Here is a 144179-nt window from a genome sequence, read left to right as displayed (position 1 = left end):
TTTTTTTTTTGACTCAAACGTATCTTAACCATGTCATGTGATACGCTACTTCAGTACACTTTAACAAGAAATATTACTGGGACCACTACAGAAAATTGCAGATGAACATTTAATATCCAGGAATTCACATTATAGACACTACAACTGACCATCCCTGTAACAAATTGACCACAGTCTCTCACATTTACCATACATGGTCAAGCCATATACTAGGTTTTGACCTAGTCTTGATTTTTTGGTGATGTTTGTCAATACTAACTGCAGTCACAAACACGCATGAAATTAATAGCACAAATAGCAGAGTGACCACGTGAGTACAAAGGCATGAAATGGTCTTTTAGAGTTCACAAAAGAACTGCAAAAGGTTTAATAAAATAGTTTATAAAGAGGCATAATGAGAGACAAACTGTACCAGTGTCTCAGAAAACAAACATTGAACTGTGCCATGCAAAGTGCTATATCTGGTGGAAGCAAGAGGCAGGCCTCATCACTCATTTAACATTATCTCTGCTCTGAATGGTATGTGTTTGCATCATACTGTGTGTTGTTTCCAGGCAGGTGGAAATTAGTAGCAGTTATTGGGTATACTTCATAAAAACAAGGAAAACAATAAAGCTTGACACACTTGCTATTAACATTGAAAATTACAAATTCTGTTTAAAAGGGACTATTTGGAATTGTTGATTGGGGTGTTTGTTCAGACTTGGTGTGACTCTTGGGCTGCTGTTAAAAAACTGTCTACTATGTGTTAAATTAACTGATAAGTATAAACACTGGTATTTTCTTCAGTGTTAAATTAACACTGACAGTTTTGCTTGTTGAGCAAAGAATTGACTCAAGGGCTTGGATGTTTATTTAAATGAGACATTTGATTATTTCATATTCATTAAATTACCAAACTTTCAAAAGCTTATTGTAATGGGGCATTCTGTATAGACTGTAGAAACAGAATCTCAATTTGTTCCTCAGTACTTTTAAAGAGAGAAGAGATCTATCTAATCTTTTCTGGGGGGTTTGGTTTTAAGGAGGTACCTATGAACAAAATACTGGTTAAGGATGGCCAAAGGCAGAATATTTGTAAATATAAACAGTGTTTGCCCACCTCTAGAAACCTTAAATACTGTACTTTTAGTGCAGTAAAGGGTAAAACTGTCTCTGGCACTTATTATTTTGTAAATTCAGAAATTTCTCATGTTGTCTTTCAGTGGATTGTGGTATTTTCTCATAAGCATGGTGCTGCCATCAACCTACCACCCACTCAGCTAGGCAGAGCTAAAAACAAACAAACCCTCATCTGCACTGAAGCCAGCAAAAGAATTGACTGGTTCATATTCTATTGGCCAGACACATGAAACAGAGGTAGTTAGACACACATGCATATCAGTAAACATTTTAAGCATGCTGCATCAAAGAGAAATATGGTGAATAATTTAAAACAAAAAAGAAAAATCAAAAATTCTAATTTTATTTGTCACAACAGTTATACACAGTAAATGCCTTAGGTACCTGTTCCAGCTCAAATTACAATAAAGTGAGTAAAAGCAAACTTGTAAAAGAATGATTAAAATTGAGAACAATGTATACACTAAATAAGTTGTAAAGTTACTATAAAAAAGTAAAATAAAATATAAACTATATACATATACTATACAGAGAAATAGTGCAAAGTAGCTTGGTGGTAGTGGTGGTGGTGGTGGGGGGTCCTGCAGGTTAGGGAGGGTGGTTCTGATGTAGTGGACCACCCTCCTAAGGGCCAAGTAGTCCTGTTTGGTGTTGCTCCCAATCCAAGTGATGATGCTCCCAGACAGGATGCTCTCTATGGTGCAAGTGTAAAAGTTCCTGAGCACCCTAAGAGGGAGCTTAAAGTCTCTCAGGCATCTGAGGTGGTAGAGATTCTGCCAGGCTTTCTTCACCAGTGTGGTGATGTTGCAGCACCACGACAGATCCTGTGTGATGTGGACAGCGAGATATTTGAAGCTGTCCAATATTCTCCACCTGGGCTCAATTGATCCTGATTGGGTTGTAGTTCCTCTGCTGCTTCCTGCCAAAGTCCACTATCAGTTCTTTAGTTTTACTGACGTTCAGCATGTGTGTTGTTAAATTTTCTTTTAAAATAAATTGGCTACAGCAAAACAGAGATATTTAACAACTTGTAGAGGGTTTAGTTTTAAACAGGACACCATAAATCCCTTACATTTAATAATAATAATAATAATAATAATAATAATAATAATCTCTTTTTATAAAGCACATTTCTTAACAAGGTAACACGGTGCTGTATAAATACTAGCAAAACATTAAAACCAAGCAAGAGAAAGCAGGAGTATGAAAACACACAATAAGAATACATAAAATGAGGACCTTATAAAAGACTTATAGACCTAGACTATCCCAAAGCCTCGGGGCCCTGATCGCAAAGTAGTGGTCACCTCGGGTCACAAGTTTAGATGAAGGTTATGAATTGGTAAGGCTCAAAAGGTCCCCAGTTTAAGAAGGAGCAAGACCATGAATGATTTTAAAAATTGATACAGTTTTAAAATCAATTCTAAAAGAAACTGGGAACCAATGTAGTGCAATTAAAATAAAATAGGGTAGAGTAAAGTGTTCATACTTCCAGGAGCAGCTAACTTTTGTACTAGTAGTAAATGGTGTAGGGTATTTTGTGTGATCTTGGACTAAGATATGTTGCTATAATCCAAACAAGACAAAAATTAACAAATTCAACTAGATCATCTTAAGAATGAGATGAGATAGTAGAGTAAAGTCTAAGTTAAATATACCTACATTTTTAGCCAAGCTTACAAATTTATCATACTTGTTTGTCTTTTGGACATCAAATAAAATAATCTAAACAGTACTGATTAAACTGTAAAACATATTGAGACATCCAGCAGTGAATGTCAGATAGGCAGGTCAGGATGGGAACTAAATAGTTAACGTGTGATGTTTTGAGTGGAAACTAGATCAGAATCATTATTATCATTAGCATAGCTGTGAAAAGAAACTCTACTATATGTTGCCAAATAAGGTGACCCAAGGGCCTTATAAGATGAAGATGAAGAATAACAGGCACACCAATAAGCAGATTAAGAGCTACTTCATCGAAGCCAACCCAAGTCTCAAGACACTTCAATTTAAAGCTTACACAACATATTTCTACATCAGGAATGAAAAACCTGTTGTTGGTGTGCAGGTGACAATGAGCAGAAAATCACTGGCAGGATGTATTTTGTTTTTTCCTGGAAGTTGGTGACTTTGGTGTGTACAACAGATGTTAAAATTCTACAGTAATTGCACACATTTGCTTATTTGTCAAACACACAGACAGATCAATTGATCCATTATTATTTCTTTGAAGGTCGAGGACATTGTAGAAGTTTCTTGAAACTGCAAAATATGTGCATGGTTCAATATAGACCTTGAAATATGAAATAAACAAAAAATAAAAGAGGACTTCAGCAACTGCACAGTACAATATATTGTTCAAGTTCAATATATATTCAATATATTTTTGCATGTTTTGCTGTAGCACCCAGTTTTGTAATCATTTCCTGAAAATGTTATAACACCTGAAAATGTAATAAAATTTGCAGCTTCTTGATCAAAAATGCAATAAAACCCAGTAATATAATAAAATGTCCTGACTGATACTGTAATAACATTTTTACCAATAATGTAATACATTTCAGGTGGGTCGTTTTTTTTTTCATAAAATCAAGAGAGACAAAGGAGGCACATTCAATAAAGATCACTGTTGACTGAGATGAAAAAGAACATTTCATGGAGGTTAAATTGGCTGATTTGCCTTTGTCACTCAATTCTGTAACGTCAACCATCTTCTGCAGGTTTTGTTATCTTCTGATAGTGTCTAATCTAAGATCCACTCTGGTCTAACGGACCATCCTTGCACAATGACCAATCAGCATGGGTATGGGCGGGTTCATTTCCCATTGATAGGGATTTTAATTTAATGCATCTTTGCCTGATAACAACGTACCTCTTGCCATCTGTTGAAAATTTCAAATTCTCCATAAAGCCTAGAGTTTACATTTCCAAACATGGAATCAGTGCCAAATGTTAGTGTTTTCAGTGGGCTAACATGACACTAACAGTATTATAAATTTTGTATACTTGCACACTCTGCATTTCTGAGAAAAAAACGCATAATTTGTTACGTCAAAATTATTACATCACCAGTTTTGAAAAAAAATGACCCACCTGAAAGGTATTATACTATCGGTAAATATGTTATTACAATATTAGTCAGGACATTTTATTACATTATTGGTCAAGTTATTAAATTACTGGGTTTTATTACATTTTCAATCAAGTTAAGTGCAAATTGTGTGACATTTTCAGGCGTTATTACATTTTCAGGAAATTATTACATTACTGGGTGCTACTGTTTGAGGACATAAGGTGTTCCATCAAATATGACAGAATCTGTTGCTCAGTCAACCAGTTAACTACATGCTCCTGTTTACTGAGGCCAAGATCCTTTAGGGTGTTTTATAAGAACCTGCTCTGCAGGTCCACGATATTTCTCTACTGCAGATACTGCTACAACTCATTACAGCCAGGGCTCCAGCCAGTGTGAAATTCCCCTGAGGAGGGAGGCACTGAAGTAGAGGCAGACAAGCCCAAGATATTATTGGGTGAATAAAGACGTGGTAGGTCTGGGATCATCATGTAACAAGATATTTTATACCCTCGTTAAAAAGAAAACAACATCTCTAGCATTTGAAATCAATCACTTTTGTTGTTTTTGCTCATTTTGTTGTCTTATCTGCTATGCAATCACCTTAATAGCAGCATAACAAATGGATAACATTTTATAGGGTTCAAGATACTCCAGCAAAACAATATGTTTTGTCTCTGTGTGTAAAGTCTTGTTTTATACAAGCTTTAGTAACTTGAATCATAATAGCCTATCAATAATAACCAGTTCTGAATTATTCTACATTATATAACACAGAATTGACACTTGACATCATTGCCTTGAAATGGAAAACTCTGCCAAAAGTTCCATTATGTGGCAATATAAAAACATGAATAAAATAATTTCTGTATGAGATTCTGTTTCCGTGCAGACCGTTGCGTTACGATATGGACCACCATCTCTGTTTATCACTGTCTTCAGTCCAAACAATCCCACTGAGCAGTTGCTCACATTAGTAAAGACAAATAGATTTGACCCCCCCAGGCGTTTGTGTCCTATTTAACAGACATGCTGACAGGGCATAAATGGTGACAATTGCTTTGTTTCTCAACAGGAGATGCCTGCAAGTTGAGCCCGAGTTGAATCACTTCTAAATAGAACCAGTTTTAAAAAGGAGATGTCCTTAGAGGTTTCAAATTTCAGATTTTCTCCTTTTTCTAAAAGTACTTTTAACAGTATCTAAAAAGAATAGAGTAAGCTTTTGTTACACATCAGTTAGACGTTTTTTTTGTTTGTTTGTTTGTTTTTTTTCTGGCTTCAATGGCAAATAAGTCGATAATATAATTTGTAAACATTGTAAACAGCACACAGACACACTCCAACAGATAGGTGACCCTTTAAAATAAAGCAGTAAAATGAATAGATTTTCTAATTGCTGAGGGGTTTGCCTCGGTGAGAATGTTAAGGGCTTTACAGCAGTCCGCAAGAAACCGTAAGATCTGGAATTTGTATTAAATTATGATTACGGTCTGTGGCTATAAGGTGTGTAATAATCCTCTATGACTCTTCAATATCTATTATTTCTTTTTACGACAAGTTGTAACAAATTCAATTTGGTATCCCTGAGTATGAAATGTGAAAATGCCAGCTATAGACAGACTCTAAAGGGACTGAAACACCAAATTCATTGCTTTGCTCAAAAGCCAAGCACTTGTAGAACCAACTGGCCAGTGGAGCTAGACAAATGTACCCTGAGGCTGACCTCAGGCTGGCTGGAAATGATCTACTTAGGGGAACCAGAGACCTAAATGTCACAGACAGTCATGGGTCATGGGTGCTGTCACTGTGAGACACAAGGGGCTGCCTCTTCTTCATCTAAACAACATTCCCCAAAGGTGTCACTTGGGTGTTGGAGGGGGAGTGCTTGCCCTGCCACAGGTTTTGTTTTCACAAAGCTTGTCTTGTCTCTGTAGCTCAGACCAGAAGGAAATAACCTCTGTGTGGGTGATGGGATGAAAAAAAAAAGAAAAAAATATTATTCCATCTTCAAAAAAAAAATTGAGGGATAGCTCATGATTGCATAGAAATGACAAGGGGGAAGAGAAAAGGATGCTTGGTTCAGAGTAATTAGAAAAGAATGACACAACAGTGGACCGTGACCTGTTCCCAGAATTTACAAAGATCAATAACTCCCACACACAAAATTTGTCTCTGCATGCAATGGTGATGAATGTTGTGTTTGGATATCCTCATTTGTCTCGTATGTGTGTATGCTTTGATGGAGATCTGCATCTTTTCCAGGAGTGCCTATAACATGCACATTCCATATTTATCACATGTTTCCAGAATGACTGTCACTATAAAAATGAATACACAAATCAATATGAACAAGTAATTTGTGATAAACACTGTCATACATCAAAATTATCTCTGAGCAGATGATGACTGACAATGACTATGAAATATAAAGCAATCCAAAAAACATAATAGGGCACGAATTCATTTGGACTGAAGGGAGCCAAAGCTTTTTGTGTATCATCTGGTAAGTAACACCTTGGAAAAAGTGTCAGACATGAGCACTTCAATTGCAGCTGACAACAGGTAGTATGTGTAGTTAAAGGTGACAAAATCTGTATTTGGCTGCAGATATATGGTATATAGTGCCATTAATGTCTTTTTCCTTCTTAATAAAACAGGCCTGGATGCCTCTCTCTATTTACTCAGCCATTTTCATTGTGTTCAGCTGTTTGAAAGGATTGATGTGACTGAGAAGATAGTTATTAATCTCCCCCACTCCTCTGATTTATTAAATCCATGTCATCTTTACCCTTTTGTGGATATACACATATCATCTGTATGAATGAAAATATGTCATCATTGTCCCTGCACACATTATCTTGCGATTTGGTCCTGGTTGTTGTGATGGTGTAATCACTGGTTCTAGAAATATTATAAGTAACAAACAGGCTGTTTTGTGAAATGTAAAGTACTATGTAGGCTATAATACTACAGAAGATGAAGAAATAGTTTGACATTTTGGGAAATACTTATGTTTATTTGCTTTCTTGGCAAGCAGCTTAAAGTCCGTGTAAAGTGATAATAAATAAGTGTTCTGAGTTTGAAAGCACGGCCCAACTGAACAGCCTCTGAGTTAACAACACTCGTACCAAACTTCTGTATAAAAATACACAATTTAAAATAGGCTTTGTTTGTGGTGTAAGGCAAGCAACATGGATGATATTTTAAAATTAAAATCATGCTAGTAACCCCTCTATGTCATGGATCCACCATTTCAGGCCCTCCCAAAAAATCCTGAAAAACGTTCCAACTCCAAAATTCAGTTCTACATAGTTCTTTTCATATGTTTTGAGCAATTATTTTCTAACATGTATAATGTGTTTAAAAAGAAATCTCTGATTTTCTTTTATATGGGCTTAAAAGACTGAAAGCAAGAGGAACAGTTACCCTGGTTGTTTCCAAAGTTCAAAAATACCTAAGTCCTTCAAATTAAACAATAAAATATGTCACTTGTCCATTTCCTCTTGAACAACACATATACAGGTATGCATTTTTTGCATTTTTGGTTAGCATTGTTTGACTGTGCCTTGAAAAACTCTCCGAAGCTGGACAAGTAAATTAGTTTAATGAAAGGTTTAGTAAGGTTCAGGCGCAAAAACAACTTTGTCAGGTCAAGAGAAAGATCATGGTTTGGTTTTGGTTAAAATGACTACATTGTGAAGGTGAGGGGACATTGTCAGCATGGTTACAATAATAAACACTCGGTTAACGTTAGGGAATGATTACAGTCATGGTTAAAAGAAATAAGTGTTGTCTGTCTGTAGGAAAGGGGAAACAAACAGTGGTCTCCCATGTTTTAGTACAATATTTTGTTGTTCCATCTACCCTGACCTTCTCCATCTGCTGCTTTGTGGCTCTATAACAGCATCAGACTGTTTTTTCCTTTGCTCCCAACAGACCAGAGTCATAATTACTATTACAGCTAGAGGGCTTTGTCTCTTGAATGTTACAACATTTTTGCACATTTGCTGAAATGACTCATACTCTAGCTTTTCTTGGAAGGACAGTCTCAAAATAAAGCACATTTAATCCTGAGTTGTTTAAGTAATTTATCTAATATGTTGAATCAGTGCACAAGCCTAAATGTAAAAACGAGAAGATGTGGTTTCATGGGGAGTTACTAGTTGTAATAATTATGTGTGAGCAGTGAAATTTTTACATCCAGTGACAGCATATAACGATTTCTCATTTTTACATTTCAGTTTGTGCACCTATTAAACAAACAAGACATAACATGTTAATTGGCGAGCTTTAGAGGTGCTGGTACACATATTTTTGAACTTTGGCTAGCTGTTTCCTGTCTTCATGCTAAACTAAGCTAATCAATTCACAGCTTTACCTTCATAGTAAATGCACTTAATGAGTATTGATCTACTTATGTAAGTCTCAGCAAGCAAATGAATGTGTGTTTCCCAAAATGTCAAACTATTCATTTAAATTCTGAATTAGTCTTAGATGGATGGGCCTAAATTAATAATTAATAATTAATTATTAATTGACAGCTCTCCAATATATCCATTATTTTCTGTTTCTTGTTATTTTACATAGTATACTTAAATGTTAATTTCTACTTTTATTAATTTGCATTTCATAAATGCAGCTGTAGGCTGTATTGCATATTCCACTCATCAGGGTGAAAGTTGCTCATTCAATCATCAAATGTTCCATTTTATAGCAGAAGTTCATAACTCTCCACTGTATGTAGTGCTAACCTGATATGTGCAAAAAGGGCCACATTAAAATTCTAGCCACACTCAGGGAACAGACACAACTACATCATCAGGGCATGGGAGAGAAATCAGCTTGTTGGAGGAGAGCTTTCACTCCTCTGAGCACAGAAAAAGGACTGAAGGATGTAGGTGGAATAAAGCAAGAGCAAAGGGTCACATGAAGTGGATTAGTGAAGAAAAACAAAAGTCTTTCTCCCACAAACCTTAATACTGACTTAACCTTTGCCTTAATCTCAATGAAACGTCATTGTTGATGATAAATTGATTAATTTGTGGGAACAACAGCGGTAAATTTACTTTGACCACCACAAGGACTCACACATTGAGAGTCAATCAATGTCTGACTCTTTTCAGGTTTTTTTTTTTTAATTTTAAATGCTGACTTCTTCGATCTGAGTCACCTCCCTCTCTCTCTTTCCTGCCTCCACCCCCACATGCAGTAAGTCGGCACTGGAAAACATCAGCTGAGATTCACAAATATGCCAAACAGTCTCCTGTGTCAGTGAAAAATCTGTTAATAAAATACTTTGCAAACAGGATGCATCAATGTTTGATGATATAGATGCAAGATTTACATATGTATTGTTGAAATACTGCAAATGCTGCTGGAGTACAGGCTACTTTAGCAAAGCACAGAAAATACACTAAATGCTACACTACTCAGATGTAGGTATAAAGATGAATAAATACAATATAAGAAGTAAGAAGATTAACATAATTTTGCAAACCTTATTTCACTACACTTCATGATTCAAGAGAGATTCAAGATTCAAGAGCTTTTATCACATGCACAACAACACAGCGGGTGGCAACATTGAAGGCAGAGAAATTTGGCTTCTTCAAGCTCTAGTTCCAATTTGAGCATGAAATAAAAATGTACAATTTTAAAAAAGGAGAGAGAGAAGAGAAAGATAAGAGAGAGATGAAATAAAATATATATACATACAAATACACATATTGCACATTGGTGCGCAAGTAGATAAATAAGTGTATTGCACTCAAGTGATATGTGATAAATATGGACTCCCTACTTCCCCCACCCTTGGAATGTAATATTAATACCAATTAAGCCCCAGATCCAAGACCCCTGCTGTAAACAGGCGGTTTCCTGGGACCTCCCATCATGCAGTCAATTGGTTGAATCGAAGTGGTGAGGAGATGTCCAAGGGAGAAGTTTGATGGATGAAATAGCAACTAGTGTTTATGAACAGCACTACTGTATTTTTATTTCAGTCTAATGGATCTAAATCATAGCTAAGTGTTTAATCTGTGTAAAGACAAGATACACAAGGCATCGATACCCTTTCTAGTCTCAGCTGAACTGCAACACATTCCTCTTCCTCAATAAGTCTTGCAGTAAAATTCCTTACAAATCTACATTTTTATGATATCAATCAGTTAACTCAATATGTTTTCTTTAAAGATTCAGATTGTGAAAATGATGAGCGTCTGGCATACATGTAATGGCGAATAAACCAAATACTCTAATTCCAGACACAACAAAAAGAGAAAATCAATCACTAATACTGTTAACCAGCAGCGATGACATTATTGTCTTGCTGACGCTGGGCTCTCTTTAGTGTCGTGCTGACTGAGCCAGCAGCTGATGCCTCATAGAGCCTTCCTCCAATCTAGATTACAACAATGTGGCTCTGCTAGAAAATGTTTTGTTACAATATGTACAGTTTTTAATTGTTTTACATCTCACCAAAAAATTGTATTTAAAGCATAACATGCATAACTGACAGCTTAGTTATACAAGCAGAGCATTGATGGATGTTAAATCCCCAGTGGGGATTTTTTTCGACATGCATTCATATTATAATTTTCTGAATATCATGAGTTTGATGATTTGCATGTTTTATTTTAAACTTTTACAACATCTTTATGAATTTTCTTCATCTTTAGGAATTTTTTTCACCTCTAATGTCCACTTCTGCTTACAGTTTTACACTTCTCCTTATGATTTACAAAATGCATGCTGTTACCATAATACTGACTCATTATTACAGTTTTTTCTCGATTGCTAAGACACATTTCTTGAAATTATGCTCCTTTTCCCCAAAGTCTAAACACAAATGCATAACTGCACACTCATCTTCACAAACTTCAAACTTCCATGTCAAAACTCTCCACTCAAAACCATGTAATCTTACATCTAAACCAAACTTTGCCTTCAGACATCACACAAAAAGCCCTCAAATACACATACACAAAATAGCCATTACACACTGGTGAGATCAACTCAAAACACTACTGTAAAAGCCTGTTACTGCAATGAATAATGGCACTTATGGTTTTCCCCCAGAACAACCTTTTTACATGATGAACACAATGGGCAGACAGTGCGTCCTGATTAATTTTTAATACCTTAATATACTGTAGTAAAATAGATTGAAATTGAGTGAAAAAGTGTAAATGTACTGTAAAAATATATGACTGATAAAGAACGTAGAATACAATAAAATAATTTCCATGTATTTATCAATATAAAGCAATTGAAAAAAAGTTTGTACATAAAGACAGAAATCACATTTATTCTGCCTCAGGTCTTTATGTATCCATTGATCCAAAACAAGTGAACTGACCCATGACCCTTTAATCTATCTATCCTGAGGTTTTGATTGCTGTGTGAACAATTTTGACTCTTAGTGTTTCCACCTGGTGAATTGTGTGTTAAGTGGGTTCCGGCTGTGATGACTTGAGTTAATGATATTGAGTGCCAGTGCTTTCTTAATGAGCACATGAGTAGGGGAATAGTGTTTATAGTTTTGGGGAATGAGTCTGTCTGAGATGTTTAGTTAATAGGCCCAGTTATAGTGTGTAAGCAATCGAGAAAAAAACTGTAAAATCCCAGCCTTTTTTAATATATCAACACTGTTCAATTTCTTTAATATACTAAAAATCTGGATGTTCAGGTAACATCAACATTATTTCAAGTAATTTTTATACCATCTTTCCGATATAGTGGACCCCAAGGAGAAGCTATAGTTGAATATTAGGGTACAACTTAAAACTATAATTATAAACGAATCAATATTAATTGCTTGGATCTGCAGTCTTCCAGAGTTGTTGACACAGAGTAATATTAATATCACTTATCCCACAAACATGGATCCCCAGTGAGAATTTCCAGTCTACTGTGACCACCCTCTGTGCATTCAGTTGCTTCCTAATAGGTCTTCAATAAAGTATGAAATTAATAATTAAAATTAATAACAAGATGTTATTAGTAAAAGGGTTCTAAAAATGAAGCTAAAAAGTCATTAATATTCAAGTAAATTCATACATTATTCATTACATAGTTTTTTAAATTGTCTTTGTAAAAATACTGGAGCCCCTTTTAATAAATGCTGTCAATCTTATTATTTGTCATACGTAATACAAAATTACCACTTATCATTTAAGACGAGGATTGGATTTTTCACAAGCATGAATTTGTTTAAAGATGTACTTTACATAGTGTATTTGTGTGAGGATGGTGTAAGCAGAAAGTTCAACAAGTTAAATTGCTTGTGAGATTTTATGATGTATGTAGTTTTATGTGAGCAAGAGTATAGAAGAGGTGATAAATGAGCTACTGAGATGTAGGAAATACAGTCTCAATTCTTTTTTCTGAAAAAATCATTAGTGTTTTCATCCATGTTAAATAGCACTAAACACAGAGTACAGTTGAGACTGAGGGAAATATCATTAATTTTGAAGGTATTAACTCATAAACCAAAGTATTGGACACATTGAAATTCTGACATGATGATGATGATCTTAGATGACAAGTCAGGGGATCATCAAAGTCATCTGGGGACCATGCATGTCTGTATTATTTCTGCAGCCTTGTTTCAGGAGTACATATGTCACAGTTGCATATGTAAAAACAAATTTATTTGTTTGCCACTTTGCATCTCTGGGCAGCCGGTGTCTTTTTCTCTCCCCAGTTTTTTTTTTTTTTTTTTTTGGAGGAATGTTCTTAAAATGATGCTGTGCTTTTATACTGTATGTTTTGTTTTGCTCAGCATCAAATATAAACCCTGGATTAGAACAACAACTGTGACAATGCCTTTTTTATCCATATAAAGTGTACATACTTCAAATGTGGCATGGCTCTGCAAAAGAGAAAAGCCTTAAAGGCAACATTCATCTTTCAGTTTGTACTATATGTATGTCCTTGAAAGAACAAAATGGAGAAGAGTCAACAGATTCAGTAGCGTTGATATAAATACTATCTTTGTACAGCATGTGATGACCTTAGTACTGCGTAATAATAACAATTCTTGAGGCTGGAGTTTGCTGTGTTTTTGTATGGCAATGCTCCACCCAGGGCTGTTGGATTAGATTACATTACTGTTTATAGTAGTGTCCACCCCCTGTATATTCTTCTCATGTGTAGTTAGTTCTCATTCTGCCATGCACCAACATAAAAATTATTTCTTGCAATGAACAACCAGTGAAAGGGCTAAATATGCTTTTGTAAGAATGTTTTTGTAAAAATCAGTTTCTCACGTGAGTAAGCCAGATCCATTTTTTTAATTACTTCTATTCATCATGTGTGTGAGAGAGGATTTTCTAGATCATTTAATTTTTCTGCCTAAAATGTCCAGTTACTGGTGTATGTATGGTCTCTGTGAAAAGTTCCATTTTCCCAGACCCCCTTTTCAACCAACACACTGTACTGCACTTAATTAGGTTTAATAGTGATGGTTATGCATGTTAACCTTAGTCCTAAAGCACTCTACTGGACTCTGTAGGCTTGCCCACTCACTCCTGTGTAATGTTGCACTGGAATTGCGATGATATGGCTAATCAGAAGCAGTCCCAATATAGCTGATGCTCAAGGATACACCTGCACACTGTCTTCACTTGCTCGATAACGATGCTTTAATAAATACAATGTTTCAGTCAATGACCTTCTTCACGTATATGTATATATCTGAAGAACCTCGATTAGTACGTGGCTACTCCACCAACGCACCTAACTACACAAAGACTATATAGGTGTGCAAGAGATTTTTGATTAATATGCTGTTTTACCTTCAGTGAAATGTGGGATGGTGAAGTCTTAAGGAACTATGTGATCTTTGTGACATGGCACATGTATCCATTTCAAACATGGTACAATATAACTATGAAGAGATACTGTGTGTTTGGTCATTACAGTGGAACCTAAAACCTTCCCAACACCATTACACCACCAGCGTGTTGCCACTAGTCAGGACATATATATGCAGCATTAAACTGCAAGGACTTATTTTGACTAAGTGGTTGCTTAAGTCTCTTGATTTTTTTTCTCTTAACTTACAGAAGTGGGATCCACCTTTTCCTTAATACTATATGGATGTAGCATGTGTTTTAGGTTTGGACAAGCTGTGTATTTTGAGATCTCTCTAAATAATTGTCACTTTCACAATTGTGGTTCGACTGTACTTACAGATGTCTCCCTGATTCTTATCTGACCTCATGCTTTTTATGAGTATATCTTGACAAAGAAGTTAATTTGCAAGGCCTGGTCATTACAGTTTCACACTTTACATGTTTTGATAGGACTGATGGATCATTGATGTCAAGTTTAATCAACATGTAACACCAGATGGAAATGACATCACTTCTTTCACATTTGATTATGACAGTGATTATCATAAAATGTAACTCACAGGATATTGAGTTGGCTTAGTCACCTGTATCTCTACTCTACTATACTGAATATGTTGTTGTTACTTGGAAAGCATTTATCGGTTTTTGAAATTTAGATAGATTTGATTTTAATGTCCTGGGTTCAGAGAGAAATGTGTGTTTGCTATTTCTTCATTGATAAAACCTTGATGTAGTATGCAAAGGCCATGATACTCTATTGGTTTATTTTGCATGAGATGCGAGATTATTAATAACTGGATAGTTCTTTATAATAGGCATAGTACATTGGACTAATTGTGCAACAGCTGTCGACATCGGATGCCACTCATCAGGATACTGCTGTTAACTAACAATATTATGTGCTGATATTATGATTTAAATAAGATGCAGTACAACATTACTTGGACACATTGGGTTGTGAACAGGGTGAATATAGGATGTTTAATAGAAGGAAGCAGACCTGTGACTTGATGTGACATAACTTGACATACACTGGACCAATGGAGAGAGAAATAGAGCAAAAGAGTAGATAAATCTCCATGACAGGGTCAACATGGATCAGAAATTCACTGCTGCTCCTCACTGATACTTTTTTTTTATCTACACACACATTCACTGCATGGACACCAGTCCCCAAATGTAATGTTGGTAGATTCCATATCAGGGAGGGCATTTGTTAAAGTAAGTAGCATAGAAATGTTACTATTATGGATGCTATCCATTCAAAAATGTGACATGGGAGAGCACTATTAAAGGGATATGTCCAAGGTAGGGCTCCAAGACGAGAGGTTGCAGCTATGTCAGAACAAAATCGATGCACATCGGGGGAATAAATGGGCCAATCACTCAGACGGTCAGCCATATTGAGCGGGTGGCAACAGGCCACAGGCTCATAACAGTTAAGAGACACATGAGAGTGCAGATTGTATGAAGTATGAGACCATGTTTGCCACTGTGCATTACAGGTGTGGGTCCCAGGCTGCATGCACCATGGCAGTTGGGGTTCCATTACGTGGATGGGGGGGCTTCTCTGGTCAGCATAAAAAGCATAAGATGGGCCTGATTGTATTTCATTAATCACAATCTGTTTCAAAAATAAGCACCTCACTTTGACCCCATGTGCACTTAGTCACTCCATGCATATCAGATCTTAAAAAAGCTTAATGTAAATTGATTCAAGAGGCATTTGAGACAGATTGAAAATCTGATTGTTCAAACCACCAAAAGGTGTAAATGCATCTGTCTCTCCAAGACGCATATGTACTCTTTACTTCTCCCAAGTGTACCTACGACTCATGACTTTTGTGTTGCTTGTGCTCATGCATGCACTTTATCAATGTGTTTGTGTTAGTTAATGGATAGTTGTTAGCTAGCTATTTTTCTGCTAACTGACGGAGTTTGATCACAACTGTTGTTAAAAGATTATAAGTCATTCCTCTGGCGTTTTTGACAGTTACCAAACAACTTCAGGTTCATCAACACCACCCTCTGAACAGAAATAGAGCCAACCCCTATTTGCATGTATCCCAGGAAAACCAAGAGGGCTTGCATTGCATGTGGCTAAGTGTGAACAAAAGTGTCTTAAATCTCATTTGGATTGTTATCCGGATACAAGACACTTGAAATGACAAGTGTCTTGTATTGTAAGGGATTTTATTGTAAGATGTGGTCTGATGATTTGATAGTTGTTAGAGGAAACAAAAAGGTATACAGCATAATTTATGTCTATATAAAACTTTCACATGTGCACAATAGGTAAAATGTAATAAAAAATTAAACCATCCAATATATTTTAATTAATATAAGCTTGCATGTTTTAAACATGCAAGACAAGAAGTCATTAATCTAACTGCCAGGTAATCAAAGGCTTAAGTATAGACATCGTTCAAGGTGTGACCTTCTTGAGTCTGGGGTGACTCCCTAATCATTATGTTAGTGGATTACCTGCATTATTCCTTTCAATACTATGATTTTTCTTCCAAAAGCATTTTCCTCTACGCACAACAGCCCTTCTGTCACTTGGAAGGAGCATGCCTGGAAAACTAATAACATGACTGAGTGTGAAAAAAGTTTTGATGCTGATAAAAAGGCTAGGTGCTTCTAGTCACCATCTTATGAAAATACGTTTTGTGGCAAAACAGACTGGCTGTTAAGTTTTATTTTACAGGTCAACAGATCAATATAATGATGGTTAAGTAAGCAAAGACCAAAGCTGCCGTTATTTCCTTTATCAGCCAATCAATTAAGATATTTTATAGAATCTAACTAGACAGTTTATGTTGTGTCTGATATATATTATCAGTGTTGGAGCATTTGACCTCAGTCTTTTGCTTTTGTCTTATAGGATCTATGCTGTATTAGGGGGGAAGAGTGCTTAAATGAATACTCCCTCTGTTTATCAAAAAAACAAAATTGACCCATAATATCAATCCCCCCTGTTTCCCAGCACTCATGCCATTAACTATGAAACCAGTGTGATCAAACCTTGTTGGTCATTGTGAACCAAGAAAAGGAGTCATCAATCATTGCTTGAAGTTATGCGTCCAGTGTTTATGTTTAACCAACAAATGAGCAAATAGAGTATTGCATGTATTTCATGCGTAAATCCATGGGCAAAGCCTGGAAGGTTGAAAAGGAAAACTGTCCAGGATTACCTAGGGGTTTATTCTAGAAATTATCAGAATTTACAGTCAGAGCTTGACTATAAGCAGAAAAATGTTATTTTCTTTTCCAATCTTTGATGTATTAACCAAGTTTTGGCCTCCATAATGGCAGGTAAAAATACAGATTGCTCTTTCATCCACAATAAAGATAGTGGTGCCTTCCTTTAACCAGTCCGTCTTACTGCTTCTGTGTCTCTCAAAATCAGATGCCATAAACAGACTCCTTTCGACAACTGGCATTTATCTGCAAAGGACTACAGTGGGATGCTTCAATGCATACAGATTAAGGTCATTGCTTGTGGTGTGCTGTGACTGTGAGTACACTATTTTATATCAGGTCTGCCAATATGCTGCACAGCTTTCAGAGAAGGCCATTGAATCATGGGACACCTGTGGGGGATTGAGAAAGGGCAGCTACTGCATTGATTCTGACAAGAGCTGTGTTAGACATTTGCCTGCTGAGGCTTAGGTTCTCTAGTTGACATATGAGAAGATATATGCTGTGTTTATGTATTCAGCAAAGTATTATCAGAAGCTACTGTATGTTCACACAAGAGCAAAGAGAGGATGTAACAAATATGTCAGACTAATTTGTATTTGATGATTAATGCATAGCATTGATAATTCTCACATCACCTTAGTAAACTGTCAAATCTTGCCTGAAATTATTTCTACCAATTACTTTGAGAAAAATGGCAGATGATCAACCAATGGCATACTGAGCATACTTCTTATCCGTCATTCTTTGTCTTTCTGATTCTTTTTTGTCTTTTTTCTTACTTCTTACAAAGTGATTGTGTAACATGACTGCATTGCGTTCCACACACCAGGGCACACATTCATGCCAGGGTGCCTAACAAGAATGGAATCAAGACCAGAAGTGATCAGCAGATGTTCTTGTTTTATGTTCTTGTCTCTGTAGATCATAAGACTAGACACTACTCTAAGTGTCAGCATAGCAGAGCAAGTTCAGAAGCCTGTGAGCAACAATATCTACCAATGCAATTCACTGATTGCTGCTCTCTCTGGGGAGGACACTATCAATAGCTGTGGGGCTGGATCCTCTGAAGTCCACATTTCAGGACTGAACATGTCATAAGGGGCCGACAAGGCTGGTTGCATTTCAAAGGCTCCCTTCAAATCTTCAAATGTAGCTGAGTAATTCTGCATTCTGTTACAGAATTTTTCCTCAGTGTCCCATAACTGATGCTGAATTCAGGCACCATCAAACAAAGTTGGGAATATCCCATGAGCATGTATTTGCCACATGCTTGCATTTCTATCATATAAATCAAACTAATGAAAGAGTTACCACGGGATGTAAATATGGAAGCCAGTCATACTTCACTGTTTGTTCATGATAGCAGCCTGGATATGCTGGTAATATCAGGGCAATGCTGAAAAATATTAATTGGAGCTTGAATTTAATCTGTCAGTAGTCCATAATGTGTCCCCGTTTACCACTTGTATATAAATTTTGTCTGCTGTTTAATGGCTACTTTCTAGTGATAAACTTTGAAATACTTTATATGACTTTAAATGTTGACAAGGGCCACCTGAACACACCATTAGTTTTGGCTTATTTGGAGAATGGCTGCAGGTCAAGGTCACTGAGTTTGGTCCCTGCAAAGGAAGGCACCTTAATTGTCTACTCCATGTTTTCAGTCTCTCTATTGCATCAACTGTAGCAGGTCTTAACAAATGTGACTTGTGCTCAAAACAAATCAAAATGCATTTATCTATTAAAGATATTTGCTGGTAAATGTTGCTCTCAAACTGAGAGCAACATTTACCGAGCAGAGCAGTACCGTAACAGAGCAGTTACCTCTGAGAAGGAGATAACACCACAAGTTGAATTTATCGTATTAGTATATGACCAGCGTAGCTTTTATTTGTGAAAATGAAGGTTTTATTTAACATTTTATACAGTGAGTAATAAAAAATCAACACTTATTCTCTCAAAAGTCTAAAATGTTTTTCTCAACTCAGGGACAAGATTGAGTCATGGGTTTAATCTAGTTGAAGCCACAGGATCTAGAATCCACCAAAGCTGAGAAGTCACTGGACAGATTTTCTTTTTTTCTTCAGGGGCAGTAACATGTCTCCAGCTGTATCTGATCCTTCCAACTTGAAGAAGCTGAGCTCAATTATTATCTTTACTGCTGCATCAGACAGTAAGGAAGAATGCCTGAATTCCTGTTTGATAAACCCTCTCAGGTTTTTCAAGCTGGGAAAAATACCAGCAAACAGAACACCATCTGATGGGACTTTTATAATGGAACAAGCCAGAGCGTAGTGACAGCAGACTGCTTCTGTCTGCCAACCAGCGATGCTAGTTGTAGTTGCCTCAAAATTAATTTCCAAGCTGATAATCTGTGTCTTAAATCCTGATAAACAACATTTACAAATTTGAAGCATTAGTCACTACAGTTATTTTTATGGAAAACAGGAATCAGTTGTCTTTTTTGTTTTTTTGTTTTGTTTTCTGACATATCTTGGCAGGGCAGCAATTTTTTCATTCTAGCTTTTATTTGTCATATCAACATAGGATAAGAAAAAAAAAGATAAATAAAACCAAGTAAAATTCTTTTTAAAAAAAGGGTTAGGAAGAAGAAAGAAGAAAAAAACAATGGTTACCTACCCTCTTGGTCTAAGTAACACTTGAATTTTAATTTGAGCTCAATTAGTTTTTAAAATATCTTTTCCAAATTGAAAATTGAAACTGATAAGTGTTACATGGACACTGGTTGCTTTGCGGCTGTCACTTTGTTGTCAGTCACATTCTTGTCGTCTTTGAGCAATGAGACTCTGTGATGACAGTAATGAGAAGGGAGGGCATTCACCAAAAAAAGAGGACAGTGAATGAAGGCGACAGGAAGACACCAGTGGCAAGTAGTAATTAAATGGCTCCTCAACCTCACATTACTGGTAGAAAGGACTGACATAAGGAAGGCAAAAAATGGAAACAAATGATTAACAAGCAGGGCCCACACACTTGAAAAATGCTAGAGTAATCCAGCCTCCCAAAATCTTGGCATGAAGGACTTAAAACTCCCTCTAAACACCACACATCAAATTCCAAAACATCTAAGATTGACACTGTAGGAGGAAGCACTTGATAACTTAATTGTCTCTTCTTTTGGCCATACAAAAAATCACATCAACATAGATAAACAGATGCGTGTATACACACAGATGCTGACAATCTGGAAATTAATGACTTTGAACACACATTTTTTTTCACCTTACTAAAACAGATTAGGCATACAGACAACATGATCCTAAACATATAAGAGTGTAGAACAAACAGTAAACCACAATCATCTGAGGTAAGTGTTCCTCAATATGTGGCAATAATGAGTTCTACCTGTAATTCTCTGCAATTGTAAGTGAAGAAGAATTATGATTAATCAGACTATTACAAAAAAGGATCAGTGTTCCACAACAAGTAAAGCCACAAAGTGATTAGTCACAACATGATTTCCATTAACAGTTTGCAGTTATAACAAACAGAATGCTTAAAGTAAATTCAGGTCACATTTTATGCCCTGGAATAAACAAGCATACAAAAAAAGAAAGAAAAGAAAAGAAAAAAGAAAAAAAAACAGATTCAGGTAAATTACATTTATAAATTGTGTAAGATAAGACATAATATAATAAATTTTAAACCAAAAATATAATATAATTTTATGTAAAATATACAGCTGCAAGCAGCAGGGGGCAACACAAAAGTTACCAGTTGGGGTATATTGCAAGTGTATTTGTAATGTGGACTTGTCTGCCCATTAATTGTTTCAAAGATACTGAAATCTTCTGATATGTTTTAAGATAATGTACATGGTGCCTTTTTATATTATCTTATACATTTTATTTTATTGTATTTGGCTTCATTGATTTTGTGAGGTACTGTGTTTGTAATATTAGTGGGATCTTAGATTTGTAAATAAGCGCAACATCAACAATAGGAATAATCCTGCATATTGACACAGTTTGCACAAAACCCTTAATTAGCATGGTGAGTCAATGCATTGATGAAAGATTAATAGAGACCAATTATGTCACCAGAAACTTAATCAACTGCGGTGTATCAGGAGGAAAATCAGAAAAAAGGATTTCTAAAGTGGAAATATACAGATGAAATGCCTCCATGCATGACAATTGCCAAAATAATTAATATGACCAAAGGAGTACTCAAACAGGAGAAGATCATTTTATAGTAATAACTGTGCAGCAACACCCAAAGCAAATAGACAGTACCTGTTGAGCTGGTCGTGACAGATGACAGCAGGACAAAATCTATGGTGTGTCTGGAATCTCGCAAAGCCCTCTTGCCTCCATCTGGGATCCACCTGTTTGGCTGATGGTAGTGCAGTGATTTTGACAGCAGATCGTAGGCTGCAGTCAGTCAGAGGCAGTCCTACAGACCATTTTGCTATATAGATGGAGCTGTGTTCAGGAAGGCATTCTTCGTAAAGACTACATGCAGTATGAGCCACACTGCAATATTTGTTTTGAAGTACTTTGGAGATATATATTGGCCATATGGCTGAGGTTCTATGAGTTTGTTGCTATGCGATAGCAGAAGGGAAAGCATGTTTTAACAGGAGTGAAAGAAGTGGAGTGCTTTGCCTCTTAATCAGAGTACCTGTTAAAGATTGTCAGCATCTTAGTTGACCAGGTCTGGGCTTGCTGGCCAGACATTTCCTAGAGTCAACACTGCACAAAGACATAGTACTGAACATTCTCTGAGTACAGAAGCAGCAGAGGTTTTCCATAGCAGCAGGTGAGAACAGCAGACCAGTTGTAATTTTGACTTAACCATCTATCATTTTGATCTGAAAGGGCGAGGCAACACCTGGCTTCTCCACCTTGGTCTTCTGGCATAAAAGGTCAAATTGCTTTCATTATGTGATCTCATTACTGACTTTGGACATATCTTGCAGATCTGAACAGACATATTTTTGGTAGTAATTTTCTTAACTCAATCAATTTATTCTGCCAAATCAGAAAAAAGTAATGTTAAGCATTATGTGGCCAGTGGCTGTAAGTCCCATAATGAATCTTTAAACCAAAATATTATGTACATGTTCCAAGATGTGAAATTATAAATCACAGGTCACATATCACAGACTCCTGAGCTGTGAAGTATTCCTGGTGGCCCCAAATAGAATGGGGAATTAAATAATAATACGATGGCGTCTTATCAGTGTCTTTGCAGTTTCATTACCTCTCCAGCTCTTCTCTGTCACATTTGCTGACAAGGTTTTACAAGCAAGTAAGAGATAGAGAGAGGTCAGAAGGTCAGGGAGATAAAGGGAAAAGGGAAACCAAGCCTCATGCTACATGTAAGTTTACAGAAAAAGACCCCTTAGCTCAAAGTTCATCTTGCATATGCCATCAACCAAAAGGATATTGTTCACAGTATACTGCTATACTATAAGTGCATAATTGTTGTTTGCAGTGACTTTGAGGGACCTTATGTGCTGTAAGATATTACAGTGCCAGGCCAAGGGCAGAGGAAAGCTGGTTTCTGTTCAAACCAGGTTCAACATGAGTGTGACAGCATCATGCACATAAACACAATGTAAAGCTTCAAACAATGTGTAATGTTACTTTCAGCTCACAACTTCTCACTCTTAATTTTAATTTGACAGAAAATAAATATGAAGGATTCCTTATTTATTCCTCCATAGACATAAAATGTGCAGAAGGTATTCGCAGTGTCATCATTGTGCTATTACTTATTTTATTGCACTTCTATTATTGTACATCTTTAAATGAATAAGGTTGTGTTTGTAATACAAGGCTTTACAAGCAGATTCTTACCTACACAAGACTAAACAAAAAATAACAATGTGGTGAATGTTGTGCTTCAGCTGCATTTTACAAGACAGAGCGATATTTAGAGTAAACAACTAAATCTCTTTGATGAATAACTTACCTGTCAGCCCACACGACTGTCATCTTTATTGCTCTTGGTTCATTAAGTGAATTTGAAATTATGTATAAACAATCAGACAATGTTGAAAAATCTGATAAATTTCCTATAAATGACAAATAATGAGATAATGAATATATTCCCATGTAAAGATGTTTAGATGCTTTGTCACAAAGTGCTGATTTGTATTACAATTATATCACAAAGTTGATACCCCCTGTCCTTCAGTGTGAGCATAAATATTCTGTTTCATTAATGTTTATCAATTCATCAATCAGACAATTAACCACCATGGATCATATCTTTCTAAATCAACCGCTGCATGCAGACACTCTTTAATGTTACCTCTAAAATTGACCTTACTTTTTCTGCTTTTACTAATGTCATTTGCCATTGAATAATACATAAAAGGGAAAATATATCTGACACAAACTCTGGCAATGTCCTTGGCTTGCAGGATAAAACAGACCTGATTTAATGCAACATGCTAGATAAGATATTCAGGACAATATAAATTCCACAGCACTGATTCCACCAGTATGAAAATATTGTCATGCACAACTTAAGCCGAATGTACACAAACTGTACAAAACTGTAATTTTGCCAATATTTTTCTGTTTTAAGCATAAATTGTCACATCTGCTCCTCAGTCCCTCTCTGCAGCCACACTCTCTCATCCCCAGACCTCTACATTGATCTCTGTCTCTGTCTCTGGTTGCTTTCATTAGGCTAATTTATGCTGACTTGGGTGCATCCCAAGTCTCTTAAATTGCATCCACGTTTCCCTCACTTGCATCTTTTCCTTGCGTCTTAGTCCCTTCCACTGTGGATGCAAGGAGAGAAGCAAGGAAACCAAGTGAGGAGAGAAGAAACGAGGAAATTTGTTTTAAGAGACATGAGACGTTCTCTCCTCTGAAGCGTCATGTGAAGCGGCGTCCGTTTCTGATGACGGCGACAGTTGATCACAGCTGGATCAGCTGTCAGTCGGCTTTAACAGCTGTAGAAACTTCTGATGGAGTGTGTGTCTGCACACATTTGCACTTTGTTAATACTAATAAAGGTGCACAGTTATCACCGCTAGAGGAGCTGTTTCTTTTCTGCAGCCTGTTACCTGTTTAACAAACACCTAAATAAAAGGAACAGGAACCATTTCTACTCACGGAATGTGTTTATACTATTTACTGATTATTTGTATCTGTATTTTTTGATAATCCTGATAGTGAATTCATTATTCAATTACCCAGAATATGATCAAGGTGTCTCCTGAACACTGGAAAATATATATTTGGCTAAATGTTTCAGGGAAAATCGAAATGATGTAACTCATATCAAACCCGACACTCAGGAATTTTCAGCTTCACATGTGACTGAATGGAAATGACGATACATGATGTAAAATATAAATATGTTTAACTGTTATTATGGATCAAATTAAAGTCAGGAAGAGTCTGTCTGTCAGCAAGAAACAGTTTAATGGAGGAAATAACAGATAATGAAAAGAAAAATCTTTCTAATAAATGAAGAAAGTTGTTTATGGTTCTTTTGTTGATCAGACCGACAATTAATAAATTTTAACTATATGATGAATCAGAAAACAAGTAAAGCATAGAACATGGTAGTGATACACTTAAATTGAATCTGTAATCTGTCTCCACTTCAATATGAAACTGCAGTGGTGTATCAGATCAGTCAGATCAGGTGCAGCATCCAATCAATAACTGATATCCAATAAGGGGGCGTGTCGGCTGGTAAAAGACTTCTGTGAAGTCTGCTCTCATGTTTCCTCGCTCCTCGCTCCTCTGAGCAAAATAAGAGACTTGGGACGCTCGTCAAAAAGGCGCATCAGGAACAACTTCCAGTTTAGGTCAGGAGCGAGGAGCCATAAAATAAGAGACTTGAGACGTACCCCTTGTGTCTTCTCCACCCCCCTCCACCATCATTGAGGATCTTCCAATCCCTTAAATGCACCTCAAGCAGACGAGGTGACAGGAGGCTCCTGGAGGAGCTTAGAGTGAGGAACCACAGGTGTATCCTACACAGAAGTTTTTTACCATAAAAAATAAAAATTACTGAATCATGAATCATCACAAAACTCTTGTAACTTTATCATTTTCTTCATAAGCCAAAGGCCTCTTTTCTTTTTTTCCCATTTCAAGTAGGCTACCTCTATTGAGCTACCTATTCTGAGCTCCTTCAGGAAATTATGACGCCGCACAGCTGCGTGTCTCATATTAAGTTTAAACTTTAGAGTTTAAACTGTGACTTAATAATTTCTACATATTGATAGCTGACTTCTACATATTTGACAGTTGTGATGCTGTGTGTCATGAGCAATTGCCGTCTCCTCAAAATGACACTTGTGTGAGCAAGGGTGTTCTGTTTGATGAATTTAATTCCTCCATCCTCGCGTCTCTTCCTCATATCTCTCTCTCACATCTTCGCTGGGAGGAGCTAAGACGTGAGGAAGAGACGTGAGTGAGGGAAGCGAGGAGACACGTTAACAGGATTAAAACACCCTTTGTCTCCAGCCCCTGCTCACTTCTCCCAAACCATGTACTTTCCTCCAACTCCCCAGACCTGCCATCCTCAGAGGTCGTCAGATGCCCTCTGACTTTCCTTCCTTTCCCCATCTACACACCTTTTCCCACTTCTCATTAGTTCTGCAGTTAACTGGCCTACTCCACCCACTCCTCACCTGCAACTCATTCTTTTGTCACCCTCTCACTTCATATACCAGCCCAGATCCTTTGTTCCTTTGTCAGATCATTGTAGTTGTCATGTTGCTTTTGTCATTGCTTTCAAGCTTCTGTTTTCTGAATCCTGTTACCTGGACTTGTATCACATCTGCACCTGCTTGCCTGCCTGTCTGGGCTTTTCCCTGTCTCATCCCTGCAACTCTGTGGACTTAATGCAACTGCTGTTTGGACTTGCCACTCATGCCTGTGAGCTTTTGAATCTTCTCTTTTGCCAATAAACTCACTGAAGTGTTCATTCTCTATTGTCTGAACTTGGGTCCACCTGCCTAGACTCCATCATGATTTAAATACACATTTGCAGCTCATTGAGATGAGGTAATAAAGCTGCTGTAACCTGTATTTTTATTTTGTCTGACAATGTTGTGATAGTATTATAATGATTTTATCTGCAGCTCAGCAGTTTGGTAATGACTGCTGGTCAAGATAGAATTTGTGAGCTGCAATCAAATTTCTTATTCGTTCCCTTATCTGCCAACAGAAACTGACAAAAATATGTAAATGAGAACAGTAGAATATTACAGTTTACACTTACTGGCCACTTTATTAGGTACACCTATTAGGTACACCTGTTCAACTGCTTGTCAACATATTAACGTATATAGCAACACAATTCATTCAGGCATGTAGATATGGTCAAGAAGATCTGCTGAAGTTCATACCAAGCATCAGAATGGTGAAGCAAGGTGATTTAAGGGACTTTGAACATGGCGAGGTTATTGTTGCCAGACGGGCTGGTCTGAGTATTTCAGAAACTGCTGATCTACTGGGATTTCATGCACTACCATCTCTAAGGTTTACAGAGAGGCTGGTGGTGGTGATGTAATGGTGTGGGTGATATTTTCTTGGCACAGTTTGGGCCGCTTAGTACCAACTGAGCATCGTTTAAACACCACAGCCTACCAGAGTATTGTTGCTAACTATGTCCATCCCTTTATGACCACAGTGTACCCATCTTGTAATGGCTACTTTCGGCAGTATAACGCACCATATCACAAAGCTCAAATCATCTCAAACTGGTTTCTGGAACATGACATTGACTTTACTGTACTCAAATGGCCTATAGTCACCAGATCTCAGTTCAATAAAGAACCTTTGGAATAAGGTGGAATAGGAGATTAGTATCATGGATGTGCAGCCGACAAATCTGCAGCAACTGCATGATGCTGTCATGTCAATATGGACCAAAATCTCTGAGGAATGTTTCCAGCACCTTGTTGAATCTATGCAACAAAGAATTAAGGCAGTTCTGAAGGCAAAAGAGGTTCCAACCTGGTACTAGCGAGGTGTACCTGATAAAGTGGCCAGTGAGTATATATGATCACATAGAGCAGGATGGAACAGAATGGAGGTTTAATAGGCTGTCTCACTCCTTTCCTTGCTTTTCTGCTTCTCTCTCTCTAATACACTCTCACTAATGCAAACATGAACAACTTCTTTTGCTGTATGTGTGTAGAAAAAAGTAAGTCAAATAAAATACATCATTACAAATGTATTTTAAGTAAATTGCCAATAAATACAAATGCACCACAGGAAGACCAGCAACAATGTCAGCAAAAGCTAATCAAGCTTCTCTTAGCAATAAACAATATATGCATGCATTTACATACAGTGAAATAATATTTAAAAATAATAATGTTTATTTGTATAGCACTTACCAAAACCAGCGTTTCAAAGTTACAACAAACATACAAAACAGCAACAAAATACACTCATGTATGAACAAACAGGCAGTTACAAAATCCAAAAACAATGGATGACCAAAAACCACAAACAAAACATTAAGGACAAATGCAAAAACAATGGGCGAACTAAAACCCAAAATAGAGCAGTGCAAGACCCAAGAGCAATGTCAAGAACAAAGCATGAGCACTACACAGTCATGAGTAAAAATAAACATAAAAATAAAAGAAAAATTATAAGAAAACCTTTCAATTAAAATAAGTCTTCAAAAGTGATTTAAAAGGAGATATCTAGCTGGAGCTACTCAGGCAGGTCATTCCACAGCCAAGGAGCCCTAACAGCAAACACTTGGTCCCTTTTAGTCTTTAAGTGTGAGGTGGGAACAGTCAGTAGGTTCCTGCCTGAGGTTGGTATGGAGACAGCAGTTCAGATATATATTCTGGGGCCAGGCCATGAAGGGCTTTAATAATAATAAGTAAAATCTTAAAATCAATCCTAAAATAAATGGGCAGCCATCCATTAAAATTGGAGTAATGTGTTCTCTTTTCTTGGTTTTTGTTAGGAGTCTCACTGTTGTATTTTGCACAGTCTATTAATTGATTTCTGATTAACACCCGTTAAAAAAATGTTACAATAATCCAACCATGAGAAAATAACAGCATGAATGATAATTTGAGTGTCAGTAAAACTCAGCATTGATCGGATCCTGGCAATATTCCTCAGATGATAGACACAGTAAATGGTAAACATTAATTGATAAGGACTAAGAGAGGACTGAATACTTGGATTCAGATTGTCAGGACCAATGATAAGGATCTCAGTTTTATCTGAGTTTAATTTAAGAAAATTTGCTGACATCCATTTTTTTAATATCTGCTAGACCATTTTATAAAACTGGAGAGGTTTATATAGCTGCAAGTCATCAGCATAGCAGCGGAATGACATTTTGGGCCTTATTTTAACGATCTAAAGTGCATGGTCTGAAGCGCATGGTGCAAGTGCATTTAGGGTGTGTCCATATCTACTTTTGCAATTTCAACAGAAAAAATGGTCGATGCACCAGGCGCATGGTTCAAATGGGTTGTCCATAGTCTCCTATTGATCATGGGTGTGTTTTGGGCGTTACATGCAATAAACCAATCAGAGTGTCATCTCTCATTCCCTTTAAAAGCCAGGTGCACTTGCACCTTGGCGGGTTGCTATTATAATGGCACATTTGCCAAGTAGTAAGAAGGAGCACTTCTCTGCAGAGGAAATGGATCTGCCCAAGTGAAAGTGCGAGATCCATAAGGAGCACACTGGTCCCTGCTGCGCCTGGACACTCTTGTGTTCAGCCCAAGACCACTAGTTTAAGATCCTGTTCATTAATTTGTTGCAAATGTATTTCCGTTTGGTTTTTGAAAAGGTTTATTTTTTTTAATTACAGCTTTGGTTTCTTTAAAATCGTTTTGTTCAGCCATGGAGTGACAGGTCAAATCAGCAGGATTTTAATTGTTGAAAGTATGGAAACCTGGTCACTGTACTCTCAAAAATGTCAAAGAATATTTGTAAAATATGTTAATATATTAATATTAAATCATTCATTTTGATCATGTAAAGAATCATCAACACTGTTGTCAGGACTTGATCAGCTCTCCAAGGCGCTGATCCTGCTTCTGGCAGCAGCTAGATTTATTTCCTTCTTTAGTTTAATCATTGTTTTCACCTCATTTATTTCCTCATGTGTTCCTCATGTCCTCATGTACTGATGCAGCAGGAAAGTTGATCTGTGTCTGATAAGTTGTTGTCCGTCTGTTTAAATACCTACGTGTATTGCCACGTTTGGGTCAAATAATTAGATAATTTCATCCGTCATTACTGCGATTAGTTCTAATTCTGATAAATATTATGACTAAACATTATGACATGTATTTTTTAAAATATGTTTATGTACACAATAATATTCTTTCACATTGTAATCCTTTTATTTGTAATCTTTTGTATGTCTGTGCGCTGCTGTGCGTCCGTGTGTGTGTAACAAGCAGAGTGTATGTTGTGCACCCGCCTATGTAGGTGCATATTACTGTCTTGATAATGCGCCCTATTAAAATAATAGGGAAACACTGCGCCATTAACTTCAGACCAGGTTTTTGTTGGTCACTAGTGCAATCGCTCTCTGCTGCCTCAAGATAGCAATGCACCAACAGCACGCCTGACCACATCTCATTTTATGGGCGCTCTGATGGGTGCAAGTGCATTTGCCATTTAAAAAACGTGGGTGCTGGACGGGAAAATGACAACTGCGTCGGTCTTAAACTAACAAAGACGCTTGTGTCGCGCTTGGCGCTGCTTTGCGCCAGGCTTAAGATAGGGCCCTTTATGTCTATGTATAATGTGGCCAAGTGGTGTTGCGACCTTCTAAAACAGATAATTTCCAAGAAGGCCCTAACATAATTAAAGAGTCAGGAGTATCAGAAAAGTTGAACCAATTTATTGACAAACCAACAACAAGTAACAAAAGTTGATGGTCTGGCCAAAATTAACAAAAAGAAGGGAAGACACCCAGACCAACCTATAAAGTTTCGTAGGATCTGGACTCTTCCCTCTAACCTACAACCAACATGAAAACTAAACCTGACAGAAATAAAGCTGTGAAAATAGGACTACCGGGCCCAGCAAACAAACAAAAGACTAATAGAGGCAAAAAGCTAAAGCATAACAGTACCACACAAAAACAGCAGCTGCTGCCAAGGCCGAGAAGTGGAGAAGAGAGAGCAAGCCAAATCCCTGCCCCCTCTTTATTAGTCCTCCATCAATTAAGCCAGATCATGGCCAACTGGGAGAGAACACAAGACGTTATAAGTGGAATTTATCAAATATTATGCACATTATATCGAGCAGGAGGGGAGCATGTAACAGGGAGCATATACAGCGAAAATAAAATTGGTCCCAGTATTGACCCCTGAGAGACTCCACAATTCCCGTAAGAGTGAGTGGAGACATAGTCACCAATAGAAACAAACAAAAAAGAAAATTCCAATTTGTCAAATAAGAACAAAACCACTTCAAAGCCATCCTGGAGTTGCCAACCCAGTGCTGCAGCCTCTCAATCAGAATTTTGCTGTCAATTGTATCAAAAGCTGCACTTAAGTCTAGCAGTACAAGAATGGAACATTTACCAGTATCAACCGTTCTTAAAAAGATAATTTGTCACTCTAACAGTAAAGTCTCAGTGCTGTGATGCTGTCTAAAATCTGACAGAAATATTTTAAAAATGTTGTTTTGTCTCAATGCTTTGAGAAGTTGTAGGGAGATCGTCTTCTCAAGGAGTTTTGCAATAAAAGGTAATTTTGAAATCGGTCTGTAATTGCTGCATTTTTATGGATCGAGGTCAGATTTTTTTAATGGTTGGTTGCATACAAGCCATCTTCAAATATTCTGGAACACCAGAGCCAGCCAGAGGAAAAAGAATGAAGAACAAAGATAGAAGAAAGAAGATAATAAGTACACAAGTGAATTTCCTGCTTTAGGGACAAGAGCTGCTCCATCAAAAATAGACCTTGCGTGTAACAGTGCAGGGAAAAGGGCAGTGCGTGAGACGCTCCTGACACAGTCCCAGTGGACACATGCCAACTAGAATGGCTCCTGCAGCTGCAATTGAGCCGGAACGCATCCTGTGTACATTAGCCATAGCTGATCTCTTTTTAACAGAAACACTGCTAAAACCCACTGCTAATGTAGAGCATCTGCAGGAAGTGTTGACCTTCATTGACAGCAGATTAATACACTGAAATATGCAAAGTAGAAGTGAGTGGAATTTCTGTAATGAGAAAAGTATTTATGTAAGAAAGAGAAATGACAGTTTTATTGTACTGATGGAGTTATTGCTGTAAAATTGTGCATTATGCTGAAATGACCATGTAAGACACTGTAGGTGATTTTCTTTCATTCTTTTGCTTGTGTACTAAATTTTCACTTCTATTTAAAAGACAAAACAAAAAATGATTTTGAGCAGAAATCCTAAAGGTTTGGATTAACAAAGTTAGTTATTTTGTATATCCAGACTAAAATAATTGGTTCAACGATTCACCTATGAGCTGTTTGAAATAAATCATATGTCAAATGTCATAACCTTGTTAACATAGTAGAACACAATAAGCATTTCCTATTTAGGGCCCGAGCACCGACCGGTGCGAAGCCCTATTGAAACTGAAGGAGTTATTATTATTATTCCTCCGAAACAAATGCATTTTTGAGGGCCTAAACATGCACGAAAACTCATGAAAATTTGCACAGATGTCAGGACTGGCGAAAATTTCGATATTTTATGGGTCTCGAAATAAAGCGGGACAAAATGGCTCGACAGCGCCACCTAGAATTGAGCCCCTCGATACAGATTGTCGTAGGAGAACGAAATTCGGTATGCATATGTATCATGACCAGACGCACCAAAAAGTCCCAAGGACACATAGCCTAACTCCAACAGGAAGTCGGCCATTTTGTATCAAAGTTGAAATTTTGCACCGATTTTGTCATTTCCAGCCCGCATACTTTAACGAACTCCTCCTAGAGATTTGACCCCAGGACTTTCAAATTCGGTCCGTATCATCTACAGGCATAGGAGATTAAAAGTTATTAAAACAATTCTCATTAGTCTTTCCTAGGGGGCGTGGCTGGGCGGCGAATTTCGATCCTTCGCCATGAAAAATGAAACGGCTATAACTCCGGCATACATGATCCTAAGAGAGCCAAACCTTTTGTGCTTCATAAGAGTCCCGCCCTGAACGGGTCCATGTGACAATACAGGATATGAGTCATAGCGCCACCTCCTGGCAACAGGAAGTTACATGTTTTACGCTCTGACGCCCTGTGGGCAGCACGGTGATGGAATCCAGCTGAAATTTACTGAGAATAGCCTCAAGACCTTGGAGATCTTATATTATGAAGTTGGTGACCCTTCGTTGAAAGGTGTTGCCATGGCGACGCGGCGAATTTCGATGTGACGCCATGAAATTTCAATGCCTTATAACTTGACTCCATGTGGTCTGATCTTTTCCAAATTTCATATGCTTGTTAAGAGTCCCAATCTGAACACATGTTCGGTCTCATATTTAGCGAAAGTCATAGCGCCACCTACTGGCAACAGGAAGTATCATGCGTCGTACTTTGTCTAATTACTCCTAGGAAATTTGGCTGATGCACCTGAAATTAAGTCAGCTAATAAACAAGACCTTGGTGATGCTACATTTGGCAGCTCATGACCCAAAACTGAATGCTGTTACCATGGCGACACATCCTTCGCCATGAAATATGATACTGTTTTTCAGGGAGAAGGGATTGCTCTACAGTCATGAAACTTGACACACATGTCTAGAGTGATGTCAGCTAAAATCCTATGTGGTCGCTTTGAATGGGCGTGGCAAAATGGCTCAACAGCGCCCCCTTTAAAATTTCAAAATTGCAGCCCCGCCTTCCAGATTAACGTAGAAAGATGAAATTCACAGGGCACATGTATAATGTCAACACGCACAAAAAAGCCTCTTGAAGCCTTATTGTAAGTGGAACAGGAAGTCGGCCATCTTGAAAAAAATGGTACATTTTGGCCTTTTCTTGGCCATTTCGCATACCTTGTATTTTAAAGAACTCCTCCTACAGAATCCATGGTAAGGACTTAAAAATCAGTGTGTGTCATCTAGACTAGTGTATGATCATGATGGTTTGGCCGTGGCATGGCGTTGAGTTTTGATGTTTCGCCATGACAGAGGAAATTGATATAACTTGAGTGTACACGGTTGGATCTGCCTCAAACTTTACACAACAAGTCACTGACAAAAGCCCTTCGACTGAGCGTCACTTCGACATGCGCTGGGGTGCGAGGGCCCGATCATCGCTGCTTGCAGCTTTAATTTATTAAATGAATTGCAGCTCATTCTGTGACAAGTTCAGCTTTGTACTGTTTGTGATTGCTAGTTGTCCTTCCCATTACTCATAAAATAATTAAAAAGAGGTGTGTAATTTGTGATAACCTAGTTGCAGCTTATCAGAAATTAGTCCAATATGCTAGCATGGGAGTGTGATGCTTTAACTCTAGAAGTAAACATAAAACGAGGCAACAACCAGGCTTATAGAGTCTTGCAGTGTGTCCCATAATGCCATGTTCAATAAAGTGCCTCAAAATTCTCAGGACCCGCTGACCAAATGACAGAGTGACTTATACTGGCTGCTGGTCTTAGCTAAAAGCTCTCTTTCGTTCCCTCTCTACGGTTTTCTCTGCAGTCAAATCTCCCCCTCCAGCTTACTCCTTCTGGGCAATGTTGTCTCAAGTTTCTGTTCCACTTCATCTCCCTTCCTAGCATTTGCCTCCACCAGTAATAATTGCCCTAGACGAAATCCTTTTAAATGCATAGATCTGTGAAAAGTATAGAGATAAAGGCTACTGGTGTTGGTGCACTCAAACCCTGCATGCTGCCTGGAAAAGCCCTTTTACATTCCTGCAAAAGCTACGATAACATATAATGTTCAAGCCCTTTATTGTGGATTTAATTTTAAATCTTGCAGTTGCACCTAGAAATAATAAAATGTGAACACACTTGTGTTATGAGTGTGCCCTCTAAACAAATAAAAAACAGGTCATGCCTGTGCAATCAGATGGCACAAAATGAATCATAACAGTTAGAAATCACTGACATTTGTTGTTAAAAGAAGTTATAGATTATTGTATTTTACTCACAGAACATACAGGGCTTTGACCTGATCTAGGTAACTCCTTGAACACAGACATTAATTTGAGATTTATCAAAGGAAAGGTGTATATCCAGAATGACTACTATACATTGAATGTGTGGGTAGGTGTTATGATCTGGCTCAAGTGGCCACAATAAAAGGGAGACACAACATATCAAAGTTTAACAAAAGATATTTAAAGAAATTAAATCAAATTGAAGAAGGTAACTGAGTGCTTAAAGTATGAGGCGTGGAAGTCAGTGGGATCAGTGGCGAATGTAATGCATAGGTGGTGGGCGTGTGTGAATGTTGGAAGGTGCATGAAAGCAAAAGAAATAACTAAGGCAACATAACTAAACCAAAATGGGTATCTGGAGGGGGAGAATAGAGAGCTGCAAAAAGCAGAAGCTGCGAGAGCAGTCAGAAGAATGAGAAGCTGCTAGCTAAGGCCAGGCTTTATCACCTGGGAACACTGGCGCCAGGTGTTCCCAGTTGGGCTAACGAGCCACCTGTAGAGCAGAGCAGACAGGTGAAGAAACAGCAAACCAAAGATGACAGGGCTCGTCACAGTAGGTACGTATACGTATGTAGGCATCATGTGTGAATGTTTGATGGCCTATGAGCATGTCTGCCTCTCTGTGTCCAAGTAACAAGCCTACAGTTTCCTGTATTTGTGCTTCCACACACTCTATAGGGAGAAATGCAGGGATATTTAGTCATATAAGACAGGCAGACAGATGAAGAAACCTGCTGCTTGGTTAATACCTCTTCTTGGATGTATTTCTCAGCCAAAGGCAACGCTTTGAGTGACAGCGCTGGTGTTCATTTGCTGGAGTAACATCGCAACTCATTTCATTAGCACAATACAGTACATGTAATAAACTGTAAGTAAGTTGCATTGATTATAATAGTGCACCTTTGTCTGAAATGTTTTCCATTACGTTTTTGATATTTTAAAAGTTGTGGCCTTGAAATATTTATTATTGCATGGTATTCTGGGTTTTCTCTTTTCACTTGTGTGCAATTTATCTTGTCAGTATGAAGTGAAATATCAAATCATTTAATTGCAATTTATTTCAAGACAAGACCAAAGCTTACAAAAATACAGTTTTGTTCCATCATTGCAATTGTATTGTATTATGTGTGAAACAATCAAAGAAGCAGCTCAACAATGACAGATTTGTGTTGGTGCCAGCAGTCTTGGAACATACACAGATCTCACTCTTTCGTGCATCATGCTGAATCAAAGCCCAGAGTTTTGGTTCAGGCCTTCATCATGGGCAAACAGAAGTTATTATGCATGACACACTGCATGACAAAAGATGTCATGCAGTGTGTCATGCATGTTTAGTTGCTCCATGTGAGTGAATGTGAGTTTGTAGATTGATGGCTGCAACTAGTTTTATAGATGCTCAGTCAACTCTTATTTGGCCAGTAGTATTAGGTCCAGATGTGCAACATAACATCTGGACTGCATCAGAGTACAATTTAAAAAAAAAAAAAAAGAAGACAGACATACAACAACTCAAAGATGCCCTTAATGCTAATTAGAAACTCTACTTCTGATAATAAACATACAATGATTCGGGGTTTTATTTTAGAAATTCTGTCTGTGTAACTATCTGTATGTCCTTTTTTCCAGAATATACACCCTGATGCTATACATACATCGCTATAGTACACATTCTGGTTTCTTGTAAGCCTCATACTGTATATAACATCTGCTGTGATTTTTACCAACTGGTCTGCATGTCTGGAAAGGAGAGATTCTGTGAGGAAGTGCCACATGTCTGTGATGGCATCTGTTGCAGGATTTCTGATCCTCCCTGCATCAGCTCTCCTCTCAAAACTTTGCCAGGATAGTCCTCTTCCTGTAGAAAAGCTGGAGAGACAAGATGAAAAGCATCTTCAACCTTACCCCCTTGTCTTGCCTGCATTATAGTCTGGCTGCCTAGCAATTGCACATGCCCAACTAGGGCTACATGGCTTCATCAAAGTTTAAGTACAATGCATGTTGGCAATTCAAGTCTATTATTCATTAAGGTTCAAACTACAATCAGTATGAACAGTGAACTTTTTATTGTACCAAAAATGATGGCTAAACATGGTGTATTTGAAAACGTACATTATTATCATATCAACCCTTGGAAACTAAATCATCTCCAAAAACGTTCTGTTCTGTTCTGTTCTGTTCTCTTCTGTTCTTTAACATTCATTAACTATAACTTTTATCATTAGCATTCTCCCTGTAGCATTTATACTGACAACATTTGGTGACATCCAACCGGCAACATACAACTTCTATAGCACTGTAATCACTGTAATTCTTGCCTCAGATATTTATAACAACAAATACAAAAAAATGAAAAAACAACAACAACAATGTAATAACAGATTCACCATTAGCTAGTTAATAGTATTTTTAATAGTATTAGTATATAATAATAATATTAGAGTAGGGATCAACCCAGTAAAAATTATCCAACTTAAGAAGTTTAGCATATTTTACTTTGCCCAATTTCATCAGAAGGTGCAAAATATGAAAAAAAACTTAGAGGTCTGTGTGTGAGAATTGCATGGATTCATGCTGGAACAAAGTAAACATGCATACACACCTGTGCACACATGTCTCGTTATGTCCTATTATTATTTCATAGCACCATTTTTCCAGTGTTCTTTTCTTTTATAATGTCATGTCACTTCAACTCAGGCTTGACTGAAAAACTGAAAAAGGGCAAAACACAAAATTTGAATTAAATCAATCAAAAAATAAACAAATTAACTTTGTTTTTAACTAATTAAAATAAAGCAGTTACAATGGTGCAACAGTTTGTCTTCTTCATTAATTCCATAATTTAGTGGCAACCATACACACATATTTCTCCCAAATACAATTGCTTCAAATATGTTCTATACACAACTAGCAAACTGTTATCTGTACCTTCTTATCCCTGTTCAGTGTCTAAAATCTATACCAGCATACACTAAGCAAAAGGAAGGTAAACACCTTGAACTGACTTTCAGTCTATTAGACACTTTTGTGTAATTTAAGGCACCAGTTTGCCTGACATGCAAGTATTTTACAATGAAGATAGTTAGAGTGCCCACAGTAAATTCTATTTTGGGAATAACATTCACTTTTCACAAAGAAAAGCCCTGGGCCAACATAACATCTTAACTGCTGAACTACTGGACATACAGTACTTCAAATATGTTGCTATTAAAACTGAACATGATCATGAGCCAGTATGAATGTAAACCACCCAGTGAGATCCATAAGTCAAATCTACATTTCACAAACTGGTACTGCAGGATTTTCTATGGTTGCAAGGTGTTTTGTATGAAATGATCCTCAGTTTATGCTACTAATCACCTGAAATGTCTTGTTTAGATTACCTTTACAATCTCACAGAAACAGGCTGAAGGCAAAGCTCAACCCATCCATCTTATTACAAATCTATAGCTTTCAACATTAATAGGCTTAACTCAGTATAATCCAGATTTTTCATCTCTTCTGCCTAAAACATGCAAATCCTGTTTTTGACTGAAGAAACCAGGGTGAAGTGAGGATCTTCTAAACATGGAATATATTTTGTTTATTTCTAAAAGTACAGGAAAAAGTGACACTCGCTGGTACTATTTGCAGCAGAATAGTCTTCCCTATGTGCACATTTTGTGCATGCACTTGTCTTGTAAGCGAGATGCTTCAGAGCATTCACAATGTTCTTCATGAAGCTAATTACGGATAATGACCATCAATCTATAACCCTCTCCATAGAGAGGGGTATTATATGGTTTGTGACTCTCCCCCTTGATTTCAGAGAGAATGTAAGGAGAAACTTCTCTCTGCTTCTTCAGTCATAGACATTGTCCCAATATTTCCCCTTAAGCTCATTGTGGTCGAGCTGTCGACTCACCGATAAAGACTTGTGAAGAAATAAATTAATAAGTGAATGAAAATTATCTATCCTGAGCCAGAGGCTCTCCAGGACTTTAATTTACATGAGTACTGTATTTTGTTCGTCCCCCTAAGTGTGATGGATGGTTCCCCAGATCCTGATGAAATGGAATGCATCAGTTAATTAGTTTTCCTTGGACAATGCCATGAACTTTACTGTAAGCTATTAGCACAAGATTCCATCGTTAACACATAAGACACAGAATTTTCAACCCATGAGCATCCATATCTAACACCACTGCAGTTTAATAAAGTGTGATCAAAAACGTTACTGAAAGTCTTTCCACTACATGTCACTTTTACATACTGTAAAGAATTGTATTTTATTAGCCTTCTTGCAGCCAGCATCTGAACATCTGGCCTGAGTTACGATTGCCAAGTCAGTGTAGGAAGGTTGCTGGCAGAATCCCAAGCCATTTGTATTTTGAGTAATAGCATAAGATCAACTATACAAACATTTACAATGCAAAAATATCCATATACAGTAAAATACTATGACTGGTCTGCTTGGCCTGAAAATGAGCTTAGAGAAATGCAGCAAACAAGGTCTAAGGAAGTGATGACTTCGAGAATACTTTGTAGTGTTGACATATTGCTTAAGAACTTGTATTTTAATAGTTAAAAGGTAGCATTTGGTTCTGTAAGGCACCTTTTTAATTATACCATCAAAGAACTAAAGTGTCAAACCTGATTGTGAAGCAGGTAGCTTTGCGCAGATAAGACTAGTTACAAATAGTAGTCCTAAGTGAAACTATTATTTCAGTCAGAAACATTCTCCTCATAGTTTACTATTATGTCTAACATAATTAACCTTGATGTAACTGTGTAATTTATAGCAGCTTTCTGCACCAATTAGAAACCAATCTTATTTAGGTCAAACATAGAAATAAAATTAACAGAGCAAAGGCGTCACATTGTTCTTCAGTTTAATCTGTGCATACATGATCGCATACTAGATGATGAAATATACTGTATGTCTAGAATATACTATAGTATAGTGACACAGTAAAACTTCACAAATTGCATTTCTGTGATTGCCATCAGCCAATAATTAGTGGTTGGCTCATTACAGTAAGAAGTCAGTTGATGACCAGTTGATCTGAGTGATGCTAATGAGGTCTGAGCCCATGTAATGATGTTGGTATATGGTGCTCATGATAGACTGCATGTCTCTTTAGAAGTGACAGAATGAGTCAAAAAAGCTACTGTTGCCATATATCAGTTCCACTGGTGTATGTGCTTGTCAGTAATACACCTCATCAGGAGCACTGTATTTGAAAGGTTTACTTAATTTATTAAGGTTGTGTACTACTGCAGAGAATATGTACTGTGCAAGTAGTGAGTCATTTGACTGATACTTCTATCAGATACACTTCCGTCAAGGGATTGGCCATTTCAAATGGTTCTACAGTTACTGTAGATTTGGATGAAAAGGTTCTGTTCTCTGAGCTCATTTGTTGTATAGTGTTATATGATACAGTATGTTAGTATATTTGTTGTACAGCATTTTTCTGTGGATCAAAATATACAGTTTACAGTTAACAAGGATTTCTTCTCTCCTCCATGTTCCAGAGGAAAAAAAAAGTGGGAAACCAGGATTTATTTCAATCTGCAATTCTGTGTATAAATTTAAACTGCAGTCATGACAAAAATCATGGTTTCCAAAAGATTGATATTCTATAATTTCAGGATTTTTTAAACCATTGGGAAAACAATCATCCCTACACCACACATGGTGTCCATGGCTGCAATTTGCATCTTGTGGCCTGAAGTGCTGTGGGAACAAGACAATGTTTTCTGAACAAGAAGGTGTATTACTGGAATAGATGTATCTCATTCTGTCATTGAAATTACTGCTGTGGAATGTATAATTACCCACATTATCTTGCAATAACTCTCCTGTTCAGACTGAGGAGCCAAAACAAGCCTTAATCAAACTTTACCTGACAGCTTCACCAACATTCAAAATCAGACTATGAATTCCTTAAGAACTTATGACTACCGCTGACAAAGACATCATTTAGTTTTTATCAGTACATAGTGTGACATATTATGATGATATATTCAATCTACTCAGTTTGTGGAAGCAGATACAGATAAGAAGAACCTGCATAACTCTTCCCAAGTTAAATATTAATGGAACTAGAGCTGGAAATATATCAAATAATATATGATTAATTCCAGTTTATGTGGGCGGCAGACGCTGTGTTAATGGGTTTGGGCACACAAGCAGCGTGTGCTTCATTACTAATTTGTGTGCTTTTCACTGTGAAAAAAAACAAAAAAACATTACAACCACATTACATTGTTAGTTAAGCTTATCTATATTGCAAATCAGAATTAGGCCGATTTCCTGTGTTGGAAGTCACGGTGTGTGGTGAGAGCCAACAAAGCACAATTTTATGTAATGAATATGTAATGATTTACATTCAAGCAAAAAGGGCAGTGTTGATGTAGATCCCATTTGCATAATTAAGTTTTGAATTTATGATTAATAAGGGAGATATTATTTTAATTACCTGAAATGTACAAAGCTAACTAATTTACCGAAATGCTATTTTGATTACAAATCTCAAACATGGACAGATTTATATGTGTTGGAGGGTTACATTCCATAATTCAGTTGTTACTAAGGTACAAAATTGTGAGTATCTGTGATCTGTAAGTCTATACTTTGCAGCTTACTCAGACAGTAAAACCTAGATAACTAAGTAGTGGAGCACAATTTCAAGACAAAACCTTAAAACTGTTTTGACCTCAACCTGTCCATATGAGTGAAGTCTGGGACTGAAGGAAACACATATTAGACAGTTGTAGACCATCAACTAGCCTACACAAGGTCTCTGGTCCTTGATGAGTTTGGAAAACCTATAGGAATGGGTTTTCTTGGGCCAGCTGAATCCAAGTCTGTGAGACATGCCCTTTGAACAGGAAGTTGTGTTTGGTAGTTTCCAACTTCAAAGTCCTTCTCAGTGGTGTAGGTCACCATGGTAGGCTCCTCAGTTGCAAGAAGGCAAGTTTGGACAAGTTGCACATTGCTGAAGTATCCTGAAATGCTGAAATACCTTCGGGTCGTCCCAACTACCAGAGGCTACTTCAGCATTTCAGGATATTTAAAAAAACCTCTGCTCTAGCTGTGAAGGCCTATGTTAAGAGGCTTTTTCATACACAGGTAGCATAAGACATGGAGTCTGACAAAGGTGTGCCTTATCACCTCTCAAGTTTTTGATATCATTGGACATGATACCTAGGTAGAAGCCAAGGCGTGGAAAGTTTCTGGTTTGGTGAGATAGGAATAGCATCTCTACTGTTTACTGATAATAGTGTAACTTTGGGTTACACCTGTAAATGGGTGACAAATAAGACGGAAAAAAATTAAAGTGTCTTTGTAAGGTGTTGGGCCATCACATGCCATGAGAACAGCTTTAGTTCTCCTTGGCATAGATTTTACAATTCTGTGGAACTCTATAGGAGGGATGAATGCCATTCTTCCAAAAGATATTAATTTTGGTATTTTGATGATGTTGGTGAAGAGTGCTGTTTAACACATCAGCTCAAATTACCCAACATGTGTTCAACTGGGTTGAGATATGGTGACTGCAAAGGCCATAGCATATGATTCACATCATTTTCATACTATATTGAACCTTTCAGTGACCACTTGTGTCCTGTATGGAAGTATCTCCATCTTTTATGCTTCTCCACTGATTTATTAAGTTTTAAAGAAAAAAAAACTCTATAGGAGGGATGAATGCCATTCTTCCAAAAGATATTAATTTTGGTATTTTGATGATGTTGGTGAAGAGTGCTGTTTAACACATCAGCTCAAATTACCCAACATGTGTTCAACTGGGTTGAGATATGGTGACTGCAAAGGCCATAGCATATGATTCACATCATTTTCATACTATATTGAACCTTTCAGTGACCACTTGTGTCCTGTATGGAAGTATCTCCATCTTTTATGCTTCTCCACTGATTTATTAAGTTTTAAAGAAAAAAAAAAAAAAATTGTCACCCATCTATATTTCACACTAGAGGAATTACATACATATTATATTACAGCTGACTTGGACAGCCCCAAAGGAGTTGGACAAAGTTGCTGGGGATAAGCACATCTGATTTACCTCCTAGAACCAGAACCTGACCACAGGCATGTTGCAGACCAAGCCTCACCAGTAAAGAGAGAAAGAAAAATATGTGAGATGGGACTATATGGACAGCACAAACTCCGGGCAATGGATACAGTGCTGGAAGACCAATTGTGCATGACTGGTTTGAAAAAACTAAGTGAGATTTAACTTGGAAAAAAACCTAGAAATGAGACAGCATGGGGGTTGCTGAGCAGCAAACCCAGGTTTCATCCATTCACTTTGTGGAACGCCTCTGTCCATAATCACAGCTGTAGGCAAGTCTCTGGTCACTGTCACTTTACATCCCACGCCTGTTTATTCTTGAATTAAAGGCGGGTTTAAATTTAGTATTCTTCTCACCCTATTATGTAGACTGTTGGATTCTCTCTTTTTTAGCCTTTTTATTCTTATAAACCTTATGTTTAATGTTTATTTTTTTATTACTGTATGTAGCTTACTATCCTCATATGTCTTATCCACTATAATTTTACAGTAATCCTCAACTTTTGTGTCCTTCAGAAAAGTTGGTACAAACAAATACATTTTTGAAGGATATAGATTTGAGAAAAAAAGAAAAGAAAATCACCTCCTCCAACAGCAAACATTACATTCATAAGAAGACTTAGAGGTTTACTTGAATTTAATTTCATGCTTCTGAGGGGTGCAAAAGCCTTTGATCTGGGCAGTCATCGTCCAAATACATTTTCTTCCTGCATTGAATGTTAGATTAATGAATTGGCACAGTTAGGAGGATTTTGCCTCTTTAAGACTTGACCTTCAAATGTGTGCCTGCCAGTTGCAGCTGTTAAACAACAGTATGTAGACTATAAAACTTTGTTGTAGAACTATAGAAAAGTAATGCATATGTTCATAAGTAGACCACTCAGTGCTGAACTAATGTACAGTTCAAGTGCCTGATGTACTGTATCAAATTTTAGTTTATTATCTACAGAGTACACTCCTCCTTTTTCAAAATGACAGATTTAGATATTCATGTAATGACTTTGTATAATATAATATAGTGCTTAATCAGAGAGTTTAACAAAATTTAATGAAATACAATAATGAAATGTAATAAAATACAAATCAGTGCATAATATAATACATTATGGAGATTATGGTAATGAAGATTCTGTAGAGGTATAAAGATCCATCCATCAGGAAGGAAAAAACTTGAGTTCAGGCGGAGTAAGGGCAAAGGAGCTGATCAGCAGAAGCTGAGTAAGTATGGATTAAATCATGGTCTGGAGGTGTACGAATGTTGTACATTTGGTTGCTTGGTTTCTTGACACCAGTGTTTCAACTTGGATGGAAGCAGCCAGTGGGAGCCAGAGTAGGGAGGATAGGTAACCATATCTCCTACAAATTATGTATAGACACCTAATGCTTGCTTTGCAAACTTGGACAAATCATCTTCAGTGCATTTGGTCATTGTTCCATTGTTTTGACTGTCAACAAAAGGACTGATAAGTATAAGAGTAAGTCATGTTTCATAATGTGAAAGCATACTTGTGATGCTGCTGTATTACTGTATTGATATTGGAAAAAACCTTAATACTATTAATATACAATATATGAACTGAATTATTAATTTTATTGAAAAAAGAGTGCCATTTTGTTGCATCCATCTATGGTGCATCCACCTTCATTTTCTCTTTCATGTGACTTTCCATCCAGACAATACCCTATTCACTTATTGTATTTTATTGAGTTAGTATAGTTGTCTTTATTCCTGCAATCTTATATCTTAGATATATAGTAAGTCATTTTGTACAGAAGGGCAGTGTAGTGGGTGTTGCCGTAGACCCCATTTAATCTATTCTTATGTACTTAATGCTGTAATAAATGTATGACTTTGAGAAGAATTCTGCTTATCTATGTGTTTTCAAAATATCCATTTGTGTGCACAGGAACAAACGGAACAAATTTAACTCAATACCCTAGCAGTTTAGTCAGACAAGTCAAGTCAATCAGTGATACAATCACTTTTATTCTCATTAATTCTAATAGGCCTATTGATATTAGGAAACTGAAAACATTTCTTCCCCACACAGTTTTGAGACAATAACACAACCAAGTCTTCAACCAGGTTAACTAGTATTGTTAAACCAAAGCCATATCCATCCAGCATCCAGATGTTTAATGAAACAAGTTCTTTAACTTATGTCAGCCGTCTCGCTGTAATTCCCCACATCTTCTCTCACTCTCTATCAGCTATTGTATAAAGGCAAAATGCCAGAAAAGTTATACATTTAAGATTGGGGGCATGGCATGATTTAAAGTAATATGGGATATTCACTTTTTCTTTGGACTGTCACAGCTGCCAGAAAACATATTTGTAAGAATCTTTAAATGAGAGAGAGTGTGTCATTCCCTTGCACCTGATATTTAATCTCTGAGCTCAATTCGCAGAGATCCAGGACAATAGCTCTTAGAAATTTCAGGCATCTCATTTGCCAGTCATCATCATGGGCCATAAAATCAGCACAATCCCTCTGCTGGTGTCCCACCTTAGTTTTGCATCGGCAATAAGCTCCACCAGTATCAAATCACTCAATGTGTATCATTATGCATGTGTATTATGCACAAATATTGAGAACCATTTAAGTAGAATTTATTACACTTGAATAATTCATTACTATAAAATAGACATTATTGTTGGTGTACATTATTCAAAAGATTTAGATGACAAATTCATTCAAAATTTTCAGTCACATTAGCACAGTAGGTATGATATACAAGGTACTGTTTTCTACTTTTTTTCTTCCACTCTAGAAAGTGAAACTTTATGACAATCTAATAAAACAGAGAATAAATTACACCATGCCTTAAAACATATTGGTTTATTAGTCAAACCCTGGTTTGTTGTAGACTGAAGAGTATTAGTGAAATAAAAACTAAATGCTGAATGCATACATGGTCAATGGAATGATTGTAATAGACTCAAGCAGATGCTGAATTGCTCTGGGCAGTGCTGTATAAGTTGTCCACCTCTGGAGGCAGTTTGAGATTCAGATGTCTCTCCAGGCCACATAGAAAAATCCCTACTTGTTGTAAGCATGACTACTCCATTGAATGGTCTGTGGAAAGGGCCTCTTACAGTCTTGCCCTTGTGATAATGGCACCTGAAATGACACTGAAATTAGACATCTTTCTCCTTGTTGCTTTAAAGTGACCGAAAGGAAGCGACTCAACACTTGCGGTTATACACCAGACATAACATGCTCTAGTAGCATTTATCCCATCTCTGATCAGTGAAACCACTGACTTATATGTGAGGGTGAGAGAGCACAATCTGTGTGTGCATGAAAGTGGCAAATGTGTTTGATGGCCAGCAGTGTGCAACCTTACGAGTCATTCATGCGTTTGTGTTAGTTAATGGATTTTTAGCTACTTACAGTAGCTTAACTGTAATTCCTCTTCTGGCATTTGCAGTCACCAAACATGTATTTTACTTTCTTTTTTCCTAAAGTTTCATGCTAAAACAGCAACTTCACATTTAAGATGCATTTTGAATGCAGTTACATTTGCAAGCAATATTGAATAATAAATGCCTTAGTCTTCATGGAACTCCCAGGCTAAGGATGAGTGCCATTTCAGCCCTGGGCACACACAGTATATTACACACTTAATGGGAGAAGGAAGGCATCAAATGTATGGTATTTATTCCTTTGCTGGGACCTCTTATAGCTGTACTATGGTGTCTGGTCTACAAAATGGCATGTTGTGTTCAAGGTCATGGTGCAGTCAGAAATTCCAAGAATTAATAATCTGATTTGGTCTACCTAAATATATTTATAATGCACCTGACAGGAACAGATGGTTTCTATTTCAATTTATTGATCATTCCTCGCCTGCAATGACCCATTTACAGTACTTGGCTATTAATTACTCAAGGCTTTCCCTTCACCCCAACAGTACCTGGACATCTTCTCAAGAGAAGTTTAACATCAACTCCATCCCAGATTGAAAAAAAGACAAGAAACAGGCGATGTTGTTTGTATCATAGTTTTTTATAGTCCACTTTTCTGTGCACTTCACACATTTAACACATCAGCAGTTTATGACTTTTTTATTGTGTCGACTCAAAATGCATTTAATGACCACATCCTCCCAAACTCAAATTCTTTCACTGGCAAAACATGTATTGACAGGTGATGTTTGACATATTTGCAAACCAGTGGTCCAGCACACATACCATGTAAAAACCACAGCCCTGTTTGGATTGTTCTGTTTTTTTTTTTTTTTTTCTTTTCTTCACAAAGTTGGAAAAGTATGACCACTGCCCACATCATCATACAGTATTGGATGAATGAATACTGGATGCCTGGACATACACATCTGCAGAAGATGGACAGAAGATGGCCAGAAATAGATAAGGCAAGCAAAACATTTTTTTCCTCCAGGTACATTGCTAAAACAAAATAAATAAATACATAAAATGCAGTAGAAAATAACCGAAGATAACCAATTGATTACTAAGTTACTTAAGCTGCGATATCATTCACAATATCGGTAGATTTATTGTGTACATGTGACTGAGAAAAAAATACCACCTGCAAACTTCCAATTACCCAATTAGTGACAGGGGTGTCCCACTGGGTCCATGGGATTGATTTTATTGCTATACGATAGTATGCAGCTTTGCATTTCCTTACAACCCAAAAACGTCAGCCCTAAGTGGTCTACTGTACTGTTTACATAATTAGATTACTAAAAAAATAATTCTGTTTTACCTCTGTGCAGCTGACAGGACTGCTGTAACATTAAAGGGATAGTTTGTATTTTCTGAAGTGAGGTTGTATGAGATACTTATCCATAGTTAGTGTATTACTCGCAGTAGATTTGGGTCAGCATGCTCCCAGTTTGAAGAAGCAGACAAGAGTACTGGCATGGAAGCCAGGAGAAAAGTGTATTTTAGCCACCTAAGTAAAGGCCCACCTAAAAAAATATATTTAGAATATTTTCATGCTTTATCTAGCCATCAGACAGAGCTCTTCCTCGGGCACTAAATTTTCTCAACTGTAGAACTTATGTACCACACACTGTATTATGCTGCAGCAGCACTTTCTGACCCAAACAGCTGATCTGTGGCGTAATACAGTGCGCAGCATGCATAAGAATACTGAAGTTCTACAGTTGAGAAAATGTAGTGGAAAGGCAAGGGTAAAAGTGGTGAAAATATTCTAAATATAGCGTACACTTAAACTGATATTGATTTTTTTTTAGGTTGGCCTTTATTTAGGTGGCTAAAATACATTTTGCTGCTGGCCCCATCCATACCAGTAGAGTGCTTAGCTTCTGTGCTGGTACTGTTGTCTGATTTTCCAAACTGGGAGCTTACTGACCCTAATCTACTGCAGGTAATACACTGACTATGGATAAGTACCTCATACAATCCCACTTCCAAAAATACAAACTATCCCTTTAATGTTACAGTAGTCCTGTCAGCTGCACAGAGGTAAAAACAGAATTAAGTTATTAGTAATTTATTTATTCTAAATAATTAGCATTCATTTATTAGTAGAATTAGTAAAAAAAAGTTTTTTTAAGGCCCAGCCTCAACAAAATTTAGAATCAAGCAAGGAACCTCGGATATAGTTTCCTGGAGTCTTGGTGTATACATAGAAATACTACTTTTATCAATTCTAGGAAGAGTACAGCCTTTTCTCTTACAAGTATACTTTATATTACTTCTGCATGTTTTCATCACCATTAGATCTCATTTCTGGATTACTTGGTACTTGTATTCCAAAAACCTACAAACCAAGTACTGTATTTCCTTTACTCTTCCTACAAGAACTTCATCATCTTGCTTTTGCTTGATTCCCACTTTTCTTTTAATTACAATGTAAACTTTGTTCTCTCTATCAGATATATGGTGTTTTACGTGTAAATATTTTACATTACAGCAATTTTACCTAAAAGGTCCAATACATTTAAATGGTGATTTGATTAAATGAAGCAAAAAAATCTGAAATATGTGGTTGGAGTGCTGGGGTAAAAGATTTTGAGACAGATAAGATAAGACGGATAGATGCAAATTTTAAAGAAAGGGGTTCTGTGCATGGCTAATTCTTTGCATGTTAAACAGGGTCAGTTGGTGTATCCCACTATCACAGTTTCCACGGGAACAAAGATGCAGAGCACTGCAGCAGTCGACGCCGCCTCCAGTGATCGCCCACACAGAACAAAGTCTGGCAATTATTGTGGAACCGTGTATATATATGCATACTGTATGTGTGTATTTAAAAGACGGAGAGAGTGAGCATCTGTGTTTATGTGCATGGTTACCACATCTACTGTACTTGCAAGTGGGTGGTTGCTTTGCTGGATTGCTTGTGAGTTGAAACATGATGAACACACCCTCAAGAAGTAATTCTTGTTGTGGGGAGGGGAACAGGGATGTGCAGAGAATGTTAGAGGGGCATGCACGGGCCCAAATTCATAAAAGGCTTTTCTAACATTGTGTGCCTTTATACAGTTCATATAAGAAATAAAACTACTACTACTACTACCCCCCTCCCCCTTTAAGCAAGCCAGCATACAAAATGGTATCATCACTGCTTGGTCACACACACACACACACACACACACACACACACACACACACACACACACACACACACACACACACAATAACTATAGAAAATGAGCTGATGGTGACAAGTACTTACGTAGATACACTGTAACTTCCTGTCACAGTAGAGGGAAGGGGGCCTGACTGTAGACTGTCACTGATGAAGATCTATGAGTATACCCTACAACAATCCAGTAGAATGAATTGTTATTATGTTAGAAGCCTACAATCAAAATTATGCAGTTACTGTTTAAGTCCATTAGCCTATATGCCTACCAGAAGTCACTAGTCAACATATGTGATCTTAAGGATCAATTATGATATTAGAGAACATTTATTTTCTTTAATAGGACTGAGAGAAAGAAAGTGAGAGAGACAGAGAGAGAGAAAGAGAGAGAGAGAGTGCAAGCCAGTTGGCATTATACATTGTAATGAAATGCCTCCACAAGGAATAGACTGCATGCGTTCACATGCTTATGATCAGCTTACAATAACCACCTTTTTAGTATATTCAAAGGCAACCCTTTGAACCTTACATACTGTTCATATTCTGACCCTTCACAGTATCCCCTCATCATTAGTCTCTATACCAAAATTCTGAACCTCAATTCATGAATCATCACAGATAAGTTGGTGATTAGTCCTTAATGAAGCTTTCAGAGATCACAGAGAGTGTATTCTTTAGTTTTTAGGCTTTTCATTTATGGAGAAAAAACATTTAAAATCACACTATATAATGATCCTACATTACATAACACAGGAGAACATAATGATTTCAAGGAAATATATGTGAAAAAAGAGTATTTTTGAACAGTATTTTTGAATAGTGATTATTGAATAAGTATGGGTCAAACACATGCAAAGTGTATCAGCTGCACAAAAATATTTTTAAAAAGTTGAAATATGTCCATTTTTGTTATTACAGGTCACATTAGGATAAGTCCACATATTTCAGGGTAAAAGAAAAGTGTTTGGGGTGTTTTTTCTTCTCTCAAATTTAAAAATGGGTCAAATTTGACCCTGAACAGTATATAAGGGTTAACAAGTAGTTTTATCATATTGTCATGCCATAAAGGGTCTAATATAAAGTTAGAGGTTGGCCCCACAACAGAGATAAATTATGATGCTGCAGAAATATACTGTGTTTCTGAGAATTATAAAACCAACACATTGGTTTTCAAAGTGCAATTATAGCATGTTTGGCGGTTTTTTTCAATTAGTGGCTGCCATTAATATATCTGATTACAGATGCAATTCCAAGCAGGTTCATTTTAACTTTTTGTTTTTTGTAATGTAATGTTTCTCTTCACTACGGTTATCATATTGACATCAAAAGCGTTATATTCCCATTCAAACTTGGTTTGGCTGATGCTGCTTTACCCGAGATGGATACATCGAATCATAGACTCCTGATGTGAAAACAAAAGTGAAATTTAATTTGCTTCAACTTATTTCTCTCTCATTCTCTGTCTCTCTCTCTCTCTCTCTCTCTCTCTCTCTCTCCCTCACACACACACACACACACACAAAACTAAGAAAGCTGACAATATGGATGATGCTGAATAAGGACATACAGTAGTTGGTGGGCCAGTTCAATGTCAGCACATCTAAGACTGATTGGTTGATTGGGGCTAGCACACCTAACACCTGTGTTGTAGTACTTCATGTACAGTATGTGCAGTATGTATGTTTATATATCCCTATTTATGATTAATTCATACAGTAAATCTGTGGGCCCAAAACAGTGAGCTACAAAAAGCTAAAAATCTCTGCATTGTAGATAATTCCCAGCAGGTTTGTCATTAAGAACAATTCCTCCATAATACATTTAAATTTAATGTTAATATAAAAATATTCATCTTACTTGCTGCGCCTTACTTCACAAATCTTTGTAACTGACATGTTTGGCCTTAAAGCATGGCTTAATGTTAACTAAATGTATTACAGCTACAGTGCCTGCTGGCTTGAAAGGCAAAAAAAACAACTGAAGCATTTAAGGGGGTACATCTAAGTATTTCAGTATGGGCAAACGATGTCAATCCAGATGATATACAATATGATAGCTTAGTTGAAGCTTAGTCGAAGTTTTGGAATGATCAAAAATCATTCACTTTACTTTACTTCGGTATCTTAGCTACACATGTTACATTTAGTGTCACAGTTTGACATCACTACCACCCACATACTAATGTTCTAAGAGTTGAGAAATCAAGGACTCTCAAGGACAATCCCAAATAAAAAGACATCCATTTTTAAAAACTGGTTTATTGTCCCCCATAAAAAACAAAATAATAAAAAAACCAAACCCCCCCCCCCAAAAAAAACAACAAGAGAAAAAAAAAAGAAACAGGGAAAGAGACAATGGATTCACTACTTTTTCCATTATTTTTTCTTTCTTTCAAAATCAAACATATTTCAATTCTCTGAATAGAATTCCTTCATTTCCTTTGCCCGAGCATTGTGCTACAACCATTGTTTACTTCCTATGGATTGGCCCTAAGAGGATTTCATCACTCTTGGGTCCCTGTTTACTTTTGGCTTGTACTTCGTGATATGACTTGATCATATGATGATCACAATCTCAATTTATTTGGCTAATTACCAAGTGGAACAATAGCTCATGAATGCTGATGATGGATAAATTAATTTTAGTGCAATCATCTTGTTTGTCTTGTGCAGAAATCTGTTCAGCATAAGATCCCAATCACATGATGTTTTACAAATATTAGCTCTCTGTTAACTAACAAAATAGTATAATTGGATTTCACTGGATGATTACTCAGAGATGTGCAATTTCAAAATGACATCACTTGGATATGCATAACACAGGTTACAATATTGTAACCCTAGTTCTATAAGCACAGCAGGAGCCCTCTACTGGACTCTATGAGTAATACTCTCCTCCAATCACATACACACAATCGCTGACTGAAATTTTCATGTACGTAGCTGGCCAATCAGGATGCACCTATTTATGACGTGTGTCCCACATAGTATATAAGGCATTGTCTCACAGCCACTCACATCCAGAAACAACGGTTATGATATTGTAACCCCAGTTCTATAAGAAAAGGCAGCACCCTCTACTTGAGTCTATAGGTAATACTCTCTTCCAATCACATACACGCAATCACTCACTGAAAACTGCATGTGCGTAGCCGGCCAATCAGGACGTGCCTACCGATTACATGTGTCTTGCACACTATATAAGTAATGTCTCACTGCTGCTTACTATCGAACACCACTTCAGCTGATGGCATAGGAGGCAGGATCCGTAGGTTGAGGGCTCCGCCTGTGCTTATAGAACTAGGATTACAATATTGTAACCTTTGTTCTATCTCACACAGGCTCTGCCCTCTTTTAGAGAACTAGGGGGCCCAACCCAGCCCAGTTAACATGAACATGAACTGGGTGAAACCATGGCCTAACCTCACAGGGGTCAAAAACCAAACAACAGACACCCTGCACACCTCATTCCCTAAGTCATCTTGGCTCATGGGAGAATGCAGGTGTATATGGCCCAGGGGGGTTCAAGTGTACCATAGCGACACTCACACTACCCTTTTCACAAGTCCTGAGTCACCCCTGCAAGCATGGACCTTGAAAAAGAGCACATCATGTCCAAGAGATAGAACCTTATGAATGGACAAGGCATAGACCGAGATGCTGCCATGCATATGTCCTCAACACTCAACCCACTAAATAAGGCCATTGATGCTGCTACACCACATGCGGAAGGTGCTTGGACCACAGTGGGGGGGGCCTTACTTGCCTGCCTGTAGGCTTGGGAGATGCCAACTAGCTAGGCATGTCTTGGATAGGGCTCTCTCTCTCTCCCGGCCACTCCTTCTCCATAGCACACGAACAGCTATTCAGCGTGCCAAAAGGGGGCCATCTATTCAACATAACAAGCCAATGCAAGTACTTGGCAAAATTGATGCAGCTTTGCCTCCCTGATGTCCCCATGGGGTAGAGGACGAAATGCCTCTAGATGAGTAGTTCTCGACCCAAAGGAACTCCTTATGTTTGTGGGAACAAAGGAGGGGTGGGAATTCACTGTTTTAGCTGAGGTCAGTGCAAGCAGCAAAGCTGTCTTGAATGAAAATGCCTACAGAGAGGAGCACACCTGAGGCTCATAGGAATCGCTAACTAGGACCTTGAGCACCAACAGTAGTTCCCACTGGGAACAGAGACAGAGACACAGAGACATGTGTCATTGGACATTGTCTCCTAACCCCCTGTAACAAATGTTTCATGAGGGGGTGGGCAAAGACACGTCTGTCATCAAAGCCCTCATGACCAAAGGAAATAGCTGCTGCATACACTTAAACAGTGACATGAGACAGCCCCTTTTCCACCACTTGTGCAGAAAGTCCAGTATATCTCAGGAGCCTAGCCTGGAGAGGTTGGCCCAAAGTGGGCAGTGCGCCTATCAAGCCCTCCTCCTGGGACAGATTCCCCCAAAGATGTTGGTGGACCAGGACTGGGCCACCAACATCTGGGTCATCTCTGCATACCACGGCACAGAACGGTAGTCCAGGGCTATCAGAATTCCCTCAGCCACTCTTGTCTCACTCTCTCCAGCAGAGGAGGAATGAGATGAAGAGGGAGAAAGGCATAAAGCAGCGTCCTTGGCCATGGTGCGTGTGCAAATGCGTCCACCCCCAGTGGTGAATCATCTTGCAGTGTCAGGGAAAGCGGGCAGTGGGTGTTGTTTTAACTGGCAAACAGGTCCACTTCTGCTTTCCCGAACTAGTTCATCTTGGGGTGTAGGACCCACTCATCTGCCAGAGGGCCGCCTGTCGATATGAGGTTGGCGCTTCTGTTTTCCAGACCTAGAATGTGGAGGGCTCTCAGAGACAGGAGGTTTTCTGAGGCCCACAACAACAGGTTCTCTGCCATCTTCAACAGGGCTGAGGATCAGACTCTGCCCTGCCCTTGATGAATGCAACCATTGTGTGGTTTCACCAACACATCGCCCCTGACCCAAAGACAGGAAGTGTTTGAGAACCAAGACACCACCTGAGGTTGATGTGTCAGTTTCCCCCTGAAGTCACACACCACCTATCGCTCTCCCTAGGCAGGTGCCCCCCCCCCACCCTGTGAGGAATGCATCTGTGAACACCGCTATGTATGAGATGACTTAATCCAGCAGTGCCCCCATTGACAGATGCTGTGGGGACCCCCAATAATGCAGGTCCTCCTGCACTGATGGGGGAGCGTTCACCATGCGGTGCTTGTGCATCTTGGAGTCCAAGTGCAAGCTAATGAACCACCATTGCAGGTGGCACATGTGCAGGAACCTCAGTGGAACCACTGGATGCCCTGCTGCCTTAAGCCCTAACAATTGCATCACAGTCAAAGCTGTCACTACTGCTCCCCACTGCAGTCTGAGAACTGTCTGCTGCAGTGCCGTCCGTCTTGATTATGACTGAACAGCCTGCAGACTGACTGAGATGAGGCCTATGCCCAGATACTCCACCTGCTGGTGTGGCTGGGGGTGCTCTTCTTCTAGTTGATGGTGAAGCCTAACAGGGTTAGGTGCAGCACCATCTTGGTTGTGTGGAAAATGGCCCATTCTTTGGACTTGGCATGACAATGAGGTTGTCCGAGTAAAAGAAGACCCTCATGCCCTGGTCGAGCAACAACTGCACCACTACACACTTGATGAATGTGCAGTGCGCCAGGGAGTAGCAAAACGGTAGCCTGTTGTACTTGTAAGCTATCCCTGAAAGGTGAAATGCAGGAACTTCATGTCTTTCGGCGCCACCTCAATGTGAAAATACGCATCTTTCAGGTTGATGGTGGTGAACCTGGAGCCTGGTTGAACCAGTTTCAGCAGTCTCCTGATGGTTAGCATGTAGAATGTCTTTCCAGCTATACACTGGTTCAGGATGCAGAGATCCAAAGTGGGTCTGAAACCTCCTGCCTTATTGGGAACCAGTCTCAGTGTTCTGTCCATCCAGTCCATCAAAAAGCTGTGGTGCTCTGATTTGACCCTCTCCACCGCCAAACCTTACATAAACATGAAGACTGGCCCAAGGGGAGCCAATATTGAAAGCACAAAGCTGAGTGGCCCATAAACACATCATTGTTGGCTGTCTCAACACAGCACTTGATCTTGTGTCAGTGCGTCCTTCCCCTTCTGTATCTCCCACAGAAATAACCAGAGAGGAGTGGAGCAGACTTGATGTCCCCTCTCCCCCGTTAGTGTGCGGCCCTGGGTCATTTCTCTTTAAGGAGGAAGTAATGCCACCGGCTGCATCATCATTAACCTGAGAGATAAGCTGTGTATGCTGGACCCATGAAGGATAGTGGCAAAAACAGCAGGAGGCAGTACTGACATTAAGCAGACATGAAGCGTCCTCTCACTGGTCCATGTGTGGGCGCGAAGTGTTATTCCTCAGTGAGGATATAATGCTGCTCACTGTATCACTGTTAGCCGGAGAGATGAGCCGTGATGGCTAGTCTAATAGATAACAGCACAAGTGAGCACAGCAAGAGACAGATCTGCTTCTGTGTGTCGTTATGTCAGGTGGGATGTGTTTCTTTCTCACAACATTTCATGTAACATAACACGAGCAGGCTCTGCTGAGCTTTTTCCAGCTAGCACAGCTTGCAGTTGAATGTAGCCACCCGCCGTCTGCTTCCCTAGCTGAGTGAATGCTTTCTGCATTAAACAGCCTCTGTGAGTGGCTGGATGAAGCAGTGCAGGCTGCTCTCATCACAGTGTCATGGAGGGCCTGAGAGGTGGAAGAGGGGTGGAGGATTTTGCTCTTTGCTGGAAAATGTAATCTGTTTTCATTAAAACATTTTCAACACACATTGAACAAAGTGCATTGAATATGTATAGTGGAAATAACCCTCGCCGATGTGGCGCTCCCTCCTGCTGACAGTCATTTTGGTGCCACAGACTTTCCCCATGCGTAGGTCGGCTTCTGCAGGTATTTTTCACCCCGGCATGGGTCAATCACGAGTGGGTCGGTGCTGCTAAGTCTCCGTCAAAGTGGACTGAGAGGTGGCTGATGCGGAGGGGGCTGGCAGTGCTCTGCCCTGCCTGTGTGCTCTCCTCCTCACCATGGTGTTGTGGTGATGCACCTCGTCTCTTTTCTGGCTTGAAGAAGATGCAAGCGGCAGATGAGGACTCAGCTGTGCCTTCTCCTCTTTCAGCCTCTTAAAGCACTGAATGATGGAGGAAAAGGCTGTCTAGAGCCATGGGAGCTCCCAGGAGGTCTTCTCTGTCCTTCCTCTGTAGGGTGGTGGGTCCAAGCCACATGTGATGTGAGCTCACTATAGAAAGCAACACAACATGCACCCTGCAGCAGTAGCAACACTCTTAATCAAGTTATTCATCTGGCTGATGGCGTGGCCCAGAAAGTCAGCCTGTTCTGTAGTGGGGGGTGGGGGGCTGGGAGTAGTCTAGTTGTAGTCACAGCGATGCCTAATACTCTCAGGTTGTTAGCTGCCATGGCCAGCTGCGCACCCAATTGGAAAATTTTATCGAAATATTCCAACAGCTTGTATCTGTGTGGCTCTGCACTCTCAGGAAAGAAATCAGTCCCGAGACTGATGACTTTGTTTTCAGCAGCTCCTTCCAGGACATTTCGACACACTGCCAAATATCCGTGAGACATGGTAAAACAAAGGCAGGTTGAGCCGGATGAGCTGGGCCATAAAAGCCTTTACAAAGCCGGCTAACTGGTTTGGGCAAGATAGGCAGGGGCAGTGAGAGCCCTACATGCTCTGTAGCTGTGGCCATAACCTGCGGGAAATCATGGGGAACTGAAGCTGAAGGTGGACACCAAGGCATCTGGCAGCAGCCGCAGTGGCTAAGCACTGGCCAAGTTGGGGGGCTTGTCATTGACACAGAGTGCCCTCGACCAGGGCATGAGGGTCTCTGGGTCGGGTTGCTCTCGCAGAGAGCAGAGGGTGACATCACACAGCCAAAAATGGTCCCACTGGTGCCGGCGTTGAGTCAGAGGAAGTCCTCAGCAGTGAACGCAGGGTGGTGGCTGCATCACGCTGTTCTCTGCATGGTCATGTCCAAGGCACTCAAAGCAGAAGAGATGACTGGTGGCGGCGGCGTTGAAGCCTGGGCATGATGAATAATTGTATTGATTTAAAAATCAATAAAATTGTGAATGTGAATTAATAATAATGGGCCACCACCCTGAGGTTGGGGACCAGTAACCAAACAATGAAAACAATCTCAATAAGGATGTTCATCCAAGAATGTCAACATCTGAGAAATATTAACATTACAGGATGAACAGTGAAGATTTGAATTCAAGCACTGACCCCGTCTCCAAGCTACAATCACAGGAAACTTCTTTTTAAATGTGCAACAGAATTTATGAACATTAGCAGTATCAATTACAAATCAATAATACTTCAGTTAGTAAACATCTATTATACAACTACAAACTATCAAATACAAGCAATCATAAACAACGGTGGTTATAAACAAGCAAAGCAATATACAGCACTAACAGAGATATGTGTGTGTGTGTGCAGGGGGCGTGTGAGAGAGGAAGAAGAAGGAACCAGACAGCGGATGTGAACCACGTGGGGTTACGTCATGCAAGAGGTCCGGTCAAGATGGCTGATGTGACCGCGAGATTTGAACAGAGACAATGGTTAATGGCGTCTGTGGCTTAACACATGCCTCTGATCCCTGCAATGGCATCGGACAAAGCTGAGTGTCTCTGTTGCTTAGCAACACGTGTCTACAGAGTAGTGTGTGTCAGTGTCTAAACGTGTGCGTGTGTACATGTAAGTGGGTTAGTAAAGAGGATTTCAACAAATAAAATGTAACCCATGGTCTCACACACAATGGCAGGCTAACACAAAGCAGTCCAAGCAGTTGGACAAGCACAAACCAGTTTAGCGTGATAAACACGGCCAAAACAAGCAGCAGACAGCAATAATACCTTCACAGTATTTACAGTTCATTAACATTACAACAACAGCACTGTGGCTGAAAATAACACATACTTTAATATCCTATCTCTGCCCAGACTTAAGCCTCTTACTTGTGTCACTCAAGGAAGCAATAGGGTGTGTTTCAGTCCATCTTCCGATGCTGACGGGGGTCCATCTTCATGCTCTGTTGGTGGGTTTCACGGCAGCTGATCCTCGGCGGTGTTACTCACTCAACTCACTTTAAGGCAAGTGGGACACAGAAGTTATCCTTCACCTTCTTCAGGAAAGGTGATAGAGCACTGGGTTACATAGCGGTCTTCTTTGGTAACATGCTCAGTTGAACGCGGAGAAATCTCCACTTGTCCAGCAATGCTGAGATTGTATGGCACAATACTATCACATACGTACAGGAGTTACTTCCTTACATTAGCCAGCAAGCAGCTGGAAGCGCTGTTTGAGAAGTGGCTCCAGTGTTTATACCCTCGGTGACATCACGGCCGGAAAGAGGAAATCTCCAGACATTTCCGGCGGGTCTCATCCAATGGGAGCCGAGTTTGACGGCTGACCAGATTTCACACCTAGGTGTGAGTTGAGCAGAGCATGATGGGAGTTGAAGTCCATTTGGAGTCCTTTTGATTGACTTGACACCTTTCTTTGTTATCAGGCTTTGTCACTTCGTGCAGGCCTCCCTTTGTCTCTTGCACATGGCCCATGAGGCCCAACAGAAGTATAAAAACTCAGATAGAAAGTACAGATACTCCCAAAAACTACTTAAGTACTATAACAAAGTATTATTACTTAGATACATTACACCACTGCTCACACTCGATACAGACGTACGAGTTGCTATAGAGGACTGAGCCCCTAACAGTCGAGCAAATACTTCTTAATCTCTTTCACAGCAGCCTCTAGGAGTTGTTGTGACTACTCTATGCATGATACCCACACAGACATGACAGGATCTGCTTCAGAATAAACAATGCTCATTGTTTCTCTTTCACACAGGAACATACTGTTAAGATGTACAAACATGATCTCTATGGCTACCACTAAGCATTTAACCTTTCACAACTTCACACAAGCATGTATATATATTCATACAATAACTGCTATATGGATATGGAATATGCCATGTTGCATTCATTCTGCACATACATTCAGTCGTTGGTTGCGGTTGGGTGTACATGAGCTACTCTGTAACATATGAGACACTGTGTCTCCTTCCTGTAGGGGCCTTCAATTTATTGGCACTGTACTTTGTCTAAAACTCCCAGCTGTTGAGAATTGTTTCTTAGGAAACATACTGGGAAAGTCAGTGAGTACCATCATTGGTATTGGGAATTTCATGAATACTTGTAGCCAGGCTAACAATTCCTTGACCATTGAACAGTTTGAGTTGATCATGGGTGAACAAGTTATGTTCATAGGAATGCTGAAATTTGTCCCAGACTGAACTACTCCTAATCCAGGGTATGTTGTGAGTCCTGCTAGGCAATTGGTTTTGCTAGCTGTTACTTACTATTTTCTTACTCTGCTCAAGGGAGTTCCTAAACATGAGGCATGTGCGTGGATGATACAATTTGGCAGTGAAGTTAGCATAACACCACCAGGTGCTGGTTGCATAGGCATGTGGAGGTTTTGGGTGTGTCAGCCATGCTTCATCACCTCTTGTTACATACCTAGCCTTTCTGAGCTCATTGTTTGGATTAGGGGTACGCAATAACCACAGGAAAGGTGGTACTAGGAGGCATGTGAAAGCAAGCAAAATGCACATCAGTTGACCTGTGTTGTAGACAAATGAATGGACTGCACAAGCAAGTGGCATGATTAATTCAAATCACAAATAATCTAATTAAATCATAATATAACAATATAACATGAGTGTCACTATGTGTCAGATGTCTTAGAACTTAATTTTCAGTAAAGGGTGTCTGGTGTTGTTGCAAAGCACTGAGGTGCTCTTTGCCCTTCTTCTGAGGTCAGAGATCACCAGTACTTAACCCTCCAGTGGGAAAGTTATTATTTCTCCTATGGATCTGCATAGCAACCATTGGTTCCCTTATGGTTTTTAAACGTCAATGGGAACAGGCCATGTCTGCTTCTCATCCTAGGTTATAGGTGGGTGTCTGTTGCACCTTATCAGCTACTTCTCTTCCTGGTCTGGGTTGGGCAATGCTGGTCTCTCACCCTGTCCTTCCTACAGCGGTGGCACCTTCCTGCAGTGGCTGGCATGGATCCAGCTGCTTTGTCCATCTATCTTGACAACTGCAGGTGTGGTCAGCAGAATGGTAAATGGACTGTACTTGTATAGCGCCTTTCTAGTCTTCCGACCACTCAAAGCGCTTTTTACGCTACCAATCACATTCACCCATTCACACACATTCGTACACTAAATGGGTACAGGGCCTACCATGCAAAGTCCCAACTTGCCCATCAGAGGAAATCTAATCATTCACACACATTCACACACTGATGGCACAGCCATCAGGAGCAATTTGGGGTTAAGTATCTTGCCCAAGGACACATCCACATACGGACTGGAGGAGCCGGGAATCAAACCACCAATCTTCCAATTAGTGGATGACCCGCTCTACCTCCTGAGCCACAGCTGCCCCCGACCTTATGTGATCCTGTCCATCTGGATTTCCTCCAATGCTTCCTCTTCAGATTCTTCACCAGGATCCAATCTCTTGGTTGGAGATTGTGTTGAGGCCCCTCGGTTGGATGTGGAAGCACTGCTTTCACCTGTGTGTGGATAGAGCTTAACATTTAAGGCCCAAAGCTTTGTGTTGTGGGGGAAGGGAGATTACAATGTTCATTTGTCTGCGCATCATTATTTCAAAAAGTGACAGACCTGTTTTTGCTATTCCCCTCTCCTTATAGCCATTAACACTAGAGGCAAAACTTTTACCCACGTTAAACCTGTTTCTTCACAACACTTCAGCAATTTTGTTTTCAGGGTCCCGACCAACCCCCCACCACCATTCTGGAGGTGAGTCACAGTGTTGTCACAAATCAATGCCCAATTGAGCAACATTTTGGGCAACTTTTTTTTGAGTAATTTGTAAAGTCTCTGATGAACCAGTGTTTACTGCAGCCACCAACCCCCTTTTGATGCATGATCCTTCCCATGTGCCAACTTAGTATAGAAAGGAAACAAACATTTAGGCAAGCATGGATGTCTGTCCTGAGATTGTCACACATTATTCACATATATACAGTTAGCCTTTTTCCAAGCTGCCTCGTCAGGGTTGTTAGTATGAACATCACATTTAAAGACAGCAATCTTAGATGTTTATGTGATTAGATGTTAGCAAGTTATGGATTAAAGGTCAACATGAGATGGGTTTTCCTGTGGAAGTGTGGCTTGTGTAATAGTAAACAGTTCTGCAGCTTGGGCTGAAAGATGGTTTGGTAAATGTGCAGCTTTAATTATGTCATGGTCACTTAAAACTGCATAACCAACCTCATTTTTACCAGTGTCAATGTTCTTTCTAGCTGGGCCATCAACATACCAAAGGCAGTCAGAGTTAGGGAGAAGTGTTTCTGCAAGATCACCTCACAGACTGCAAGTCTGTGTTACAGCAGCCAGACAGTCATGAGGGTCCCCATCATCCTCCGTTGGTCAGAGCGTTGCTAGATTTAACACTGTGCAGCACTTGACCTCCACATTAGGCATTGATAATATAATATTGTTATACTTCAACCATCTCACAGGTGACAGGTGTGAGGTTTTCTGTTCTAACAAAATGGAGGTCACTGCATGAGGAACAAACAGGGTTAAATTTTGATAACCTACAATGTCACACGACACAAGCAATGACTTTTCTGCTGCAGCCACAGCCCTCAGATAGAGGGGAAGTCCCAAAGACACACTGTCTAATTTTGAAGAAAAATATGCTATCAGATGTTACTTTGGGATTCGCCCTTCTCTGAAATCTCATGCCCAAGGAATGTCACTGTGTGTGATAGAAACTACAATTTTTTGCAAGGCTAGCCTTGTGACCATGTTTGGCTAAATATTTCAGCAGTATCACTGCGTCAGTTTTGCATGCTTCCTCAGTAGGTGAACAGATCATTAAGTCATCTACAAACTGTACCAAAACACTACCTGTAGGTAAACTCAAATCCTCTAAATTCTGATGTAATAGGTTGGTAAGGTAACAGGTAAGCTGGTGAGTCGACAGTGCAAATGTATGCTTTTAGTATGGGTGAGTATTGCACTTCTTCTCCCTTGTTTATCCATTTGAGTTCTGACAAGCACTCCAATATCTATGGGCCACATGGATATTGGACATTGTAACACTTGTGGGTGTGACCAGGAGACAAGGAAGAATTTATTGACCGCAGTGGTCATGTTTATGCATACATTTCATCATTCCAATATAACACACTACTGCTGGGAAAAAAATGAGCAAATTTTTTTTAACCTTTCAGATGTTGTTGTAGGAGGCCTCTGATGCAGAAATTAAAGCATTTTCAAAATCTTTACCTTTTAGTAAGTTTTGTGGGAAATGTTTTATTGCAACGTTGGGCCTAGCTGTGAGCAGAATTTCTGTATTCTTACTCACATTTTCTGAACAAATATACAGAACAACTAAGGGTTAATTTGCAGTGTTGACTTCTTATTTAGCCCCATAACAGTATATACCATGAATTATAATCACACAACAGTCATATTTTTCATGAATAGTCATTTATTGATTAAAAAAACAGAATAAAATTGTATTTACAAAACTGAATTTTGTCTCAGTCCCAGTGTTCAGTCATGTTCATATGCAATGATGGTCCCAAAGACACTTCTTTTGTTCTGAAAAGTAAAGATGAACATCACACTTGCTGCATAGCATGTTGGTTTATCTTTTATTGCAGTGTCTGCAGCATCCTCTCTTCGTCTTCACTGGAAAATGTGTGATTTTTCAACAAGCGATACCTTTTCATAGGGCATGGTATGTTTGGTTGGTTAGGGCTCGATGATAATCACTGGCTGGGAAGTCAGTGGGTTGTCAGTTTTTTTCTTCCACTTCACTGGCATCTTCATCTGCCTCTTCATCACTCGCATCAGTGTTGTCTGATTCCATTTCAAAATCACTCTCTCTATTTTGGATGACAGCAATCACATTTTGCACACTGCATTGAAGACCTCTCTTTGCTGGTTGCATTCAGAAATGGAAAAAGTAAAAACAAATAATAATAAGTATTATATTGTATGAGATAACCTGAAGTAATAGATAGAGTGGTGGACCAAGTGTTCAGGATTGAGATCCAAGTATTTTCCAGGCTAAATAATATCAATGCAAAATAATCCTAATTCATTTACACATTCGACTAAATTCACACAATACTGTCTGACTAGCCTATTATGCTTTGTACTTATCATACCTAAAGGAGTACTTGCATCCCCCCAGAACATTAACATCCCTACACCAGGACCACTCACATCTGTCCCTGAACAATGCAACAACCATCCCCCAAAATATTCAGAACAGTCAGAACCCGTTTCTAACTAATGTAACAGGCAACTACTTGGGCAAACAAACAAAGCCCAGAAAAAAGCTCAGGATCAGTTAAGTGTATTTTTTTAACTGCTAAGATACAGATACAGTTTCTGCTACAGATAGAGTTTCAAATACTGCAACCTGAAACAGTTTATTCATTTGTTCAATTCTTGTCTAAACTTAAAATTTTAACAGAGAAAACAAGAGAACCTAGTTATAGTGAATTATGAAAGACATTATATTTCTATTTGTATTTTTTCCATATGTGAACATGTGAGAAGTGCAATGTCCCCATGTAATGTGTAAGGTGCACATGCTATTTTGACTACCACTCTAACTAAGCGTTGTAGAATAACAACATAGACATAACAAGCTCAAAATCAAGTTTGATGAATGTATTCCACAATAACTATCTACATGTTCTAGACATTGTAATCATCACAAAAAAAATATTCAAGGCATGTTACTTATTAATTTCTTGACACATCCAGTCCAATAAAACAAGAAGATGAGCTTGACGGAAAGTTTGCAGGTAGTGTGAGTTCATGGCTAGATGGCCGTACCTATAAACACATTTACTATCCAATAGCATTGCAAGGATAAACAATAGGACCCACTGACTATGTAAATGTGGTCTTTAAAAAAAAAACATTGTCAGATTTTTTTTTTTAGGATAGCTAAAAGTGATTTTTGTAATATTGCAACAGGGTTAACAAATCATTTTCATGCCCCTTTCAAAACCTGTCTCCCCTGTTTCGCTTACCATGGCTGTGCAATGTAGGTCAGCTTGTTTCATAAACATGTGGTAATGGCATAACCACGTGTCAGGGACATGAGTCAGACATCAGTGTGTGTGCTACTGATAGTAGTTATAAGGCAACAGATCGCGGACCAGTTGATATCAGATCCCATTGGTAGATGTATAGGGGCTGGCTTTGTCCCATTTGCACAAATTGGCTCATGTTTGGTTGTTGCCTGGTTACCTTTATGCCATCTTCAGTGCAATATAGAATTGACCCTAGAGCACACATTACATCTCTTGCCAGCATCTCTTGCCAGGCAGCATTTGGAGAATAGAAAAGTGGGTTTTAGTGTATCTTCATCACTTGTGGTGACTCTTAAAGGGGTAGTATATCTCTCTTTCACTGCAGTGCCTGCTGCTCCTACAATATAAATATATTTACTGCTCAATTTAGGAGTTAGAAACTGTTTATTGTTATTGATTTGGTTCATTATTGTCCATTTAGGGTATTTAGGCTACTTTGGTCATTTAAATAGCATGGGTTATTTCATTATGTGATGAATATCATTTTATAATAATATCAACCCACCCATATATAGATATATTCCCTTTTAATTATTATCAAAACAAAAGGTTCAAAGCACAGGTGATGATTGAACAAACTCATTTCATGACTTTAGACATTCCTTTGTGAAGACAATGCCTTAATACAATTACAGAGTACATTTTTTTAGTATTAGAAATGTGGTAGCCAGGCTACAGGTAAATTTCACCTGTTGGTGGTTTTAGGTATATAGCAACCCCTGGCGGTTCTAGTGTTAATCCACAACTGAACTGCGAGTTTGTCTGTCTGTGGTCCATGTTTATCACTCATTATTTTCACACATCCTGACAACTTCAGAATTTCTATACTTTGACATTCACCCATTTTATCATGCACTACCTAAGCAACCTCACTCTTTGATTTCACTTGAGGTTCTTAATCACCCCTAGTGGAATGTCTTTACCTTTCAGATGTCTTTTGCAGTCTCCAATACAGTATCCTCATTTATTTCAGATGCTGTGCCATTCAAACTGTGGTCTAGAATCATCACAGGCAGTCTCTTCTCACCCCAGGAGTCATTTACAAGACTTCCTCAGGGGAGGTTGACTTCCTGGGTGTTAGGCTACGTGTAGTCCCTACACCAGCTGTGCAGATTTGACCTGTTTGGAGAATAGTCAAAGGAGTGAATGAGATAAGCTGTGTCTGTGGATGAGGGGGAGGAAGCCACATAGGTGACAGATACAAAAGTGGCGGGGGTTGCTGGTGTGCTTGCCACTGGTGTGGAACCTGAACTGCCATCTAATACTTTTGTAGGTATGTCCACAGAGGATCTCCACTTAAACCTCTGGATAAAGGTGGTGGAGACCAACAGTAAAGATCTGGAAGTGAAAGTGATGCAACTCCGTATCAGGGCTCTTAAGCTTGAAGGAGGAGCACCTGTTGCCTCTATTCCAGTATCTATTAATCAAAGCGCTGGCTTTGCTCCTGCTGGGTTTGATATGAGTAAACACATAGCGTTAGTCCCTCCATTTTGTGAGTCCAAAGTTGACTCATATTTCAGCACTTTCGAATACATAGCTGGTCACTTTTGTTACAGTGTTAACTTTTGGGGAAAGCCAAAAGTTTGCAAGTTTGTAGATTGAGCAGAATCTAGCCTATAAGACTTAAAAGAAAACTGTGTTGGAGGTTTATGAACTTGTTTCTGAAGTTTATCAACAGAAATTTAGAAATACTGATAAAACTGCCAACCAGACACATGTGGAATTTACATACGAGAAGTGTTTTGTTCGATAAATGGTGCCAGGCATATAGTGTAGAAACTGTAGAGGAGATGAGGGAATTAATTTTGCTGGAGCATCAGTGCTCTAACCCACGTCACTCCTCTTTGCTAATAGTTGAGTGGGCGTTTACATTTGAACAACCCAGAAAAAAACGCAGATGGAGTCATCTTTTAATGTGTTACTGAGTTAATTCAGTGAAAATTACAAATTTGATTTGTGGGGGGGGGCATCATTCAATGCATTATTTCATGCAAAAAATGTATTTAATGCACCCGGGGCTCAAAGTGTCTTGGATTTTTTTTACTTTTTCTTAGAATTGTTTGTACTAATATCACATATCTCGTCATACTTTCATAAGACGTCTGGCATGAAACTGTGTGGCATCTTTGGATCACTGCATTCTTTCTTACAGAAGAATTAGGCCAGGCTGTGTATGTAATCACTGATTAACACAAATTCTAAACTCATTTATTATTAATTTTTCAATAACTGTAAAGACCCAGCACCATGTGTGTCTTAGTCCTTTGCACTGAAAAGAATTACTATGTTTTGCTGTGAAAGCCAGTCTTGGTAGGTACAGTTAGTGACTCAGAAAGCAGACATGTGAAACACCAGCAGTACCATCTGAGATGAGCGACACTCTATTCACAGCTGTCTTGCCTGGTGTCTCACAAGCTCTCTACTCTGGTCCTCTGGAAACTCTGTAATAAAAGAAAATGTTTTGTTAAGTTTAAAGCAAATATCTTAATTAAATATGAAAACTTTCATATGATGGCACAGGACAAACATTCATATGATGGCCCAGGACAAACTTAAAAATGATGGCCCCGGATAAAAATGCAAGATAATCCTGGACAGACATTTCCAGCTACATAGGTAATTGTTTATTTAAACCAAAATTCCACATCCATGGGCCAGATAATTATATTTACGGTAATCTTCATTCTCTCATTCAACCTACAACCCAATGTCCCAATTCAATTCAATTTTCGATTCAATTCAATTGAATATCGATTCAGTTAGGGACATATTTCTGTTACAGTACCACTTTTGCTTGGATATGACAGAGATTCTCAGAAAAATAATGCTGTAAATTGTACAGGGAACCCTCTAACCTGGTGCATTATTAAAAAAATATTAATGTTTACATTAAGAATTGACCCCAAAGCAGTTACATTAATGTACTTTTTATTTGTTAGTTCAGTTAGCCATTAGCTCTATTAGCTTCGTTAGCCATCAGCTCCTTTAGCCATTATCCATTTGAAATGCACAGTGTATATCAAACGGCTAATGCATGTTAGTCATGTTGTGGCGTCCACACGGCAGCTGTCAGCCACTCAAACTGTCACAGTCTGATAGCAGCAGGAGCAGCAACATGATAAACTACCGTTAAAAAAATATTAAATGAGTAGGTCTTACCAAAGGCTGGCCACACAAGACTAATGGGGTTAGAGCTTCACGCATCCACAGGAAAAGGCATATATTAAAGGATCAATCTCGGGATTGAAAGTATTTTTATTGCTTATCTTTGGTTCCCCACTGCATACAGTATGTGTGTGAGCGGGCAAGGAGCTGTACTTTTGTATTTTCTGGACTTCTTCCCGGAGTCGCAAAGATATGACATCAAAACAACATGATTGGTCAATTGCAATGATGGTCCTCGAGAAGCATGTATTATGATGTCGTGGGAACAACACCAACACGATGATATCGTATCGTGCTTGTTTTCTCATGTTTATCTTACTTAGGGAGGTAAGTTGTTGTCATATTGGTTCTTTTTTTCTTGAGGTTATATTCATACCTGGGGGAGAGGGGGATGATAATGTTTTACTCGAGTTGACAACAACTACGCTTGTTACTGTAAGTGCAACAAAACTGTCACAAGTAAAAAGTGAATAAGTACTCTATCCAACAACCTGTTCAACAAACATAAACATGTAGAGAAGTGATATTTTCAACTGCTTTACCTGCAGTGTCCCATTCACCACAGGTATGTTTTACACAACCACAGCACGCTGGTTAAGCTAGTAACATGAGAGCTGTCAATATGTAGCCTAACTGTTTATCTAAGTTTGCCACGTATCTTAAAATTTGGCAAATTGTTGTATACTTAGCTGCTGGCTGAGACAAATCAGCCCCTCCTCAATGGTACCTGCAGGCAATGAATCACATCAGCAGCAGAGGGAGGAGACCAGAGGACAGGAGAGGAAAGACTGCAGCTGTGCACACGCCCCTTGACTCGGGTTGTGATGACAGATGGATTGAAATAGTATGTTGTGTATGGATTGTGTGTCTAGATTGTGTTTCATAGATGATCTGGCAACTTGGGTAACGTCAGACAAACATAAAAAACTAATGGATCCGTGTGTAAGACAATTATTCATAATAAAGGCTGAAGGCCATTCAAATTACGGGAATTTCCTGGGAGAAACAACAAAACGGGAGCACAGCAAGAGAGGGGGTGAAAACACAGGAGAAATATGGGAAAAACAGGAGTGTTGGCAGGTCTATATATTGGTTACTTCCCAGTTAGAATTGTTTTGTGTGTTAAGCTGGCCTTTGTCCACCTTGAAGTTAAATCAAGCTCCATCTATATTATTTAAATTTGTAAATAAACCCACTTTCTTTATATTGAGCTATTTGTCTCTGTGGCTGCTAGGGACTTGGGGAAGATAGGGCTCATTTGTGTTGTTTCTTGGACACCCCTAGACTGAGCATAACAACTAAGCTAATACATAAGCAGGCATACATTTCAGCACAGTAGAGCTAGGTGTAACCTATTATACAGCATTTTAACGCATCGTTATCAAGGAAACCTGTAGCCTAATAATAATAATACAGTGGAAACCGCTTATAGTGATCACGCTCACAGCAATCACGGTTACAGTGATCAACCGCTTATATGGATCAAAAAGCTTGAGACAGAATCATTCCTATACAACTGCTGTTTAAATAATTTGTTTATAGTAATAAAGTAGTCCGCTTACAGTGTTCATTTTGGGTCTTTTCATACATGAAAACATTTGGAAAAAAAATTAAAACTACAGTAACTCTGTTTTCTTTTTACCTTATTCACATAATACAGGTATGATGTGTATTTAGCTGCTGCTGCACCATTATCACTCATTGCAGCGCACCTCCACAGGGTTGTGTGGAGGTGCAGGGTATCGTTGTGGGCATATTTATTTGTAACCCCCGTGAAACAATCAGAAAATAACATTTTATTTCTCTCATTTAACGGCTTTCTTGCCACCACCATTCGCTCTCCTCATCCACTCTCTAGCTCGCTCGACCATTGCTTCTCTTTCTCTCTCTCTCTCTCTTTCTCTCATCTTTTTTAAAATGAGTTGGGAAGTTGTCAGCAAAGCCTAACTTTTAACATTATCAAACATTATCTAACCCTAACCCTAGTAATGTTTTTGTCTTCCCTCATGGCAGGGTTGTACAGCGTTACGGGTTGCGTTTCTCCAAAAGTTGATTCTGGTTCAACTTTCTCGCTGCGGCACCCTTGCGGCCCTCACCCCCACAGCCTAAACACACAACGCACAACCCGTGTGCTGCCAGCTGGTTACCTGAAGCTGGTGGTGCGGGTACAATGAAATCATGATGGGAGAAAGAAAGTAATCTTAATGAAAAACGTAGTCTCCTTGAAGCTTATGATAAACTGCCAAAAATGAGCCAGCAAGATCCAGCAGCGAAACAACAAGCGTTTAAACAGCTGTACTGTAATAGCAAAGCTGTCTGTTTCATTACTTCATATTCAATAAATAAATAAATATTAAAATGTCGATGAGATGGTAATGTCCATGAGAAATTAAGAAAAAGAAAAAAAATTGTTATAATAGTCATCCACTCATAGTGATCAATTTGACCTGGACGGACATGATCGCTATAAGCGGTTTCCACTGTATTATGATATGATATGGACCTAGGTCACTCACTGCTTAGCCAATGTTAACATTAGCTAGTTAATGTTAGAACAGTCAGCTGAAGTTGCAACAGCATTAGGGAACTATGCTAAGCTACAAAAACAATGCCAAATAACATCCAAATAGCTTATGCTACACTATTTAACAATGACTGACAGAGTGAGCACCAGCAGTAACTGATGGTCTCACTTTATGATAGCATTACAATTATGTTATCTTATTATCATTATCATTAATTGAATTAATCATCGTTCATCATTGTCATTATGGCATGGCAAACACACTACCTCCCTGTGCCCTCAATGAGAGTCCCTGTTTCCCTGCATGCTACTCCCTGCTTACTGCTTCAGCTACATTCTCCACCTGTTCACTCTGTTCCTCAGCTTCCCTGTCACACACCTGCTCATCTTCCTGCTCCTCTGCCTGTGCCTCTGTCTGGCAGTGACCATGGCCAGCCACTTCTCCTCCTTCCACCTGTTGCTGCATAATGGCAGGTACTGCTGTCACTGTAGATGTTACTGCTGCAGCACCTGTAGCAAACATATCTCAGATTTTTGCACATTTGGCGGCATCTGCATCAAGATTCATACTTTTTTTTGGCCTGCAACTTTCCAGCACTCCCCTTCTTTTGTTTTTGCTTATCTATCTTGACAATTGACAAAGACACCCTCCTTCATCCACAGATATTTGGCTCTGAGCCATGGCATCTGACAGAAGAAACAGAGAGGACAGTGGGGGAAGGGTGGGGCTGGCCCAGTACGAGATGAGATTGGGAAAAATGAACCAAAGGGCCACTGTCCCTGCTTTATGGGCTGGTTGGTAGCAATAATATTAAAATTAAAACTTAAAAATGTATCGGCCCCAAGGTGAGTCAGCCCACCAGGTTATGCCAGATTACCAGTCCAGCCCTGTGTTCTACAGCTTTGCCTCTTAAAGTATGAGCCTGCCAATACGGTTATATCTCTATGAATCTTCTTGTGGCACAGGATGAAAACAAGAATCAAGACAATACAGAAAAACAACAATAGTTTATTTTAACCATATTTTTGTGTATGTACTACAAACTCTGGTCTCTATAATCGATCTCCATATCTTAGGTCATGAAAGAATGCTTACATGAAAATCAATCTCTTATTCTTTTACAGCATGTTTCTCATTTTCACTTTTAGAACAGGTCGTTGGCACATGTAAAATCAAAATTTAAAAAAATTTGTTTTTGTTTTGTTTTATTCTCAAAATGTATTTTTTATATAAATCTACCACTAGAACAGCATTCCCTCTCAGAGTAAAGAACATAATGTGAAAATAAAAAGATTATTGACCAAAAATATTTAGATATCTTACATACATGAGACAGCTTGACTAAAATGCAACAAATTTACCATTTAAATTTTCAGACGATTTACCTCCAACTAAAGACAAAAAGGGAAGATGGTAACACTCTCTTTCATAAACTGAGTAGAATTGTGATCGACATCCCACCACTAGGAACTCAAACACGGACTAAATGACACACACCCAGCTCATTCTATGGTTTACAAATGTGCCAAACTCCACAGAAGTGCAATTATGTGATGAATAGTGTCTGGATGGCAAAAAACATGATACGGGGTAATTAATTATGTCCCCTAAGCCCAAACCAAACTGGATAAAAATGATCTGGGGACCTTTATTATTTAGGAATCTACCACATAAGACATGGATGTGCACACAACACATTTGTGTTGTGTGCACATCCATACTTAATAGATAAAGTTTGGTGTTTCACTCAAATTTGCTGAACATACCATATCTCCAGAATTATCTTCCTTATCAATATAACTTAGACTCGATACATTGGGTCTCTATGCTAAGTGGGCAAATTAGCTTCTTGCATTGTACATCAAATGGTATCAAAGCTCTCATAATCCTCATGAAAAACGTATGGAAAATACAAAAGAAAATTATGCTGTTTCACACGGGACTAATATTATCAAATTACCTCTGTGTTAGGCGAAAAAAAGATAATTTGCCGAGGATTTTTTACTTAACAGATTATGGACATGGATTAATAACCCATATGATCTATGCAGTTATTACAAATCAAAGGAGGACCCAAGGTAATACTAGTCCTGTGTGAAAAGGGCTTTAGATTATTATCTCTTTTAATTTCATTCTCTTTTCATATCCTTGTCAAGGGATACAGAGATGAACCGCTTGTCCTCACAAGAAAAACAACAGTATAGGGCTAAAATTCAGCTGGCAAAAACAACCTATAGTTACGTTTATGCCATCTAGTGGCTGTAATTATGACCCGCCTTATTGCCAGGAGGTGAGTTGGGTGGATGGCTAGATAGATAGATGACAAGAAGTGGACTTAGACAACTGTTCACTTCCTGTTTCCAACCGCAGGTGTCATGTTTCCAACCACGAGTCGGGACGACGAGTTTTTCAAAAACTGTAACGATTGTAGTGGTGTTTACACTTGCCATGACGACAAAGGTTGTGTAACTTTAAGGAAGTAGAAACCACGTTTCAAGTGATCATTTTTAACCCAAACCATGATCTTTCCCTGACACTAACCAAGTGGTTTTGCCTGAACCTTACAAGACCTTAACCACAGCATTGTCACACCATAAAACATGAGTGATTTGTGACAGTTTTGGAAAGTGGCATATTACGCTCATACGGGTCATTTAATTATGAGGATGTTTTGGAGATGAAGTACTTCCATATCCATCTTAAGAAGAGCTTAAAAATGTGTCTTTTAGAGTATAAAACAATCAAAGGCCCTTGTAGGCTTGCAAGGTGGCTGTAAAAGGTTTGTTTTTTTTTTAGCAATCTCCACCTGATTAGATGTACTGATGATTACTCATCAGTGCTGTTTTTCTTAAAGGATATGACTGTTGACTGCATTTTTCTTACTTTCAAAAAATCCCATGAAAAGACCAAAATCAACAATGAATTGACTTGGTTTTGGTCTTTTCTTTTTTGAATTTGCTGCCAGTACCAAACATAGAATATCAACCATATCCTTTAATGGAGTTCAGTGCCAGGCTGGCAAATTGGTGAGCTAGGTTGAATTGGTTCTCACAAATGTGCTCAAACATACGTATATTGAGATCCCTTATTTTGCTGTAATTTGATTGTTTCAAAAATATTGAACATGTGGATAGACAAGATGGTAACTTGGGAAATCATAAACTTTTCACAGACACCTTTCAAGCCTACAGAGGATGAGTGTTTGATACTTACAGCATAGTACAGATTTCATCCATGGTGACTCCACAGACATACTTTACACAATCTTAAACAGCAGTTTTTGTGAAGTGTAATAACTTATTGTAACACCTCCATGTGATGTAAAGGCAAAACTGAATTAAGCATGACAGAGGCTTGACCTTTTTGTATATTTCATCGTAGGGGAGCAAAAAGTGAACTTATTCACCAAAAGTAAACCTTGGGCATTTTCCTAAGTATTGGATCTGACAAATACTTGCCTAACCTCTGCATTTATGGTGCCTGGCACCATTTTTCACGGTGGGGACTTTGAAATGGTTTCCAGGGTATGGTGCCTGCAGAACTGTGCCCATCCAAAGCCCATGGGCACATCAATTAAAATGTAAATTGTGTTGGGTGAGATAGGCAGGTGCAACACAAACATCTGGTTGATGCCCGATCCCACACATTCACCCCTAAAGCCTCTAGCAGCGTAAGCCCTGCCGCTCAGGGCCAAGTCCTGTGGTTGGCAGGGGCAGGGTGTGAATCTGGGACTGCCAGGCACTGCCCATGAGGAAATGTGGCACACAGATGACAGGCAATGTGATCAGACAGCTGTATAAAGGGTTTAAGCTCTTCTTCAGCTCACAAGTCTACTTCTTACAGCACTCAGTCCTGCAGTGCTGCAGATGAGGTAAGGGGTCCCAACATGAAAAAGGTGGCTTCAATGCATCATCTTCATATGCAACAGTACAAAGCACTGTAAGGTAAAGGTGAGGCCAGGATACACTAGAAATGTTTGGAGGCAGTGCACTTGAAGAGCCAGAATTTTAGATCATCTACATTTTTCACTAGAGTTTTGATCTTTACAGCTTTTCCCTACCAAGATCAGAATTGCTTATTGTGTTTACATTTTCTCTATAATAAACTGAAGACAGCCCTGGGAAGCTAGAAACTTGAGTACAGACAAGTTGCAATTAGGGATAAAATTATGTTATGCATATATTAGGAACACAAAGACAAATGTAGCTAAGTTTCTTTCATAGTTAATCAATAGAATTTAATTTAACTAAAATGTTCTTCTAATAGTGATCCCCGACTTTTACAATAGCAGAACATAGGACATACAGTATTTCTCTCATTTAAGTTCCTCATTCTGTTGATGACAGAGCAGAGAGTGCCTAATATGTATGTGACAAATATAATTAAACATTGAATTCTGATCAAATTTCATCACTGACAGTTCTGTCACTCACTGTAAAATAATGAACAAGTGTTTAATCCATCCCAGTTACAGGTGATCATAAAATATTTCATCACTTAATCCACAACTGGAGAAAATCACTAATGTGCTCTAGATTCCTTTGATACATGGGGAAAATAAGGTTGCTATCCCATCTGATCAAAAGTCTGCATTTTACCAAAAATGACAAAAAATAAAAAATTAAAAATAAAATAAAACAAACAATAATTTGCTTCATGAGTTCTGCTTAGACAGGGGTCTTCAGAGTTTGAAAGCATATAAGTAAACCAGTCCCGTGAAATGAGAGGAAGAAAAAAAATCATGAATTAAGTGCTGAAAAAATAATTGCAGAATACAGTTTTTCTTGATTTAACCACAATAGTTTTTTTTTCTTAAATAAATAACTTCTGTTTTGTAAAGACACTTTTTGAAACAGTAGACATACCCTAATTCCCAAAGTCATTGAATAAACACCACCGACCACTGATTTGCCAAACACACAGTCTGTTCTTCTATGTTTGAGCCACAGTCCTCAAAATCAATTGTTAGCAATGTCCTGTCAGTAAGGTCTTTATGTAATTCCATCAGTTTTATAATGTCTCATTTCGAAAAAAAAAAAAAAAAAAAAGTATTAGATTTGGGTCTCTTGTACATTGTCTTTTGAGCTGGCCCGGATTAACAAAGGTTCGTGCGCTGAGCTGTGTATGGAGTTGATAGTAGAGGCATGGTTGTATGCAGTCTTATAAGTGTTATAGTGGTTGAGGTGCTCATGCTCGAGAGGAGGCAGCGTCAGGTGGCCCTCCATGCCTGGGCCTCCTGTTACACAATCCTCATCCACATTGATGATCTCAATGGTGCGTGTGGGTGCGTGGTGGTTCTGCTGGTGGTGCTGTTTACGCATCTTGTAGAAGATGATTAGCATGACAGCTGCCATGAGTGTGATTGCAACAAAGCAGCCAATGATGATCTTGGTCGTCTTCATGACCTCATCCAAGCCATTCAGTGAGCCCTCCCCACCCAGCTCCGTGACAGGGATTGTATAAGTCTTCTCTGTGGCGCGGGTGGAAAGTGGGGTCCGGACTGTGGTGGTGGTTGTAGAGGTGGGTGAAACAGACTCCCATGTGCCAGCAGACGGGGTGGGGCCCACCTTCTGTTGCACAGTAGTGGTGACGACATCATTATGTGGTGTTTCTATGGTCTCTACTGTCACTGTGGTGAAGTAGCTGAAGCTGCTGTTCTCTGTAGAGGATACATTGAGTGTGGCAGATGCTGTTGTGTTACCTGCAGAATTACTGACCATACATGTATACGTGCCCGTGTCCTGCATGGTAACATTGGTGAAGTTCAGAGTGCCATCATTCAGCACTGAGATTCTGACCTTGTATGCACCGTGTGTCATGATAGAACCATTGGGTGTAATCCAGCTCACTGATGTCAAAGAACTGGCTCTACATTTCAACTCTGCAGCACTTCCTTCTGTTACATTTAGGTCAGCAGGGGGCTCCACAATAACAGGAGCATAACAGTGAAAGTAGTTCTGGTCCAGCTCACCAATGTATCGCCCCTTGTGGTGAGCTGGTGAGCTGCAGCGGGCACAGCAGCTGGTGTTTGCTGGTACCATCTCCTTAAGCCACCAACTTAGCCAGAGGATGTCACAGTTACAATTCCACGGGTTGTGGTGCAAGTGCACCCTCTCCAGGTGATGCAAAGGAGTGAACAGATCATGGGGCAAGAGGGTAAGGTTGTTGTGGGCTAAATTAAGCTCCACTAGTGACTGCAGATCATCAAAGGAGTTCCTTTCAATGGTCTGGATCTGGGCATGCATCATCCATAGCTTCTGCAAATGGATGAGCCCTTTAAAAGAGCCAGGGCGGATGACAGATAGCTGGTTCCCCGACATCTCCAATTCATCCAGCTTCACCAGGGGAATAAGATTGGGAATTTCCTTCAGATTGCACATTCCCAGATTTAAGTAGCGCAGATTGCTCAGCCCTTCAAAGGCCCCCTCAGATATGTAGGAGAGCCGCTTGAGCTCCCCAAGGTCCAACCGTCGTAATGAGGGCACTCTATTGAAAGCATAGGAGGGAATGCTCTCTATGGGGTTATTCCTCAGCCAAAGCTCCTTTAGTTTGGACAGGTACTCAAATGCTCCGTTTGGGATGGTGGTGAGGCGGTTATCAAAAAGCTCCAAGGTATTGAGGCTGGCCAGTCCATTGAAGGCCCCCAGCTCAATTTTGCGTATGTGATTTTTACTCAGCTGCAGGATCTCCAAATGTCTTAGGTGTTTGAAGCTGTCTACCTTGATGACCTGAATGAGATTTTCTTGCAGATTCAGGTAGCGTGTGTTGGTAGAGATTCCATCAGGGACATCTCGCAGGCCCCGGCGGGTGCAGATGACTTTGCTGAATTGGTTACTACAGGAGCAGACAGAGGGGCACGTCTGAGCACGTACCAACCCTGCCACCACCAGCAGCTGGAGGGCCAGGAGCAGCACAAACAAAGGGTCGGACAAGGCCCGGTTCCACCTAGGACCTCGCATCATCTGCTGCTGCTGAGAGGAGGTCATCTTGTTTAACATTCATAATTCATTGACTGGTCTTCCACTCTTTGGAAAGAGGATTTGGGCCCACTGAAATGAAAAAAGAAGAGCTATGTTAGATAATGCACAGGTCCAATAAGAACATAAGATTTGAAAGTTTTCAGTTAAAAATCCTCTCTGAGTTTGTGTAGCTGTTGTAGGTACTAGCCACTAATAATCACACACACACCCACTCACATAAACTGTAACCTTGATGGAGTGCCTTATATCCATTTCCGTTTCTGGGTGCACTGTCCTCCTCGCACTCTCAATCTCAGTCACATAAAACAAAATCACAATGAAGCTGCCGACTTCTGTGCAGTATCTCTGCAGGAGGAGGAAGGGAAAGAAGAAAAGCAGCTATGACTGCTGTGTTGTGTGATTTATGTTTGAGACTGGGGGGACATAAATAATAAGGAAGCTCACCACCCACCAGTCCTTCAATTGAGTCAAGATATCTGGAAACGTCTGATTACAACTCCAAGTTCCTCAAAGGCACGTATGTGACTGAAATGTCAAACAAGCGAGCCAAAATGGAAACAGAGTTTGTTTTTGTGTAACTCTTTATATATCATACCAGAAAAAAATACGGAAATACAAACAATGCATTAGATTTACTGTGTGCAAGAGCAATGACGCAATGGCATGAGTATGACTGAATTACTGATGTTTATTCTTTCTATGCTATCTTCCTCTTTCTACTTAATATTGCCAATATACCTGAACGTTGTTCATGTTGTCATGGTTGCACAGTGAATACTGGTGCAAAAAAGTTGATATTTATACAGTATGAAAGGTAAACAAGCACTAACATGAAGCAAGAAATAAAAAAACAACTGGCAAGGTGTGGAAAAAATAATAATTTGCGTGCGTTGGAGGGAAGATGGCAACCATGGTAACACTACTGGAGGTTGGCTGACATGGCTCTGAATTGTCAAGATTATCGGACACTGTGTGAATGGGTAAAATATTATTTCCTGTGTGGTGCTGGTATGTGGTGCTGGAGATGAAATTGGAAATTGTGTATACATTTGATGAAGTATGTGTCATTTAAGCTTCACTTTCCTGTTGCAATACTACATAAGTGAAATATCACTGCGACAATACATTACTAGAGGGCAACTGACATGGATATACAACAGCAATGTTCACCAACTAATGCATATAATTATTGTAGAATGCAAATACTAGATATGCATACTGAACATCACTATTTCAGAGCTGCAATGACATTGGTTATTACTGTCATGGAAGGCAAGGCTTTATTTCTCACCAAGTGAAAGACAGGAACACTCTGAGCAGGTTGGAAGTGACTCGGAGAGCTAACACAGATAAAGAGAAACATTTATAGAGTCTCTAATCTATTTGACCTGAATGTTTTCCAATGTGGGAGGAAACTGGAGCACATTCAGAAAATCAATGCGAACATGAAGAAAAAATTTGAACTTCACACAGAAAGCGCTATAGTTACAGTAGAAACCTATGGTGAAATGTGCTGCATGTGAACTGTAGCTACAAATAGCTATGGCTGATGTTACACTCAGTCATAACAAAAAACCCTTTCTTGTCACACAAATAAGAAGAGTAATCATATGAGTTCTAAGAGACGTACTGGGACATATTCAATGAACAAAGTGACAAAGCTGCCATACTGCAATAAGGTAATTAAAAGAAACATTGTTGTTTCTTGTCATTGTGTCAGTTGTTCTTGACACTGTGAGTTTTGTGCTCAGAATAATAAAATTGGATTTCATTCATAAATGGTGTATGGAATTTTAAAAAATGATAAGATATACTGTAAATAGATCAGAGTGTTTTTTTTCTTTTCACTGTTGAAAAGCAAATACTTTACATGAAGACATGCATGAACATCAGACAGCTCAAAGTTGAATTAGAAACCCTTGAGAAGAATGTGCTGACACACACACACACAAAAAGAATCCCAGATTTCACCACCTCACTTTTCTGCAGTGTTAAAACAGCTGATTTCTGAACAGAATAGAAAAAATCAGCTACATGAACACTGTTGTGGGATTGCAGTATTTTCTCCCTCTATACAGTACGTTCAACACACAGCATAATCTGCAACAGAAAGCTGTTCACTTAAGAACGAGCAGGCTATTACTGTAACTACTGATTAATTGCTTGATTACTGACTCCATTAATTCTTCAATTACAAAATTCAAATTCCAAGCAGCCAAAGCCTGAGGGTAGAGAAACAGTGTGTTTTCATGCTGGGGACCAGGCAAATGTGAGAGGGATCACACACCAGGCTGAAAATCACAATCCATTATGGTGGCTTTAATTTGTTAGGAATTAAAACCTTGCACAAAACAATTGACTCTGGTAGAATCCAGGGCACAATATGAGGTTTCTGCTTGCATGTTCTACTGGCCCTGTCAGAAGTGAGTTTTGGTGGTAAAACAGAACATTTCCAGGAATATATACACTTACTATTCAGACAAGTACAGTGCTTTTGAAGGTGAAATTCCATCAATAATATGCCCAACTAGAAAAGAGGCTGCACAGTTTAGATTTGTGAATAACTATCCCTTGGATAAGAAATCCCTGTATCTTATTCCACTATTTACTCATCCTCCCATTCAACATCAAACCTCAAAAAGAGATAAACAATGAATCAGCAGAACAGAATCCAAATTATGGCAGCGGAAAAGACGAAGTTAATTTACAAAGCAAAACAATATGTCCTCACACTGACAATGAAAGCAGCGAAATTGGATTTACGTAGTGCAGTGAAGGAATTAGATAAAAAGAGATAAGGAAAATGAGATTAAGAAAAGAAAGCATTTTTTAAAACTTTTGTCCTAACAGATTATGAACTGCAAGTTAACACTTTGTCTGGCAGAGAGTACTAACGCATGACTCAGATTAGCAGAACTGCAGACAATTGAAGAGCAAGATCTGCAATATTTTTTAATTATTTGTGGTTTATAAAATGGACACAATTCACACTGAAGCCAACCATATAGAAAAACTTGCTCATATACAGACAGCTGTAAATGAAAATATACCTTCTCAGATGACAAAAACCTTAACATCTTGCACATCACATGAAAAAATGCCATAATGGAAATTCATATGATCCTTATACATTCTTTTAATCAGGGCATTATTTACTACAGTACATATCATTATATGGATGCTGTAATGTTTATAGCTTGTAATATTTCCTATGTTGTATTTTGATAATGTTTTATTTTATCCACGAGGGTGTGCTTTTGGTTCATTGTTGTAGTATGTTTGGAAAAAATGCAAGACTATTAGAGCCCAGATATGGCTGCGGTAGTGGAGAGACAAACATGTACCACTGAGGGAAAAAAAAGAACGGTAATGCTTTAGATTACAGCCCACAATGTATACCAAAATTATTCAAAATTTACTGTGTAATGTTTTGTGGTAATTGTGCAAAGTACAGTACATACCAATTCATACATATAGGTATAAGGAACAAGATGTGAAGTTAGGGAATAAAAGGGTGACACAAATGGGAATACGAACTTAATAATTTAAACTGTAGGTACCTATTCTAATATTATTAGAATAGGCCCCTACTGAGCAACAATCTGCTGTTTGGGAAGCATATTTAAAGATAACTTATGGAGCTTAGCATAAGTTCAAGCAGGAAGGCTATCTATTACTCATTCATTCATTCTCATTCCTCTCTCTCTCTCCCTGTGCTTCTCCTGTTCTCATATCAGCTGATTAGGGGCATTACTCTTAGTTAACAAATCCAATTCTGCCACGATTTCTATCAGCCTATCATATCTTAGCTGCCAAACTTTAAATCTGTTCATCTCTCTGTTGCTGTCAATTGTCATTTCAGTGTGAATCGTTGCAACCCTCCGCCACCCCATTCACCTCCACTTCATCACGTCAGCGCCAGGTCCGAGATGACCAGAAGCCCGCCCCTCATCTCATCATCCAGATCCCAATATTCCCTTATTCATCACTACCATAATAAAATTATTGTCACTTAAAAAATTGAAGACTCTCTTGATTGAAATACTGTAAGTATTTTTAACTACAGGACACCTATTCTGATATTAGGGGGCACAATATGACCATTACTGAGCAACAAAGCTGGATATTCATGACAGGTTTTCAGTTCAGTTGTAGAAACCTCATCATAAAAAACTGTACTCTTACTGTACTCTGTAACCACAAACAGCAACCTGTGCAATAACAGTGTCAATTTATCCACAAAAACCCGTACCACCTCAGGCTTCTGACATTCCCTGTACACTACTTTGTAGTTTCCCTACCTCTTTTCGTTATCAAATATATATAAGTGCTACAGAACATTATGCCATCTTCCAGCTTTGTTGCTCAGTAATGGTCATACTGTACCCTGTAATAACAGAATAGGTACCTGGTGGTTATAAATACCATAGTACAAGGCCGTATTCAGACCAAATCAGGTGGTGCAGCAAAAATGCCAGTCCTCCCATTCATTTGAATGGGGGTAGTGCGTTTTGGCTGCAGCCATTTTACCCGCCACAGCGCCACACTGGACTGCAGCCGGAAAGTTGAGCCAGAGTCAACTTTTGGAAAAACGCAACCTGATGTCACTGCGGCAGAAGGCTGTGGTGGCCAATCAGAGAGATCAGACTGATCAGAGTTGTAAACTCTGCCATGAGGGAGTACAAAGACGTCATTAGGAGGAGGGGAGGACATTTCTCTTAGTTTGATAATATGGTCGAGCGAGCAAGAGAGTGAATGAAGAGAGGGAGCACTGGTAGAGAAAAAGCCAGTGAATCAGATCAATAAAATGTTATTTTCTGATTGTTTCACAGTGGTTACATTCTAGACCACAAATAAACACGCCCCTACCCCCACACACCTCTGCTCGACCCTGCGGCTGAACACCACACCACCTGATTTAGTCTGAGGCCTAAGTCCTCCCAAATGCCAGATTGTTTCTCAGAGGGTCAGACATACCCAGTAATATTAGAATAGGTACCCTTTAGTTAGAAAATACCTACAGTACTCTACTGGTGCACCATTACTACAAAAAATTACACTGTAAATTGGGAATAATTAGGCTGTATGTCGTGGGCTGTAATCTAAAGTATTAACAAAAGGACTTCCTGAAAATATCAGTTTGTTTTAGTTTTAGCAGGACGGTGTTGTGTGCAGTCAACATAAAAATCAATAGAAATAGTATGTATGTATGAAATAGGTTATGTTGCCAAAGGAGCATGTAAATGGAGACATACATTTTCAATGACTCATAATTTAACTCTTGTAAAAATAGTTAAAAGAAAGTAAACTTCTTTTAGTAAATGATAATGGTATATGCAAGTATACACATGTATACAGTAAACATTTGTTATTCAAGAAGTGCTTCAATAGTGAGCATACATGGGCCATCTGTTCGATGTATTTTAAAGAGTGCCAAACTATTGTGGCACAAGCTGATATTTACTATGATAATGCATAATACATGATCAAAAACTCGACAACATATAGTACTTTTTTTTATAATGCAGTAACATTGTTGAATGTTTATGCTACTACACAGGCCTGGAGATGTATGAATCAACTAAAGAAGACACATTTATATATGCCTGTAAAGGATGCCACATTGTTTCTCACATAATGGTTTAGTTACGTCAAGCAAACAGCTCCTCACTCCCTTCTCCTCAAAGCCTCCCTGAGGATCTGCCATCAGACCACTTAAAGGTGACCAATGGGAATTAACTTTGGCAGCCATAGAAACAAGAGACTAATCCTTTTGCATGACACACTTAATCAATACCCATACTGCATAAATACAACAGCTGTCTTTCTTATATTGCTCAGCTCTCTGTGTCTTTCAGAGCAATGACCACACTTCCTGGTCTTCACACCAGCTGCATTTAACAACATATATAACAGATACAGATGTATTCTGGTTATGCACAGAGAAACAAGGGCTCAACTTTTTGAATGGCACAGAAAAATATGGATATGTTTAGTTTATAAAATGTATATATATAGAAGGATAACTACAAACTACAAACAGCTGACTGTTAAAGACAGACAAACAGCATTCTCCTGTCCTAAAAGTCTGATGGTTTGTTGTTCCATCCATGTACCCTGACCTCCCTCTTTTACTCTACAACACACTATTTCCTCATTTGCTCTTGATTGAAAAGCATCATAATTCCTATATCTGCTAGAGGGCTTTTTCACTTGAATTTACACATACAGCATGTTTTTGGGGGGATTTGCTCAAATGACTGATGCTGTCATTTTTTGTGGGAGGACAGGACATGTTTTTCTCAAAGAAAAATGGACATATCAGAAAGGAAATTGATACTAGGTTTCCAAACATGTGAAAAACAATCATAATGACTATTTGATTTGTTTTCGTAAGCCTATCGACCTACAGATAACTGGGGCAATACTGAAGCTAGTAAATTTATTTCGAGATTTTTTATTTGTATAAAATAAGCTGCTGGTCCTGCTGTCCAGCAAAGCATTTACCCCTTTTTAATGTCTCTGTCTGCCTGTCTGTCTGTCTTAGGTTTCATTATATCACTCTACCATTATTTCTGTGGCTGAATGCACAGCTACAATCCTGTCGATGGTTTCACCAGTGCACACAGCAGTTTCCACTGGGTCCCACTCCCAGGCCTTTTCATAAGTACTGTAATTCTGGAGTCTGTATCGTATTTTTGCATTATAAATCAGCCAGAAAAGGCTGAATGAATTATTTAGCAGGGCTACAGGAAATTCTAGTGGGGCTAAAGCCCCCTAAAATAGGTCTGATGACGTCACTGCTTGGCAAGAAGCATTAAGTGATTTTCTTATGCTCTCTTTCCATGGTCAACAAACACTTCCTGTCTTTTGTTTTTAAAAACACATTCATGGCTTGATTTGAAAAGTGAGGAAAGTGAGATGGGACTAACTTCACTCAGTTAATGCTTGAGTGCCTGCTGATTATGAACTTTTTTATGAAGAGTGACTGACAGAAGCTTTGGCTTTCACACTACATGGCATGGAAGGGGGAGGATAATGGGAGATTGTAGAATGAGAGACATGTTTGACAGGGGAAGGTCGGCATGTATTCTATTCTTGAAAGAGAGAGAGAGGGAGAGAGGGAGCGAACAAGACAGAGAGATTAATGAGATATAAATCAAATCAGGTCACTTCTTGCTAATGCCAGCAATCTTGCAACAGCTCCAAATATAAACCAGAATCCTTTACGGATTCCAGTGTGGGAGGGATACCCACCACATGCATCACACGCCTTCTCCTTTTTTCCTTCTCTTCTACCTCACAGCATAAACATGCTAGACACACAATGAGTGGTGTAATAAATAGATTGGATGGAGGTAGGCTGTAGTTATCATATGGTCATATTTTGCAAGAGTTGTTTTGTCACTCTTTATCTTAACCACTGTGTTAGGATTTCATGGGGTAAAGACAGGACCTCTTCCCCTTGAGCTATTATCAGTGGCTGCTGTGTATCTACCGAGACATTTGTGTTAATATTTTGAAGCTGATAACAGTGTGTTACTCTGTATGACTCAACTGCTTTGCTTCTATTTGTAATTAAAATACATTATTTGTCGTCTAGATGACACACTTTTTCAGTCCTAGAATCTAATTGAAAATAATGTATGATTATCATCACAATTATGCATAAATTGTCTCCACATGACAAAGGGTAAAATAGTAGGGATGATAAAAGAGACTTGTATTACTCTTTTATTTATTTGTCTGTATTCATAATAATCCATCTCTTTTGTTTATTGGTCTCTCATTTACTTATTTATTTCTATAATACCCCATAATAAGTTTATTTAGAGATTGCAACATACTGACCATTTGTACTAAAGTAATTTATTTTAAATTACCTCCTGCAGCACACTCCTAACAGCATACTGTATATGAACAACATATATGATTATTTATTTAGGTGGGTTTCAGTAATTAATACACAGCAGAAAGCAATGGAAATGAGGAGTAACACAAGTATTTCTCATAAAAAGCATATCTTAAGCTCTTTTCACATACACACAAACTATTAATAATAACTAAGGTTCATCTGCAGATAACCTCTATCCTCTTTCATATAGCACCACCTACCTACCTTAGTAAGCTGTATTTTATCTGTATATGATCACACAATTTGCACTAATTAGCCACGCTATTACAACTTATTTTGGTCAGCATTGAGGGTTGTGTCTTACAAATCATTATACACTACTGGGTGTAATTTTATACATTGAAATATGGTTGTCTTTTCTGTGTCTCTTTCTTTTGTCTCTTTGCTAATATTATGCATATATGACAAAGTGTAAACCACTTTCAAATTTGACTTTCATAATTATGAAGATATGTGATAGTTTTTCACTCCATGTGCAAGCAGTTTGACTGCTGTCATGTGCAACTGAGCTGTCTGTGTATCATCTGGCAGTTGTGATTAGTTCTTTTTTTTTTCAATATTTTTGCACCGCTTTTGATCTCTGTAGGGGTTTCACAGTTGAATCAATGAACATATTTAATATAGACCTGTCGAGTGTTAACAGTGTTATAACAGCATTACATCAACTTTTGCTAGCTACCACAACCTAACCCTAACTGCAAGTGTCAGTATTGGCTTTACTGTAAAATTCTGATAGGCTGAGGTTATCTTTGTCCATCACATATTTTCATCATATGTGCATCTTTTTGTACATTTTGTACATGCAAAGTTTTATCCTAAGTGCAGTATTCAGTACTGTATGTACAGGGACTCTCAATCGCATCATGTGCAGTAGTGTATGTATTGCGCATGCCCTGCTTTTCCATAGCTTAAGATACACATCAATACACTGATTTTAAGCCACTATTGAATGACATTTCAGGAATGTTGAGAAGAAAAATAAACTAGATAGTCCTACTGTAGCTCTTTTTCAGTGTCTTTTGTTTTAACCATCCAAGCGTAACGGACAAGCAGGGTACTTTGAATTGGTACTAACTAGCCAAGTGAGACAAACTGACAGCTGCTCCCCTCCCCACAGCCTGACATCTTTCCACTCACATCTTGTCTGTCTCATCCATAACAAGATGGTGAAATGAATTTCATTCATCTAACAAACACTGATTTAACCAGCAATCCCTGTGCATGAAACTCTATTAGGAGGTTACAGTACATGTGAAGCAGCTCAGAGGCCTACCCTGTTTGATTTGTCATTTTCGTATAGATAAACTCAAATATGTTCATTGACAGAATGCATGTAAATAAATCACTCCTGAGTAAAGACATGAACCGTTGTTATGCTTCTGAGATACTGGAAAACGGGTAGTATACAAACATTACATTGTGATCTGGAAGTACATGTGCAGAGACAAATATGATAATCAATAAACCAGTGAATCCTTTTGTCTGTATTATCTTTCTAAATCTGTTACCATAATGGAAAAAAACACAAACAAACAAAAACAGCACACAATTTAACACCATCAAACTAATATAAATTAGTTTGACAATCCAAAGACAAATTACATAAAATAAACATAGATATTCAGTATATATCAATTTAGCCCCATTTGGCAAGCAATTATTTCTCAGGGGATAGTGCATGTACTAATCAATCATGTTAATTCTGCTCAGATTGCATGTGTTTCATCCCCTCTGTGCACAGTTTAAGTTCTGTATGTCAAGGGAGGGATCAGAAAAGGTTTTTTTTTTTACCAATTAAGTTTCTAACAATAAAGATTTTATGTATAATGAGCTACACAGCTAGTAACTAGTAATGCTTGGGCACTGATCAGGCACAGTAAAGGGCACTGTTTTCTGCTCTACCATGTGTCTGTAGTCTGTGGGCAATCTGACATGCAGGAGGTGGAATCACGGGTGGAGTTGAGGAAGAGCCCATGCATCTACAGTACGTTCCAAAAGGCAGCGTACAGCAAACGAAAAGTCTGCACCCACACTAATACCTTACACAGAATAGGGATGAAAAAAAAATTGTTTTGAATAAAATATTATACTTTGTGTTGCAGATGTGAATGAAAAAAATGGATAAGCGGACGCCATCTGATTATTTAGACAGATATAAAGTTAAATTAAAAAAAAAAAAAAAATATATATATATATATATATATATGGCTTATATATATATATATAAGCCACATTCTGAGAATCTCAAAAATTAACTATTGTATGTCCAATATACCAATATATATATCCTACTCCTTCAAGTCACTGTTGAACTCACTGTACATATTGTGGGTACACAGTGGTGGTTATGTTTATAATTACTTATCTTTACTTCTAACTGTCTAATTGTCCAACACTGTGATCTAAAGCATTATCAAGAGAGTTACTTTCTTGGCCTGAAGCAATTCACCTATTAACCCTCTCACAGAGTTCTTTCGTCCAGTTTGATTAAAACTATTGGCTAGATGGATATGGAACTTGGATCAAGGAGTAGGATGAAGCTTACTGACTTTGGTGACCTTTCCCCTAGGGCAAATCATAAGTTTCTGTCTCTGCAAGTTCTATCTGTGCTTTCGCATGCAATCATACGCCTCTGTTCACAAGGATGCATCTTTCTCTGTTTTTAATTAGGCCAGTGTTGGTGAAAACACCTTACTTGTGAGTAAACGTTCCAGTATCTGAGAGAGAGAGTAGTGTGTCACCGGAGCTTGATGAGGACAGTGTATCATTACTGCAGGACATCACACTTGCTATTCAGGTGCTGGCCAGTTCTACACAGAGACAGAGCAATTGGCCTCCAACTCGGTTGGAGGATGACCCCTGGAGTGACACATTTTCCTGATAAATGAGCTGCAGTAATTTCAATCGGCCTCTTCGGACAGAAGTGCCTCTTCGACCAAGAGCCCGTTTAAGGCCACTGACCTTGAAAACACATGCAGTGATACATACATCTGCATGAGCTTGCACACACACATCCAAGTTGACACAGAAGTTACATACATACAGTAATGTACAATGCACAATGTTTTGATTTTCTATTACTTCTGGTAAAAAATGAGGGGCTTTGTACACATAACAGCACAGATTTTCAACAGAAGGTGTGTATTTATGTGAGTGTCTGTGGTATGTGCTTTTAGCACGTGCACATTTTCCCAAGCTATGTACGTGACAGCCTTCTTGTTTTACACAGTGTGTTGGTGGTGGGGGCTTGTGGGTGACAAGAGGTATAGATAAAATCATTCTTCACCCTGCGAACATTTCAGAGAGGCTGTGGGCAGAAAATGGCTGCTAACTACTCTTCAAGGATGTAGGATGAGGGAGTCTGTCTTTAATACTGCTGTCACTCCGGTGTCTGGTTGAGGTCAGGGTTAGCATGCATCACTTTGAGTCTGACAAATCCACGCAGAGGTCATTCTGAGGCTGTGAACCCGGACATCCAGGCATCATGGTCTCCCTGTGATTGAGTTTGGGCTTGAGAGAACTTGTGAGATAAGAGGGAGATAGAGAGCACACTGATGATATCGACAAACCAGATAAAACACTGGAGGCTACAGTTTCTGAAAATGTATTAAATTCTAGAGTCTAAGTCTGTTAAGATTGAATGTGTAAATTAATTCAACAGGTGTTGAGTTTCATTCTTGTGCATTTATAATCTCTTTGGACTGACACAATCCAGCAGGAGCCTAATGACTGATTAACAAAATCAATAACTGTTGTGGTTTTATGGCAAGATGTAGAGTGAAATACAGAATAAGTCAATGAGTTAAAAGGGCAGAAGTGGATGTTTGGAGAAACACTAAACCCTCTGTCCTCCCTCTCTGAACATATGACTGATTTTAAGATCTGTTCTATGTTGACATGCTCAAGGACACATACTTGTAATGTCTCCTTGATTGATGTGTCAGTATACCTTTTTAACATAGGTTGGATTGAAGGTCAGCTCTACAGAGGATCTGTTAAGAGAGAAGGGTGGCAGTAAGAAAAGCAATGAGTAAAGCCACATGTCAACTTAATATGTTGGATACATCTTACAATGTTAAGACTGAGAGTGGGGGGGGCTCTGGTGGTTTGCAAACATGTCATTACAATAAACAGTTCTTTACAACTAAATGAGGTGAAAAAAGATAAAGAGGAAATATTTAAGTAAGATAAATAAATTTTAAGAATGATTTTCAGCTTTGGCATTTTAGGCTCAGAGTTATATGGTGTGTGTTTTTTGTCCGTGTGTCACTAAAAATGCCAATTCAGAGACAGAATCTGATAACTTATACTAATAAACTGGAGCAGTTTGGGTTTAAGTTGCTCAAAGGCAACTTTATTTAGTAATGCAGGAAAAAGACAGTGCTCCTTAAAACTAACCACATCATCACTTCCTGCAGCAGGATATTAAATTAACAAACTATCTCAGACTATCTTTGTCTTATTTTGTTTTAATCCATCAAATTGTTTTCTAATTAAATCATGCCAAGATTAAAGTAGCAGTGAACCTCAGATTTAGAAAACACAGAAATCCTCTGTGAGAAGAAGAGTGATACTTGTCCTGTGATAAAATTAGACTAATTATGATGTTTTTGATTCAACACATCACCACACGTGAATACGCACACTTTGGAAGATGTACAGTATCATTCAAAAGTTTGGACACAACTTCCCATTCACTTGAATGAGAAAGTGTGTCCAAACTTTTGACTGGTACTGTATGTCACCAGTTATCTTTTCTGAAACGTGTTGCCACAGGGAAAGGATACATAAAAACATGTGAATTGATTCGATTGCACAAATTCAGTATCCATAAAGAAACCCAATCTCCTGCCCCATTAGGATGGGTATAAAATATGGATAAAATAAGAAAAACACCACATGAAAAGGAGCTTTGAAGTAAGTAAATCACAAAAGCAACTATCCATGCGAGTCATATCAAATAAGTTGAATGCCATTTAGCTTTCAAAGAGGCATGACGATCACTACTTTTCTATGTGAGTTTTCAAAGCAACACAAGGGAACTAACACAGTTTCAAAAAGGCCAGATAGTCAGAGTCTGATTTACTGCATCACCCATAAAAACTCCAGAACTTTTTACTGTGGCAGGGATAATAGACTTAAAATATATGAAAACATATGGCGAACACAGACAAACAGTATCATCAGCCTAGAGGAGCGACGGTTGCAAGCAAAAGCGCCCTGACACTGCGACAGTAGCTCACACCAAAAGTAGAGCAGACGTGTAGTAGAAGTTACATGCATGAGTTGCTGAAGGGCTGTTCACACCAGAGGCATATTTCTGTGTGCGGTCCAGCAGCCCTCTTTGAGAGAAAAAAATAAGAAAAAAAAGCCTGGCACAAAGGTGAAATGTCTTGTGAAAATACACCGATCTTATGATGTGAGCAGAAGTAGCAGCACAGAAACACTGCTGAGAGTCATAAAGTCCTTCTTATTTTTCCACTTCAGTAACTTCATATCACACTTTCTTTCCATTTTCTCCACAGCCTTAATCATGCATCAAAGCCACCACATGTAATTTCTCATTCAGTACTGCGCTGAGATTGGGTTAAGCCTAAAAGACCTACCAATCTATCCCCATCTATCCCAAAATATTTCTAAATACCTAATCCCTCAGCAACGGAGCTGCTGTTCATTGCTGTGATATTTAATAAGATATTCCCACAGTAATCAAAAAGTTGCTTTTAAATTGGACAGTGTATTTTAGGCAAAATCCATTGCACCCGGAAATGCCAAAAGTGTTGTATAGCTGGCTGGTCTATGGGCTGTATGGAAATGCTTTGCACCATACAATACATGGGTGACTGCATCTGCTGCATACAGCAACTGTGCCTGGTGTAAGCTGGAACTTCAAATTATGGTTAAAAAATGCAAAACTATGCCCTCACCAAATAATCAACACTGCTCTGACACAGACTTAACAAAAACATTACATTCGGGGTGTCACAAAGTTACCATATACAATGCTTGTGAGTATTTTGGTCCTGGATAAAAAGTGCCTTTGTCATTCTGAAACAGCTTGTATCCAAGGCTAATAGAGAAAGACACATAAAAAGCAATAAAAAAGTGAAATAATCTATAGCTGTTGATAGATAGTTGTTGTTCCTTCAGATAAATGGATTTAAATCTGAGAAACGTCAAATAATGCCCCACAATATACCCAAAATCTAATTTCCACCTGTTAATCATGGCTGTGGATATGTAATGGTGTGGTTAGTCATCTTGTGGAAGTCATTATGTTCAATAATTGCTCCAAATGATTATAAAACAGCCAAAGAATGTGAGGCTATTTTAAAGGACCCAGTGCACCCTATGGTGCAAATATTTTTTCCCTCATAATGTCAGTATTTTCCAAAATGATTATTCCCTCAGACAAGCTACTGAACAAACTCTAGCATGGTGTCACCAGATCTACAAATTATTCAGTCTTTACAGATTGAATAATAACACACTTGCAAAGGTTCCTCAAAGAACAGGAGGCTTTCCCCATTAAAACATTCCAGGGCTTCTGCGATGACATTTAAAAAACACTGGGAGGCAAAGACTTCAACTTCTTATATTGCACACTGCCACAGGATATTATTGAGCAAATCTGGTGACTACATGTAAGATACGTAATGTTACACTGAAAGTATTCAATACAGCCAATTCCAGTAAATTGGAAGGATGAAATATGTATGCAGTTTATTCACTCAGCCTTTAATTTACTTCACCTAATTCATCCTTTTCATGATCACAGGGCTGAAGGCTAATCCCAGCATAAATGGAGCAAAAGACAAACAGAGAGAAACATGCTAGTGATTTGTAGTTTCCCACTCTTATATACTGTATCTCTTCTATATTCCCACTCTTTAATGTCCCACTCAAAAATGTGTTTTTCCTTTTGTTCCTTAAAGTTGAACGTTTGAGCTTCACTGTGATATAAGATATATGTGCAGAGTTTGACACTAGAAGTCTGTTTTCACATTAATCTGCTAAAAGTCTAAAATTTCTCTGTGCTCATTGAAAATCCAATTTTAAGTTGTGGGCCTACAAGCATGATTTACAACATCACAAATAGTTTGGAGCCAGTCCTGGTCCAATATTCAAGTGTCAAGTGTGATGTGGAAACTTGAAGCCTCCAGTTCACATACACTGACAATGGACTTTACAGTGAAGTAGGAGACATCTTGTGTCCAACAGTGTCCAACTTTAGAAATGAAATATATTTACATATTTATAGATTCTGAAATTTTTAATAAGGGACAAGGAGTAGATATAATTTTAAGGAACAACTTAACAAGATAATTGAACTGCTTTTGTGGAAAAACTATATCAGACACAAATTATTAATCAAAGTAGAGTATTTTATATACATCTTAAAACATGTCTGGAGGGGATCTTTAAGAAGTGTACAAGCCATATTTTGCTAAGAAATTAAAGATAATTTATTTTAGCTGGCACAGTGAAATTGTCTCGTTTCTTTGCTGCTTATAATAGTCATTTTGAAATAACTCATTAGTCCTCATGTACCATCATTTGAGTACAGATTGGTCACATACATTCCTTTTTTTCTATTTCTTTCTTTTTATGCAAGTATCTGCCACTCTGCATGTGTCCTTTTCACCAGATAAAAAAGAGGATAGCAGTTTAGCTCCTGTCCTCTGTTAAATTGAGTTCTTACCTGCTAACTCAATCACAATTCCATGCGGTTCTGGTCATCCTCATGTTAACTTCCAATCCACCGTATAATGCTGGCCCTGAAAATATAAGAGACAACAAGAAACTGTAAGGATACTTTAAAATAGATAACAAATTTGCAGTGATATGTGTACACTGTTTTATGGGCTCCGTGGAGTACAGTCTATGAATAATGCACTGTTTTGGAAAGATTATGATGCATCTACTCAACTATCAAAAGTGCAATTTTTTAAACCCCCAGGATAGAATACATCTAATTCAAAATTCTCTTTACTGTTTCTAAATAATCATTGAGTCATCTTGTTAGTTTTCCTTTCAACCACTTCCTCAGCACTCTCTGCTGATGCTGATATTTTAGTACTGTGGAGAACAACTATCTAACGAGAGGCTTTACAGTATGTTACTGTAAGTCCAAAGAGCTCATTCCCCAGGGATGAGGGGAGAGTCAACGCCATAAAGCCTCACAAACACACCATACATGCATATCCTGTACACACAAAGATATGTATACACAAGACAGAGGACAGACCCTGCATGCTGAATAAATTATGGGGGACAAAAGCAAACGGAGATAAAGCTCTCCATCTTGCCCGCCATCCATTAGTGCAGCACAGGAACAGTGAGTGCAAATAAGTGTGTGTTTGATCCAGTGGATGTTTGTTTTAAGATAAGGGTTTGCTGTCTCTGTCTCATTTATGCAGCATAGCCAGTAAGCACTGTTTCCACATTACAGTTGTATTACATCCAGATGACTGCTAGCTAATGGCCGTAAACTATTGCAAACAGATCTGCACACATCTAATGTGCATCAGATGACAAAATAGAATAAAAGAGTTGGAATGGATCAGATCTGCTAGAGCTGTTTCTAAGACGTTCGGAACAAGTCAAACAATTTTCAAATTAATCCTGACTATTTCAAGTCAAAAGTCTTCATAAGCAAATTTCAACTCAGTTGCTCAGTTGCTGAATACTAATTGAATATGTTCCTTGTTCCTGTGTTAATAATGTTTATTAAAAAATTAAGATCTTGCAGTGTATAGGCCCAGACTTAAATATTTTTGCTTTCAAGTCTTTAGAGAGTCATGGCTCAAGTAAGTCAAGTCTCAAGTCCTCATTTTTGTGGTGGCCATAAGGCTGGCGATATTCTGTATTTTTGTTACACGATGTCTACACAGCGTATGTAGTGAAAGCAATATGTTAGCAGAACAACAGCAGCAGCAACAACCTCTGTCTGTCTCTACACAGGTTCCATTCAGGCACAGTATTAAGTTTAGGTCACCCACATTTTGGCAGCACTCAGAACACATAATCACTGTAGTTAGTGACTTAGTCGCAGTTACATGCATGCAGCGAAAACATGAGCCGCTCAACAGCCTGTGTACACAGCTGTATTAATTACAAAAAAACATAAGTTCCATCAGATGTGTGTGACAAGTCTTTATTCTCAACAAATCCCATATAAAGACTCCCGTCTCTCAATACTTTCCGCCACCCCCGCCTGTCTAAGGCACAGTGCCTGAAACCCATTTGTTCCAACTGAAGATGTAAATCTCTAAAAACGAGTTACTAACATAATAGTTTTATTTTGAGAAAGGCTAAATAATGTCCTAAAACAGTGGGACAATGTAGTTTTTCACAGGTGTTAAATAAATAAATAGTGCATTTGTTGGGGACTGTTATCAGGCATAGATTTGAAGCTCTAGTGAGTATTCAAGGCAGCAGGATGGTGTTTATAGGTTTGACTCAAAATAAACTAGTGTTAATCATAATGAATGATCATGTCACCCAGTGCAACAATGTGGCTCATTGATGTGCTTTTATGATTTATGAGGTATGATTTTTGGACAACAATAATGATCTGTGTCTAAGACAAATAGGCATTAGTTATTGTACACAGACAATACTTATTAATTCACTGTTGATTTATCCTCCTGACTCGGGTCCAAGTCTCAAGTCTATAGCTCTGAGTTCTGCTACTACAGTATACATACATGGACATATCACAATAATAACACAATAATTCAAAATTGTTCAAAACCTGTAGAGGTTGACTGGACTACCCAGTAATGTAAGGTATACAAATGTGTAAAACAAAATCAACACAACAATGCAGCACAGCAAGTTGAGGAAAAAACTATCCAATGCTCTGGAGCAGAAACATCATCACTAAGAATGACAAATTATGCCCACAAAGTGGATGATGGCGATGATGGATATGGGCTTTGCCGTTGTAATCATTATCATTGTTGTTATTATCAACAACATCAATATTGTACCCCACATACATACACACACACACACACACACACACTCAAAACACCCTCTGGCTTTCCTCCTTCTTTGACAAAACACTACATCATTGTATTTTCCAAACTATGTTTCCAGTCAGTGTTTAAAAATGTGTCCAAAAGATGTATGTTCTCTCTAATTAAGAGGAAAGAACTATACTCAGAACTTAAACATACATACAGTCTGACCTATCAGAGACAGCTGCTCCTTTAGGGATTGTTGAGTCTTTCAAGGATAAGAAAAGATATAAGAGAAAGTTTGTACCTATGCAGTTTTTTGGTATTTAACTACAGGTCTGCAGATAAGCCCACAGCTCTGATCATGTACTGTAATACTTTTTATTAGAGTAAACCGCCAAACATTGCAATTTACAACTTTTTAAATAAAAAATATCACTTTTAAAAAAACACATCATTATATCCAGTGTTTTCATCTTGATAAAAAGTATCCCTATTTACACAAAATAATGTGTCTGACTCAACTGAATGCAGATGAAAGGACATGTGCCATTCACCCCACATGAGGAAAAAAACAAAAAACAAAAAAACCAGCAAGGTTATGTTACTGCAAATACTGTCAAACATAAGCATGTCACTGACACTGTCACTGATTTTATAGAGTCTCACCCAATGCAGACATACAGTGAATTGGTCACTGGAGCAGATAGGGGTGGACTTTCTGCATCTCAAAACGATGAATCTCAAACATTTACCTGCTATGGTTAAACTATATTTTTAAAAATATTGTCACAGGTCAGCAACTGTGTGGCAGTAATTACATTTCAAGAAACATTTTATTGTCACCATACAGATGGTAGGGCAGCATTTATTGTCTCATCATATCACTTCAACATCAGTCAGTACTATAAATTTCTAGTCGTATCTTTACAGATCTGCAAGATATTGAAGTTCTACTCTGTCCTTTTTTTATTCTTTCTTTATCTCCCATGAACTCACAGAGATAAAGTCCCTCTCTCCAAGAGTAGTAGTCCAACAAATCAAGACTAATGTCAGTGCCTTCTGCTCCAGATCCCAGCATATTTTGACCTGCAGGTCACACTACATCACCCGCTGGAAATGACCAGAAATGCATGTCAGGTTGAATCAATTGGCTGCACAGCCACTCGTTCAATTAAGATCTTGGGTGGGGGTGGTCAGTGTGGTTTGCAGTGTGGTGAGTACAGGCTCCCAAAGGAGCAGTAAGTGCTGAAATCAGCTCAGCTGCGCCTGTCATTTGTCATTATCTAATGGTAAATCCATCTGTGTCTGGTAGAGGGCTCTTGCCAGGCCAAATCACTAAGTGACCGGAGAGTAAGGAAAAGAAGGAAAGGAAGGAAAAGAGGGATAGATAGATAGATAGATAGATAGATAGATAGATAGATAGATAGATAGATAGATAATGTTGAAATATTGTTTATGTTAAAATATACTCTTGTGTTGTTAAAAGACTATGTAATGGCTCTATTCCATCTGATTTTGCTGGCAAAGGCAGAAAGATCATATCAAGAAGTTTCAAAAGATCCATGAAATCTCTACGGTTTGCTTTGACATGACGCGGATGCACACTAGGATTCCAATCCATATTTTTCCATTAAAAAAAGTCTAAGGAAAGCGATGGTGATGAGATAAAATAAATTAACGGACTTTAAAATAGGAATTAAGATGGAATAAAATTATCTGGAACAAAGAATGCAATTTTGTAATTCTCTCAATTACATGATCTGTGACTTAATTAAATTAGAATGTGGCTAAATCAGTACTTTTAGATTTTAATTAATACACGTCTCAGCTATGTAAACCATTTGTCAGTAGACAATATAAGGGCTTACAGGATTTCTGGCATATTGTGTTTATCTCTGTGTGCATGTATGTGTGCATGAATGTGTGTGCGTCTGTACAGAGAAGCTTGTGTCTGTAATGTATAATGAATTGACTGTCAATAATCACTGCCACTGACAACAAGACTTTCTTGAAATCTTTCAAAATAACGTGTCGCTTAGCCAAAGTAATTCAAAAAGCAATGGCTATTGTTGCCAAATGTCCTGTTTTATAATTGCCAAGCTGGTGCAGGATGGGGTCTGTGTATTTAAATAGGATGGCTTCATGTACTTCTTTTCAGAATGACACAAAACATGGCAATATACAAGTCCAGTGGAGCTGAAATTGCTGTAGGGCTGAAGGATAACATCAAAGCATGATACAATACAGACTGCAGCATGTACAGCCATGCCCAACTTATTGTCCTTGACATTTCTGTCAACACGTTTGTTTTAAAGAAATACTTTTTTGCAGACCTCAGTTAGCAATGGAGTTTAAAATTCTGCTGCACCAAAGGGATGCCACAGAGAAACATTGCAGAGTGGAATTAGTGCAATCAGGGGAGATATGGAATTAATATGTCTGATTAAGTGCCTGACTGAATTAGCATTTGAAGTCTAAAGAGATTTCAAGCAGAAGAGAGGGATGAGGTTATGTTCTGGAAAGAGGAAGAAAGGCTAACTGATTGGGCTGTATAGGAAAACAGAGTAACAAAGACGAAGGGGGAGAGCAAAGGTATAACTGTGATATGAAGCATTTTACGGTGCATAGAACATTCCTTTGGATCCTGGGTTCACTCAAGCCAGTCTTGTCTCTTTGATTATTTATTTTTGACAAGCAAATGTTCCTTCTACTCATCTGACTGTGAAATGGATTCATAGTCACCCTCCTGGTTTTCACCAGCTGTCAGTTGTTCATTATGGGAGAGGTAACTGGTTTGGCCCCATCAAAAATGTTAGAGTCTTTGAAGACTCTGTGATCTGTTTTCATGAAGACCCTGTCATTAGGGATAAGAGAGCTACACGAAGATGCTTAATTGGATAATAAGACATTAAGGATGACACAAAGGGGAATATCCAGAGGGAGGCAATAGGGAAACAATACCAATAATCAAAAGGCAGAGGGAAAAGTCAGGCAAAAGGTAGTTTGAGGAGAAGCAGGGAAGATGAAAGACATGGACTGCATGGTTAGTCCCAGAGAGAGAGAGAGAGAGAGAGAGAGGAGTAAATTACCAACATGAAATATCTTCCTCTAAATGTCTGACTCTCATATGAAAGGCTGGCAAAAACCGCTGAAGAAAAATGCATGAGAACAGATGTCCTGCTGCCACAGAGTGATACGTCAATGACAAAGCAACCTGGTATAGTACAATATGAAGGTAAATTGCATGTGCAGCTTGAAACTACAATTGACTCAGCTTATGTTTCTTGCTTATTAATAAATGTCACAATTCAACATAAAGAAGAAAATGGAAACATTTAAAAAACAGAGAGTAAGATAAATGGAGTGAGGTCAAAAGAGAGGGCAGAAAATAAAAGGAAGGTAAGACTGAGAAATGAAAACCTGAGTGGGAGAACAGGAGAATACAAATTATGAAAAGCGGTATATAGAAATCTTTGGGCGAATGGATGTGATATATGACCAAAAAATGTGAGAGACTTGTGGGGGAATGGGAAGAGGACAGAGGAGGGTAGTAGAATTTTTTTGATTACCGTTCATATCATTTCTCGTGTGATGGACATCATGGTGAGTCACTGGGTGTGTTTGTCTCTAGTAGAAGATGAGAGCAGCAGCTGAAGTGGCTACCATGCTGCACCATCAAAGGAACATACAACTGACAAATTAGAGAGATATTCTCTCATTTTCCCCTCTGTTCTTTCTTTAGATGTTACTCATTTGGACTTTCTTCCAGGATTTAAATAGGAGCTTCAACGGGCATGCCATCTGATGCAAGAGCTGACTACTTGGTACAGTCACATTAAGCTGTTTTATGATGAAATGCCTGTATGTAACTATAGCTATAAAACCAGCTCTGAAAATATGGATCATTAAGTGTGTAAGCAGTAAAGAGTGTGCAGACTAAACTGCATAAAATATTTAATAGTTTGTTGTGTCAGCACAAGCATTGTCACTTCGGTTTGATTTTTTGCTGGATATCCACAAGGCCTATGCAAGGTAATATTGGTTAGTCAATCAGTTGGTCCAATATCTAGCCAACTACAGGCTAGATGTCTGTGAGATTTACTATTGATATTCATGGTCCCCAGGGAATGATTCAGGATGATTTTACTGACCCATTTAACCTTCTGTCTAGCTCGACTGGTTACAATGAGATGTGGATATTCACAGCACCAAAAGGATGTAACCTAATACTTTTGGTGACCCAATGATCTTTCCTCTAGTGTCAACATCAGGGCACATTCAGCCCACCCCAGAGGCTGAACCATTTCCATTTTGGACATTTCATAACATTTCCTGTTGCACTACAACGTGGTCAAACTGTCAACTTCAGAAACAAAATATTTGAAACTAATCATTATAATGTAATTTGCAGCGGATTATTTTGGCCCTCTGAATATGAATTCTGTTCTCAGGTTTCTCTGACTGAGACTTCCTGAATAAATAAAGCTTAATCAAGCAGATATTCCCACTTGTACTCAGAAAATATCAAATCATAATGGGTAGATTGCAACATTTACTTTACTTGCATATTTGTACTCCCCAGAGGATGAAACCTTGTGATTTGTGACCCCATGGCCTTTCCTGTTGTGCCACCCCGAGCAAATGTGAATGTTGCAAATAAGAAATCTCATAATAAATGAGGCACATTGCAACTCTAATTGGTAGTAATGACCCTATGGCTACCATCAGGAGAAGCTTTACATTACTTTTTTTTTTTTTTTTATGGTGTAATAAGTATTACATACTCTAGAGACAGCTGCAGGGTTTGAGACTTAAGTGTTGTTTGTTTTATGTGTGCATGTGTGTGTACATTTGTGTCTATATATTGTCTGAATCTGTGCTTCAAAGTGCCATGTTTTGTTTTGGGTTTTTTTTTTTTTTTTTTTGCAATAAATGCCATAATTTTGCTTTGAAAAATCTATCCTCTCACTCTTTTTCAGCCTCACATGGGAGAACCCAGTATAACAACCTCTTACTGCATGCATGTCTATTTCCACAAACAGAGACAATTCTTCACCCAGCTCTGAAAATGCTTGTGGACACATTTCACAGTGATGTGCAAAATCACACAAAAGACTGATCATACAGGAGTGTAGCTATGCCATGCCCTGTTAGGCTTGGGATCCTAAACGGATTTACAGTTACAGATAAACGGATAAGTTATCAATGCTAAGCAGAGCATTCATTACAGGTATCAGGAGTTAAAGTTGATCTTGAAAAGAAATGCTGACATGCTACCAAAAAAGAGGCAATATGAAGGCCAGATTATAATGCAGGACATCATCATGCTAAAGGAAGAGAGGGAAAGAGAGGAAGTGAGCATGTGTATATTTGAGTATATGTTAATGCATGTCTTCCCAGAGACAAGTTACCAAACCATTGCAATAATTACACAAGCCATGTGGAAAAGGAAAATGTTCACACACTGTTTTGTGCCAGTGACCATAACAAAAGTAATAATGATAAATGGATTATTTGTGAATAATAAAATTCATTATTCCATTACCAGACATATACACATGTGAGACATCCTTTCCTCTGCTCAGCTTTTTGCATGAAAGCCCAAGGAAAAGCGTCAGATAGCAGGGAGCACTCGTCATGCACAATCGGCCACAAGTCTCTCTCGAAGAGGCCATCAGCCTTACAGCGCTTTCCAGAACAATCTCGCGCCAGACTAGCCTTTAGCTTCAATGCCTGGCAGCACCAACTGCTATGCTCTGCCAGTCGTGATTGCACAGGGAGTCAATGCTCCATTGCGGAAAAGATAAGTAAATGTTACTTATTCCTTGTACAAAAGCAGTATCGTACTACATAGCTTGACACAGGCTGATAACACAGGCATGTAGCAGACAGTACTCAGAGGGCGGAAGCAGAGTGATGCATCTAATACTTCAGTATGTGAGTCATAATGAAGCTGAATATGCTTAAGTAGGAAGGAGTAAAGACAAAAAAAATATGATGCATGGTAGTTTTCAGAATGTTAGTCACTGTATGTGACTGTGTATTGTTGGCAAACCAGAGGATTATGTTCTGATAGTGAACACAATTACATGGAAGAACATTTAACATGAGAATATGGTTTTGTTCTGCTCAGTCAGTCTCTCTACACTGTAGTTACCAAGGGTACACATCAATGTATGTGTTTGAGCTAAAATATGGTTGAAATAATGTAATGTACATCTACAGTACATATGGACAGATTGTACATGTGACAGTGTGTGAAAAAAGATGGAGTTAAAGAGGGGAGACAGAGAAATAACTACATGGAAAGTGAACACTGCTCTTGGGAAAGCTCGCTTTCTCTCTCAGAGGAGAGGGAGGCCGTCTGAAGAGGTTATTTATTTTTCATCTGGCAATGGAAACTGAAGAGTGGTGGGGAGAGCCCCAGTGGAATTACTGACTGGAGATGTACCCTCCTGGGGCTACTGTCTCTCTCTTCTCCCTCTTCCTCCCACTCCCGCTCACTTTCCATCTCCCACCTTTCTGATCTACACCGGAAAGCTGCCACTGTCTCTCTGGGAGAAGGGAGCATAGGAGAAGAAAGAGGAGCAGCTCATTCTCAATGCCATCTTTGCCTGCTTTACAGTCAAACTCTATTCACCCCACACTCCTGTGGTCTGCAGAGCTCTGCTTGGCTTTGCTCAGCTGTAACTGCACTGAGAAAGCTGAGCCGAGTTGTTCTCCAGGCTCCTCCCAGGCTTGTCTGTGTCTACGTGGGAAGCATAGCTTCTTATCCCAGCCCTCCTCATTAACAGCATTCCCATCACACTCCAGAGTCATTAAAAGAGCCACTTGTCCTCCTCCATCCCCTCTGGTGTTTTCCTTTCATCGTTCCATTTCTCTGTTCAGATGAACCGGCGGTGTGAATGTCTTGGCTGACACCTTTACTCCACCAGGACCAGAGTGAATTATTGGGAGGCAGAGAAGTGGGGCTACATAAGCTTTGTAAAGCGGCCTCTCCATGGCCTGTTCCAGGCATTCTTATGTTGTCATGGGAGCCCATGAAAGGCTGCCTTTCTACTCCTTATTTTTCTTAATGAACAAAGGTGTCAAATGCATCCTTACATTCAGGTCATTTGGGAGGTTCCCCATAGCTGCAAAAAGTCAAGATACTAAAAATAAGAGTGCTGCAGAAAGTATGCAAGGGAGCTCATACTTTCAGACCGATGTGAGGTAGTCCCTTCCCCTTTCTACCATCTAGGGAGGGATCCAAGCCTTGTGTCAGAGCAGGTTTTCAGCAAGAACATAATTAAGATGACATTGTTGCTACAGTAAAGTGCTCCTCGGCAGCAAAGCTCCTCTGTAGGAATTCTCACCTGGTGAGAGCGTGGTACCCCAGGAGTTTGCCATTTCCACATGACTTTCTTCCACATTCCTACTGTCATGCTACAATACAAATATGATCTGCTCTCTTATTTTATAAGCTGAATTTAAATAAAAAAAAAAAAAAGAAAACAGGAAGAGGAATGGTGAACCATCACATGCTTTACATTTCTATGGAGAGAGACAGAAGTGGAGTGAGAGAAGGGGGAGACTAATAGAGGACCTGCTGCAAGAGTAGAGTGGGGTTTGTATAGAGACACACTCTTCATTATTCCTCAAATAGAAACAAGTCCAGTCTCCGCTAATCTCCCTCACAACAGTAACAAGAAAATGGACTCTGCTTTCGCCGCCTCTCAAAGCTACGAGCTAACAATGGATGTAGAAGAAATCAAATTTGCACCCTCCATGCGATAACCTCCTTTTTCTCATCTTCTTCCTTTTGCCTGTCCCTCCCTACGCGTTTCTCCCTCCCCGCTATCTTTCTCGGCACTCTATCCCCCGCCTAGTTAACTTCATTGGTTGGAGAGGAAGAATGCTGAGGATGCAGGACTTAGGAGAAACCAGCATCAATTAGACTCTAAAGTGCACTTTATTTTTTTGTCCCCTCATGCCAAATTAAATTACACCATAAATAAAAAAGCGCAATGGAAAAGCAATGAACTTTAATTATGGAAGCAGAACCTCAGCATGGGTCATTGCTCACTACACTCTAGTTTACTGTGTGCTTCCACACAGCACATGTGTTGGCTAGGGGCCACTGTTTTCATTAGCTCAGAAAGGTAAATTTCACAATATCACTTTTAATGGCAAAAACCTGCCTGGTCCAATATCACATTTTTGTAAATCCCCTGCTCCCTTTGATATGGTCCAACAAATCAAAACACTAGTTTTCACATAAACAGTCTGTATTTGTCAACACCACTGAAACAGCCTCTAATTATACACATCAACAGAGAAAATCATATTTTTTCAATAAAGCGATAGTCTAATTTGTTATAAGAGCATTACATATTAATTTAACAATGTATGAGGTTATAAAAAGCTGGTCACACTTGTTAAAAATCCCTTTATTGTTGCTTTTTTTCTTCTGTTCTTTTTTCTGATTTGGTTGGCGTACACACTGCATGTAACAGAAGAGATCAAATCGCTTTGATAATTCAGCTGAGAACACTAGAGACACAGTGGGAAACAAATTAAACATGATAACTAAGACTGTGTTTCCTCCCATGTGGATTAGATAGATGGGGTAACGTGTGTGAGAGTGAGACACAGAGAGGGAAGAGGAGGTGTGAGACAGCAGCTGTGACTCCCCTCTATTTCTTTTTTGGGAGGGCTGCCAGGTCAGATGGCATGGCAATACATGACCTGTGTCAAATGCTACTACCATTTGCTAGTGTTTTATATTTCTCTTTTAAGTGTGCAGACTAAATTTCAACCTGCACTGAAAAATATGTGGATAGTCTGGACGGAATGCCAAAAGCAATCTTTCATTTAAATCTACTATTTTTTTACTTTGACACTAAGGTGTCAATACAGTACAAAGCAAATAAAATAAAATGGTTGAAGGCATCACTTGACTAAAAAAGGCACTTTATTACTTTATAAGTAAAAAAAGAAAAAAAAACCTTTAAAAAACTGAAGATTATTAGATATTATTCTGTTGTGTATATAGCTAGTCTGATATCACAAGATTGTACAAAGATTGTCAAGGTGCATGCAATGATTAAAGTTATTTGGCTTCATCAGTATGGAGCACTTCAGGATATCAAGGGCATCAAGCAAAATAAGAGTGAAAGAATTTAAGAGGGTGTGAGATGAGAGGATAAAATAGGGCATCAGTCTAGTGTTGTAGGTCAACAGATAAGCCCACTGAAATATCCTTGTTTACAAGCTGCTTCCACATGCAGATATTAAAGGTTTTTATTTTCTAATTGAGATTAAACAAACTTTACACATGAATTACTCTATTCAGGGGCTAGAAAGGGTGGACAACAGAAATAGCTTACAATGCAGTTTAATACAGACACACCACTAACTAAAAACAATTGGGGTTAGGGATTCAGCACCTTTTAAGTCTTGACAAATACTGAACAATAAAGACACAATAGCTGTACTTTATTGTATTACAGGGGTATTGGGGTGGATGGTGTTGGATAGAAGTCAATATGAGTAGGTTCTTTTAGATTAATAATAGGTAGCTATACAGTACCCATGTGAAATCCAATTTGGTCAGAGAGAATATCTAAATGACTCATTTATGAGCTAAGAAGATGCTGTATATCCTTGTAATTCCACCATCAACCCTTTACAGACACTTAGATTATTGTCAGGGCAATAATCTCTCATAATTAAACGACCACATAGGTCGATTCTACCTGCACTCCAGAATGACCCATAGGACCATAATATGCCGCTTTCCAAAACCGTTACAAATCCCTGTTAAAAAAAACCCTCAAACTATTATGGTGTGACAATGCTGTGATTAAGGTAAATTTGGTTAGGGTTTGGGAAAGATCATGGTTTGGGTTAAAATGATCACTTGAAGTGTGGTTTATACTTCCTTAAAATCATGCAACCTTTGTTGTCACAGCCTACAGGAAACACTACGACAATTGTTGTTACGGTTTTTAAAAAAAATGTCCTGACTCGTGGTTGGAAACAGGAAGCGAACAGCAGTCTCCTGCAGCTAAATCCACTTTTTGCTATATAAATATCCAGCCATCCACCAAACCCACCTCCTCTTGTTAATAAGGCACATTGTCACCTTATATTGACGTCATCTTAACTGCATTTTCTCCCCAGGTCATAATCACTACAGCTGCTAGATGGTGTAAATGTAACTATAGGTCATTTTTGCCGGCTGTATTTTAGACCTATACTGTTTCTTGTGTAGACGTGCTGGTCACAGACATGCTGTAGTTAAAGCTCGCAGTCACTAAAGAAACTATTTCAACAGGAAATGAATCAACTAATGCAGCCCCCTCCCCCTTACACATTATCATACACACGCACCACCTCTGATTCCCTTGTCGAAATAGGCCTGTTATACAATTGAGTTATGGTGAATCATTATTCGTTGGTGTCGTCTCTTGGTAGCTTACATAACCAGGATTTAATAATAGAACAAGTGCGCGAATACTCACCCACAATACTACCGGTGCTCCCCACCAAGAAAAGGTACTCAGGTTTGTAGCTCTATTTTGAGAATGAGTCAGGCAAAGAGCCATAGTGAGAGAGAAAGAGAGAGAGAGAGAAAGTGGAGAGATGAAATGAACCGAGGAAGTACATTTCCCCTGCCACATGCCTGCCGTTCACCCTGCAGAGTCACGGGCATCTTGGCCTCTGCGGTTTTACAGATGCAGAAATGTCTCCAGGGCTTGTGCAATTTAATTTGGCATCAAAAAGCATGGATCAGAACGGCAGAGTACACAGCTTTGTTTCAGATTTGCTCATGAGACAGGGTGCTGTTTCAGTTTGAACTTGAACACATATCCCATTACAGATGATGCTGGAGCACTCAGCACTACAAGCTGTACACAGCACTCAGAACTGTGTCTGCACCAAAGCGTCGTCAAAGAGTGTGACTTCAGCCAGTAATGAATTCTTACATACTGCATGTGTGAAGACACCCAACAGAAATACGCATACAACCTCACAGACACACTCACAATATAACTATGTGACTGGTTTAGAAATGGACAGAGAAGCTTTATACCTTCTGGTGTGCTTTCAGATCTCTGTGCACATAAGTTCACTCTCTATGTTAAAACATATTAATTATTTGCATGTCTTGACCTTCTTTCAAAAATACAAGTGCTGTAAAATGTAAGATGATTGAAAATTCAAAGTGTGTGTTTTTATATAGTGCTACCGGCAAATTTGGCAACCCTAAACCTTCTCTCCTGACAAATTACTGGCAGACAAATTACAGAGCTTCAGCTGGAGATGAACAAAAGCCTGACTGAGGGACACACTCAGCTGGCAGACATTTAACTTTAGCAGGAGACCTCGGGAGTGTGTGTGTGTGTGTGTGTGTGTGTGTGAGTGAGAAACAGAGAGGGCGACTTCATGTTAGCAGTCACATCACATCACAGTTTGCAACCACATTGATTAAGAGAGTCACCATGCAGACTAATTTGGACATGGAGCAGACTATTACTGGCAACCACTGATTTCATGTGAAGACATCAGAGGACTTTAATGGTTATTGCACTTGTACATCACTATACTCTGTGTATTTTTTTTTCTGTTTTTTTAACAAAGCCTTTAATTATTTTATTCATGTCCTGCATGTGTGGGTACTAGTGAATAATGCACACTATATGCACATGTGTGATTATGTATATGTAGACATGTGTAATCAGTCTCTTTGTGAGTGTGCATGTGCATATCTCTGTGTGGTTACATGAAGGGAATTGCATGTCAGTATGTACTGTATGTGTGTGGGGGTGTTTTATTTATCTCTCTATTTGAGGATAAGGTCCTTTGAGAGACTCATAGAAAATTCTATTGTAAACCACGAGCTACAGAGGGACTGCAAGAGCCAAAGACATCCGTCAGAGTTGGACATATCCCCCATATGCAAACAAATGAATTGGAGCACTCGCCTCCCACTGGGGCCCACAACACAACAGAGCGAAATAGGGTGCAAGGATGTCAGGAGAGGTGAAGGAATGCCATATAATAAGATGAAGATTAGAAACCCCTCTTGTGGTGCCAAAGTAAAGGACAGGCAAATACAAGGATAAATGAGGAATAAGGTCAAGTGAATTGGTTCTGGGAAAATTAGAGGAAGCCAACACAAGTGTTAAAACTCTTCACCTCTTTTGAAGTGTATAGTGCTGAACACAGTGTGGCAGTAAGATCTGTGGTTATCCTTTAAAGAGTCTGTAATCACTGAAAGTGGGTGCACAAGAACCCTATTGCACACAACTGTGTGTCACTTTTGCAGCACTGTGGTGCTGTCGTCCTCTAGGAATGATTAACCCAGAAGAGCTTAATATAGAAAGAGAGGAAGAAATAGATAGGAGAGAAGGATGAGAGGGAAAGAGAGAGGAGGCATAGAGGACATTATTGTATTCCATGGAGAGTCTACTCTTTACCTCTGCACATCAAACCATGTTCACCACCATTTAGCAATCTGCCTGCTAATTAATCTTGCACTGTAATCAGTCAGAGGCACAGAAAAACTGCATGTGTGCATGTGTGTGCAACTGTGTTGCTATCATGTGTTTTGGGAAAGAGGTACACGCTGAAAAATGAAGGAGGCAGACTGTGTGTTATTTGCTGCTATAGTGTTTCTGTCTGTGGCTATGCTGTTAATACAATCATAAAATCAGGCTTTGACATTTATAGAACATACAGCTAATTTTAGTTTAAGTTTCTGCATTGTTGTTTCTCCCCTGTTCAGGAACATATAGTACAGATGCCACTTCATGTTTCATTATGTTTTTGTTTTTTTTTTTTGTTTCAACACCTATGTAATATCTTGTGTTGATGACTCACTCCTAGATAACTGTCTATTGTGAGCGTTTTAGTCTTAGAAATTAGAGCAATGAACAATGGATAGTGTATCTCCTGATTCTGGCAAAGTATATAATCTACTAGGTGAAAACGGGTGCAGTATTCATTATGCTGATCTCCGGAGTGGTGATATATCTGTGATTGGAGATGGATTGACTGCATTGCCACCAGGGCGAGCAATCATGTCTGCAGCTATTCAGGCTAATTGTGACATGGTGGTGGCAGCAAGGGTGGGCTGGGTTAGCATCCGACACAGAACACCAGCCAAGCCTGCTAGCTCACATACAGCCATCAGCGCTAATCTCCCGCTATGTGCTAACAATAGCGCTGATGTGCTTGCTTTCTGGAGGTGCTTTACTCCCCCCAAGCCTGCCTTGTTTGTGCGATGCCCCAGCAGCCAGCCGTCTTTAGCTTTCCCATTACCGAGGGAAAAGTGGAGCTGAAATCAGCCGGGGTATTGTTGCTCCCCTGGAATGACTGTGTGATTGAAGGCACACAGGTTACCGGATTCAGCATCACATGAGCTGAGAAATGTGGAGCATGTGGATAAACACTTCTCTAAACCAATTACTTCGCATAAAGCACATAGAGATTAGTGAAAGAGAAAAATGTGAAGCAGGACAGTGGGAGGAAGATGGGAGAGGAAGATGCAGTACTTAATGTTTAACAGAGTGGAGAGGATGAGATAGTTTGGAGAGAGAGAGTGAAGAGACCACAGGATCCAGACAAAACAACAGGGACACTTTTCAGAATAATCAGAGTCAGCAGAAACTACAAACTTGAATATTTTGAATTTAATTATACAGATCTGAATTACATGATGCAACAACTGCTATTGTGTTTGTATGTGTTGAGAAAAACACACATAGTGATGGTGATACATGTGGAAACAGATTCTTTTTAAACTTTTACTTCCAGCACAACAGTCACTGAGCAGCAGTGTACCTCAAATGACAGAAGCCACTGAAAGACAGGGCTCCCTGTTTTCAGTTTTTAATGATTTCTAAAGAAAAGTTCATTTTCACCTGATTTTTTCAAATATTATATATCCAAATATTGTTTCACCACAGTTCACAGTATAGTCTTGGTTATACAATCTAATTAGTTGGTAAGATTGGGCTGTAATGTTTTTTTGAAACACATATCTCTGCATAGTGTATTATGCACCATGTTGCCCCCATTATTCATATTGTAGTATGATACTAATTACCAGTATTGGTTGCTTATTTCAAAAGTAAAAATATTAAACATAATTTATAGCTTTACGTGATAATTGATTGTAGAGGTAATTTGTTTTGCCACTTGTTATGCTGCTGTATATTGCTTTTCCAATAACACATCCTCATTTACCTTCTCTAATAAGGGTAATAAATGTGTATGTATTAATACTACTCTACTGTAAATGTATACTAGCCAGGATATTATCTCTGTTTTTCTCAGTCCTACACCCTGTATTTTCTTTCATATTTATAAGCATATGTGGTCTAGCATATTTCGTAAGGTCTTTAAATCCTGTAACAGCCCATGGGCATTAAGCTTAAAACATGGCAAATTACATTGAACCTCAGCTGCACTGAAAAGGGGAGGGCTCCCCCCACGGTATGTCAAAGTGTAATCCTCCATTTTAACACACTCCCTCAAGCTTTCTTTATTTGTCTGTCTGTATTTTTCTCTTCCTGCACCTAGAGGTTATTTAAAGACATAAAATGCGGGTAATGTCTGAGATGTGGTGGCTTCTGCAAATTTCATCTAGCATTCTAGAAATGGCAACCAAACTGTCATTCAAAACACTTGTTTACTGCAAAGTCCAGAGGCAGGAGCATCATTATGCCCGACACTTCCTTGATTGAGTAAAGAGAGAGAGAGAGAGAGAGAGAGAGAGAGAGAGAGAGAGAGAGAGAGAGAGAGAGAGAGAGAAGGTTTCCCAATGCTGCTAAGCTGAATGACAGCCAAAGACACAGTTAGAAAGTGGGACTGCAATGTCACACACGACAGCAGGTTAGTAGGCATCTGGCAAGTGGACATTTACTTGCCGTCTGAGTTCACGAGCAGGTCTGACACACGAAAAGCCACAGTGACCACGATCAACACCCAGGCCATTTGGAGCACACAGCAGTCTTCTTGGCCTGTTACCCATTTTCAAGGTGAGGGAGGCATTAAACCAAATGGGTGATACATTTCACAATTAAATAGAATAGATAATGATGCAGGTTCTATTCATGCATTTATTCAGTGCCAAGCTACAATAATGCTGACCCGGTTCCACAAAGGTGAATTATGGTGTAAATGCCCCCTTAGTTGAAACTAATGCACCTTCATTTTTAAATAATTTTTTCCCCTTCCTCGCCCATAATTGCCTGAGCACAGTCCAAGTTCTTTGATTTAATTCTGTGATTAATTTCACGGTGCTTGGAAGGATATTTACTGCTGAAATAATATTTATATCACACAATACACTATTGTGCCTCGAAGATAGTTTCCTAATGACCAGCTGCAAATCAGTCCAGAACCAGCATATATAATGTCGAGTTACGTCGTCCACTGTTGCTTGAATTGAGGCCGATGTACCAAACTATTTCAAATGAATGCAGACAAAATATATATCAGTTAGTGACTTAACTCTTCAAACATCTGTTTTTAACTCAATAAACTAAACTACTCAAATAAACTAGGTTAAAATCTATAAATGTCACAAAAAATGATATACATGGATTAGTTGTGGTACAAATATTCCACCTTTAAATTAACATTTTTAGCCAATAAAGCTTACATGTCCTAGATTTTCCCAAGCACATTATCCATGTTGCTATAGGTGGATAATACGTCTCCTCTTTAAGAATGTGTATCAATATTTCCATCAGATCCATATAAAAAGGTGATACTTTACAGAAATGAATGTGTTCATGAGCCAAAGTGCTCAAAGTTGCAATATCTACTCAACAAAGTCCATTTAAAAACTTAAAACAAGAAAAAAAAAATGCCAATTAGAATCTCTGTTCTATATAAAATGTTCTACACATGTTGACTGACAGATGAAAAATAAAATGAAACAGTGTATGAAAAATTTCATTCCACTTCCAGTCAAGCTCCCAAGCAATTCAAGTGTTCCCATTGAAGCATACAAAACTATACAGTTCATGTTACCATGTTCCAACATTGCTCCATCAATTAATTTGGATTAAGGTCCACTTCACAGAGGCTTTAATCACAATGCAGCCGATCCTTTGATGTTTGAACAAATGAGTACAAAAATGGCAGAACAGTCTTATGAAGATTTGTTCTCCTATTTCACCACAAAGAACACTAGATCTCCCCTAAGTCAGTGAATCTCTTCTCTCACAATGATGAAATCCTCCATTGTCACGTTAAATGAGAGGATGGAGGATCCTAGCTTTTTTGGGGGGAAAAGAGAACCATCCTCTATACTTTCCCTGTTTGCCCAACCATCAATTGAAGCCTATTTGCATTTTTGACATTTATGGGTATGCTTCCTACACTTGCAGTATAATTTATTAGACTTATACAGCTCATTTACAGATTGATAGCTGCCATTCTTAACTGGCTATAATGAATGCCTCATCACTGCACAGAACTTACTGTGCAGGATCTGATGTTATGCCAACGACTCCACAGAGCCACTTTCATTCTTCATTAAAATCTAATTTGTCTTTGGAAGACAAAATACAGTGTAACACGCCCTGCTTTTTTATGCATCATTTTGCTCTGTACAAGGAAACAATTTGCCATTAAGGTTCATCTTTCAAAACTGAACACTCAAATGAAACAAAAAGAAGAATTCCAATTAGGGGAGAGTAGAAAGTCCAGAGTAGAGTGGAGTTTGTGGTTGATTGTCCTCAATACACACAGCGATAAGGAAATGGTGAGGCAGCAGTTCATGACTTACACATCTGACAATTGGATGTAAAAATCATTTGTCCTTCAAAAGACCTTGTCCTGTCTCATCAGTCAACCAGGCGTGCCCATTGTGATCTTGCTGGTCCAGACTACAATAGGAGGAACTTGTTTCTGTTCTGATTCCTTACTTAAGTGTTTTAGCCTTCTTAGCCGCAAGGGACACCTCACATTCATTTGACCTCTTTTAACTATAAAACTCCAGATTCCAATTCAAGCAACGCAAAAAGAAATAGCACAGCAGAATTATGCCTTAGAGCGGAGAAATATGCAATATGATGGCCAGGACATGATAGGGTCTGTACAGAAAAAAGGAACACCTAGAGATTAAGCTAATGAATACAGAAAGAATACGACTCTCTTTTATGCTCCGATTAGTGTTATGCAAATGCGGAGCACACTGGTGAGGGGAGGAAGAGGAAGGATTGCATGCCAGTGACTGTAGGGGTCCCACCTGTTTCATCAGGCACAGAAGACCCTTTTAACCTGTCCACACTGCCCTAAAAAAACACACCACACTCATCTCCCAAAGGGCTTTGTCATTCTCTGCAATGCAGCCTAACACAAACAGCTCATTCTGGATTTACTTTTGAAATGGATGATTTAACATGGACCACCTGGTCTCAAGTCTGTTTTTTCCCTGTCTCTTTTTCAATGTAATGTGACAAAAAGAGAGCTGATTACCCAACAACATTGTTTGTGGATCAGATGCAGATTTAAATCAGCACACACCTTTTTATATCAATGGCAGGGGGAAAGGGGGAAACCCACATCATAGAAACAAAGCTGTAGACGCTGTACCCACTTTTCGGGAACACAAAAGGCTAAATTGAAGAAGAGCTGGCACACAGTGATCAGCCTTTGTTCCCTACACCCACACACGCATACACACCAACATACCATCTATCGTTCTAGCACACACATACAGAATCATAAACCTCTGCACCATGTAGTCCCAGAGAGAGGAGGCAATCCACACACCTCATGAATATTACAATGAGCTGGATCTGGGTCATTAATATGACACAGTCGTTACACTGGAGCCCAATTAGCAGTCAACGTAGAGCCTGGAATGTTCCCCTGTTACTATACATAATCACTATATCACTGCGACAGACTCCAGAGCAGGGGAGGATCAAACCACACAATCACAAGCAAGAAATATCAAGGAATGTAGTGAAATTTGCTAGTATCAAGCAAAAACTCCAATTGGTTATGACAAAATGACGAGGTATGATTTATTGAAAGTCTAGTCAGTATAAAACAAAATCTTACTTAAAAACTAATAAAATTTATTTTATTAATAAAAGATTTCAAAATTTTAAGCTAAAGATAAGCAGTGACCTTCAAGCTGATTCTTCATAAATGATTGTTTTACCTTTTAATTCAGCTCAGTTTAATAAAGTTTCATTTAGTTAATAGCTTACAGTAAGACTATGAAGTATATGCTGAACATTGTGGCTGTAAGCGACAATTACAATAATTAATATGTAGTGTGACTCAGTAATGTCGGTCATACAGAAATATCTATCTAAAGTTTGCGAACTTTAGCCATCATAAGCCAAAGGTTATACTAAACCAAATAAGACTTAAGCAGCAAAACAGCTAAGTGTATTGAATTGAGCAAGGGCACATTTAATTGTTTCTGAATTCAACTTTTCAATTGTGCAAAGTGCAAAGACGAATCTGAAAAGTTTGAAATAAGAGATAAATTCCTCCACCTCTTTCATACAGGTTCATATTGCCCTGCTAGATCCAACCCTCACCTGCGTAGGCAACCCAACAGAGCTGTAGAAGTTGCTAATGCAACAACAAGGTCATGATCCCTCACTGGCTTCCCACCCATGTGCACTGCCAACAACACTATACAGTACATCTAAGCTTAAAGTATCTGTATCTCTGCTTGCTGAACTGACCCTGGTCTCTGCTATGTGGATGAGTGTGTGGCTCCAGCACTATACATAAACCAAACATGAATTCTTAAAACATTTTCTTGTATAAAAGCTACTTTCTCTTAAAAGGCAGCAAATTTTGTTTAAATTCAAGAGTTATTTTTTGGTTCTAGTGCAGTTATCTATCTTATTTTATCTTGTAAAAAATGAAACATTTCTTAAAAAAGTGCATTTTAATATATGATAATTATAACTCCACTGGTTGATTCTTAAACTTGTTTTGAGAAAAGGCATCTTAACAGACTTGGTAACAGAAGGCACTATAACAAACAGTATTTAACAGACTTATTAAATACAAGACTGCTAAATAAATGTCTGTCTTGTACCTACTGTAGTTACAAACAGCTAATATATATATATATATATATATATATATATATATATATATATACATATATGTGTGTGTGTGGGTGTATAAATACATTTTAGATCAAGAGGCATTTATTTGAATTAAGTCAGGTAGTCTTGCTTAGGCAGCAATAGATCATCATTTTGCATTCAAAACGGGTCAAACTAACTCAAATAAATGTATTGCATTATTCTTCTCATAGTTTTCGCAGTACATACATTGGATTTGACGCAATACACTATACCTACATATGTTTTCATTTAAACATATCTGCCAATGTTTAAATTATGTTAATTCATCCACTAAAGGGAAATGAAATGTGACAAGGCCTTGAATGTTGTGTGACTATTTTCTTTCCTCAGTGACAGACGGGCTGCAGCCAAATGCTGAAGAGTCTGGCACAGGCTGCAGAAGGCTAGCCATTGGGCTGTACGTGCACACACACACACACACACACACACACACACACACACACACACACATATGCGCGCATTTCCCTCTTCCTGTCAAGCATGATTGGATACCTCTCTACTGCTTCTCTTGACTACTTATACCCACCAATTCATTTTTGTGTTTTCATTCATGAGAAATATTATCAGCTGACACACAGAATAACATGTGCCACTGATTGTTGCTATTATGTGAAAACGTGTTAATTTTACTTAATTATCTGTATTTGTTTTGATTTATACTGCCCTATAGTGTGGCTTTATTATGAGCTGAGTAAGTTTTAAGAACTAAGGAGCCATGATATTTAAACTTTTACAATCAATTGTCATCAATATGAAAATAAAGCTTTTCATCTTAATTGCTGACAAGATGGCTGTTTGGAAACAAGTGTAAGGTTTTCATTACATGAGGTGGCATCTGTTCAGCATTCATTCTTGTTGTAGCTGAGGGAGATTACCCATTAAATGGACATGCATGAGCTCTCTTAGTTTACCCAGGCCTTTCTGCAGCTAGTGTTTTGGTCAAAGCATTTCTTTTCTCTCTCACACATTCAGTAGAGGAGCGGACTGACAGCCCCTGTCACAAGGCCTTGACCTGAGCAGTGAAATAGACTGGTACCTCAACAGACTCCATAGAGACAACTTGGATTAAATCAAGTGTAAGTCTATCCTTGTCAGATCAAAACTATCATAGTAGGGCAGCCTTGCCTACATGCAGGTGCCAGGATGAGTGACACATTAAGGTCATGAGACTAACAGGGTGAGTGGGTAGCGAGAGAAATACATCAAGACACTGACACTCATGCAGAGACACACACAGATAAACACACAAATGATGTACACATGCATGCTTATGAGTGAAAACAGATATACATAATTGTGAGCACAAAGCACAGAGTATGAAGTCTGTCCTGAGATAAGTGCATTCCTTTGTGTAAGGTTTTACTGTTGTGTTTTAGCAGTAGGTGTGTTTCCTTGTGATTTAGAGTGCTGGTGTGTTTGTGTGCTCTAGGTGTGAAAAACTGCATTCATAGACACAGGGGGCTTCTTTTCCTCCAAATTATCAAAAACATAACGTCTGTATAGCTTAACAGTCAGAGATTGTGCCACTGCTAGCTGGGGTGTGACCACGCTGTGTTGTATTGCAGGGCTTTGACTGATGACCAAACTCCTACAGTGAAAGTGAGCTGAGCTACCATCTGATTGCCAGCCTGATTGGGTTTATGAGTTAAAAAAACAGATCTAAGAGACAGACAGCAAAGCTTGACCCAGATGCCCAGATCCCAGACACTCATTCTGCACCTCTGGGTCTGCAGAAGGCACTGGTTTAGGAGGGCACATGGATGTGCTTGCAAATGCGTGCATTGACACACACACGCGTGCGTGCGCTGTGGTGAAATTCAACAGAAATATTAGGATTCATTGTCTGCTAACAAAATTACTTTCTTTTTTATGAAAACTGTAGTCGTATGTTCCTGATTCCAAACAACACTGTATAGCTTTTGACACAGAAATGCATGTACTTGGCTATCAAGAGCACATTATCTCAATGTGCATACTGTAATAATCAAAAAGCATTCACTTTCACAGTCATACAGGCAAAAACTACCATTTACATTTCCTTGTTACACTTGGTGTGAAGGTGATTTAATTACAGTGGACCCATGCTTATCTTTGCCGCTCTCCAAGCTGTGCTTATTAGATTTAATTTTAAAATGATACAGTGTACATGTAACAACACCCACGGGTAAATTATGTTTTTTTCTTACCCAATGAATAAGTATTTCATTAGTCAGTGTTTAAAACACAACATGAGACTAGTCTCCTCTTGCCGGTTTTAGCTTAGGGTCAAACCATGGTGAAGGCTACTGAAAAGCATTGGTTTTTAATATTACAGCTCTGTGAAGTGTTCTGAGAGGGCAGCTGAATTTTTCATTTCATTTTTTTGCTCAATTTGATTCATGTACATTCCCGCAACAGCTGCAAGGTTGCGACTGATTTTTTTGCCCTTCAGTACAACTTCTTCTAGGTTTCCTGTATTTTGATGATTTCACCTGAGGAAACTTTACTGAAAATTAAGTGGATCCTAGTGAAATGCTATTTCTGCTTTGTTGGAGTGGGAGGTACATTATCTTTGCAAATCCCCCTGCAGATAAACCTTGCAATTTGTTAAGGACAAAACACTGTACAGTATGAAAGAAATGCTTCTTCTCCACAGGGGGAAGCCCATCAGCTTGAACAGGTCAAGTATCCATTACAGCTGCAGGGCATTTTCTTTTCATCTAAAAAACAACACTACAAGTTAAAAGTTAAGCAGTACATCCTCTGGCATACACTTGCGCGTGCTTGTAGCTACTATAACACAGCTTTTCTTTGGATTCAGTAACCCCTCTCCGTTTAAGAAAGTGACGAATTTGGTTGATGGAATAGAGACTATACATATGTGAAGAAAATTCACATTAATGAACCTAGATAAGAACCATCACTTCCAGCAGACTCACAGTCTGTGCATTTTAAAATAGCCTACAGTACTAAATTAAATCACTCTTACTAGTTTTGTCACTTAGGGCTGGTGTCCATTGACAAACTCTTTTTTTAGGTAACAGCTCATAAGCTGCCTGGATGCGGTAGTCACGGCTCTGTTGCTATGCTACCACTAAAAACCTATTTGAATGGTATCTCTCCAGTTCAATCGTTTTTAACTTTGAGTGTTTAAAGCACAGAGCACCTAGCATGCTCAGCTCACTCTAAATTTCACTGTCAACAACAAAAAATTGAAAAGACAGTGCTTGAGAGAAAGATCTCCTTTCCTACCCTGCCTTCAATTTTCTTTCTCATTGTCCTTTGCTTTTTTCCCCTTTTTTTCTAAGAAGGACTTAAATATCTCACCTCCATAAATCTGGAAAAATAAAAGGAGGCAGCTAGCGATAGCCCGCCACCCTTTCCCGGCCCATTTAACCTTTTAATTTAGCAGCAGGGATTAATGTGGTGGCCAGGGCCAGTATCACTTTAAACAGATGCTGCTCAGGTGCCCGAAGGCAGGAAGAATGACTCCTCTGGTGCATATGTATATATAACTTCTAATGTGTGTGTGCCTGTGTTTGTGTGAGAGAACGTGTTTGTGAATGTTTGCGCTGTGCTCATGCAAGCTGTTATTAACGGAGCCGTCACATCAGTCCTACCTCGGGTGCTGTCACTCTCATTTTAGCAGCATGTGACATTCCAGTGAGGTCAAGAAAAGAGAAACTGGCAGCGGAGAAAAAGGTGAGGATTACTAAATCGAAAAGACACTATCATCACGACTGGCAAGGTGATGTAAGGCAAGTGGTGAGTAATGATGCATCCTGAATTCGGGTCAGTGCTCTTGGCTGAATTTTACGAAGGAAGCGAAGAAACAGCGAGATAGTGAAGGAGTTGGACAAATTCCCTTTCAGCCCTGAGTCACAGCAGCAAAACTATTTCAAGCTGTATTGTTTCAAAATAGCGAAAACACTAGCAAACACCTCACAATGTTGCCACACTGAACACACTTATCTATATTCCATTTAATCCACTTCTTTTCCCACGATAAGAGTGGCACTAGAGAGAGAGAGATAGGGGAAAAAAAGGAGCAATGCTCCCTGGCCTCTAGAATGACAGAATGGCACTTTTATGATGTCTCCCAGATTATTCCCTGAGATGGATGGGCTGAGCTGGAACACCAATTGATTAATCCATCGACTGGTGGAATGTGTCCCCCTGCTCAGCTGTTCTTTCCCTGGACAGAACATTCAGACAGACATGCTGGAGAGGATGACTAATGAGTGGGGCTACTGCAGATACCGTTCATGTCTGTCTGTGTATGTGTGCTGTGCCCAAGATGCTTGCTTTTGTCTGGTTGATAGAGTAGATTATATTATACAAGCACAAACAGCATATAGTCTCAGGTTCAAATGATCATTCACAGAGGTATAGCAGACTGGAAACAACTCCCCTTTCTCTCAATAAAGACTGTATGGGGAAGCTATAATGACAGTGAGTTTGCAGTGACAAACAGTGAGCAAACTACTACATTTTCACAGCCAACAAATCTGGCCACAGCACTCTCTTCAAAGCAATGCATGCGTCATCCACCAGCACATTTTAAAAGAAACTGAGGTGGGTTTTTATCACAATCACAATGGCTGCCTGTGATGAAGACTTGCCACATCATGTCAATAGCCATCGTGTTAGAACTAACTCACTGTTGGCTTATGAAGGCATCTGAGAAATGTCAAAAAGTCACTCTCTTCTTGCCTACCTCTGCAACTATGCATGATTAATCACCATGTGACTGACTAATGTATAAAAGCAGCAATAACCAGCCATGATGTACCCTGCAAAAACGTCAGCTTAACATCACTGCTGCCTCTGCACTGACTTGAAAACCCATACACCTTCAAAATTTCTCCAAGGAAAGCTGAATGGTGAATTGAGATAATTATGTTTTCTTTCATTAACTGCATGCAATCAAGAGAAGAAAATATTAGCAAAGATATTTATGGAAGATGTTTCTGAAAAATGTATGTGGCTGTGTCGGCGCTTAAAACTGGTGTCACTGCAAATATTCATACACAGGGGAAGATATCCTAGTAATAAAGACTCATTCATGTATACATTAACCTTTGCTAATTTCAACAGAAATTTGTTCTGCGGGCTATTGTAAAAGGTTTCATTGAACACACTGGATATTTCAATGAGGGTTCATGAACAAACTTTCAGTATGTATCATAATTAACACCAGTATATATTTATTCCGCTCCACATTTACTATCTGTAAACCTCTATGTGTATGCTGTCAACCTCTTCTCCATATAAAGGCTTTTTTCACCTCCAGCATTAGGGCTTCCAGCTCCTATCTGGCCTTCAGACCCCCTGCATTGCCCTGCTAGTCTCCAATACAAAAGGCAAGGGAGTAGATAATAGATCTCTGTAACCGTCCCCTTTCTCATTGAATGAAACCCCTTGAGAGATTTTATACCCAGAGAAGATGAAAAATGTGGGGATAGCTCCATTATTGATACAAGTCCCCAGCAGTGTAAGAAATGAATGCTAATGGTGTCCTAAGCTGGGCTTTACAGAGATTAATCCGATTTGAGAAATGAACATTTTATTATATGGCACAAAGTGCTGGCCCTGATCTGAACTGAGTCACAGGCTGAGGAGGAAAAATATGACAAAGGAGTGTGGGAAGGGAACATGGGTATAGAATGTGTCGCTTTGCAAGACCCTGGCACCTCATTGCAGGAGTGCCCTTTTCCAGCTGACAAGTTCATTAATTTTCTGACATGGCTGCTTGGAATGATTTTCAATAGATAAGTCAAACAACAATGGGTAGTAAAATTGGACATAAAACAGATGTCTATGGTAGCAACATTATCAGCTGAAGACTGGCTTTGTGTGAGCAGCAGGAAGTCCCTCTTGGTCCCTCGGCTGCACCTGCTCTAAGGCTACTTCCCACTGCTGAGGAGGACTAATTGGGACACACTAGGGATACCACTGTTGTCACTCTAGCATAGTGAAATAAACAAACACTGATCCACAGTTTTAAAGTAAACTGCTCCTTAGGTTGACTGGATCTTTATATAGTCAATGACAAACATACAGCCTGCATCTATCTCTAAAGAAATCTCCATAGGTTTGAGGAATGCTGAATGGGGAGGGGGAATTCAGTCTCTCTACTTATTACTATGAATCACCCTACACCAGTTGCCAACAAACAACTGCAATCTTGGGAGTATGTAGGGAGGATTTATCATGTCAAACCCTGTGACAGGGCAAAAACATAAAATCAGCAGTCTAATTTGTCTCCCCAAGGTGATGTCACTCCATCATATAGAGCGCTTTTCTTTTCAGTGGGTGAATAATGTTCGCCATGTTTCTCACTTTCACAGGTGAGAGATGCAATTCATTCTTTGTCTGAAGAGTGACAGACACTTCTATTTATGCTTTTACCACCAACACTGGTTTATCACTGACATGACAGACATCTATTTTTAAGCTCACGTGCTACAGAGTTCAAAAGCATTGTAATGAAAAAAAAGGCATATGTGTTTTTACTAATCTTTGTTCAGGAGAATGCTCACCCAAGAATATCCATACCCTTTATTTAATTGAGCAGGTGAGAGGATGTGAGTAGACAGACAGATTGATTTTGATATGCAACTTGTTACCATTTAACTTCTTGTATATCATAGACATAGGCTACACCCTCAAATGTGTCATCTGTTGCTTCGTTGCATGCTAGTTAAGGATTACATTCAGCAGACTAGTGGCTCCGATTATCGAGCCATGAACTACAACATCCATGTCTTCTTCCGCTGAGCGGAGGCATAGCGAAAACGGCGGATTTTAATTTCAGCACCACGCAAGAAGGACAGCTCCCTCACAGGCCACCACAGAGGCAGTGAACAAGCGCCTTCTGTGTAACCCATGCCAAGATGAAGACGAAGAAATAACAGACCAATGTCTGACGATTTAGTTAACCACTCATGGATGCCAGAGGTGCAGTCTTTCAACTATAAATTCTAATACTAAATATTTCATATACCATGAATTATTTCTCGAAGGTTACTAAAGACACGTGCAAATATGGAAGATTTTTAGATAGTGAATGTAGGTTGAGCCAGGTATAGACTGGAGGGATGAATGGATAGTTGGATGGATGGATCACAGTTGCCTACTCGCCTAGCTTTTGTTCAACATGTTACAATGTGTAAAGCCACAACACAATTATAATTAATTGTGTGATTCTGTTTTGTAAAAAAGATGAACTCTTTCTTTCACTGTTCATGATGTCTGAGCCTGATGCTCGCGCACTCAAGGGCGCGCAGTGAAAAGCAAGCAGACCCACGCGAGCACGCGCATCTTCTCTCTATCTCCCAAATCAGCGCATGATTAGAGATCTTTTTAGATAGAGGCCGCAGTATCAGTGAGGGTGAAGCCTTTCGAACAATTGCGCTCTGACTTAGTTTATAATGCTGCCGTCACCTCAAAAGCAAGTACTGTCACGTTTGGACATCCAACAAGAAGAGCAGGCTGAAGGAGTAGGCTATAGTTAGGCTCTGTGATAGGGACGAGTGAGGCAATCAGACGAACATTTTCTTTACACCACACACACTAACTTACTTGTTCACGAAGACGCCGAGGTCTGCAGGATATCTGGCTTTGATGGAGAACGATCCTTCTTCCGCTCCCTCCCCAAAAACTGCATTGAAAAAACATCCGCAATTCTCAGGCGATTTTGCAGAATCCGTGCTGATACTTTCTTGTTAGACACATTGTGTCCCCACTCTCAAAGCGACGTGGTATGTAATCCACACATCAGTCCGGATGGCAAGCTAATAACTCTCACAGTGATGATAATGCATCCGATATTTCCCTTTTCCAGGACGCACATAACACGGAGGCACCCACAAGTGCCATTGTTGAAACTACTCTCCCGATGCAAAGCGATACACACTGTGGTCCCAGATTTTCTCCTAAGTGATGAGTTAGGGGAATGTATACTGATACTGTTTTTATTTCTTCTCAGATATGAATTAAATGTTTTAAAAAAGGAAACGTTTCCATAAGATGAAGACCACGGAGAACCTCATGTGGTCAATTTCCAGGTAGACACATCCTGAAAAGCCCTTCATTAGACTGTGTGGTACACCATCATCCGTACATTGCGGGGCAGATGTTGGGTTATTTTCGTGTCCCGCTCACTATGTTTTTTCAAATGTAACTTTTCTTCAAGTCTCTAATACTTCTTAGTAACCAACACTGTTGAATCTGATTAGATTTCACCTCACAACCCAGTGCGGATTTCAATATGCTTATTTCTATTTTACCCCCTGGTTAAATCGATGAAAGAAGTCGTTTAAAAAGTCGCAGTTTAATGATTGGGTATCCTATAAATTGAAGAAGATCGATAAAGTTGCCATGGATAAACGAATTATCTTCTCTCATGTGTCTCCGTTCTCCATTTTCGAGAGGAAAACAATGCGTGAAATCTAGGAGCGATGCAACATCGAAAGAAAAAAAATCCAGAAGGTATCCTCAAGAAGCCTTTACAACCACATCAGAAATTCAGACAGCAGCTTCACGTGTGAGGTGCCTTCGTTGTACACGAAAAGCTAAATTCTTACATGTTTTACGTGCCGAGCCTTGATCATCCTGTGTGGACGGGAGTTATAGTTCACCAATGACAGTCATCACTTCTGCGCCCTCGCTCCGTCTATGTATTCATTTCTGTAATTCAAGCCTCGCCTATCCATTGATGTAACACACACAGGGGTAAGAAATTGCTTAAGGGTTATTATCCACAAAGTGCTGATCGTCCAAGCCGTCTCTTCTTCTCTTCCCCAGACTGCAGTGTGTTTTAAGCTGCCTCAAATGTGATCACCAATTACCCGGTTCCAATACGCGCACGCAGGCTGCATCCATCGGTGCGCTTTACAGTACCTCATCCCAGGATGCGCCTACCCAAATAAAACGCTTGGAGTAGCACGGACGGACACGGAATTGATAAGTGCACGAGGGGGCCATCATGTAGGTTACCTCCCACTGACAAGCTGCTTTCTCCAAATGAGTCTGCTCTGCCAGTCACTGCTGCTTCACGGCGCTGCTATCAGCCGCAGGACTGCAGTGAGGGCAGGAAATATTGTTTCCCTTCTCTTTCAGTCTTCATAGTTAGAACTTCTAGGGCTCTTAAAATTTCACCCTCCCCACCGCAGGGAGTCCATGCGCGCATCTCAGCCGGAAGAGTGGCATTAATTAATTGATTCTTCACCAATGTCGTTTCATTCATTGGTCAATTTTAATAGGGGATAACAAATGCAAATTTTGGTTAAAGCGCGCACCCATTTGTGTGTGCGTGTGTGCGCAAGAGAGGTTTAGATAGAGAGGGGAGACTCTGTGTGTGTGTGTGAGAGAGAGAGAGAGACAGAGAGAGAGAGAGAGGCAGAGAGACAGAGAGAGAGAGAGAGAGAGAGAGAGAGAGAGAGAGAGAGAGAGAGAGAGAGAGAGAGAGCACTCCCATGTGTCTCTTGCAAATGGGACACGACTGCCACCTACCGAACCCCCTCGCCTGTTTGCTGTATGATAGTGGCCTCAGGCCGATTGTCGCATAGGATTGCTCTCCCATGATAGACTACATTTTGTTTGCACAGGTTTATAAATACTATATCTATTTGTATTTTCAAGTGCTGTAGGGTACAATATGAAACACATGAATGTCTAATTGTTTATGGTGAACAGTAACCCCAAAGTCACAGAATGGAATGACTGCAGCACATGCTAAAAGAGAAAGCAGACTGGGACAAGAATCCAGGCTCTTCAAGAATCTAGAAGAGTTTAATGGGTGCTGATAATCTATCTAAATGCTCTCAGGCTTCGGTAAAATTATTATGCAGTATGAAATACATGTTGCAGATTTTTAGCATGGTGGCTGACACAGGAGACTTCAGGTCTCCAGGAGGAAGACTTGTGAAGTGTTTATCTCAGGCAACCTGCTGCACAGCAAATATTATGCCAAACTTAGTCATATACAACTGTGTACATGCATAATGAAGCAACAAAATTGAATTTGCAGATAGGCGAGTGGGAAAATGTCTCATCTGGGTGGAGTATATATGTGTTCACAGACCATGTGATAGTAGATGTGAGAAAACATTTAAATGCCAGACCAGGGATCTGCCCATCTAGCTGTCAACATCTGATCTCATTTCCCTCAGTGCTGAAGGCGTTGCATCATTCATCTGTCTTCATAACTGTCGACCTGCCTGTCTGTGTGTCTGGCATATGTAGTAAAGAGCACCACCCTCTTGCTTTCCCTGTTGAAGGAGACATCATTAAATACTCCCTTTTTCATTGCATTCTTCTGACCTTACATTTTCCGTGGATCCGAGCATGCGAGTAAATGAAACCTATTAGTGTGCAAACCCACTTTGCTCTTCAAGATAGCGGACTAGTGTTTTCATATAATACCCTCTGAATCTACAGCATTCTCATGTCATTCACATGTAACTGCTGAGGTCATTTTTGAGTGCTCTCTGCCATAATTTGTGTCATGTTGCTGCATAGCAGCCTTGCCTAATGGTTTTGATTTAAGGCTTTTACCTCACCAGCTGGGAGTCTCTGACCATCTTTTACCATTTAAGGTCTTATTTACAGTGCGGAAACCATCACTGGAGGCCTACCCTCTATCTGTAGCTTTTGAGACCACAGAATCTTTACCGGTAGATACATTTACTTCTTCAAAGTGAAGCTTTCGGAATCTCAAATATTGTTGCCAGAATCCATCACCTTAAACACTATTTAGACATATCCATGTGATAATTGTAGAATGCATTATTCAGCATCTTTCAACAGCTAATGAATTTACATCTTCCTATTGTGAGTCCTCAATACTATTGAAACATCACAATATAGATCACGCTGTCTTCGGAGAACATTAAAGAGCTGTTGTGCTTCAATTGTAAACAATGCGACCTTGTTCCTTGAAAGGGCAAGACACATACAAGACTCATGGGGGCAGTTATTCCTGGAGTGACAAGGGGGCAAGTAAAAAACCTTATTTAAGGGAATGCTTCAGTACACATTACTGGTTATGCTTTCAGTTTCCTCGTAAAACTGAAGATTGCTTGACATTATCAATGTGAATTACTGACAGAGTGGTGGTGTAGGCCTTAAAATGATCAGTTTTCACCACATCATGCTCTTTACATTTTACGGCAACCACCCCAAGAAGCTGGTTCTTTGACAGAAGAGAGAAAAAAGCAGTAAAGTGCCATTCAGAGATGGCTTAAGGCACACATATTTCTTCCTTTATCTAAGAGTATTATGTTGTCAGAGCCTGAATAATACATGTGTTGGGATGCAATTAGATAATGTAATAATCATGTTTGGTATGACATGTAGGTCTCATCCAGCGATCACAAGGAATGCAGTATACGTACCAAATTAAAGTCTTGGCTACTCAGCGTCACTATTATGCCAAGATTCAGTTTAAGCTGAGAGATAGAAAATAAAACCAGGAGGGGTGATATTTGAACAGAGCGTATATTCCAAACATAAGCAAAAAGCTCCATGAAATGCATGTTTTATTATAGTGATGGCAGTAATGGCACCGTACTGTTTGCATCACCAGTGACAATTCTGGTTTAAATTGACAGCCTCCACTACTCTATCTGATATACAAATGTCAAACTGAACTGCTGAAAAGATCTTCTCTCACTTTAAAATTTTTATCTCAGCAGTTTGAGTTTGTTATTTTTAGAACTCCATTGTTATTTTGATAAAACACACATTACAATACCCCTCACTCTGTCTGATATTCTCCACAAACACATAGTTAAATCTACCTGCTCAGAGACTGAGTGAGAAGGGGGTATTGTGGCACCCACAGCTGCCCCTTTTAACGGAGGCTCTGAATACATTAATAATGTGTGTTATTTATTTTGAGATTTGGCATTCATTATTCATGATGTTGTTTTGGAGGGTATGAGACATCACTACTGATATCCTGCAGGGCTCATAGGCAATAAAAAAACATAGTCAGGTGTTTGAGAGGTAAGACAGAGAAGCAAGTCTGTGAGCCTACTCCCATGCTGCTCCATCAGTCTTAGCACCACCTGAGGTTTTATAGTGTATGGAATGTGTCTTTCCACTTGTCCAATGTTTGATATCCCTCTTTACTATTCCCTGTTTTCACATTGTTCTCCAAAATCACATATTTTAACCACAGAATCAGTTTGCATCAAACTGTTCACTGCCACTGAGCAAAATTCCACAAACACCTGAGTGATGATGTCTCAGATTTAAAGCAATCCATTACATTCAGGGACTTGATAATTAGGTGCATCAATGTGTTTGCCATCCTGTTTATTATGCACTTTGATTCACACTCATCTCTAACTGTACTTCTTATCCAAGGCTTTCTTTGGTCCATGGGGCTTGGCAGTTTAGGTGGATATTAAATATGGTTTTGACCATGCACAGACATTCACATAAAGCAATTTGACCATATGAAAGGTCCAAGCCTTGATTTGACAGTGAAAATTAAAGTTTGATTCATGATTTTGAAGCCTCAAAATCCCAACACAGAATAAATGCGTGGGCATCAAGAAATTATGCATTCCTTTAAGGCTGTGTGAAACTCCTTTTGTGGGTCATGACTAAGTGCAAGTATAAAAATTTTGTAATGCAAAGAAGATGTAGGCATTTGAAATATGCTGTATAAAATTTGATGGAGAAGGAGACAACAGAGGAAAAAAAGAATATTGGTGCTATGGAGAGTTATTATTTTGTTTGTTTGTTTGTTTGTTTTTTCGTTTTTTACAATTTAGGGTCCATCCCAAATAGGTATCTGAAGCTTGGTTGCTCTAGCAAGTTTGGTAGTTTTGTTTTACTTCACTTGTACTCCAGAGTCTAAAGATCTGGTTTTCAAATAGGATAAAATCCCAAGTCTAGAAAATCAATTTATAAAAAGCTGTGTGCAAAACACAGATAAAATTAGACACACTTCAATTAGATAAAAACAGTTAAAACTCTTGGGAAAATTATCATAGCAGAAATGAAAAGAGTGATTACATTACAGTTCAATGTTTATTATTAAGTTCCTTATTCTGAGACCACAATTGATGTAATTTTTGTTGGCTGAGGAGGGTAAAGCCAGTGCTCCAAATCTGATAGCAGGACTCACAATCTCTAAGGTACAGATCATTTTAGGGTAGAGAGAGATCAATCCTCACACACAAAAAAGAGTTCAGACCTTTTGCCTCAGTCTGAACATAAAAGATGTGAACATGTGCCAGAAGCTCCATATTCCTCATCATAATGAGAGGCGTATTGCAAAGAAAATCCTCCAATGCTATTTACTGTAAACGAAGAAAGTATTGAGTACTTGAGATGTTATCATGCTGAAGCTCGAGTTATCCCCAACGCTTTGATTTCAGGAATTAAGCTTGAATTTATTAGTCATTAGAGGTTTCCACAGTCATTCATTACCCTTTTTCATCCCCCAATGAATATTTTTACTGTGCTCATCTCAAAATGTAGCGTGCTTGCCTCACATCATACATTCACTCATCTTTTCTTTAATCTTTTCCAATGTAAAATATCACATTCAAATAGTTACAGAAATGGGTAACTGACACCAAAGGTGATTGCTTAAACACAGAAAGTTTACCAATGGATATCTTTGTTTTTATCATAGTGACAGAAATATTATTTAGAAATAACCTCAATAATGTATTCTCTTTAAAAATGCTTTGCCACAATAAAGTCAGATGTTTCAAGTTGAGTATATTTCCTCTTCCCACAGAATTATGCTATGCATGACAAACCACCAAGAGTACATACAGATATGTTTTTCTTAAAATACGGGGACTTGTCTTATTGAGCATGCATTGTTAAATTTGTGATTGTGATGTACATGCAAACAATCAACAGACTGGTGTCATGAAATTTCTGACAAAGAGCCCGGACCACAGCCCTTCGACCACATGCAGTTCAGTATGTCTTTTCCTACTGATAGTTCTGCATCAGTAAGCTGTACTTCTTTAAACAACTCCCTTATTCCCCCTAGAATTGTCTATTAATGCACAACCATTAAAGGCTTACTAAGTTTGCTACTGAGAAAATCTTGACTGACAATCAGAGGATAAAGCTTTAAGCATGACATAAACCTTGTAATCCTGTATCATAGCAGATTTAGACTTGGTATAACCTCCGTTTCAGCTTGTTTATCTCCTTGGCTGTGTCTCTGTTCATGCAAAACAAGCAGTGCTCCAGACAATGGCATACCTATTCACATGTGAGGCAGGGAGCAGATTTGTGGCATCTGGATGTGACGGGCGATTCTCCCTCTCTCTAATCCTCTGTGTGGTTGTCTTTCTGCTCAGACACATAGGGAATCGAGTGGGCCATCCATTCACATCCTGCCTGCCATAGGGCAGATAAACAGAGAGAAACCGTAAATGGCCACATAATCAATACCAAACATTATAAGGAACTGCACATTTCATTGGCTGTGTTTGCATTTTGTTAGAAGGCAAAATATACTGCTCCCATTTAGTGGGAAACTTAAATTAAGTTTCTTTTATGGCTGGTATCACAAAACTGCTAAAATGTGCAGGAGCATGTGAGCTCATGGTGAGTTATGAAGTGTGTGTGATTAGCTGCAGTGGTTTCAATTTGGCTGTGTGATGCGGTCCATATGCAGTCCTTGAGCTACCGAGACACCCGATCATGCCTCTGCATCCTCAAATGACATCAGGAAAAACATCAACAGCTATCAAAAGCGTCTGATATCATAAAGGCCACATACCCTAATCTTCTTGAAGAAGCAAAATGCAACATTAACAAGGAATGAAGAGTTCATTCAGGGCTTTATTTGGCCACTGCAAGGTATCACCTTGAAAGGTTGGAAATAATTGAACACCACAAGGTTCACTCCTGATTACTTTAATCATCTTTCTCCTAGAAAGGTCATTTTACAGTCTGGTTAACTACAGACAATAAGAATCAATGACTGGTAAATGATGACATTCATAAGAGCTGCTTGTGGTAATGTCTACTGGGCAAGCTAACACTATTTTAAAGAGATTAGTAAGATGAGGAATAGAATATGGAGCCAGATGTGACATGGCATGAAAAACTGTGGCCATCGAACAGTGGATGACTGGAAAGTAATTCACCATCTCTCATCTTGCTGTAGTTTCTAAATGGTCACTTCATGGTTACTTTTTAACCTTTTTAGCCATTCTAATAAATCTGACAAAACGGATGGTACCTACTAAGTGAATTTAGTCAATCTGCATTAGTAATATATTTGGTTTGGAATTAGCACAACATATGGCTGCTGTTACATAGAAATCTTGTGACTCGAGTTTTGGGGGTTTTCATGTTTTATCCTGACATGAAAGATTGTGTGTGGTATGTTGTGGATTGAGAAAAATGCACAGCACTGTGATCACTGAAACCATATTAAATTTGCCATTACCTCAAAAATATGTGATCCAGAAAAATGGGCCAAAGTCCTAAAATGTTTTTCAGTTTTTGTGAGGATACTAAAGGCTATTGATGGTCATTGCACATGAATGCAGTGAGGAAAGAAAATTATGAAGATTCTGTTTTGATAAGAATAACAAATAACAAATAAAATAAACAAAGAATAACAGCTTTTTTTGCATAATGCAATTTTCGCATTATATAGTATATGTGTAACTGGTATAATGCACTTCAAACCCAAGGAAAAACTGTTTCTGTTACATCATTACACACACACACACCCACACACACACACGTGGTGGCACGCAAACAAAATCAACAACAACAAAAACTAAACAAAACACCCACTGTACAATCAATCTCCTTGACACATTACAATAAAATTCAATTGCACAGATCCGTTATTGTTCTGTCATCAAAACAATTTCTCATTTCAGGCAAGATGGCTATGAGGAAAATATAAGTGATATCCTCTCCACCCTCCAATATATTCAAAGCTCCCTGCAATACATGTCCGCACTTAATTCAAACACACATGCAATCCAGTATTTCAGATGAATTTGCCTTTCATACGTCTGCAAAGGGACAATCAATATGATGAACTGGAGTCAATACTTAGCGTTTGTGGCCAGAAATGTGGTTGGCATTTTGTTTAGTGTTCCCTATGAAGTGTTAAGATTGCTTTCAGGCATTTCTCTTTTAGCTTCAGCTCACAAGTTGCTCCACTGCACAAGAAAAAAGCTGCTATCAGAAAAAAACACTTGATCTCTGCCACTTGCAGTATGAATAAAAAACAATATTAATACATTGTATTTCTGTTTGGGAGAGAAAGAAAGTGGGCTGGATAAACAGATCCCTTTGCTAAAAAATAAATAAAATATTTGCGAGTGGGACTGAACACAAAAAGTCAGAAGTGCAAAGCAAAACTTGAGCTGTTTTGAGTGTGCTGCAATGATCTATCTGTCTGTCTAAACTGCAGTCTGCTGTTCTGCAATCTTTGTATCTACAAGTCTACAAACTGCCATTTATAGTGGAGTACTATTTACAAATGTATAACATGCATTTGAATTCCAAAATGTATTACTGGTATTTGATATTTGTACTCCAACGATGCCACAAAGTATGAACACATCTCTGACACAATTGCAACAAAACCAAATATGGTGAATATCATTAAAATAAGATATATTACAGGGCTGTATTGGATTGCAGTGGATGAGGCTTTGTGTGCTTATTAAACTGACACGTCAGTTAATATTGGGATTGTGCTTGTGTGAACAAGGCACAGAGACAGAGAGAGGAGGCTACAGATCAACAACAAAAAAGTAAAGACAGAAACACATAATAATACAGATATGATAAAAATCACAGAAAGAAAAATGATCTTGTGCTCTATGGCTTTACTTTTGCTCCATTAACAAGGCTTGGTATTCTGTAATAGACAAAAAAACCACACACTGCAGGCTAGTTTCTGCTCTATATTTAATCTAAGTGGAGGAGCTCAGACTGACCCTGTGTGGATAGCATTGTGCAAAAGCCCACAGACACCAGTGATAAGCTTTTTCTCCCAACTCTCTGCCAGCAATTTAAGCCTTGCCCTTTGCCATAATCCCTCCCTGACTCACTATTGGCTGACATGCAGAAGAGTATCTACCCTAACTCAACTTCCCAAACTGTGCCCTGCTGATAATGTTCTGGAAGCCAAAAGCCAACTGAGCTACCAGCAAATGAAGTGTAACTCCTGTGATATTGCTGTTCCATAATATAGTATGCCTTGATTGTATTTTGATGCATTTAAAGCCCCATTTTCATCATGGAAATCATTGAGATGTTTCAGAACACTAACAGAATGCTGTCAAAGTCCAAATTCTGAACAGTTATGTGACACTGTGGACTGGTCAAATATGTCTTGTTTGGTTCTAATTGAGCAACGTACCAATGAAAAGAGTAAACTATTATTGGTCTTCTTGGAAATTCTAATCCTAATGTTAAAATTACATGGTACTGTGTGGGTTGAGAAGAAACCATGACCCTTCTATGAAACCCTTTATAAACCCTAATGTATAAAACCATACATAGAAAGAAGGGTAGCTATGTGCAAAATTTTAGATTTTAGAGATGAGGTTACAATATTGCACTGTAGATGTTCATACATGTTCTTTTTTCTGATCTTAAGTGCAGCAAGGGATCTGACTGAGATTTAACATCTTTAATTTTAGGTCAGACATTATAATTCTATACTTTCTGAACTGTATGCAACTTATTTTTATAAGGATTAGCCCTAATGATAACCTGAAAACTGTTTTTATTAATTGATACTTGTTCTGTGGAATTCACTTTTCTTTAGTTATGGCTGGTGCTCAAACAACTATAACAATACTGCAAACAACAAGTCTTTTTCATTTCCTATACAGTATCTCTGATAACAATGCATGTATGCATAACAGCTAATTACATTTATCAGTATATTGACATTACACTATAACTCAATTACTGCAATCAACCAGATTAAAGTTATTACTTGATAAATTTAAAACATTATCATGGCTTGCAGTAACCCAATTTCCACATTTTCTGATTTGCTATGTAACCTGGTTATCATCCAGATGTAGTAGCTAACAGCAACCATGTTATTGAAGCCACAGAATACAATAAGGAAAATCAAGCTGTGGTCTTTGTTGGTTTTTGAAATCAATAACTTTACTTTTCTTCCACTGCCAGCCATGCCGTTGCTTGTGTGTAGAAACACCTCTTTGCATTCATTTTACCTCCAGAGTGGAGTGAAAGCACTAAGATGGTGCATACCCAGATCGAAAACACTGAAACAGTGTTTAAGATCAAGTTTTTACATAGCATAGTATATTGATACTATTGATAGACTGATTAGTAATTCAGGTCTGTTGTTTAGCAGTAATTGTTACTCTGATTCCAAGCTTACACCAGTTTGACTTGAATCTTTGAGTTACAGTGACAATTTGAATATTGTGACTCCTCCGAGTGGTGTGGATTTTACTCTTGTGAGTGAATAGTAATGGGTGGAGATCTCTCAGCTAGTCAACATCAGACAGTATCAGCAAACAGGATCATGCTAACAGTACAACATTATTTTATTTTGCCATACAAAACAAAAGTGATGTCTGCTCTCAGACATTATTGAAGGGTGACCAAGAGGATATTATTGAGTCTGTGTGTGTATTATGCTGCCATTCAAAATGTATTAGCACTAGATTATAGCTTACAGGCTATAGGCTGCTGCTGGGAGATTTGATTTGAAAGACCATGCATCAGTATCACAGCTTAGGCAAAAAAAAAAGAAAGAGAAAAAAAAGGGAGAAAAATAACTGCACTGACCTACTCCTCTGAAGACTTGCAGATACATGACAATTGCAACCATTCCTACACGGCTTTAATCTGCTGATAATCACATTTCTGGTATGCATGTAAACACACTGAACATGTCTACTTGGCAGTACTTCAAGGGAATTGTATACACACATGCACACACACATTAATTTCATTAATCACTGTTGGCAACAATTCTGTGTCCATGTTTAATGAGAAATGTCAACTATGTTCTGAACCAAAGGCTCCAGAACAAATGTACAATACTGAAAACCTCAAAAAAGAGTAACTCCTCTGCTGAGAAGAAATAAAGTACATTTTCTGCCAGAGTTGTCCACAATCTACAGAGGTCTACCATCCTGAAAGTGTATAACTCAACCTGTGATGTTCTTTTTAAAAAACCCTTTGGACTACGTGTCACAGCACATCTTTTTTGATATTTTTTCTTTGCCACCCTCTGCAGATTAATGGGCTGGTGACTCCACTGAGTAAAGTCTAAAATTAATCATAAAAAAGCCACCACCATATCCAGAGCCCAGCGGTGTAGCAACTCCAGAAGCATTATCACATGCTCTATTTCAGAGCCGAGGTTAGTGCTGTTTACATGTAAAGCATAAGCGCCATCCAAGCATGTATCATGTTCACTTATGCTGGATAATGACATCTCTGTCAAGGACTTACACTCCTGTTCACCTTACACATCAATTGCATGATATCATCTTACCAGCCATATATGCCAGTAACCAGAGAACAAAGCCAAATTAACATTTGTCACATGTTATGTTGATTTCAGCAAAGGATGGTTTCTTTTGGAAGGAAAAAAGAAAAAAACTATCACATGAAAACAAATTAGTATTTCTAACATAAGTGCTTCCCAAGTCTTAGACAGTCGGTTTGAAGTGTTGGGTGAAAAAAATAAGTGACTACAGTGGAAACCGCTGATAGTGATTATGATTACAGTGATCAACCGCTTATATGGATCAAAAAGCTTAGGACAGAATCATTCCTATACAAATGCTATTTATATAATTTCCTTACAGTAATCAAGTAGTCCGCTTACAGTGTTCATTTTGATTTTTTTCATACATGAAAATATATGTAAAAAAAAATATTTAAAACTAAGGTAATTCTATTTTACTCCCATGATACACATATGACATGCAATTAGCGGCTGCTGCACCATTATCAGGCGTTGTGGTGCAGGGTTGTGTGGAGGTTCGCTTGTGGGCATGTTTATTTGTAACCGCCGTGAAACAATCAGAAAATAACGTTTTATCCCTCTCATTTACCGGTTTTCTTTCTACCACTGCTTGCGCTCCTCATCCACTCTCGCTCTCTCTCTCTCACTCTCTTTCTCTCTCTCTCTAAAATTAGTCGGGAAGCTGTAAGCAAAGTTTACTTTTAACGTTATCCAACAAAGAGAAATGTCATCCCCTTTCCTAGTAATGTTTTGTTGTCCCTTATTGCAGGGTTACAGCTCTAATCAGTCTGATCGCGGGCTGTAGTTGGCCACTGCAGTGTTACAGGTTGCATTTCTCCAAAAGGTAATTCTGGTTCAACTTTATCGCTGCAGGCCGCTGAGGCCCTCACTCCAGCAGCCTAAACGCACAACTCATCTGCTTCGGGCTGGTTACCTGAGGCTGGTGCTGCATGCAAAGTTAAATCATGATGGGCAAAAGAAAGTCTCTCAATGAAAAAGGTAGTCTCCTTGAAGCATATGAAAAAACTGCCGAAAACGAGCCAACGAGATGCAGCAGTGAAACAAGCGTTTAAACAGCTGTACTGTAATTGGAAACAGTCAATAAAATTCAGTAAATAGTGAAGCTGCCCGTTTCATTACTTAATATTCATGTAATAAATATACAAATGTCAATGAGATGATAATCTGCAATAGAAATAAAGATAAAGAAAAAAATTTGGTTATAATAATCATCGACCTATAGTGATCAATTTGACCTGGCCAGATATGATCACTATAAGCGGTTTCCACTGTATTACTTTGCATTCCTCTCTTATTTCTGGCTAGTGCCGAGATGTGTGGCCCAGCTCTCAGCTCTGCAGCCCATGAGATCGAGAACAGATCATAGACACAAACATCTTAAATACACTACTTCTGCAGTCTCTAAAAATGATTAGAGTTAATGAATCTGATGAATCACTTATAATCTTCAGTGACAGTTTCAGTGATACAACAACAACCACAACATACACACATACATTGCACAAATCTGCAGCTGTAAAGATATTATACAAAGGTATTACATACTTGAAGGGAAAATGAGGTTTAGTGTTGAGAAAAACAGTGTAACGGCAAGATGCAACAAGTTCTTATACATACACAACAAAATAGGTAGTTTGTCAATGCTTCCCAAAATGACCCATATTGTTTTCTGACCTTTAGGGAAGTAAAGGAGAACAACACCACTAGGTTATGTTACAAAAAGGTTGCAATTGTGGCTACAGGATACCTGTACACAAACCAAGACTCAACTGTCTCTGTGTTTGTGGGCTCATGAACTCGATTTTATGCTCCTGAAGTGGTATCACTCTCTCTTCAATACACCAACCTTGTCACTTGAGTACATTTTTTTCAAGACCAAGCAGTCTATAGCAAGAGCACAGATGTCAAGTAGGGTGGCATGAGCTAACTATACTTCTGACCACAAACTTATTAAGGAAAAGGTAAACACATGTATTGTTTCAGGGGAAAAACATTAATTAATGTTTATACATAAATGTAGTTACCACAGATATATTCTATTAATGCACAATAGGCTTTCAGTAATACTTGCAGTGTCACTGTGCCATTGTACTTACTTATTATTACATGTGAAATTTAGGAAATGACAATATAATCCAGGATATTTGATGTGAATAGTGAAGCTAGAAGAACATTTTTTTTTAATGGCAGCATAACAAATGGTCTTTAAAAATTGATCTTTTCAATGGCATGTCTGAAAATTGGCTCATCTCCACTTGTACAAAAGGATCACTATGCAAGGAGTGTACTGATGTGGTCTATGTATTTTTATACTTTTTATAATAAAAAGATTTTTTTAAAAATGTCTACGCCTTCTGGAAAATCTCCTTCTCTCTTGCAACAGCTGGTGGATGATGGCAACTGTTACCACTCCTGACCATTGACTGTATATAGATTTATTTTAACTATATCAATATTTTACAGTCAATGCTGCCAACAGATGCTGATTGGAAACCATGGTGATGAAAAGTTAGGGCAGTTGCTGTTTCCACCGGAGAGAGTGAAGTTCATCCCAAAGCTTGCCCCTGTATTTATACCCTACACCTTAATGACGGGAACTTCATTCAAGTGGGAGTGGGGAGGATCAGCTTTGGAAAAGGCCCTACCAGTTTGAAAGCAGTGAAACCCAGTCTCTGGTGTCTAAGTCAAAATAGTATATATGTTGATTTGAGCCACTCATCTGTGTGTATAACAGTTTTACCAAGGTGCAATACAAAACACTTTACTGTATACTGTATATTTCCAGTGCAATATTTTTTTGTATTTTCTACATTTTATTTTCTCTGCATTGTATTCCTTATACTGCAATGTTTTCCGTAACAGTATGTGGGTGGACAAGATTAATTACCTGCTGTTGTTCTATTGTGTTTTACCATTAAACTTGCCGATTAATCTCATGTACAACTGTCGCTCTCAGTGCCCATAGATGCATAACAGCTGACCTGTATTAATGACGGCTTTGCAATAATTAACAGAAATATGACAACAGTAATATTATCATAAAATACTGATGTGCTGTTATTGTGTAGTTAATCTTTAACTGTCTATATCCAATACAGCAAAGTCAAGGTATTTTTCCCATCATTCCAAGGCCCAAAGGTATTAAATGCAACCAGGAATGCATGAAAGGGTCACATTAATAAACATAGACCGTCTTCCAAGCTGACAGTAGGCGAGTCAAACGTTCCTCTCTCTTTCTCTCTGTCTCACTCACATAAACACACACACACACACACATACACACACACACACACACACACACACACACACACACACACACACACACACACACACACACACACACACACACACACACGCATCAATAACCGTTGTAAACTTAAGAAAGTAGATTTGTTTAATATTAGCTGTTGTCCCAGAGCCACAGCTGCGGCCATGCAGGGCTTTTATATAAAGCAAAGCAATGAACTGACATTTGCCAAGTCACAAGCTGAATCACTTTGCAACAGAAGCCCTGTGGCCCTTCCCTTACCAGAATCCAGCAGCCTGCAATAACACCACTGCCTCAGTAACCTCTTATGTGCATGGGCAATGTTCTGCATTTCGTTTCATGAATGTGCTCTAGTCAATGTAATGAAGTGTGATTCTTACAATACAGTACAGAAGTTAATGAGCAAGCTCAATTATTTTCACAAGTAGAAATACAGTATATGCAGTATATCAGGGTTTCTCAATCTCCATCGTTAAGAGTATTAAAATTGCACTTTGTGGCCTATTTTTTTTATTCCGTGCCTGGTGGGAGCTCTATGTCGACTACCATTATATGTAAATTATATGTTTTCAATCTATAAAAAACATCAAACAAATGTAAATGTATTATTCTTACTAGAAGCTTCCTGCAAATTAATTTGCATATCAAGTGACCTCACGTAAGGTCCTAAAGCCAATCTGTAGTGTCAGGCTGGGACCAAAACCAGGCTAATGAGATAACTGATGGAAGATTCAGATTAACAATTTTCTCATTTTCATCTCCTCTCAAACTTACTGTGTCTTAATCACCAGGACACTATGAAGACCAATTCAATCCAACACTTTGATTGTTTTGTGTGAGTGTGTGAGTGTCCTGTTGTGGCTTAATGCAAATTGAGCATGCACAGTTTGTTAGGAGGTAATTTGCCCTCACACTTCCATGTCAAAATAGCTCGGCAAGAAAAATGGGTTATTCATGTTTTGAGCAAGAACTTACAAAGATTTGGTGTTAATAACTTAAAACCCAAACTCCTACTCTACTTCTTTGACTTCTTCATGTCTTATTAATCTTTGAAGATGAAGTAAAAATATAGAATACAATACATAATGTAAATGTTTTTGCTTCTGTAAAGTGCATGTTCGTTTGCATACACATGACATGGAAAGAATTCTATATCTTTTTTTATGTTTGCTTGCTTGAAAATAACTTCAGCAAATCTTTCTTGGTGACATATTGGTTGAAATTGTCACGAAGGTGGGTGAGTGGAGCAGGTGGACCCAAATGCAGAGACAGCAGGCAGGCAAGATCCGATGCAGAAATATTAAATGAAAACGCAAAAGTCACAGGAACATACCAGAAACGCAGGAGACACAGACACAGGAACACTAACCAGGAACATGGAATAAATGTAGAACAAAAGCAGATGACTCGACAAAGACCGAACTGAAAACTGGACTATAAATACACAGGGTGAGATTGCAAGGAGGCTAGACTGCTGACTCTGTCCATTGAGACACCTCCTACAGTTTTAGAATCTAAATACATATGTTCCTCTGATATCGCCTCCCCCCAAAGGTGAACATCAACATATGGCTGAATTACATGCTACATTACTTCTTAATTTATCTCTCTCTGAATCTGCCTCTTCATGTGCCTCTTTCTCTCCCTAACCAACCCAGTCACATCAAAATGTGTAATAGCTATGTTGGTCCACAGCACAAAACATATTAGTTCTAGAATAACAACTCTAAAATTGTGAGATGCCTATGTTTTTTTTTTGGCCTTTTCTTTCCATTGGCCTGTGTCCACGTCATGTGACTGTCAAGTTTTTGTTTGTGAAAAAAAAAATGGCTGACATTCCCTTTATTCTCAGTGGAAAATGCAATATTTTAAGATAGTTTCAGCATTAAAATGCATTTTGATATCATTTCTAGTGAGAAATGTACATTTTTTTATAATCTTCATCCAGTGAATGTACAGACGGGTGACAAATTAAAGGAAAAACCTGTACAGGCCTGAATGCTTGACCCCTACAGTGAGGGATCTGGTGGTTCTGTTATGCTTTGAGGGGCATTTTGCTGGCAAGATTTTGGTCTGCTTGTCCCCTTAGAGGGAAGGGTCACTGCAAATCAATGAAAAGTTGTTCTGAGTTATCACCTTTATTCTTTGATGAATCATTTCTATCCTGATGGGAGTGGTCTCTTCAACAATGCCCCCATCCATAGGGCACGATGTTGTTCTGGTGGCTCAACACCTTACTAAGACATTTTATGTAGGCTTTTCCTAATTTGTCACCTGTCTATATGTACAGCATGTTTGTGTGTGGCTTAAACTTAACATTAGCCAACAATTAGGTATTTATTCATCAACATTGTAACACTTGTAACAGTGATCAAACATGAACATATGGAAAATTTTGGACTGACGTGTTAGACAGCTCTCTCTACCACCATCATCAAAACACCAAATGAAGAATGGTCTTCACCCCTCCAGAAGAGTTCAGAGACTTGTAGAATCAATGCCAAGGCTGAGGAACACCATTCTTCAAAAAGACAAGTGAGACACATCTAATGGTAGACTGGTTGTCCTGACTGGCCGACTACATACATGCAAATTTCAGTGGGCAATTTCATGTATTTGATTGGGGGGGAGTATTATCCATAGAGTCCAGTAGAGAGCTCCACAGTTTATAGAACTAGGGTTACAATATCATAACCTTTGTTCCAAGTCGCTTCAGGCAATGTGGCAGCACAGGATGAAACTGTGTCCCTACCTGCTGTTGAGATGTCTTCTGCTCTAGCAGCAGAGGAAATTGAAGAGCTACCATCCCCTTTGCTAACATCTCTGCAATTGTGTTTGACCACAGCTACCTACCACCGCGCTTTGGTGGCTTTGTCGACAATGCCCTTGTATACTATCGAGGTTTGTTATTCAACAGATTTTGAGAAAACTGTCCTGTGATGTGTGCCATGCTAGCTTGGCAACAGATGCTGTACCTACATCATTTGATCAGAGCTACCACTTGCTTACACTGAAAAACAAAGGAGGGCTGATGATTCCTTATGAAGATACAGTGAAGGTGGTCAGGTCAGTTGTGTGGTTATTTGCCAGAGTGTCCTTGATCAATCAGTTTGTCCTACAATATTACCCTTATATTCCATATTATTTATGGTGTACAGTATTTTTCTATTTCTTACCATATCATGTAAATATGTTATACTGCTGTAACACCTGAATTTTCCCCTCTGGGGATCAATAAGGGCATATCTTATTTTATCTTATAATTGTCTTTGTCTGTAATTGTCTGTCTTGGTGTATATCTGTATCCTTTCACTGCTCTAAAAATACAAAGAGCAGACTGACTGCCAGTGTCTCACTATTTTATTTATGTTTTATGCCAATTTTGTTTCATTTTTCTCAATGACCATAAGCCCTTGAATATAAAAACAACTCACTGAAATCAGTTGAGAAATGTAAATGTTATAGTGCTTTTCATCCAGAAAAAACGCTGCTCCCCCATTTACTCTTACTTGTTTACAGGCCAGTCTTGCCCGGACTAATATGATGGATTTGTTGACATATTGCAGCAATGGGCCAAATGGCCAATGTGGCGTCCATGTACAGAGTATGTTGATGGTTGAACGTGCCAAGGCTGCCCACAGCACATTGCTCTCATGTAGCCTACCACTATAAAAAACTGACAAAAAAACTTAATCCCTCAGAATGGAAGGTGAAATAATTAAAATTAATGGCCTTAACATTATCCTATCGTATTGTTGAGTTATCAAGGACACTTTCTTGTTTTTGTGTTGAGAAATGTTAAAGATTAAAAGAACACCTTAACACAGTGACAGTGAGGAAAATAGCCTACTTCTGGGCAGCGGGTCCTCTGGTCAACCAATCGCAAAGCTTCAAATTCTGGATTTCAAATTCAATTCATTCCTGGGGTGCTCTAAAATCTACATTTTTTTTTCATTGAAGGAACATCATCAAACAGTTTAATAAAATAACACAAATAACACAACAGCTCAGATAACTACACAATGAAAAGACAATCAAACAAGATGCAACTGCGTGGTTTCAGCAACAGCCGCGTCCATAGAAACCACCATAACAATCAATGCCATCTAAACTAAACTATTTTTAAAAATTGCATTTTCTATTGAAAATAAAAGGAATATCAGTCATTTCTTTTTATTTTCGCAGACAGAAACTTGACAATCACGTGACGTGGACACAAGCCAATAGAAAAGAATAGACAAAAAAATTGTGGGCATCTCCAAATTTTAGAGCCGTTAGTGTGATACTAATACATTTTGCACTGTGGACCAATGTAGCTATTATATATTTTAATGTGAGATTAGGTTGCCCTAACATATAAACCCTTTGGAAATACATCTTGATGTAGAATTAATGTGCTTCACTGCTCCTTATTTTCTCTTTCTTTTTCTCTTTGCTGCTCCTTTGCTCACACACAAAACCTCAAGAGAGACACATCATGGAAGATAATGGCTTACCTGTAGTGTAGACACTTATTCATATCCTGAACAACAGAGTCGGCGGGACGATAATCACTACATGGTGTGGGCAAACACTCCACAGACAACATCCTGAGGGGCCAGAGCCTTATGTGTAACAGGCATTACAAATCGATACCACCAAATGGCAGCTTGCAGATCTCACATAATTAGACACGGGGAGAAGGAGAGAGCTCTACTCGCCAAAGCAGATGAACATTAAATAAGTGCTTTCAGCCTGCCTCTTACCATGTTTGACCAACATTCATTGTCTTTCTATCAACTGGCAAAGCTACTCTCACCCAAAGTGTAGACTGACTGGCAATTGGACAAGATCCAAGGTATACTTAAACAAAGCAGTTCAAAAACAGAAAACAGCAGAGGTGTAGCATGGAATGCTAATTAATGTTATATATTTCATTCTGCTTTTATCCATGTAAAGTGAATCAGCTTTTGCTGTCACTGACCACTGGGTACTGTACTGTCAAATGACAGAATAATAAAAGGTGAAGCAATGTGGTGAGAGGCAAAATAAGTTAAAGTTGGTATTAGAAAAAATTCCCAAACTCATTTTATAATTCCATGTCCGTGAAATGAAAGCATTTTTTTATCTGATGTCCGATGTCCAATGTTTCTGTGGCCGCACTTGGAAAAAGTGCCAGTGAATATATTTAGCCCTCTTTGTATTTACTGCTCTTAAATAACCTGCCTATTATGGAAGGTGGCACACTTAAGAGTTTCATTCCTAAGGGTGCCTCCCAATGGCCGTGCCCTCAGGAATGAGTTATTTCTACCTCTGTCAGTGACTATCCCCTCTCCTGTCACTTTCACTTATTTTCCTCCTACTCACTGCAGGTCTGTCAGATCTGACAAGAGATCTGGTGGTGAGAATGTGCCAAAGTATGGATAAAGCACAGGTCCATTCATAAACAGTTAAGTGAGCACTATGCTTAAAACATTTAAATGAAAAAAAAAGAATCTGATGATGTGGTGAAAGAATTTGTATGTTACCATTGTAGTTTCCAGGAATCGCTGATTAATGTTTTAGACAAGAAAGAATGATGCAGAATGAAGCAATGGCCAATCCTTGAAACATGTTGATTTGCATTGGAAATAGGTGATCTCCCCCACTGGCAGTTATCACTTGCTTCAGGAAAATAATCTTTTAGGCCCCAGTAACAGTCATAACATGGATATTTTTTTAGTGTTTTGAAGAGATTGATAGATGATGAATGGAAGGAGGGAGGGTAAAACATTGAGTGATCTGACGTTGCTCTTACACACTGCTGTTATGTAATTGTCCAATACTCATCTATCCAATGGCACCGTGTGTTAGCATGTGGCCTTTAAAACTACAGGGAAGCCCTTTCTATTTGAATATTGGCATGGCAACAAAATAGTATAGCTGGTGTCCTGAGTATTTCATTGTATGTGTTCAACAGCATGCCTCTCCCTCTATGTGTCTTCTAGTGTTGCTGCTTTTTTTTTCGTTACTTGGTATTACCAAAGAAGCCTCTCTTTTATATCAAGTTAATTAGTAATTGATGACTTCTCCTGGAAGCTACTGATTCTCCAGTGATATTAACAAATTTGTAAATAGATTTGGTAACTGTTCAGACAGTGGCATTTCTTTAACTCCAGATTGACTAATCTGAGATTTTTTTTGACCGTGGGGAAAACTGTTAATGTTTTGATAAATGTGCATTTGGAGACAAATCTGTACAGCTGATACAGATTTGTTCTGTTTAAAGTCTAATCTAGGGCTCCTGACAGTGCCTCCCATACACTGTGTAGCCATCCCTCCACTGAGAGCAGGGAGTGTAGAAAATGCTCTCATATGTAAATTCAGATTCATATATCATGTCATCTGGTGACTTAATGTCAGTTTTTCAATAGCTATTTCCCTTGGAAAACAGTTGTAAACACTGTAAGCACATTTTCCTGCCACCCTTGAATCAGAGAAAGCCATGTGTGTGATTCCCACATCGCCAGATTGACATGAAAAACTAGTAGCTAAAATGCTTTGACTAATAACATTGGTGAGACAAGGGAATAGAGAAAACTTTTTCACCACTCTGCGCATTTATGTGTATGCTGAAGATGAGCACATTCATCTGGAACATGGCTGTTTCACTGCACCATTTTGGTTGAATGTATCTGCAGTTGCTGCTAGTTCAAGCAGCTTTCTTTTTTGCTAACATTCCTATCACAAGAATTTGCTATTTAAAAAAGCAAAGCAAAACAAAACAAAACCTTTGGACTTTGGGTTCAAGTTTTATTTCCAAATTTACATGTATTATTTGTTTGTTTTTTTATACATTTGGCCACAAACAGTAGAACAGCTTTGGTTTAATTATTTCAAAAAAACTTTGGAACTTTAACAGGTTGTTTCTGTTTAGACTGCCACGTGGTTGTTGTTCTGTAAGCATCTGCCAGCCTTTGTGAATGGTGAAAAGATTTGGTGCAACTTCGAATACCTAAAAATGTTAATCAAAAGAGAGTGAACCACAGTTTTTGTTTTATTTTTTTTTTCTTTCATTTTTTGAGTGAAAAACAGATGGCTAACACATTTAAATATAAAATGCCTCTCAGCAATAAGTTTCCAGAAATTTTATTTCACAGAACATCCTTTTTTATAGAGTACTAACCATTATCATTAACAATATAAATTTGCTCATCTGTAAGTCCTGGATTAGGCCTGTGATCTGGAAAATAGCTTGCATAAGTTAGTTTATTGATTAGCTCTGCATGAGAGGTGCCTTGTTGGTTAGTAGTTGGCCTGGTACCTATGCACTCTATAAACAAAGTGCATATAGTGTTGGTGCTCTCACTTTATATTATGTCAGCATAATTCTCCATTTTTTATTTCCATATTTGCGTGATAGGCTTACAAAATTGGTGTGATGATGTGCTGTGTACAGGTTAGAAAATCTGTTTCCGATAAGACTAGTTGTTAGGCATTAATAAACAATTTTGTGAACCTTAT

General features: G+C 38.7%; 1 protein-coding gene across 3 annotated transcripts; it reads right to left on the bottom strand.

The window, feature by feature from the left end:
• Positions 1-72776: 72776 nt before the first annotated feature.
• On the bottom strand, positions 72777-122962 carry lrrc4ca (leucine rich repeat containing 4C, genome duplicate a). 3 transcript variants are annotated; one of them, XM_044355487.1, is made up of 4 exons: positions 121498-122962; positions 92539-92614; positions 77138-77266; positions 72777-76990 (listed from the first exon to the last, which is right to left on the bottom strand). In XM_044355487.1, exon 4 carries the CDS (start codon positions 76937-76939, stop codon positions 74993-74995), a length of 1947 nt encoding a protein of 648 aa, XP_044211422.1. In that variant the 5' UTR covers positions 76940-76990; positions 77138-77266; positions 92539-92614; positions 121498-122962; the 3' UTR covers positions 72777-74992. The 3 variants fall into 3 exon arrangements, 2 of the variants coding, with proteins under 2 accessions (XP_044211422.1, XP_044211423.1); XR_006404020.1 differs by lacking the exons at positions 72777-76990; positions 77138-77266 and adding exons at positions 87123-88356; positions 88786-88828; XM_044355488.1 differs by lacking the exon at positions 77138-77266.
• Positions 122963-144179: the final 21217 nt, after the last annotated feature.

The sequence above is a fragment of the Thunnus albacares genome, chromosome 7 (genome assembly GCF_914725855.1).
Source record: "Thunnus albacares chromosome 7, fThuAlb1.1, whole genome shotgun sequence".
Classification (NCBI taxonomy): Eukaryota; Metazoa; Chordata; class Actinopteri; order Scombriformes; family Scombridae; genus Thunnus; species Thunnus albacares.
Note: the sequence above shows the minus strand (reverse complement) of the source record. Positions and strands in the feature narration are given on the sequence as shown.

Excerpts from the sequence above, each read along its gene's own strand:
- lrrc4ca (XM_044355487.1), bottom strand. The coding sequence starts at position 76,939 with ATGTTAAACAAGATGACCTCCTCTCAGCAGCAGCAGATGATGCGAGGT.